The 142,175-nt window shown below is 47.8% G+C and overlaps 2 protein-coding genes across 12 annotated transcripts; both read left to right on the forward strand.

Moving 5' to 3' along the window:
* Positions 1-2,612: 2,612 nt before the first annotated feature.
* Positions 2,613-17,199, forward strand: EEF1A2 (eukaryotic translation elongation factor 1 alpha 2). Its single transcript, XM_074843127.1, has 8 exons — positions 2,613-2,764; positions 4,165-4,387; positions 8,195-8,374; positions 9,455-9,751; positions 13,905-14,055; positions 15,488-15,744; positions 15,831-16,065; positions 16,782-17,199. The coding sequence occupies exons 2-8, from the start codon at positions 4,244-4,246 to the stop codon at positions 16,907-16,909; spliced, it is 1,392 nt and encodes a 463-aa protein (XP_074699228.1). The 5' UTR covers positions 2,613-2,764; positions 4,165-4,243; the 3' UTR covers positions 16,910-17,199.
* Positions 17,200-30,942: 13,743 nt separating this feature from the next.
* Positions 30,943-109,401, forward strand: KCNQ2 (potassium voltage-gated channel subfamily Q member 2). Of its 11 annotated transcripts, none has more exons than XM_074843583.1 (17): positions 30,943-31,238; positions 56,726-56,816; positions 58,032-58,158; positions 59,322-59,497; positions 60,709-60,834; positions 63,132-63,242; positions 63,920-64,015; positions 64,701-64,795; positions 68,075-68,104; positions 72,605-72,673; positions 74,640-74,669; positions 80,278-80,331; positions 87,644-87,867; positions 88,293-88,401; positions 88,924-89,055; positions 97,726-97,849; positions 98,586-109,401. In XM_074843583.1, exons 1-17 carry the CDS (start codon positions 30,943-30,945, stop codon positions 99,303-99,305), a joined length of 2,610 nt encoding a protein of 869 aa, XP_074699684.1. In that variant the 3' UTR covers positions 99,306-109,401. The 11 variants fall into 11 exon arrangements, 8 of the variants coding, with proteins under 8 accessions (XP_074699684.1, XP_074699682.1, XP_074699678.1 ...); XM_074843581.1 differs by lacking the exon at positions 80,278-80,331 and adding an exon at positions 91,917-92,024; XM_074843577.1 differs by lacking the exon at positions 80,278-80,331.
* The last annotated feature ends 32,774 nt before the right edge of the window (positions 109,402-142,175 follow it).

The raw sequence follows: 142,175 nt of genomic DNA on the forward strand, positions 1-142,175 counted from the left end.
TGTTCGCATCCCAGATACATACAAATTACCAGCACTGCAGATTATTCACTCTACCAGTCACACCATGCAGAGCTTCTTTGGAAGGAAAAAAAAAAACCCTCAATTATTATGTCTGGCAAATGGAAATTTTAGCATAGCTTAAAGCATCAGATCCTAACCTGGGGGCTGTGGGGCTGGATGGCGTTGAGGTGATGATGAAAGGGGTAAGAGGCACCTGCCATGCATGTGTGCAGCCTGCCTGTCCCTTTGAGGGGGGTTCTTGCATGACCCCACATCATTTGGTGATGGTTTTTGGGGTGGGGGAATCAAGCCTAAATAGGATGTACAAGAATTGTTTCAACTGGGACCTGAATCTGAAGCCAGATGGATGGAGATGAGGCGCTAAACTTCAGCCGCCCTCAGATTTTGCCTGCTCAGGTCTCTTTTATTTTATATAGCTGAACATTTAAAGACAGATTACCAGTATTTTCCAGGAGGGAAAATGGTTCCACTTGGGCATGACAATCGATCTTGATGGTCCACAGGGACCACACGTGTTTGGTGAAACCCTTTTCTCCAGGTGCTGGCCAGACCTGGGCACACAGCTGTGGCTTTAAGCTTCTCGGAGGCTGGGCGTAAGGTGGCTTAACCGAGCCGGGATTAGCCAGGTCTGACAGCCCTCTCTCCGACTCGTGTCCCGTGCTATTTATAGTCCAATGGGCTGTCAGGCTCTGTTTCATTGTAGAAGTAAAGCGCAGTGCACTGACCATTTCTCTTTTCCCGAAAAGAGGTGAAAATTCAAATTCTCTTTGCTGGAGAAGGAATGGAGAGAGGAGAGCTCCATCACACACTCGCCTGGCCCGAGCGGCAGAGACTTGGGATTTACTCCATCTCCGCAAAGGCTGAAGTCTTTATTAGCAAACGCAGCCTCTGCCCTGCTGAGGGCAGTTCCAAGCTGCCTGCAGCCCCTGTGTAAAAAAGGGAGATTATTTCTTGGCCAAAGCACTAAAATATGGATAGGAAGAATAAGGGACTTACATGCCCATCCCTCCTATGCATTATTGCACTTGGTGTCCATCCCCAGCACATCCAGACCCGGGGTAACGTTACTCTTCCCATCCCAAAACAAGGCTGGGTCAATCCCTTTAAATGCTGTCTTAGAACCTTCCTCTTGGAAGTTTCTTTTTATTTTTTCTGGCACTCAGCGCATTTTATGTCGCACAAGGAATGCTGCATAAAAGATATCTTTCCTATCATATTTCTAAGAAAATACCAATGAACTATAACATTCATTAAAAAATAAAGTCTCCCTTTAAGCATTAATGAGAGGTTAGCACCACCGTAATCTACATGATGTGTAAGTTTTTAACCCTTAGACTATGAAGGTAAGAGCACCTTCATAAGAGTACCTAAGAGTACCTGATTTAGCTGTTAAATTCACTGGAAGGATGGTCTGGGCCATAAAATTGGCCTGGACTATTACATAGCTTAATTCAAAATTAGCTTTCTTGTGACCTATATTTGGCTTTGGGACACTGAAAATTTTGCATTAGCCTTGTAATTGCACAGCTGACAGAGGTATAAATATTCTGACCACTACATGTTATTTTTTTTATGCAAAGAAAGTTTCATGGTATTACCGAAGGACATTACTTATGGTTTCCTTGTCCTCCTAGGACTTGAACGCCACCTTCCATTAAATGAGATGATGTTAATAAAGCACAGATTCTTGAGCAGCCAACATACGTGGTGCAGGTGCAGAAATCTGGTTTGCTCTATTTGTCCCTTGCTCTGGTGCTTGCTCCTGGGCTAATGCATTTCCAGCGAGACAGAAACGCGGGTCAGTGCCTGCAGGGCTCTGCCCAGGGCCGAGTTTGCCCCGTGTGCCATGCAGGGACCCCTCTCCTCCCAGCACGTGTGGGAAAACAGCCCTTCTGCACCACTGGTCCCACTGGGGGCAGAGCAAGGGCTGTGGTACGTGGTGGCCCTGGGCCCCCTCCAATTCCAGGCCTGTCCCTTCAACCCCAGACTGCCATAGGGGGTCCAAGCCCCACTTGGCCTCCATCTCCACCACTCCCCCTGGACCAGCACTGCCATCATTTTCCCTGTCTGCCAAAGCATCTCCCCCTATCCCTCCATCTCCAATCTCTCCATCTCCCCTGTCCCTCCATTTCCCTCTCATGCCTCATCTCCCATCTCTCCATCTTTTATCCTTCCACCTTCCTCCCATCCCTCTCCTCCAATCTCTCCCATCTCCCCCATTCCTCCCTCTCCCATCTCTCCTTTCTCTCCATCTTTTATCCTTCCACCTTCCTCCCATCCCTCCATCTTCCATCCTGCTGTCTCCCTCCAACCTCTGTCTTCCATCCTTCCATCTCCCCATCCCTCCATCTCTCCCCCACCTCTCCATTTCTCCCATCCCTCCATCTTCCTCCCATCCCTTTACCGCCCATCCTTCCACCTCCTTCCCATCCTTCCACTTCTCCATTTCTCCCATCCCTCCACCTTCCCTCCCTCCCAGCCCCGTCCCCATCTCCCCCCCGCCCCCCCACCCCCCGCCTCGCCCTGCTCCCTCCCTCCCTCCCTCCTCCTCCTCCTCCTCCTCCTCCTCCTCCTCCTCCCCCCAGCGCGCCTCCTCCTCCTCCTCCCCCGCCCGGTACCGCATTGCCGTAGTGCGGGGGGGTCGCTGCATTGCGCTGCCGCCGTCAATAGGTGGGCCCCTCCCGGGGAGATAAAGCCGCCGGAGCCCAAGCTGGCAGCCTCTGCCGCCCCGACCGCCGCTCCGGTAAGAGCTCCGGGGCCCCCCCGGGCCGTGCCGCGCCGGGATGGGGCCGCTCCGCACCGGGGGGGACCGGGCTTTGGGGAGGGGTCCCTGCGCCAAGGGCTGCGGGGCTTCAGTGTGCACACCCCCCCATCTCTGTGTGCTGTATGTGCGTGGGGTGCTGGTGGTCCCTGGGGTGGGGGGTACCCCCGGGGAGGGAGGGAGAGGATGGGGCTGGGCCATTCCTTCATCCCGCAGGTGCCTCTTCCCGCAGGTGGGAAATAACCCGCTTCCCCCCCCCCCCCCAAAAAAAAAAAAAGCTTTTAGCTCCTTGGTTGGGGGGGGGGGGGAGGATAAATAAAATAAATCCCCAGTTTCCAAAGCGACCCCACGTCTCCCACCCTGGGTGCTGGGGGTGCGCTTTGGGGAGAGGGACCCGCACCTGGGCGCTGCGGGCATCTCAAAATGGCCAGATCCAGGCTGGAGCTGTTCAAGGGCAGGGGGGGGACGGGGCAGGCACGGCTCCTGCTGCCCAGGGAGGCTTCTCGCCGGGAATATTATTGCCCGCATGACTGGATCGCTGTTAGAGCAGCAAACTCCTCCTGACCTCCTTTACTTTTATGGGCAGATTCGTAAAATTGGATTTTATTAGACGTCAGATTAAAGCTCCTAATTGTGCCGGGTTTGTGTAGCAGCTGCAGAGCCATGGTAACGCTGGGAGATGCCAGAACAGCTCCCCAGATATATCCATTTGCGTTTTTAGCCTCTTCCCTCTTTTCATTCAGATTCATGGCAGCAAAATATAATGAACCCCCCCCCTCCCACTGCGGGCTCAGCCTGCACCGCCGAGCTTTCGGCAGCCCCGCTATTTGCAGCCCCGCTCGGGGGGAGCGGACGAGGGTTATTTTTGTCCGTCCCATTTTGCGGACACCATGTTGTCACCCGAACCGTGCACGGCTTGGGAGTGGCGAGGGCACCCACGGCTCCTCCCAGGGCACCCACAACATGGAGGAGATGATACCCTCGGGTTTGGAAAGACCGAGAAGCCAGCAGTAGCAGCCCTGAGCGGGAGGAAGGTTTTCCAGGGAGGAAGGGCACCTTCGAGGCACCGATGACGTAGCCCTGGGAACTGGGGGTCTCCGGGAGGGCGGTGGAGGGCAAGATGCCGAAAAAACGTGGCATCTTGCTGAGACTTGGAGGCTGTACGTGGCGGCCAGAAATAACCCGGCTGGTCTCCTCCGGGGGTGGGCTGGCTCTGTCCCAGCGTGGGCAGAGCTGCCAGACGAGGCTGGGCACCCCCGGCCGGGTTGGGGTACGTGGTCCAGCAGGAAGATGGGGTGAGGGGAGCAGAGCCGTCCCCAATGGGCTGGGAGGAGGGTGCTGTCACGGGGGGCCTCTTTTTGACGCGCCTCTTTCCCCTGCAGCCTCCCCAAAAACGCAGCTGCGTTCCCACAGCCCTCCCCGCCGCCGCCCGCCCCGGCCAGCCCCGCGTAGCCCACCAGCATGGGGAAGGAGAAGACGCATATCAACATCGTCGTCATTGGGCATGTGGACTCTGGGAAATCCACCACCACCGGGCACCTCATCTACAAATGCGGGGGCATTGACAAAAGGACCATTGAGAAATTTGAGAAGGAGGCTGCCGAGGTGAGGAGCCCATCCCTCAGCGTGCCCCCCACCCCACACTCCCACCCGCAGGGATGCTCCATGCTGGTGCCCCACAAGCGTCCCACGGGCAATATTCCCCTTTTCCTGGCGCTGCCCTTCTCGTACCTTCTCTTTCTCCCTTTGTTCCCATCTATTTTTTTCCTTCTGCACCCCTGGGTCTTCCCGACTTCTCTGGCCTTGGGAAAATAGGCCAGTTGGGCGCTCGCCACCCTCTTCTCCAGAGCTGGGGGACTCCCTGCCGCGGGCTGTTAATGAGGGCAGGGGCACAGCGAGGTCTGCAAGATGGGTGAGGGAACCAGCAGTAATCACCAGGATTCTGGAAGAGCCACAAACCATGATGCTTCAGGGCATGAAATTCCTTCTAAATATTGTGCGTGAGGAGAAAAACCTGATAATCCCTCACTGCCTAGTGCAGGACTCTCTGAATTTCACTCTGAAGCATCTACTTCCAGTGCCTGCTGGGGACAAGGTGCAGCATCAGCTGGACCACGTTTGATCCAGTTGGTTAAAAAACCCCACTCCCATTTTTCTCAGGCCGGTGGTCTGATGTGTAGCTTGATGGGTAGCTTTTAACACAGAAAAGCTGGCACAAAGCACAAGCATTTAAGTTAAATTCTTTTGTTTAACTCTTATCATGTTGGCATTTATAGCAATTCAATAGTACGTGCGCTTAGCAGGCTGTCACACAGTAAAGCACCACCCAGTACCTGTAATGTGGCAAACACAGATTAAAGAGGAAGAAATAGTCTTGGGAAGAAAAACATGAATTGGAAGCTCTCAGAAATTAATGATGGTAAATTCTAGAGAGGTGGGTGAGCCAGGAAAAGCCTGGCTGTGTTATTGACAGGGCAGATCTGGTCTCTCAGAAGATGGCTTGTCGTCATCATTCCAGGAATCTTTAATGCAGATATCCCTCGATTTTTTTTTTTTTTTTTTTTTTTTTTCTGGACAAGATCCCACATTTCAATGAAAAAAAAAAAAAGTTTGCAGAGCTGCCACTCTTGATTAAATGTTTTGCTGTCTGTCTGTCTGTCTTAACCCTTTGAATTTGCTGATAGCAATCTGAGCTAAACCACCCGTTTTCCTGCCTCACTGTCAGCCCTTTTTTCCAGCTTTTAAGCAAAGAGCTTCTTCCTTCCTACAAAATGATCTCTCTCCCCCCTGTCTTAAAATGATCGCTGATACCCCCCCATATATTTCCCCCCTTTACCTACAGATCGGATATGGTGTGATTAGGTTATCGTAGATCTGATTGCGGCTATTTTAATTGAACAGACACTTTCACTGACTTGCCAGAATACGCGGGGACTGGAAGCTGCTATTAATAGCCTATTGACTGAGCTTACAGACTCCATTTTCTGATGCAGGGCTGGGGAAGGGTTTTCTTCCATTAGGTGGCATTCGCAGGAAATGGAGGCCTGCATGCACCCAAAAAGCCAACAAAAAAACCCCAGGGTCTGATATTTTTTTAAGAGAAAAAAGCAAGGATTTTTCTTTTTTCTTTTTTTTTTTTTTTTGTTTTTGCTTTTGACTCGAGGGCAGAAGTAACAGTATCTCCAAAAGAAGAGTTGTTCTATCTGGGGAAAAAAAAAAAAAAATCAGTATTTGTGGTTTCCAAATAGAAAGCTGTCCCTCCACTGGGGTTCGATCAAGGAAAATCAGGCTGTTTCTGGCACTGAACAGGGAAGGTATTGTGCGATGCTAGATAATACCCTGTTTTTTTTCCAACAACAGCTCTGGGTAACTGAATATACCCCGTGAAAGGAGGGAAACTGTTTGCTAAATAAAGAATCTCATTTGTCTTCAAGTTACGTATGATGCCAAGTTCTGGGCGGGGGGGGGGGGGGTTCACACGAGATGACCAGCTGTTTGTGTGCGTGGACGTGGTTGTCTGGGATAAGGTGCTGATTCCCACTCAGCTCCTGCGGCAGAGCCAGGGGTCTGCTCTGTGCCTCAGTTTCCCCATCCAGAAGTGAAGGAATAGGCTGTCGATGGGTGAAAGGCTGTGGGATGTGCTGATTGAGCGCCTGCCCCCGAACTCCCCATGATTAATGCATTGCACAAAACACACCCTTCCTCGGTGTATCTGCCATTTCCAGCAGTAAATGAGCACACCCTAACGACCCCCTCCCTTTTCCCCTGGCAAGAGAAGGGTTCGATGTACATGCTGGAAAGAGTTAACCTCCGAGCTCCTGCTCTGCCCCCTCACTAAGCCTGATGCCAGGAGGATGCTTAGGAGCAGAGATTTGATTCTGGATTTTTCCACACACCCCCCTGACTGCCCTTCCTGCAGGCACGAGAGCTCCCAGCTGCCCGGCGGGGATGCAGCATCACCCTTCCGACCCGGTGTCCCCTCTGAGGAGGGGGAGGCTTGCCCCTGGCTTTAGGATTTTGCCTGTAATCCTCCAGAGCAAGCTGCAAAGTCATCGCAGCGCTCAGCAGTTACATAAACGGGCCAGTACCGTTAATTCCTTGCTCTGCCCGGGCACGGGGCTGGAGCGCGGGAGCCAGGGCCAGCCCAGCCCCCGGGCACGGTGTGGGCAGGACAGGGTCAGATGTGGTGCTGCGTTGGCCTTCTTGGTGAGGAGCATCACTGAAGCGTTCGCTCCACAGCGCTTCCCTCTGGACCAGTGATTTGTAATTGGCCAGAATGAATTTTACTCATTGATACTCCAGAAGAAGCCGCGGTTGCAGGGAACGCCGGGATGGATGGATGGGAGCGGGGTATTGCAGCTCTGTCCCTGCACAGTGGTAGGAGCCCATTAAATCATCTGCAAATGACCTAAATTCCATTTTCCATCTAAAAAAAACCCTTGCATCTGAGGCCGAGATGAGCAATGCCCATTAACCCTTTGCTTCAGCCAGGCTCCCCAGGCTGCCCCGGCACACTGTGGGGTCAGCAAGGGCTGGTCTTGTCCTGCCCCATCTCCACGTTGGCAGGATCCCAGCTCAGACTGGGAGCACCAGCTCTGCTGGAGGGAGAGTCCGGCTGTCCCTGATGGCACGACGTCAAAGGACACTGACCCAAAGGAGAAAGCAGTTCAGAAGTGACATTGTGGTTTTACCAAGGAATGTGCTTTATCACAGGACAGAGAGATTTACTGTAGCTAATCTCACCCTGCATGATTTTATGCATTACAATGTTGGCTGAGATTTTGGCCATTTGGCAACAACAGTTGGTCTGGCTGCAGCTCACAGTAGCTTTTCGTGTGAATTTGCACACTCTGTGGCAAAAATCAATCACGTTTCTATTCTGCTCATAGCAACCATCTTGCATTTCATTTTCTTTTAACCCATTCCCCTCCTACACCCCTGTCAGTTATGGGCTCACTCATGCAGCAATGCCCTTTCCCACTAACCAGCTGTCTCACCGGTTCGGTTAATAGATTAAAATCAACAAGAAGCAGCTTCCCACCATCGCTGTGTAGCTCTGTAGCAGCATGATTGCCCAGCAGCAGTGCAGGACCATGGTGTTTTATGGAGGAGACCCTCATGGGTCACTGGCTCCAGCTCCTGCCCATCCCACCCCACTCACAGATTCGCTTTGCAGATCTTCCAGCCTCTCCTCCATCCTGTTGAGGAACACATTGAGAACAATATCTCCTTTCACTGGTATTTGTTAGTAAATAGATCATGACTGCCACTGAATGTAGGGAACTTTGCTATCAATGTTTGCAATGTGACCCTCTGCCTATGTGAGCTTGGGATGTGCCCTTGAGGGTGGGTTGCCAGCACCAGTGCTCTGGGCTTGTGTCTCTCACCGGCTCTTGCCTTTGTTTTGGCCAGATGGGGAAGGGGTCCTTCAAATACGCCTGGGTGCTGGACAAGCTGAAGGCCGAGCGTGAGCGTGGCATCACCATTGACATCTCTCTGTGGAAGTTTGAGACCACCAAGTACTACATCACCATCATTGATGCACCTGGCCACAGAGACTTCATCAAGAACATGATCACTGGGACCTCCCAGGTGAGAAATGGTGGCCAGGGGGTGGGAGGGCTGCTGGAGGTGGGAGGCTGAGACTTGCTGACAAGCCCAGGGTCACGTAGGTGCTGTTAGAGTCCTTTTGGAGGTGGGTAGTTGAGACAGCAGACATCAAAGAACGTTGAGCAAGGTCAACACCAGAGGCTGGGTAACACCAGGGGACCCAGCACGCCATGGTCCTGCACCTCCCTGGGCATCTGGGAGAAAGGGCCTCCTTGGGCACAAAGAGGTAGTTTCTCCACCCAATTTCCCCTACTTGGAGGAGGTGGGGATGAGTATGGCCTCTCTGGGAGGTGGGATGCTATGAGCTACAGGCCTTTGGTGAGAATATCTCCACGATATTTTAGCCTCATCCAACTGAGGTATACAAGAAACTGCCAACAATCCCTTAGGCTTTATTGACTAAAGGGAGGCTCCATGGATCTTTTCTCCTTCCTTTTTCTTGAAACAGCTGTCTTTGTCCCATAAACCACAACATGTTGCCAAACTCAATGGTCTTCCCTTTCAGGGTAGGCTGGTTTCCCCTTGTTGCACTCCAGGACATTCCTGCATCTCTCTGTGGTTGATGGGTGCTGGATGAGCCTCAGTGCGTGCCCAGTGAGATTCCCACTGCGATGCCAGTTGGGCTGGTCATGGCTTTCTGTCAAACCCAGGCAGCTTCTGCTGTGGGCTCTGGGTACAGAAGTAATCTGGGGAACACAGTTTCCATGGCTGGAGTCTCACCTGTCACCCAGAGAAACTATTTGCAAGACTTCAGTAGGGTTTTGGATAAGGCCTTGTCTGTGCATCCCTGGAGGATCAAGGTCCTAGTTAGAGTCATGCAACCTGGAGGGACCCACCCTGGTTTCCAACCCACGTTGCAAAACCATGCACAGTTGGCAAGTCTGAAATAACATGGTTGGGTCAGTTTTGAGGTAGATCAGCAGGGTTATAGGTAGCAGCTGGCAGGGAGTCTGTCCAAGCCATGAGTAGTGTTCATCTGGGTCTTACTGACAGCTCTCAGAGGTGTCCCCAGCAGCAGTGCTCTCTGGGGGCAGAAGCAATTCATTAGCTTTCTCCTCCCAGGCTGACTGCGCCGTCTTGATCGTTGCTGCCGGCGTCGGTGAATTTGAAGCCGGCATCTCCAAGAACGGGCAGACCCGTGAGCACGCCCTGCTGGCTTACACCCTGGGGGTGAAGCAGCTCATCGTGGGCATCAACAAGATGGATTCCACAGAGCCCCCGTACAGTGAGAAACGCTACGATGAGATCGTCAAGGAGGTCAGCGCCTACATCAAGAAGATCGGCTACAACCCAGCCACAGTTCCCTTCGTGCCCATCTCGGGCTGGCATGGAGACAACATGCTGGAGCCCTCTCCCAATGTAAGTGTGCGTTGTGATAGATTTTTCCCCCCTGACTATCCTGATCCAAGCTGAAGCTGACCCCTGCGCTCTGAAAACCGCGGGCACATCTCATGCACCCGTTGTGTGTAACGGCCCGTGTCGCTAGCCATAGATGTGTTTGTCACGTAGCTCTGATTGCGCTGAGCCAGGATGAATGGGTCCACTGTTCACAGGCACGCTGGCTGCTGAACCGTGGCCAGACACCCCAGCAGCTAAACATGAGCATCTTCAGGAGATGATCTTTATGGCTTTGCTTCTGGGATTTGAAGGTTTCGCATCGTCAGACCCGTGGTGACGTTAGAGACATCCGCAGCAATTGTCGCTCTCAGCAGGAACATCATGTGTGTTTTTAGGGCATTGTTTTCTAAGGCAAATAACATGATCTGGTTGCAAGCTTGGAAGAGCTCCTGCCACACGGCCGGGCTTCCTCGTGTTGGGTATTGGGTGCCATTTCCCATCGGTGCCGTATGCCACTGTGGCAGCCGCACCTCTGGTTCCTGTGCTGGGATCTCACTTCTTAAGGTGGCTTTTTCTTGAGGAGGTACCAGGTTTCCCATGCCAAAGCCACGGTTTCCTAGAGCATCCATTTGGGCCTGCCCCTAGTCCACTGGATTTTTACAGTGCCTCTCCCTCTGTGCATCAGGGATGGGGATGGTGGGGACGCAAAGGCAGGGTGCTCTGGGTGGGCTCTTGCCATTATTTCATATGACAGCAGGGGAGGAAGAAGAGCTTGAAGAAGGACAGGGGCTTCTTGGCAGACAGGCTGCCAATAACAGATGTTACTCAAATGCTGGGGGTTTTTTTTGAGAAAAAGCTACTGCAGCTTAATCTTCTAAAGAAGTGATGGGCTGGAAAGTTCTGGCCAGAGGAAGGTCCCTGATCTCCTGGTGGCTTCTGGGTGACCTTGAGCAAGTTGCTCAGACCAGAAACCCCCAGCAATCTCTTGTGAAACCAATGGGAAATTTGATGCTTATGGGGGATTTAGGACTTCACCTGTGGATTACACGTCATGGCTCTATGACAAGGGAGGCAACGCCTGAGTCTAACAGCAATTGAGGGAGGTCATGAGCCTGAGCTTGAGGAGTGCAGCTCACACCATCTGAAACACAGCTTACAGCCTTGCACGGGAAGGGCAGCTCGCTTGAGTCTGACTTGGAAGGAAGGAATTTTTGGGGTGCTTGGAAGATTCCTGTCCCTTGTGGAGCAGAGCTGGGATAAAGGTCAGCTACGGCCATGCCAAACCCAGCCACATAGTTCCTGGGTGCCTCAAATCAGGCAGGCTCCAAATGTCAGCAGCTGCTGGGCTGGGAAGATGATCCTGAACAATTCTCCTATTAATAGGCTGCAGAGGGGAGGCACAGAGCAGGATGGGGCTCGCTGGCCCCCTTCCTCCAGATGGGTCTCAGAGCTTTCTCTCAGTGTGATGCGCTGCCCAAGAGAAGGCAGGGGCTGAAATAACTCGCCCCTCTGCCGTAAAGAGGCAGCTGGCTCCTGGGTGGGTTCCCAGGAACTGCCTGAGCTGGGGAATTGGGAAGGAAGCCTGGCCAGAGGTCTGATTATCATGAGCTTTGCTGGAGAAGGTGCAAGGTCCTCCCCATGCTGTGGTCCCCAGGAGGTCCCCGTCCTGCCTTTGCCAGGACACCAGCTTTGGACAGACTCCTCTTCCCCATATTGCTTCCCATCTAGGAAAGCTCGAGCAGGAAGCTGGTGTAGCTATGTCCTCTCGTTCCTCACCCAAAAAAGCATTGATTTTTTTCACTCACAATTTCTGGCAAGGTTTCACTGAAGAACAAGGTGGTCAAGTGACTTGTCTGTCTGTCAGGGGACGTATCAGAAAGTGGGGATTAGAGCTGTGACGTCCCTGCAGCTCCTGTCACCTCCAGGCAAGGGGAGGTAGGGTGGTACGTCAGGCTGGAGCCAGCTCTGCGTGGGAGACTCCAGCCCACGTCCCTGTTGCACAGCAGCCCAAGGCCAACTGCAAAAAATGACGTCTGGGCTGCTCTTGCATCAAAGTTTGACATTTGAGAGCTTTTTGGCAAATGAGGTTTTCTGTGGAGCCAGCTTTCTGTGGCTGCAGCCAACAGAACTGGGCCATTCGATGTGGTTTGGGAGCCTTTCACCCTGTGGGATGCTGCAATCCAAATACACCCTGTCTGCGGTGCAAGGGAGCGTGGTGGGCTGGGGCTGCAGCCTCAGTGTTGGGGTGGGTGCATTGGGATGCTCACGGGGTGGGTGAAATCAGAGAAGGGTCACTGCTCTGTAAAATGCACTTGGGGCTGCAAAGGACTTGGGTCTCAGCTGCTTCTTTATGGGGGCTTGAGCCTGCAGTTTGTCTGGCTGAGGGGTTTAGTTAGATCCTGCTTTTGCCATAGGAGCGGTGGGATAGGAATTGCTCTCTGGGAAGCAAATTCGGGGAATACATAAGAGAGGTTTTACTTGGGTGGCCCTAGGAGGCAGCACTTGCAAATGCTTCTCATCCTGGGGCCATGCTGAGGTTTTGCTGAGTGGATTTGCTCCCAGAAGGTGCCAAAGTTCATCTTTATCTGATTCTTGGGATGTCAGAAGTTTTCTGGAGAAAGCATTGAAAGGAAAAGGGACAGCTCTGACAGCCAGGCGTCACGGGGCAGAGGTTGCCGTTTCTCCATGTCCCCAAGCCGTGCAGGGGCGGAGGGACGGGAGCTGCGGGCACAGGGGTGGCTGTCACCCTCGAGAGCAAAGCCCATGGGCAGGCGGCTGCCGGGGCAGCTGCTCACACGGGCGCCTGCCCGGTGTTTTGGGCTGGAGGGAAGGTCTGAGTCATCCTGCGCATCACATGCAGCTCCGTCACCGCCTGGATGGATTTATCATTTCAACAAGCTGTCAGCCTGGCGCTGGGGCCAGCTGTGTAGTGATAGCTGCAGTGCTCTGGGAAGGATCCTTCTGAATAAGTGTCCCCAGGCTCCTCCTCCCACTGTCACCAAGGAAGACAATTGGTGTCAGACATGGCCCTCGGATGGAGGGTGACCTCAACACATTCGATGTAGGCTGAATTCCCTGGCTGGACCCAGCTCTTTCCCCTTCTCCTTCCCGAAAGCAGTGCAGATTGAAGGATGGGAAACCAGCCTTGGCATAGCTGTGTCCTCCAGGGATGGCCGTGAACCTGGGGGCACTTTGGGGGTCCTGTTTCACCTCTAGCCCCAGCCCCATACCCAGTGCACTTTGCCACTGGTGTTGGTGCCTAAGGGGAAAGCCACATCCATAACGTGTGCGATGGAGCTGGGGCACATGGACAGTGTTTTCCATCTAAATGGGAAAATATTGTCTAAACCTCTCCGTGCAGAGGAAGGGGGAATGACCTTGCAGGCTCTGATCTCAGTTTGTTGTATCAGGGTTGTTTCAGACCCAGGGCTGAATTTTTCTTTTCGGCAAGCCCCAGGTGTTGCTACAGCTTCCAGACGTGCAGCATCACCCCAAAAAGTACTATGGTTCCCCACATCAAATCATGGCCTCTGCTGAGCACATTTTCCTCCCTCTCTGCCTCTTTTCTGGCCAGTTTTAGGGCAGTCAGGAGTCCAATTTAGGGCAGGAGCAGAGAGCTTCTGTGAAAAACGATCCTGCCCCTTAGCATCCCCAGTGCAAGTGCAAGGTTTCCATCATCCTCCCAAGCCAGGGCTTAAAATCTAAACCCAGGAGGGGTGATAGCAGGAGCAAGCAGGAAGGAACATCTGTCTGGGGCTCACCTTGAAGAAACTTGATTCCCAGGACTGAAGGTTGGGTGCTTTGTAGTGGGACTTGGCTGGAGACCCTGTGGTCCTTGTGCTGAAGCCATTGTTGCTGCAGGATCCAGGCAGCTGGTGCAGCACCCATGGGTTGGTGTTGGGAAGGGGGGCTGTGAGTTTGCTGGTTTTAACCACTTCCAACATTTTTTGCCTGTTAATGGATGTTTTGCATGTTTCTAGAGAGGGGGGAGATTGATCAAGGGGGTGCAGAGAAGCCTTCAGGGATGGTGAAGTGGAAAGAGCTCCCCAGGTAAAGCCAGGATGTGGCTGGCCTGACTCCATGAAGGTTGTCCTGGTGGGACATCTCTCTGGGATCACCTCTGGATGCTGAGGACAGGAATACTCAGGACACGTTGTTGCTGCTCTGTTTCCAGATGCCTTGGTTCAAAGGCTGGAAGGTGGAGCGCAAGGAAGGCAACGCCAGTGGGGTGTCCCTCTTGGAGGCCCTGGACACCATCCTGCCCCCGACCCGCCCCACAGATAAACCCCTGCGCCTGCCCCTCCAGGATGTCTACAAGATTGGAGGTGAGCAAAAGCCTTGCCACTGTCCCTCTTCCCTCTACTTTAACTGGAGTCTTTGTTCCAGGGGAATTTGGGAATGACATTTCCAGGTATTGGGAAACTGGAGGGATTGGACTCTTCAAACTCAAGATAATGCTGGGGAGAGGGGTGGTAGCTCCAGGGCAAAGACCCCGTTTGAGACTGGGCTGTCTGGGATAGAGGTAGACATGCCCAAAGGTGCCCAGGGACTGGGGAGGGGCAGCAGGTTTGTGAGGTCTCCCCAGGGAACATGCGATGCCAAAATGGCTACAAATTTGGGTGTCCCAGAGGTGACGGCTGGCAGGGCAAGTGGGAGGCAGCAAAAACGTGCTGGGGCACTGATGAGGGACAAGGCCAGCGGGGAGGGCCACTGGTGAGGCTGGTGCAGGGTGGCTTGGCCACGGTCTGCCCGTGCTTCCCAAATGCTGGTGTCCATCACCAGCACCTCCGTCCGCTGAGCTGGACCGTGGCGCCAGCCATGTAGGGAGTGCATCGGCCAGATGCCAGACCACCCCTCTGGAGCAGTGATGGGGACACTTTTCCGAGCTATAAATATCCTGTGAGCTCTCTGACCTGCTGGCAGCAGCGGGCAGCCCTGCTGACTCCCCGGCTGCTGGATCAGGCAGGCACTGCCATTTCCAGCCCTTTTCCACACTTTTCCAAGGATACATGTGCTGCAGAAACCAGGCAGGGATTGAACATGGGTTTTAGCAGGCTTTTTAGTGCAGTCTTTTGTTTGCGATGGAGATGGACGACAGCGAGCAGGTCTGTGTCCTCCCCTAGCTCAGCTCCGGGAAAGGCAGATACGGTTTTACCATTAGGCAGGTCCTTAGAGAGCAAAAACACCGTGGGAAGGGGGGAGGCAGAAGAAGCAGAAATGGGTGTGAAGGAGCATATGGGCCCAGCCAACCTCCCCAACCTCTTTTCAAGGTCGTTTCTCTTAATGATTCTTCACCTGCCTCCAAAGGTGATGTTTCCCGAAGTCTCCTGATGACACAGGATGTAAAAGGTCACCTTCGTTTAATTTACCAGCCTCGTTCCCTGGCACAGCTGGGCCTTGTCCCATGCTGATGGTGTGGCCATCAGGGATGTGGAGCTGTGATGTGCCCAGTCCTCCATGCAGGACATGCCAGAGCTGCTACAAAGGAAGAACTTTCAGAGCACGTGGGTTGCTCAGGGCCTTCTGATTATGGTGTTACTCCATTTTTGCAAAACATCAGGTATAAAGGATGGACTCATGGTATTTTTGAAGACTCTAATATTGATCTTGCAGCTAAAGACTGGGTTTTTTGGGGCAAGAAGCAAATGTGGTCTTTGCTGAAAACTGCTGGAGATATCTTGCTTTTGCTGCAGCCAGGCTCTGGCCCAGGGATATGCCAAGCAGGTTACAGTTTGCTCTGCTCTGTCCTTTCCACAGGGATCGGCACCGTCCCCGTGGGCCGGGTGGAGACCGGCATCCTGCGGCCCGGCATGGTGGTCACCTTTGCACCCGTGAACATCACCACTGAGGTGAAGTCCGTGGAGATGCACCACGAGGCCCTGAGCGAGGCTCTGCCTGGGGACAACGTCGGCTTCAACGTGAAGAATGTCTCCGTCAAGGACATCCGCCGTGGGAACGTCTGCGGGGACAGCAAGTCGGACCCGCCGCAGGAGGCAGCACAGTTCACATCTCAGGTCAGCAGAGCTGGTGGTGCCACCAGACACGGTTTGCCACTGTCCGCTGGTTCCCAACCTTGCCCTGACATCGCTCTGTCCCCCAGGTGATCATCCTGAACCACCCCGGCCAGATCAGCGCTGGCTACTCGCCCGTCATTGACTGCCACACTGCACACATCGCCTGCAAGTTTGCCGAGCTGAAGGAGAAGATCGACCGGCGCTCCGGCAAGAAGCTGGAGGACAACCCCAAGTCCCTGAAATCGGGCGATGCAGCCATCGTGGAGATGATCCCTGGCAAGCCGATGTGTGTGGAGAGCTTCTCCCAGTACCCACCCCTTGGTAAGGGAACAGCTCTTTGGAGGTCTCCTGCAGAGGAGCATGAAGGCTCTATGGGTGTAGAGCTCACACCAGCCGTGCTGAGCCTCTCCCAGTATCCCCCACCAGTTAGACTGGAGAGGGAGTTGAGGACTTTTTATTGCTCCCCTGTGTGCTGGTTCTGCAAAACTGATGCATGAACAACATTAGGGCTGGTGGGGTGGGACGGGCTCTCAGCTGAGCTGGGTTTCCAAAGGCAGGGCTGGGTTTTCCCTCTGGGAGCAACAGGACCTTTCCTTCAAGGTTACTAAACCCTGGTAGTTTCTGAATGCAGAAAGGTTTTTCAGCTTCCCCTAAAGCACAACTGATCAGGGGAAGAAAGAGGGAAGTTTGCTCAGCAGAGCTCACCTTTTAATGCAGGGAAGTGCCGTGCTTTCCTTGGATGATGTTGCACATCTGGAAGCTTTAGCAATGCCGCCAGCTTGCGGAGAGCAGGTGTGATTGAAGTTTAATAAAACGTCATTTAAACAAGAGAGGAGCATCAGGGCTAGCTCGGTGGTCAGAGCAAGGGTTGATGGCTCGGGGCTTGTTCCTGCAGGAACCTGCTCTGAGGACAGGGGTAAGACATGGCACCACGAGTGGTGGGTGTAGATCCCACCAGCACCCACCCAAAGAGCTCAGCCTCAGGGAAGGCAAAGCGGCCACGTTTCACTCACATCCTCCCCCTCTCCCTCCCCCAGGCCGCTTCGCTGTCCGTGACATGCGACAGACCGTGGCCGTGGGCGTCATCAAGAACGTGGAGAAGAAAAGCGGTGGGGCCGGTAAAGTCACCAAGTCTGCCCAGAAGGCCCAGAAGGCTGGCAAATGAATCGTGGGCTCCCAGTGCATCGCGCAGAAACCATCCCTGACACCAGGACGCTGCCACCGTCTCCCCCGGGCGCATGTGTGCACATCAGCTTGTAAGAGTTTATATGTCAACGACTGGATGCTCACCATTAAGGTCCAGTGGAAATTCTTTAAAAGGAAAAGCATGTTCCAGCGTTTGTGAGGCTTCATGTTAATTTTACCAATAAAACTGGTATAACATCCACAGTGGAAAAAAAAAAAAACCCAAACAAAAAAATCAAAAAAATCAAAACAAACCAACCAACCCAAAAAGTGTGGAGCTCTGCGTGTGTGTCTGTCATTGAGAGGGGCTGCGTTTGGTGGGTTTTGTGTAGTCCCACTTAGAGCGGAGGGTGGGGACAGGCACAGGCAGAGCTGGGATGGAAATTTAGAGGAAGGAGGAGAGCTTGGCACCCATATTCAGGGTGTCACCCAGCACCCAGCCCTTCCCCAGATCTTGCCCCTCGACTGATGCAGGTGTCTGGTTTGGTTCCCCCAGCCTAAAGCAGGGGCTGCTTTTACGGCAGCCTGGGTTTTTATATTCTCCCTCACCTGCTCAACCCTCTAATATCAATTATCAGGGCCTTTACTGTAATTTTTTCCATGAAAAATAAGCTTAAATTAACCTCCTAAAGTTATGCCATTTAAAGAAACAAAATAGCATACCCCATGCCTCCTGGAAGGGTTAGCAGCATCCCTTTTACTCTTTATAATGCCCCATCATTTTGGGAGAAGTGGCCAAAGCTGCCTTTTCTAGGCAGATTCCCCAGCCCTTTCCAAACAGCATGACAGGAACGTTTCTCCCCAGTTGAAGCTGTGTGCTGGAGCCCAGACCTGACTCAGGACGCCCAAGAAGCCCCAAAACTCACGGACTTCACCCAGGACGGTCTCCTGGCTCCCACTGCAAGCTCGCAGCCCGGGGCGAGGTGTGCGCCTCTCCCCACCCCACCCAGTAGCAGCTGCCCCAGTCCAAAGGGTTGTGGTTGCCGAGTGGGTGGGACTGACCAAAATGCAACAGCCAGGAGCTTTGAGGGGGAAAGGGTGGGAGCACCGAGCTCGGGGAGGAGAGGGAGGTGGTATGACGGGGCAGGGAGATGGAGGGAGGAGGTGTGAGGGTGCGGCTCCCACCCCACCGCAGCACTCTGGGGACATTTCCAAGGGACTTTTGCTCCCTGAAGGAGGTGTTAGCAGCGTGCTGGGCATCCTGAGGCTGTCTGTGCTCATGACTCAGCTTTTAGGAGAAGCCACGGTGCCAAGAGCAGATGCTGTGCACGGGCATCATGCGAGGTCCTTCCCAGGAGAGCTCAGAGGCACAAATATCATTACTGTTGGTATTGCAGGAGCCCTTAATGATCCTAATTAACATCTAACGCTCCACAGCACTAAGTGCCCCCAGGCAGAACCTCAAGGAGCTGACAATGCCAAGCTAAATTACAGAGGGCACAGCATGAAGCCACTGCCTGCTCCCCCAACACCATCCCCATCCCCTGTCCCGGTGTCTGACAGCAGATGGACACGTACCGGCTCACTGAGCCACGTTCCTCGAAATGGTGTGCACAGGCCGCCAAGGCTCCTCGCCCCTCTTCACCCCCCCCAGCAGCCACCAGCTTCATCCGTAGAAATTGATTTGATGCCCGAGGTCTTTGCAGCATTTGGGTTCTCTCGGCAAGCCACAAATTGGAAAGGGACCTGGGGATCCCTCCAGGCACAGCACAACTGCGGGAGAAGGCTGTTTTCCCACTGATAGTTTAATCTCATCTTCCAGCTTCTCCTGCATTTCCCAGCTCCTGAGACACGTTGTCCTTGAGCCAGCACAGCAGACTTGTGCCCCTTCCTGGGTATTTCCAAGCAGGGCAGGAGAACATCATCATGTGCATGTTTTAACTCTATCCTTCAAAGCAGCAGGAACAGGAATTCCTGTGGGAACATCCCTCCCATGCTGTTGGGAACCTCCAGCTCTCTGGTCCCCAATGGAAGCCAGTCCCTGGCACAGCAGGAGTGGGGAAAACCCTGGGGTCAGATGAGGGACAGAGAAGAGCAGGCGTGAAGTCTGCACCTGGTCCTCTATAGCTATTTTAAAAGCAAAAACAAGTTTGACAAAACCACAGCTACGTTTCCATAGAAATATGCCAGGGGAGCTGTGAAAGATGCTCAGGGAGCGATGCACAAGCGGTGCGGTAATTAACAGTGTAGCTGCAGAAAAGGAAAAATATAAACCCCAGAGGATTTAACTCAAACTTGCTCATGGCTCACAGCAGGTCCAAATTTTCAGCCTGATTTCAGTGCTGTTGGTACCCCAGGTGATCTGCAGGATCAGAAAGAAGAGGCAGGGCCTGAAGTGAAATGTCTGCAGCTGCAGCATCCCCCATTTTGGGAGGTTTGGGTCAGGCTCTGTAGGGAGCCAGAATAAACAGAAATGGTCTAATTTAGATCCACTTCAAAGCATGAGGTTCAGGAAAAGAAAATCAAGTATGCTGAATTTCTAGGGATCTCAAATCAAAAACAAATGAAGCCATGACCTGCCTCTACCCAAACCTTGGGTCTGAAGACTCATTGTGGATCTGGGTTTTGGGACCAGATCAATGACCTGCCATGTGCAAGTTGTCATCTGACCCTGCCAGGCTCAGAGGCACTCTGGGAACAATGGGGTGGGTGACCCATTTTGGGGTGCTACCAAAATTGTAAGCAACCCAAGATAACCCTGAACTGGGCCACAGATGGCTTTTGGCAAACCCTATAGCGAACTCAAGTTGATTTGAGAGCCATCAGCACCGTGTGAAAGCAGGTGGGTGTTGCGTGGCCCGTGGCAGGTGGTACATAGGGCTGTGCTGGTGAGATGCATTTTAAAACACTGACTTCTCCTCCGATTCCTCCCTGCCATGGCCAGGTGTGCTGGGACCTCACAACTGAGAACTCAGAGGCATTTTTTCCTAGCACTTTTTCTTTTTTTTTTTTTTTGAGTAATTTTTCATCACTGTCCTCCCTGTGGGCGTCGTGGTGGATGCTTCCCCTCCGTAACAGTCTCAGCGATGCCATCTCGTGGAAAGAGGGACAAAGTCCTCCTGGAGCAGCTGCCAAGGAGAGGAAATTCAGCCCCAAGTCCCACCTCTGCAAAGCCTGGCCCTGGCAGGCAGCGCGTCCATAGCGAAGCAAAAGGTACAGCCTCAGGAGCTGTAAAGTACTTATTGTCATTTCTTTGGGGACCAGAGTTTGCAAATGTGATTGTATTACCTGAAATTTAAAGCTCATGGGGAGAAAATTACTAGAGGTTGTAGGAAAGTCAAAAAGCATCAGGGCTGGCTCTCCTGTACGGCTGTGGATCAGCTCTTCGGGAGGTTGTTTGAGAAACCAATGGAGCTGGGAGAAGAGGGAAGGAGAGGGAGGTGTGAGGGGGCTGGGTGTGGACCAGCATCCATTTCCCAAGAGGGACATCATCTCTACGATGCAAGAACACCCTGCGTATAGCACTGCTGCCTCAGTGTGGTTTCCTGATGGAGAGGGGAAGACCCCACGAATGGGAGCATCCTCCCAAGCATGAGTGGACACCTCTGCCCATCCCCAGCCTGGTGCTGGCTGCTCTTGGAGCACCCACTGGAGAAGGAGGAATGAGTAACTTCTCCTTTCCCACCTCTACCCCACGGGCCTCGTGTCTGGCTGTGTGCTGTTAATAATTTAAAGTAAGTTTCCTTAATCCACCAGAGCTGGTTGGCCGACTCAGCAGGCACTTTGGGCTGCTCTAAAAAATTTATAAGGCTTTTGCAAGACTGCAAGTGGAATCCATGCTGCAGATGCTGAGCTGGGTGAATTCGAGCTGCCTGCTGCCCTTCTGCACTTGGAGGCGAGTTAAAGCATCAGCCACAACCCCTTGTCTGCCTGGGCATGGCCCTGCAGAAACCCAACAGAGGCAGCATGTCACCAGCCAGGCTGCTGACCTCCGGCACACCGGTGCGGAGCATTGCCTGGCAGCTTGGACACGTGAGAAAGCGTCTCCAGTGAAGGCAGCTCCTTTTCCATCCCTCCCTTCATCTGTCACCAGCCTCCCAGCATGTTTTGCTGAACCTTAACCCCACGTGGGCAGTGAGGTCCTGCCTGTCTCACGTTGACTCAAAAGTCTTGATGACATCTGGAGCATATCATTAGCATTTGAAAAAGCACCCCACTATGGGGGAAGACGAAGAGGAGATCTCCTGACCTTCCATCCCCTCCCTGCTACTTTGGAAGCTGATGCCACTGGAGGCCAAGCTACACTCCAGCCCCCTGAACACCAGCATCACCAGGGGACATCACCCAGGTGGGACCTGCCATCGCCTGATGGTGACAGAGGTGCTGAATCATCTATGGTAGAGGTGAGAATGATGCAGATGCAGCATGAAGTCCATGACTATGTGACCTCGGAAAGCCAGTTCATCACTTACCATCATCTCTGCCTGGGAACTGTCCCAACAGCACCCATTTGCCTTCTCCTTGGGCAGTTTCACAGCACATTTCACCTTGCAAAGCTGCGTTGCCAGTGGGTAGCTCTGCGTCCAGCGTGAACATAAATCACCTCTGCTCTGCTCCCCAGCCCATGTTGCTGGGCTCAGCCTCTTTCCCGGAGCAGATCTGCACGGTGCTGAGCACCCAGGGGCTGAGCAGACGGGGTTGGAGCTCCCACACCAGCCTGGAGCAGGTCTAAGGAGAGCTGCAGGCAGGAGCTTTGTTCTTTCTGGGCTTTTCATCCTCAGGTCTGGCTTTCTGTACAGCAAACTGGTAACACAAAATCCTTGGAGTAAACCTCCTCGGGAAACAGATGATGGGCCAGGTCAGAAGCAGGGAAAAAAGATTGATCAGGGCAGAGAAAAACCTCCCACGCCTGGGTGGGTCTCGTCTCTCCACCCTACTTCCACCGTGCCCCCTTCACAAAGTGCATCAGCCACCCTTGGCCAAATCCTGCCCTGGAGAGGTACAAATTTAGGGAGGAGGGTAGCAAGCCAGGCCCTCCCCCAGCATTTTGTAACATCAGGGTCCAAACCTGGGAGGTTTTTACTCGTTTCCTTTAATCACCTCCAGTTGCATCTCCCCATTTAAGATCCACGTTTTCGGTGTGAGCCTGAGGTGCGTTTGCTGCCACGGGAGCACAAAGCAGCAGCTCTGGCAAGGGCGATGCACTGTGTCCCATCCTCCTCTTGGCCTGTGCCTTCACCCGGGTGCAAAGATATTGCTGATTTGAAGGAGAAACCTGAGCTGTAACACAGCCCAGGGCCGAGATCCCAGCCAGACACCCCCTCCTGCCCTGGTATCATTTAGCCACAGCTACGTAGAAATACTGCAGCATCTTCAAATAATTCATTTCAGCTCCGTTTGCAAACACTCCTTCCATGTGTCAGGCTGCCTGCAAATTTAGGATGGCCTGGTTTTGCCTATTCTAAATGATTTCTAATCACCCCTCGTCTGGCTCTAGTTTCATGACTTATATCTGCTAAATGCTTTTTGCAACCCCAGCCAGGCACAGCAAGCGCCTGCCCACCGAGCACTTAGGAGTGATGAGTCGGGAAGCGGCCAGCCTTTGGGATGGGGCTGCAAGAAGGGGAAAGAGGGGAGGGTGATCCCCAAATATCATCTCTGCGGGGAGACGATAGGTGTGGGAGCAGTTACTTAGCAAAGCTGCAGGTTTCTGAGCCTGTGTTTTGGTGTGGAGTGGGAGTACAGGGGGGTTTGTTGCCTGTGCCAGCCCTTGCCACCGCTCACACACCAGCGCGATGGGAAGATGCTCTCCAACGTGCGCCAGCTCCAAGGATGCAGCGGGGGCTTGTCCCCCAGCACCAACCTGAGCAACCGCGGTGATGAGCGAGGGCAGCCCGTGCCAGGCGGGGGGTGGATGTGATTAATGGAGCTGCACCTGCCTCTTGGATGCTCTGAGCGGTTCCCATTAGAGCAATTGCTGGGAGGGAAGCGTGCGGCTGCGGGTCAATATGCTTTGGTGCCTCAGGACATCTCCAGCCATAGATCTCCACGGGGACCACGGGAAATGTGTGTGGGGGGACAGAGAGGGGACAAGGAGGTGTCCCTGAGGCTGACCACATCTTCGGGTGGAGGTGAAGTGCCTCTTGCAGGGTGGCCCGGGCAGCTGAGCCGTGGCCAGCTGACAGCGTGCTGACAGCCTACAAACACAGCTCATTTTTAAAACCGCCCTCCCCTGCTCTGCCCGCTCTCTGCACACCCAGGCGAGTACACAGAGATGCTGAATGAGATGTTTTGTGGGCACAGCCAGAGCGTCCGGATGCCCAGAGGACAAGAACATCCTTTGGACCAGCGTGAGCAAGACAAAGTTGCAAGAACAAAACAGGGGCTGCATGAAAATAAGGCTGGAAGTGAGGAAATGTCATCCTGCCGACACAGCATCGGCTTCGCCCAGGGAACCTGCCCCTCGGGCTCACTCCTGCCTGCCTTGTCGAATACCCCAGCACCAAGATGTTTAGCAGAGGCTCTCTGCCTCTCCGGGGCTCCCCACAGGGGATCCAAAAAGGAGCCCACAAAGAAGCAGTTTCATGAGCAGCAGAACCAGGGTGAGGTTCCAGTTTCCCACAGATCTGTGTTTTGAAAAGTCGTGGGAGGGTGCTCTGATGTCCAGTACAGTTGTGTGCATGCATCATCATTTCCGTCGGTGGGGAGATTTCAGGGTTTCTGTCCTCTCTCTGATCACATATTTTCACTTGTAGCAATCAGAAATATCCCCCTTAACTTTAATGAACTAAGAGAGAAATGGCCCATAAGTTCTGCAGCTGTTAAAGGAAGAACGAGGCAGACGCACATACACCAGCTTTCCTTAGGACCTCAGGTTAAAGATAAATAAATCATAAACCCTTGTCCCTTCATGTTCTCTTGATTTCCCAGGTGTCCAGGCTGAAAGACTGAAGCAAGCCTGCAGCAAAAGCTCATGGTGCAGAGAAACTATGAATTTAGTTTCTTCAGGAGTTTTTCTTTATATATGACACATTGTATGCTGTGACAGAGGCAGGAGCATGCAGACAGCCAGGTCTGCCTGGCAGTTTCCCAGCAGAATACTTGCATCTTTTAACCTGAAACATGGATCAAAAGCAACCCTTTTAATTAAAACTAAAACCTGATCTTCCCTCTTTAACATTTTTTAAAAGAAAAAAATTACATGAAAAATTGGAAAGCAGATTTTTTACATTTGAAGGGGTTTTTTTTAATCTCTCTTTCAATAATGAAGAGATAAATTAGCCTTAAAGCTTTTCAGTATTTTAGTGATGGGTTTGATTGTCTTGCTTGCCAAACCTGGAGATTTTGACATTTCAGTAAGAAAAAAAAAGTTTGCAAGAAAAAAGAAAATATTTTTTTCCTCCATTCAGCTTTAGAACTATTGTATCTCTAAAGCCACAGGTGCCATCACTCCCCATACTGCCCCCTCCCAGCCAGTGCATTGGACCCCATTTCCCTGCTCTGCCCCAAGGCTGACCCACTGTCCCGATCCAATATCGGGGCGGGTTCTTAAACGATCCCAAGAGCGAGATTAAGACACAAACGAGGTCAGATGCTGTACAACCTTGTGAACTTTATTTCCCGTAACAATTAGTAATTGCGATAGGACAGAGAGAAAAGGAAAGAGAAAGTCAGAATCCCTAAGCCAGAAAACGGTAGAGATGCAGCTAATTACCGCCACCACCAGGGATCCAACGATGTTCCGTAGACTCGGCCTCGGTGCAGGTGGTGGTGCTCCAAGCTCCGCCGAGGTCCCAGCTCCAGGTAACAGTTGTTGAAGCAGGTTGCAAAGAACAGTGGCACCAAGAGAGGAGTACTCAGTCCTTTAGTCCCCACGATTTCCCCGAAGAGTCCGCCCATTTCCACGGAGCTCATTGTAATATGTGCCGCCCCGTGGTCCTCCGTACGCGCATGCCCAGGTGTTCATGGTGGCTGTGCTGGCGGTGGGGGGGGGGGTGTTGTCGACCTGCGGTCCCTTCTCCCCGCACCCAGCTTGCGCGCAGGTACAGCTTGGCAGGCACTGCCAAGGCTGTTGTTGTTCTCACTTTGAGCGGACGTCGTGGTTTTTGTCGGGGACTCTGTAGCGTACTCCTTTAGAACAACAGGATGCTGGGGGTGGGAAGTGGTGGTCGCGGAGCAGCAATGTTGAGACAAACAATGTCTATCACAGTTCCTTACACCCACCCCCGGGGCAGGATGGGCTCATCTCCTCCAAAGACCTGCTGTGATCCAGGTCAGCTCCCCAAAAGCAGGAACCCCCCAACCTCCTGCCCCAGCATCTCCTGCCCCAAAACCCCTTTCACCCCCACCACAGCCTGTCCCGGTGGGGTGGAGCCCAGCTCTGGCAGATCCCTCCCCTCCTAACCCAGGACACCTGGGACCATTTGGAGCCTGTTTATTTTAGTTGAATAAAGCACAGAGCAATTCAGTGTGCTCCTGCATGGTTCAGCTCTCAGATGAGATGTGTCAGAGCTGTTAGCTATTTTAATAGGGGCTTTTTCTTCCTGATGACAGCCTCCAGTCCCTAAATATTCATGCAGGTTTCAATTCAGCTTTGAAGTTGGTAGGAGGCAGGTGCTTGAATGGGAACAAAGCACCTAATGGGCTTTGTGGGACTGGGTCCCAGCCAGGATGCAGTTATGGTCCTGGGAGGTGCTTTACTGGGAGCAGAGTCAGTCCTGAGCTGGACCTCAAGCACCTGAGACCTGGCAAGGCTGGAAGAGCTCCCATGTAAAACAAGGTTAGTTTTATTGTTATAAAACTGTATGTTGTGAAGTGCAAAGCACTGGTTTGGAGAAATTGGGAGGGGGGGCTGCTGATGGGAAGGCTTCTAAGTCAATCCACATCTCTGAGGGGTCACCCCCAAGGAGCTCGTGGTGGCCTTAAGGATGGGGGGAAGAGCTCCTGGAGTAGCTTTTTCTTGGGGAATGAGGTCTAAGTGCACAGAGGTGACAGCAATCTGAGTCGTGTGGCTTTGGTCCTTGCGGGCGCAGGAGGAGGCAGAGAACCAAGGAGGTCAGGAGGAAGAACGTGAGCACTGGGAGACATGAGGAATGACTAAGAGAGCTAAATTTACAGAGTCTGGGAAAAGGAAGGCTCAGGGGCAACATGGTCACAGGCTAAAAATACCTTCAAGGTAACAATATAAATGAAGAAAGGGAATTACGTGTGGTCTCAGAGGAGGCTAGGGCAAGAGCCAGAGCTGGAGGCTGATGAAGGAAGCGTGTGGAGTAGGGTGGGGAAGGAGACCTGGTCGGTGGGGAATTTGTCAGGGGAAGCGTCTGTGGGGGGCTGAGCGGGGCAGAAGCAGAGCAGTCACAAGGTGCCGAGGGAAATGGGGTGGGTGATGGTCCCTGTGTGACCAAAGGGCTTATTTTCAGCTTTATGAATGCTCTGAGTGTGACCCAGTTTAACTCGACAGAATTCACCCTAACTCTGCTTTTTTCCCCCCCTTGCTTCCCCTTCCACATGCCCAGTCAAGGAGCTGTTCCTTCCAGTAAATGACTTTCTTTACAGCCAGGCCTCCACAGCACAAATGAATATTCAGACTTCAGCAATTTTAATCACAGTTAGAAAGGAGAAACAAACTTTCTGGTTGAAAGGGGAGTGTGTGTGTGTCTCCCTTCCAGGTTAATTCAGTGTAACTTGGGGTGACTTTTGTTCCTGCAGTTGGACACTTCCCCCTGCAGCTCAAGCTGATCTCACACAGCATGATTTGTCCTGGGTTTTGCTGGAGCAGCCTCCAGTGAGGTAGGTGCTGTCTAAGAACAGGATAGAAAGATGGATGGTGGCACAGAAATTTTACATCCAGTAAATATGTAATACAAAATAAGTCGCTCTGTCAGCACCAGGGTGAAGGAAGCCTGGCTTCTTATCAGTGTGTTGGCTGCAAACTCTGATCGGAGCATTTTAGTGGCTGGGAGGGGTGGTCTCCTCATGGATATCTTCTCTGGTGTCTAATAAAGATGAGATTACACTTCAGGATCCCCTTTGGAGGGGGAAGGAAGAGTCATCAGGGAGCTTCTGCCTGTCTCTAGGTTTCTAGTTTTCATGAAAATTGGCACAAACTTAATTAGTGTTGAGGCTGATGACTGTCAGGTTTCATTGAAACTGGACAATCATCTGGTGCATCTTCATTTTAGGCTGGTAAAAAGAAAAGTTTAAAAAAAATAAGTGGTGTGAAACTGAGTGCCAAGAGAGGCCTCTGTTCTTTGCCCGCTGCCCAGTTTGGAACCCTCTTGCTCTCGAGGTGGTCCTTCTGCACCAGTGTCTTTGTCTCTGGTCTTGGTTGTCAGAGCCTTTGCTGAGTGTTGTTCTAGCCAGAAGTATGCGTCCCCTGTCACACTCCTTTCTCCTCTGGAAATTTGCAGATTTCTCCATTTATGCACAAGAACTTCTTTCTTACAGCATTTTCCCCTGTGGGATCAAACCAGAATGCTGGAGAAGAATCACCTTCTAGGCTGAGTTTCTTGTATGAACCAACCTCTCTCTTGGGTTAAGGCTCTTCGTTTCAAAACCAAAAATGGTTGGGCACGTGTTGGGAAGAGTCCCTGTCAGCCAAGCAGTGAAGATGTATGTCTAATCAATAACCATGGGGTCCTGGGGGCTGTTTGCTGCTCAGAGAAGAGGATGGGGTGGTAAGAGGTGAGGAATAGTTGAAGCAGAGGAGGGAGATGGGTGGACACTGGGTGAAGAAAGACCAAGCTGTTCACGCCTTTTCTCTTGGCACGTTAGTTTTGCTGGGATGGTGTAGCCTCCTGTACAAGGGGAGATAAAGCCATCTGCTTCAGGTTTTGAAAATAGCTCTGGAAGAAAGCTGTGAGTGACAAAACCCAGGCTACGGGTAGCACAGTTCACACAAACCACCGGCTGGGTGGGCATGGAGAAAGGGCTCTAGTTCAGTGTTTCAAACAGAAATATATCCCTGGAGTCATTCTACATATTTCACACCAGTTATTTCTTACTACATCTCAAAAATTGCCAGGGGACAGAGCATGGACTTTCTGTATCTTAACATAGCTTGATGGATTTCATCCTACCTTCAGGGTCTGAGCTATCTGCCATGGTATCCGTGTTTTAAAGCCATCAGTAGTGTTGAAAGCAAAGAACTGACTCAGTAATTCTGTTTGTTTGTGGAGACATAATGTCCTTGGATCAGATAAAAGCACCTTCCCAGTACTGCTTTTATATACCTCATTAATTTGCACAGTGTCAGTGGCTGTGTCTTTTCTTCCACCCCCCAGCAGAAATAGCAACACAACCGATTTCATCTTCAAAATTATCTGCTGCAGACTCCGTGGCAGGACATCACAGCTTGATTAGTGTTTACATGCCAGTTGTTCCCAAAAGGTTGCTGCTCCTCTCAGGGTTGCAATTCGCCAGGCGCTGTGCAAACGGAGTCAAAGGAGAGCTCCTGGGAGCTGGCAGGCTGGCACATGGAGGGGGGGAAAGGGGGAAGCCATGTGGTTGGGGTGTCTGTGATTTGGTGGAGGGACCCCAGACCCGCTCTCCTGCCACCCAAGGCAAAGCCCTCTCCAAGCAGCTGTGCTGTTTCGGAATGCTCAGCCACACCCAACTACAACTTGCAGTGCCAACCCATGAAATAGTGTCTGTGGAGGAGTTAAGAGATGCCCTAAGAGCCCCAGGTGAGGAGACTGAAGGGGCGAGGCTAGAGTGGGTCTTCATCCACAATTTCAGGCCCTTTCCACCTCCCAAGGACTGGTCTGTTCATGTAAGGAGACCATCCTTGGTGGCACTTGCTCACAAGGCTTTGCTTGTCTTTGAGATTTTTTTTACCTCCCTCCCAAGTGAAGCAACAAGTCCTGACAGCCACTACAGCCACACCGCGTCTTTCCTTGGCCTATCCATGGCTCGGGAAGGATGAAATCCCATCCCCTCCTTGTCTCACTCCTGTTTTTTGATGGTCTCGGAGATACACGATACCCAAAGCTCTGCTGCAGTGTGACACCGCAAATGACCAACTAATTAGGCAAAGAGGAGTGTGATGAATTTTGATTCTTCTTTAGGGCTCACAGACTATTACTAATCTTGAATTTGTTAATTGAAAATTGCTTCCTCTGTTTGTTGTTGGCCTTTTTGTGGAGGGGGATATTTCCTGCTTTTGGACTGCGTCGCTGGATCTATAATAATGCACTTTGTACATTAGTGCCAGGCACATTTGTAATTGGCTACCCTATTAAAGAACACTAATGATCTTACAAGTGTTCACAAATAATGAATAGAATGGCCCCTCGTTGAATTGAGTAATTTATTCACTGACATACTTGCAGATCTGTTTTTCCAGTATTTAACCCAGCTTTAGTTTTCTGCCTGCTTTGCAGAGATGACTTCTCTTTTAGCCATGCGTTGGAGAGAATGTGGGTCACAGGAAACATACTGTTCATAAAAATATAGGGCTGCTTCACGCTGTCTCTTCTTTTAACATACTTGGTAGGATTCAGAGAGCAAGCGGCAGCAGTTTTAGTCTCAATGCTCCTCTTGTCCATCAGTTGTTGTTGGGATTCTCCTGAGGCTTAAGAGCAGCAACAAAAGGCCGGGATTTGGGAAATGCTCTCTGGAAGGTTACGTTGATTTTTTCTCATTTCAATATGAATTTCAGGAAAAGCTTGTCAACAACATCGAGTGGCAGGATTGGTTTTCCAACTGCCGCCTCTCACTAAAGGGGGAACTGGAACACAGCCCTGCCTGGTTTCTGCACTCCATGGAGCTTTGGGCAGCCATTTGCTGCTTCCCTACTAAGGACATTGTGGGGAAGGTCCTTTGTGTTGAAAGGAGCAGCTCATCTGAGCTGGTGATTTTATTTACATACAAAAGCCTTGTCCTAAAGCCTTGTTTATTTACAAAGAACGCGCAGAAGTGTGGAGTTCACGAATCATCCATGACTTGTTGGGTTGTGAGGGATAGAAAATTCACTGCAGTAGGAGTTGATGGTCCTGGGCTTGGTTTTGTTTGTCTGCAGGTCTTCCCATTGCACTACAATGACCCTTTTCCATGGGGGATAATTGTGTGGGGCAGGTCCCTCTGCTTTATCTCAGCTTCTGCAGCCTGCGCATCTTCTCCTGAGTCTTGTGAAGGTGTTACAGGAGGAAATACTCCTTGGGGCAGAAGCCAGCCATGGTGTATGGGGGGAAATGGTAATGCTGGACCGTAACCAACAGGGTGTGTTAAAGAGCTGGTTTGGGTCAGCACATCTGGAGATGGACTTGTCTCTGTACAGCTTGGTGGCCACATCACAGTGGAGTTCCAGTGTGTGAAGATAAATTCAGGTGTCCAAGTCTTAAGAGGGCAGGTTGGGCCTTGGGGAAGTGTGGGCCAAGGGAAGGGCTTTGCCCAGGGGGATTTGTGTGAGGTCAAGAAGACCTGGTGGCCGAGTGGGCACCTGGAGATGGGCCATGGGCTTGGGCCCTTCCTGGGAACCTGCGGCAACGTCAGGACCATGCTGAAGCCACGAAGCCATGGGGATGGGCATCCCAAGGGCAGGCTGCTGCCCACCCCTCCTTGTGGGGCCTTTGCAGTTGGTGTTTTTGTGGGGGATGCCAGAGCCTGATTTGGGGGGGGGGGGGAATGATGGCACTGGAGTCTGGCTTGGGAGCAGGGGCAAGATGTCAGACCTTGATTTCAGAGAGGGATGCTGGAGCCTACATTTGGGGGGATGATGCCAGATCCTGATTTTTTTGGGGGGTGGGTGGGGTGTTAGAGCCCACTTTTTTTTCTTTTGGGTGGGGAGTGGCAAACTCGGATTTTTCGGGGGGGGTGGGGTGCTAGTGCGAGAGCCTGATGTTGGAGGGGGACGCCGAGGGAGGCCAAGGGTTAAGGGGGCGGGCGGCGGCGGGCGGGGCCGCGCTGGCGGAGCGGATTGCAGCCGGTTCCTGCGGCGGCTTCGGCTGCGCCGGGCGCGGAGCAGCGGCGGGGAGCGCGGGCGGAGCCCCCCGCCGCCCCCGGCCCCTCCGGTTCCCCCCACCCACCCCCCTCCCCCCCTTCCCCAACCCCCCTCCCCTTTCCCCGACCGCCACCATGGTGCAGAAATCCCGCAACGGAGGCGTTTACCCGGGGCCCGCCGCGGAGAAGAAGCTCAAGGTGGGCTTCGTGGGGCTGGACCCCGGCGCCCCGGACTCCAGCCGGGACGGAGCGCTCCTCATCGCCGGCTCCGAGAGCACCAAGCGGGGCAGCATCCTCAGCAAGCCCCGCTCCGGGGTCTCGGGCAGCGGCAAGCCCCCCAAAAGGAATGCTTTTTACCGCAAACTGCAGAATTTCCTCTACAATGTACTGGAGAGACCGCGGGGCTGGGCTTTCATTTACCACGCATACGTGTGAGTAAAAGGGTTGGGGGGGGGGCAAAGCCGATGGGGACAGACACCCCCACATACACCTGGTTCGGGTCTGCCCCCCCCACCCCCCGCCAAGCCCCCCAAATGCATGCGGAAGAGGAAGGATGCTCCGGGGGTACCAGGGCTGGCTGGGGACCCCCGAGGGGAATGCTGAGGGGTGGTGGAGGCTGAGACACCCCCCGCCCACCCCCCCCTCCCCAGCCCCCCGGGAGCAGCCGGCGGCCGCAGCATCCCTGGCCCCGCCGGTACCCGGGGTGTGTGGCGATGCCGGGCGGTGGTGAAGGGAATTAGGCGGGGTGGGGTGGGTGGGGAGAAGCTGCTCCTGCAGAGCTGGGGGGTGGCTCCCCCCGGGGAGGTGCAATGCACCGGCCCCCCGTGTGTGTCCCGTGTGTTTCCCCCCCCCACACCTCTGCCCTCTTCTTCTTGCGGGGGAAGGGGCTGCTCATGCGGTCGGTGCAGGGGGCTGGAGCAGCGGGAGTGATGGGTAGGGACTGCTCCTCCGTCTTGCTTGAAATCACCATAGCAATGCTGTGAGCAGAGGAACAAAAAAGCTCCGCTCAGGCACTGTCTCTCCTCCCCCCCTCCCCGCCCCTCCAACACCCCCCCCCCAGCGCTCCTTCTCCCCCCAGCCCCATCTTTGACTGCTGGGTGGCTGCGAAGGGTTTGGGGTGGGTTTTGTGGCTCTGCGCTGGGTTTGGGGAGGTGTTTCTTGTCCCCCTGTGGGAAGTGGCTGAATTGGAGATGTGTCTAGAAAGAAATGCTAATCAGTGTCTGGGGCTTCCTGACTGCACGGCGATGGAGCGGTAAACAAAGGAGCGGTCCCAGGGTGCACATTTCCCCTCTGCCACCCCGGATTTTCTAGCCAGAAATGGCCACATCTGACCCGCCGTTTGGCAGAAAGATGCCCATCTCTGAAGGCATTGCTGCATCGGGAGAGCAGATGACTTCCCGTTGTTCAGAGGATTGCAAAGGGAGGGTCAAGATAAATTGCTGTGTTACTGCAACTCCCTTCCCTCTGGGACTTTCCACAGTCCCACCAGGCTCGTCTGCAGGCCTGGGCTCAGGCTGAGGTGCTCATTCCCTTGTGTTTGTTTTTCATCATGGTTAGGGCCGCTGTCAGCCCCAGCAAGAGGATTTTTTTGGGCCTTTTGTGTTTGTTTTGCTTTTGGGTTTTTTTTTTCCACCATCCCTTCGCCGTCACGCTGTTTCAGAGAAGGTGTTGGGATGTGCTTTCTGCTCCTCAGCCATTTTGTACATTGAGGCCTTCCAGGGAGGTGTTGGTGAGTCCAGCCAGAGAGGTGAATCGCTGGGTGGAAGGGGGAGCTTCCCTGTGCACTGCAGCGAGTTGGGGTCCTTGCAGGGACCTCGTCCCCCCAGGGAAATGGGAGAGGAGAAGAAGGAGCATCTCTGGAGCTCAGCTGCAGCTACGATGAGGAGTGTGAAGTCCAGCGCTGGGAGTCCTGAGCATCCTCTGTGCTCAGGGCCATCCTCTGGAGTCGTAGGTGGTTTGTGTCACAAAATCCTTCAGGATTGTGTGCAGGGGCCGAGCGTTCACGTTGTGAGCTGGGTGTTTGCCCGTGTGTGTGCTGAGGATGGGGGACGTTGTGTGCAACATGCACTGTATGTTGTTAAATACAGGTGAGACCCCAGCTTGGGAACGCTGGGGTGACAATGACAGAGATGGACGGGGCTGAAAGCCAAATGGCAAGTGGCAGGGGTAGCCCTGAGTTGAGGGCTTTATAAACAGCTTTGTCTTCTCTGTCTTAACTTCTGGCCCATTTGGCTCTCTGCAGGGGCATTAGCTTGGGCAGACTAATCCTCATGAGGCAGGAGCGGGGGCATCCCAAACTGCCCTCCTGGCAGGCTCGTTTTCTTGTGGATGCCCTGTCCCTGGTGCCAGGTTGAGGTGCCCTTTGGCTCTCACCATGGAGCTGCATCCCCTAAGCCGCCTCCCCCCACCATCCCAAGCAGCTGCATTTCTCCTGGGCTCGTGACTCCACTTGTACCTGCTTGTGGCACCACGTGGAGCTGTGCCCTCCCATTAGAAACCGATGTGCTGGGAGCTGGGCGGCCTCCCTAGATCACCTTGGGGAGACTGAACCACTGCAAAACCATCCTCTGACCCCCACCCATGCACCTGTTGGGAAATGGAGGCTGAATTCAGGGCTGAGGTGGTAATTGCACCAATGTCTGTGAAGCATCAGTGACATAATTAATTTTTGACAGCGTACCGGGAAGTTATATGGACTCCACTCTTCTGAACTCTATATATGATAGGTTTAGCCTTGGCAGTTTGCTAACATATTACTTAAAGAGCTGGAGGATGTGGTAAACATCATACAAAGTCTCCAGGATAATAAGCTCATGCACCAGTTATCACCCTTTGCTGCCTGGGTGAGCCTGGCGTGGCCTGTGCCAGATCTGTATGTGTCTGAATGGGGCAGGGAGGGGCTTTCCTGCGTTTCTGTAACTAGAAGTCTGTAATCCAGACAGACAGGACAGATAAAAAGCTTAGTGGCTGCTTATTCAAAGATATGGGGGGATGAAGAGACTAGCTCAAGGTCGTGAAGTTTGGGAGAGCTGGAGCCACTGCTGATGTCCTGATGGCTGGTGCAGTGCCCTACCCCTGCTATTGGGGTCATGCTGTCCCCTCCTGCCCAAAACCCCATTTTGTGTCAAAGCCTTGAGCACAAAAGCACCTTTAGCCTTCATACTGCAGGAGTGGGAGTCCTGAGGAAGACTGGATGAGGGAACCCAGTCCTGCTGCTGTCTTGGGCTGTGTACTGCTCAGCCCCTCCACCCCTGACCCTATCTGCCAGCACCCCTATTTCTCTGCTCCTGCTACTCACAGGGACTTTTCCGCATGAAGATTTAGGACCCGTTTCCAGTGTGAATGAGTGTGTGACCCTGCAAGGGTGGGTTTTTAGCTGTAGAGATGCTTATAGACCCAACTACATTTCTAGGTGTGGAGCTGCTCCGGGGCTGCTGTGCTGCTCAGGCAGCCTCCCTGCACCCAAATGCCAAGATGCAAATTATAGAGACTCTTCCAGCATGGAGATGTTTTAATAAATAGCAGAGGTGCCTCTGAGTAAGTACCTCTGATAAATGCCCATCTGCAGAGGCCCATCTCCCAGGCTGGTCTTGCACCGGGCGATTGATGCACTACCTTGAGATGCCCGTGCAAGTTGCATTTATTTCCAAAGGTGCATCCTAGATCCAAACCATCTCATTTCTTTCCCTTCCTCCTCTTCCTGTTGTTGCTCATTCCCCTTTGCACCATTTCATGCATAAGAAACCAGGGAAATTCAGAGCAACTCCCACCCGTCCCAGCCCCAAACTCATTAACATGGTCTCATCTCAGATGTTGCCTCTGTAAAAGCGCAATTACCTCTGTGAGCAAAAGCACTATTTTATATTTCTGTGTTGTGATTCATTTTTATATTTAATAGCTCTTCCTACACTGACACAACTGGGTGACCCGCTCACAGGAGATTATAGCTACGTATTTTGCACAGCCCCATGGACAGCTGAGCCTGGTGGGTCCCAGTTTTGAGTGTGGCTGGAGGTGGACTCTGGCTCCTGGAGGTCTGAGCCTCCACTATCTTCTCCCAGTATTTCAGCATCTTTCTTTTCTATTACCCCTCCTGCTCCGTGTATTTTTTTGTTTTTTTGACAGAGCCTTAGCAACACCGCACGTGGCCTCATTCTGTTCAAGGTTGAGCTGAAACTTGAAAAGTTGAGCTGTGCCTAAATAGCAGGCCAGGCTTTTTGAGGGATGCAGCAGCACTTAGATCTGGAGGTAGTTCTCTGCACAGAGAGGCATTTTGCTTCCAAAATTCTTCCATTTCTTTCAAAAATTTTTTTTTTCTTCTAGTCCTTTTACCTTGGCTATTGTAATATGTTCTGTGCATCGTGGTCATAGAATCACAGAATGGTTTGGATTGGAAGGGACCTTAAATATCATCTAGTCCCACCCCCTGCCATGGGCAGGGACACCTTCCACTAGCCCAGGTTGCCCAAAGCCCCGTCCAACCTGGCCTTGAACCCTTCCAGGGAGGGGGCAGCCACAGCTTCTCTGGGCAACCTGTGCCAGGGCCTCCCCCCCCCTCACAGGGAAGAATTTCTTCCTCAGATCTGACCTAAATCTGCCCTCTTTCAGTTTAAAACTGTTACCCCTTGTCCTATCCCTACACCCCTGATCAAGAGTCCCTCCCCCCTTTCCTGTAGCCCCTTTCAGTCCTGGGAGGCCGCTCTAAGGTCTCCCCAGAGCCTTCTCTTCTCCAGCTGAACCCCCCAACTCTCTCAGCCTGTCCTCACAGGGGGGTGCTCCAGCCCCCCGAGCATCTTCATGGCTTCCTCTGGCCCCGCTCGAGCAGGTCTGTGTCCTTCTGCTGTTGGTGCCCCCAGAGCTGGACCCAGCACTGCAGGGGGGTCTCACAACAGCGGAGCAGAGGGGGAGAATCCCCTCCCTCAACCTGGTGGCCACACTTCTCTTGATGCAGCCCAAGACATGGGTGGCTTTCTGGGTTGTGAGTGCACGTTGCTGGCTCACAGTCAGTTTTCCACTCACCAATCCCCCCAAGTCCTTCTCCTTGGGGCTGCTCTCCAGCCACTCCTCACCCAACCTGGATTTGTGCTTGGGATTGCCCCGACCCATGGGCAGGACCTTGTCCTTGTCCTTGTTGAACTCCATGAGGTTTGCACGTCCCCCCTCTCCAGGCTGTCCAGGTCCCTCTGGATGGCACATCCCTTCCCTCCAGTGTGTCACTGCACCACACAGCTCGGTGTCATCAGAGAACTTGCTGAGGGTGCCTCGATCCCACTGTCCATGTCACCAACAAAGATGTTAAACAGCGCCGGTCCCAACACCGACCCCCGAGGAACGTCACTCGTCACTGCTCTCCACTTGGACACTGAGCTGTTGACCACAACTCTTGGAGTGCGACCATCCAGCCAATTCCTCATCCACCAAGGGGTGCCTCCATAAAATCAATGTCTCTCCAATTTAGAGACAAGGATGACGTGTGGGACAGTGTCAAAACTCAGTGACGCTGAGTTTGAAGGGCTGTGATACTTGGAAGTGATTTTTGTCCCTGCCTGCCATCTCATTTCAGGAGGGATCACTGTGTTCTGTGCCAGCCTAAGTGAGGTGCTTGCACTGGGCACCCCTATAGCCTGATGCATCTGGAGACACGTTTGCTGATCCCCCGGGTGAGCTGCTCATGTTTGGTCCCTGAGCTGAAGAGCTGGGGGTGGATTTGGGGCAGTAGCAAGAAAACAGCCTGTATTTCAGACACCTCTAAAGCTGTGTGCTCAGGACCAGTGTAATTCTTGCATTTCCTACTTTGAATTTGCAACCTTAATGCGTGTCTTTACCTACGTTAAAAATAGTTTGGGTGCATTTTTTATCTGCATACCGTGCACCATACACTCAGTTAATTAAGCAAGTGCACGGACTTAAGTTATAATAAGGAAGAACGTTTCCTTGCTGTTTAATTCTATTAAAATTTCCTTGTACCATCCCCATCCCATTTGTTCTTCCCTTTTAACGCAGCCAGAAGCCACTTTTCTCTCCAGAAAGTCTCCTCTCTGCACTGCCCGCATCCTGGCATGGCCGCGGCAGGCACGGTGGGAGGATGGAGAGTTAATGCCGTTGCTTCCCTGAAGGTCTGGGGTTTCTCAGTGCAGAGGTGACCTCTCTTGTGAATCCTCCTTCCACTCCTCAGGGACTGTTGAAAACATGGTTATTTCCTGTAGATCCATTCCCAGATAATCTTTTGCATCAGATTGAATGATTCTGGGAACCGCCAGTTATTTTTCTGCTGCCTGGGTTGGGTTTTTAGGCAGCTCTCATGTTTTGTTTTATTTTCCACTTACATTGGGTTTTTTTGTACTTGTTTTACGGCATTTGCTAATTAGGGGTAAATGTAATTTGGCAGTCTTATTTGTCCATCCCCAAGCACTGCGGGGTGGTGGTTCATGGCAAGCCCTCACCCAGCTGATGCCACCGAACTCAGCCCATCCAGCAATGACATGCAGGGACGTCCTGGGTTCCTCTAGTTGAGTATGTGGGATGAAGGGACCAATATGGATCTCCCACATATTCTGAGTTTAATGGACCTGCTGGGCTCTGACCTCTGGTGCTGATGCCCTCAGCCACACAGTTGTGTCCACCCTGGGGACCAGGGAGACCTTCGTGGTGTGATGCCTCATGAGCTCTTCTCCAGCTGCTTAGTCAGGGCTTGGTGGGTGCAACCTGATTTCAGTTGCTTTAATGTGTCACGTTCCAGTCGTCACATTCACCCCACACTGACATTAAGGAAATGAAAAACACCCTGATCCTCTGATGACCTCCTTTTTGTGCTGCAACAAACCTCAACCAGATGAGTCTTGCTATGGCTCAATTTATTGTAAGAGGGAATAACCCAAAAAGCAAGCCCCAAAGCCTGTACTAAAGGGAAGATGGGCATTGCTTAAAGACATGCAGTTGGCAAAAATCAGTTTTCTTGATTTTTTTTTTTTGCACTGCAGCAGAGGGAGGGGACATTAGCAGGGTGAGACACTATGTGATTTGTTTGGTGGGGCAAGGTGAGCAGGACAGAGGGTTTGCCTGTCAGATAGGCATCAGTGGGGCTTACCAGGATAAAAAGCATGTAAGTTTGGTATTTGGCTTCTGGGATTTAAGCAGCAAACACTTAGCCCTGCATAATCCCTTTTAAGGTAGCCTAAATGCTTAGGTGGTTTCTTAGTCAGTTCTTGAGGGACAGATTCCTCTTTAAATTGTGGTGGGAGGGAGATGTGCCAGCCCCTTTTTCAGCTATGTAATCTCCTGTAAAGTAGATACAGGAGAACTGGGGAAGATGGAGAGTGGTTCCTGCAAAGGATTAAACTTTGTTTATGGTGTGCTTCTCACACAAGCATGAGCCTGTCTCTGTTGGTGTGAAACGTCCCCAGTTCCCAAAAGCATCAGAGAGAGAGAAGGTCTCCACTTGCTGCAGAATCATGTGATGGTTTTTAGCCCCTGATGGTCAAAAAGGAATCGCCTTGCAAAACCGGATTATTGTGGTGATCTAAACTGAGTTTCATGAGATGGGAGCTGTGTTGCCAGCTCATTTGACTAGTGAACACACAATGGCAGAACCATGTAGTGCAGAAGGACACTGGGTACAGTGGTTTGGCTGGTGCAGCTGGGTCCTTCACCACCATGTTTATGGTGGTGAACCGAATTGAGTTGCAAGCCAAAACCACTTGGGCTACTCTGACACTCACCTGTGGCAAAAGACGGCCCCACCAGGCTGCAGGAGGAGGTATTTAAATGTGGTCCCTTGGTGGATGTGCCCACCCACCTAGCTGAAAAGAAAAATGTCTTTTTTCTCCAGTAAGAACAAGTTGTGTGATACCATCAGCTCACTGAACCTGCGGGTGACTTCACCTCCCCTAACAGTTCTGCTGGCCTTATCCTGGATAAACTGTGAGCACAGCCTCCTGTGACACACTGGAAGTGCTTTGGGGGGGTCGTGTGTATTTATTTTAAAGCACTGAATTAGTTACATATGGTGTTGTTTGATGGGGAGTATCTCACACAAATCACTGGCTGGGATGGTGAGAGCTGCTTTATTACTGCCTTGGGGCTTCTTGACTGTCTAACTGCCGATAAACGAAGGAAACTGGAGTGTTGTTCCAGAACTCTCTCTGGTCTGTCTTCAGTACCACTCCAGCCTCTTAACATGATTTTTAGATGTGTGGAAAGCTTTGGTGTTGGTAAGCATCCATCCGGTCACTTTTTTTGAGTGGACTGGATGCCAAAGGGCAGCCTTTTTCAAAGCATGGGGAGCAGAAGACCTGTGAGATCTTCTCACTCCTGCTGCTGTAGGGAGGTGATTTAAAGCTGCATCAGTCACTGGGGCTGCTGGGTGCAGCAGCAGCCTCGGCTTTGCAAGCCCTGTGACTGAGCAGTCACTTGATTTGTCTCAGGATGCAGAGTGTCCGGACATTGCAGGTGGAGTGGCTTTCAGCTTGAATTTGGCGATGCTCAGATGCCTGCTGGGTTCCTCGTGGAGATCCCACGGGAGGCTCAGGGCAGGCTGAGGTGGGCAGGTCTGCCGCCTTCTTTCTCTCTCTTGATGACAGAGGGAGCCTAAGTTCCCTTGCGTACCTTAGGTGAAAGCCGGGTGGGATGAGTCCAGGCAATGAGAAGACAGAGCTTGGCACAATTTCAAACTGAAGACTAGAGTGAGTTGAGGCACCTCCCACCTCCTGCCACAGCCTGTAGGAACTGGGGTGCTCAGAGCCAGAACTAGACTGTGGACACCCTGCCAGGTAAGGTCGAGATGAGAGATGGAGCTGATCCACATGGAAATGGGATGGCCAGGTTCTGATATCTGCATTTACTCAGCCATGTTTGTGAAGCTGTTTTGAGAAAGGAACCTTTATTGCAAACCCTGATCAACCCTTGCAGACTTGCAACCCAGGACCCAGGGGAAATCAGAAGGTAATCAAGCCTTATTAATACTGATTATAGCTTTTAAGCAGCTACAGTTCTGTTTAGGCTCTCGGGGAAGAGTGCCCAGTGGTCAGTCTTCATTCAGAGATCCTTCTTTTTTAATGCCTTCCCCGGGAGGGTGGGACAGGGCAAATAAATGAGAGGACAGGCAAGGTCAGAGGGAGTGGCTGCCCCTGCTTGGGTTAGGAGGCGACTGCTCTCCATCTGAGGATCCCGACAGTCCATCGTGGCTGACACTTGCTGTCTTTAGGAGAAGATTGAAAGAGGCAGAGATTTTTGCCTTCCGGAGGGTCTTTCCCAGGGATTCACAAATACCTCATTTGTAAGCAAACCCTGATCTGCCTGGAAGTCCTGCTTTCTTGTTTAGAGCTCTGCCAGCCCGGGGAGGTGACAGCATCAAAGCAAAATACGACTGGGGCGATAGCTGAGCTGCCGTCGCACACTGCAATGGATGAGCACGGCAGGGCAGGCAATCCTAATGCAGCTTCCACAGATACGCTGTCACTCTCTATAAAGTTGTTATGATGCCCAGGAAAAAAAAAAAAAAGCTAGCAGAAATCCTGACTCAAAGGTGACTCATGTACACCTCTTCTCTGTCTCTTGTGTAGTGCAGTAGCTTGTGTCTGGATACCTGCTGGGTGTGTTTGTTGCAACTTTGGTTTGGTATGATTGGAAAAACTTAATACATGGTGCAAAAGAAAAACTTCAGTCAAATAATAGTTAAAATGAATACCAAGGAGAAAACCATACTCTATTAATATTACAGCAGTGTGCAAGCACCCCTAATGGAAGAAGTCTACAAGCTTCTGTTCTGTACATCAAGCCAAAAAGAGCCAGTCCCTGCTGTAAGGACTTCTTGTGTTGAACGGACAAGATAGGTGAAAGGCATAAAGTAGTTGTTGGGGGACTGCTGGTAAATGTTATCTTTGCTCCATTTTTCTTTTTAACAGTATTTGCCGAGCTGCTTATTTGCTTTTGAATTGGTGAGTTGGTTTCTATTCATGCTCCTTGGGTTTGCAAAAGAAAGTGGGGTTGGCTTTGGCTAGAGCAGAGTGTCAAGAGACACGAGCCAGCCTGTTTTAGTGGGAAATCCCATAGTCTGAGGACCTCAGCAGAGATAACTTTGGGCTGGGAGGGTGAAGGCACATCTTCGCCGGGACATGGATCACCCATACTGGGGCAGTTTGCTGTGATCATGCTGTTCATTACAAATGCAGGTAGAGGGCTGTGAACTGGGCTTATCTGCTTTCTCACTGCTCACCCGTTATACGTGGCAGCGAAATGACAGCACTGGGAGACCTTTTCTCCTCGTGTTTACAGGCTTTTGCACAACTCAGAGTCTTGTAGCGGCCATTAATTGAGTTTATGCTTGCTCGGAGGTTTGTTACTTGATAGAACGTAATAAGGGATGTAAGAACACTCCATCTTTCACTCAAGAGGAGAGCAAAGGAGTTAAAGATAAATATCTGTATATTACAGCTGGACAAACAGTGAGTGAGGCCATGTTGCCTCCTGCCACTTCAAGCCATATGGTGGTTAAGCCTGAGTGTTTCCAGGAGGGGCAGTGAAAACCAAAACCTCTCCCCAGTAACAAGGACTACTCATTGCTCTCGAAGCAGGTAGACTGCATGAAGGGCTTAGGCTGGTGTGGCCATTGCTTCAATGTTGGACGTTGGTTTAATTCTATGGTTATTCATCCTTCCTCTTCCTCTGTCTCTGGCAAGGCTGGAAATGCCATGTCTTGTCCAGTTAACCTCTCGCTGGGCCTTCCTCCAAGTTTCCTGAGGTTTATTAGCAATGATTTGTGCTTTAAGGACTAGTGAGATTCCTGAGTCATCGCCTTAGGCAGGGAGCTATTTATTTCAGTGTGTGTGTTACACTCCCTGGGAGTGGGTGTCTCTCTTCCGCTTTTGGATCCTGCCCTGACTCTATATAAAGACTCCAGGCTTGAATGAGCAGCAAAACCAGCCCTCAAACTGGCTCCATCGTTTGGAAGATTCGTGCTGCTGATCCCATCTCTCCTGGCTGAAGGAGCGTGGCTGTTTGGAGCATGGGTAGGAGTTTGCATGGGACGTTTGTCTATCTCGGGGTTGCATAGCTGCTAGGACAGCTCGTAGGGCTACAGTGTAGTGTGTGTCCATGTCTAGGAGCAAGTCTTGCTCTACGGTGGCTCATGACCAAGGGGGAAGCATGATTTGTACCTCCTTTTCTCCCCTGAGGTTGATTTGCTGATGCTGTTGGGTTTTCGGTCGGTGGGATTTTTCTTATTTAGGAGAGATGAGATATTTCCGAGTGGCTGTAATTGGTATCAGAGCAGGGACTGGAGGTGCCATGGACAAATGCAGATGGGCTCCTCTGAGACATTACCAGTGCAGGGGCTGCCAGGTTTGGAGGAATTTCACTGTGTCGTTTCTCCTGGGATGGCCCTTTTCAGACACATCCCATGTTTGCTTGGTGGCCTTGCAGAAAGCTGCCTCGCTGCATATGAGTTTGGGGGTGCAAGGAGACCCCCTCATGTAACAGCTCTCTGGGAAGCTGCAGAGAAGCCAGCGTGCTAATAGCAATGTTCATACAAAAGCTGACTTCACACCCAATTAAGCATCACCCTGAGCCAGAGGGACAAGTCCTCATGTCATTATGTCTTGAATTAAATTGCTGGCACTTCATGAGGGCTCTGTCTCCATAGCCTGAGGGACCGATGCATTTAATCCGTATCAGCACTAAAGAAACTTCCTTCATGTGACCTGGTTTGGTCCTTGTGGCTACTGGATGCCCATCACTGTGGTTGTCTTTGTCTTAGTTATGGCTATGCCTGTAAGGAAGGGAAAAGACCTGGAGAAAAGGAGAATTTCCTGAGCTTTTTGTCTGTAATTTGTCAGTCATGACATGCAATCACAGAATTTTGCACTGTATTTTTCTTCTTTTCCATGTTTTTCCCTTTAACATCTAGATACGTTTAATGCTATTCTTAATTAGCAGCTTCTCTCTTACCATACCAGATAATGAGGGGTAGGAAGAAATTCTGCATTGACCTTTTGCTGCTGCTGATGTTTTTCTTCTCCGCAACAGAAATCAGATATAATTTGAAACCTCCTCTGAGCTGCCCCTTCAGGCCCTGAGCCTGCACTCCCCTGATGTGTGTTTGTGGGTGGTGGGAGCATCTCGACTCACGCTAAATGGCACAGAGCAAGCTGCTGAGCCTTAGTCCGTGAATCAGTTGATCTCCTATCTAAGCCTGGGATAAATAACACCATGTAGGTCTGAAACTTGGTTTTAAGTTGGGGATGGATTAACCTGCCTTAGTATGGGGGGCATGATTGGAGGTTGTGGGTGTAGGGAAAAGTAGCAAAAGTGCCTGAATAAGACAAGTGGATGTGACTCTGAAGATGTGTCTGTCTCACTGTTTCTATTGGGAGATGAGGATGTGGACATCTACAAGTAGGTGAGACATATCCCAACCTCAGGTCTCCACCCTGTGCTTTGGATTAGCCAAATCTAGGACACCTGCTAGTAGCACAGGGCTTGACATTGCCTGGACTTGACCCATCCATATGCAAGAAATTTGGCACCTGGGGAGCCCCTCCTTCAAATTTGCCATTTTTGCCACTGCTCTTTCCAAACGCTCTGCAGAGCGAATAAGTCTGCCAAGAGTGTTGCACCTGCCCAAGCCCCAGCTCCCTGCAGAGAAACGGGTTGAACCTCTGAAACGGGTTCCAGTCCTACCTGGCCTTGCTCTTTTAGCTCTTCTCCACGTGGGAGCAGATGGCTATTAAAAACCCCAGAAAAATTCATTGAGCTAATAGTTTGCCAACCCCCATCTGTGGCCACGGAGGCCCATCTACCCTGCAGCCACATCCCTGTGGGAGATGGGTTGGGAAGAGTGTCCGGAGCCAAGCCTGACCCTGTGACAGCATTGCCTGGCAGCTGGGGCGGGCGGTGGGATGTGCACGTGTGTGTGAAACACAGGGGCTGGTAGAGCAGCCCAGGGAGGTACCACAGACCTGATGGGGGAGCTTACTTATTTTTCATTTGCTAAAAGCGCAGCAGAAATTAAATGAAGATTAATCCAACCTTTTCCCTCCCTCCCCCTCCTTCCTGCTTGCTCTTGCTCTTTGCTGTTTCTAGGGAAGACTGAAAAAATGTGCTAGAGAGGGAGCTAAACTCTGAGCATCCTTTCATGAATGCAGAATATGGCCCCCATGGGACTGCAGGGAAAGGCCCTGTAATTACGGGGAATGTCCTGCGAGGCCGGGTTACACAACCAGGATGGAGAGCTGCTCCTGCTTTGGTTTAGCAGCAGGCTGATGATGCTGTAACTCAAAATACTACCTGGCTATTATCCATTCATTGCTTTTTATCACTGTCGGTGTCCTCAACACACAGCACAGACCACTCACGAGGCTCTGAGCCAAGAAGGAGGTAGGAAGGAGCGCGCAGGATCATAAAAGGACCATTTGATATTTACAGTGCCTGGTGACATAATTCCCAGACAGCCCGAGCACATCTCAGAGCCGGCTGACGAGTCACCGGGGAGATCTGGCTACGATGCCACCAAGTGAAGGTGACTCCGTCCCAGCTCTGGCAGGAGCAGGATGCCCTGATGGAGAATTCGTGCTGTGGCGTCTGCTCGTGGACTCCGCACCGGCTGCTGCCACCTGGATTTAGAGCCAAGTTAGCGGCCGGGACAGGGATTTAGGACAGTAGCAAATGCCTCAAGATGTCGTACAGGGGAGGACTAACGCCTTGGCTGCAGTGTTGGGCATGCCCTGGTGTCATGTGCTGGAGGACGTTGCTCCTGCCTGTTCCTGGGGGGCTTTGTGCTGTCATTTAAGATGCTGTTGTTGGCTCTGGTCCATGCGAGCCTTGGTTACTGATGTGCTTTGCAGTGCTCTTGTGCTGGGCTTTATTCTACTCTAGAAGGATTTATTGGTTGCTGAGGGCCATGGGCATGTCTTGAGCTACGCGTGGGCTTAACCTCAGCTGTGCCCATGTGTGCTAAGGGGAATCATTACCCCCATTTTCCAGTTTGGGAGCTGAGGTAAGGAGGAATTCAGCGACATGGGATACCTGCAGCATAATCCAGCATCGCTGCTCCCTGTGCTGTAACCCTAGCCTCTCCCTCTTCCAGCAGTAATAACCATTGCCCTTACAGACAAGGAGACTTCAGCATGTATCCTTGTCCCATCAGGCCTTCCTAGGCTTTGAATTATTAAATATTGTCTCTGATCTCCATTATAAAGATTGTTAGATCACAGCTACTTATCAGAATAGGAAATACTCCGTTTCCATACTTATGACAGTTGGCTTCACCTGCTTGTAGGATTTACAATATATGAGAAGACTTAAAAAAAACAAAAGGCAAAGAAAATCATGAGAGGCTGAGGTTGGGAGTGAACACAGAGAAGTAACATCTTTGCAAGAGGATGTCCAGCTTTCTGTCCCATACCCACGCAGTCGCTGGTCTGTATCTTCTGTCTAAAACAAAATCACATGCCAATTCGTTAGCATTAATAGGCTGAGGAGCGTTTGCTGTCGTGACTTCCATGATGCCGGGTTACAGATTGTGGTCTGGGGGTGCCCCTTCCCACACCCCGTCACCTTCTCCTCCATCAGCTGGCAGAGACCCAATGACTGTAGGTTTGGCTTAGAGGGAGCAACAAGAAGGTGCAGATGCAGAGCAGACCCAGGGCCAGCTGCAGGCTCCAGCCAGCTGCTGAGCTCAGGGATGGGTTTATTGTTATTTCTGCGAGCCTGAAGCCCTGGCTGCAGATTGCTGGAATTTCCAAGGTCAGATTTTTGCCTGCTACTTGTCAGAAATTGGGTGGTACCTGCTGCTTTGCAAAATACTGGATTTGAGAGCAGTAACTCAAGCTGTGGTCCTGCTTTTGGTTATTCCCTTGCTGTAGAAGTGTCTTGCCCCACAGCTGGGCACATCTGTGCCGGGCCAGGCACCATCTGTACCGTGCACCTGCAGCATCCCTGAGCGGAGCTGCTTGATGTGACCCAGGCAGGTGATGCCCTGTATTTCCCAGGGAATAAACCATGGAAACTGGTTGAGAGTGAGCTGGAAATTGGAAGCAGGGTTTCACTGCTGCTAGGCTGGGTCTGATTTCCTCTGGACCCCGTGGGAGAGGCACCTTCTCCTGCTCCTGAGTTAAGCTGTGCCAGCTCTCCCAGCCAGCAGTACAGCACGATGCTGCAGGGCTGGGGGAGCTGCCGGGGGACTTGGATCATGCCTGAGAAAAGGGGGTTAAAAGCAGGTTTTTGCAAGCCTTTGCCTGCCATTTTAAACGGGAAGGATGTTTCCCTGGCAACGAGATGGATGCTTCCCAGCAGAGCATATGGCTTCCATCGACTTTGATTTACCGGCATGTTGAAATGGCAGCTAGATAATCTCTGTTCAGCTTTAATGTGTCCATGCCCTGTGTCCCTGTTACTTATGAGCTTTAAAAGATCGTGGGTCCAGCCCCTGCGGCGCTGGCCTTGCTCCCTGCCCATCCCGGGACTGGAGCTGGGGAGGTCCTATGTTGGGGCTGGGTCCAGGGACCTTCGCAAAGAGGGACCCGCTCAGAGCACCCAAGCGTCACCCAGAGCAAGGAGCTGCAGGGTGGGCAGGAAAACCTTCCCTGCCTCTGCTGCCTTTCACCAGCCAAACAGCATCTCCTCCACAGCCCTCTCTTCTTCTTCTCCTCCCTGCCTTAAATCATTTTTAGATGTTTTCCACCTTTCACCACACAATCATCTGCCTCCTGCAGCTTGCTATTTATTGTTGTGTTTACTGGCACGGGAAAATAAGGAGAGGGAACAAACCTGTCATTTGCTGAGTGGGGGAACTTGGGGGAGCTGGTTTCTGCGAGCTCGTGGCTCTCCCAGGCTCGCTGGTGTGTGCCCACTGAGCATGGCAGCCTCCTCCGAGGGGCAAAACCAGGGTGCTCTTCTCATTGCTGCCCATCACTGGCTCTCCATTCTTTGGCAAATTTGATGAAAATTGGCCAACAGGTCCAAATATGAGGTAGACACAGTGAGGCAGCCAGATGGGGCTGGAACTCAGGGCCAGGATAAGCTGGTGAGGTTCATTCGGGCACCCGCGTGGTGCTGGGGCCAGGCCCGGTTCCCGGCTGCCCGTGTCCAGCTGGTGGGTAGCTGTGACAGCAGCGAGGGCTGGGCACAGGGCCTGGGGACCTGCTGGGCTGGGTGGCCTTAAATGAAGCTAAAGAGTCGTGCTGACCTGTGAACGGCTGCACTGCAGGGACTGGGGACACACACATCGTTCTTCCCCTCTTCCACTGGGGGAGGTTTTTGGGGAGCTGTGGATGAGGCGATACCACCTTCTTTGTGAGTATCCAGATGAGCCAAAAAGCCCTGATCTGCACATGCTGGTTCTCACCCCTCAGCCCTGATTGCCCCCCAAAGCTGCCCAGCCTCAAAGCCTTTAAGAATGAGGCTCCATTGTAAACAAGGTTGCCTTTATTTCTTCTGTCAGGATCACAGCTTTCCCCTCCCCTCTGGGGTGTTTAGCTCTCCGGGCAGTATCTGCAAAGGGCTCTCGATGATGGGGGGCTGCCCCCTGCTCCCCCTGGTGCTTGGGGCTGAGCTGTGCTCACCTGCTCTCCCATCCACTTGCTGCATTCACAGAATCCCAGAATCATCTGGGTTGGAAAAGCCCTTGAAGCTCCTCCAGTCCAACCATGAACCTCACCCTGACCGTTCCCAACTCCACCAGATCCCTCAGCGCTGGGTCAACCCGACTCTTCAACCCCTCCAGGGATGGGGACTCCCCCCCTGCCCTGGGCAGCCCATTCCAACACCCAACAACCCCTTCTGCAAAGAAATCCTTCCTAAGAGCCAGTCTAAATTTGAGTTAAACTGGAGAAGAAGCAAGAGATAATAGAAATTATTAACCCCCCATTGGTGCTGGGGATTAATTTATCAGGTGCAAGGAGAGGCTGTGCCCTGGCAGACCCAGCGCTGTCTGTGCAGGAGGGGCTGCCCCACTCCCATCGGGGTCTGTGTCACAAACTGGCCGTTCTCTGCCGCGAGCAAAGGAGACACCGACGTGGATGGTGGCAGGAGGATCTCCCCGTCGCTCCTGGGGAGCAGCATGGGCTGGGGCAACTCTGGTTACAGCTCGGGGAAACTTTACTGCTCTAGAGGGGAGATTGGTGGGAAAGGACTTTGAATTCAGAGTTGCAGCTCCTGGAAGACCCAAAATCGTTGTATTAGTGACAAAGTTAAATGGAGCGTGACTGACGGCTGTTATGATGCTCTCCCCTCCCTGCGGCATAACTGGCTGTTTCAGCAATTTTTTAGGGCTAAAGAGCACTGCCTTTTTAAGCCTGAGCTTTCTGTAGGTCTGGGTTTGTTGTGCATCCCTTCACCCCGAGCAGCTCCTTGGGCCCTGCCTGTCTGCGTGGCCGTGGGGCTGCTCCCAGCAGAAACAATCCCATCCCAGCAGGAGCAGCCTCGTGGACACGAAAAGCACCAGGGCTGTGTTCCGCCACCTTCGCCACAGAGGAGCATGCTGTCCTGCTGATGTGGGGAAGGGATGCAGAGCTCCAAAACTGGCCACTGGCCTTTTATTTCTTGTTGTTGGACCAAATCTTGGGTTTTTTTCTGTGTGCCAAACTTGGGCGTCCCTCAGGCATCACAGAGTTTGGACCCGGCTGAGCTGGACCCTCTCTCGGGGCGGTGCAGCCCCCTTGGCTTTTGGAGGGTTATTCCTGATTTGCACCGGTGTGAGTGGGGGAGAGTTGCAGAGAGGGAGCATGGTCCTGCTGATTGCAGCACTCTGTTATTCCTCTGGGTATGTTTTTTTTACCCAGTTTGGGGGGCATCGACTTCGGGGGTTAAAATCAAAAGGCTGTGAACCAGCTCTCCTGCTTCTTGGCTCTGTGCTCCTTCCTAATCACTAGCTGGGACAAGAGAAGTAAAATTAAACAGATGGTGAAATTACCAACTCTAAGACATATTATACTGGCAGTTTGCAAATACTTCTTTCTTTTCCCCAAGACTCAATTAAACTGATGAGCAAATGAAATTAGCAGTCCTTTGGTAATGCTTGCGTTTTACGCTTTGGTGTTATCCATTGGCCTCTGTCTTCAAGAAGCCACGTTCTTGTCTTCTAATTATTGAGGCACGAAGCTGGGGATGGACCCCAGGAAGTGGCTGGGGCATCCACGTGCCTTCGACACTTGCTGAAATCTTGGCCGTCCTTCGCTGTTAGCTGGGAGGGAGCCTGAGAGCGTGTCTCTGGGGTCCTGCCTTTACAGAAGCATAAACCGTGGGCTGAGGCATGGGGAAAGTGAGATTTTTAAAGTCAGAACAAGGATTTTGAGCCATTTAGTTGCCTGCTGCGTGTCTGAGACGGTTCATGCGGCTGCTGAGAGCTGCCGAGCCTCCCTGTCGGCAGCTGCCTGCGGATGCTCTCGGCGAGGATGCTCGTTTTTGAGGTGCTGTAATTCTTGGTGCCATAAAACTAGTGCGAAGTCAGAGACAGGGAAGCGAAGCTAAAGGTGATCGGAGAGACAGGGCTTGTCCTCTGTGGGCTGGAAACCTCGGGCTCCAGCTGAATCGCTGCTTCTGGGCCAGAACCTTTGAAAAACCGGCTACTATTCCTGTCTGCAGCAGGAGCCAGCCCTGCACATTTTGAGACAATCTTCCTATCTGCAATTAGACCAGAGCCTATTTCTGTATATCCCATTCCCTCGAGGAATGTTTAGATGAGATGCAGCATTACATTTTACAGGGACATCTTGCATTTAACCCAGTTTTAGAGCTCAGTTAAGTCAGGTCAGATGACTTGCCCAGGTCAGTTGAAGGAGTTTGACCTTAGCAAGAGGATTTTTTATTCCTTCATGCTCCAGCCATGCAGCATAGCCCTTGTCTGCCTAAATGTATTTAATTTATTTTTCTCGAGGTGTTGTAAAAAAGCAGGGCTTTGCCCTTAAGAAACAGAAATAACTTGGTCTTCACATACAGGTAAAGGTTAGATCAGGAAGGCTTGTATTCCTGTACTCACTAACAATGATTTCACAGAGGTAGGGAGGAAGCAGAGGCTTTTTTGGAGGAATACCCTGTGGGATGAAACAGAGGCAGCGCTCAGATTTCAATCTGAATAATACGGGTATTGCATGAGACAGCAACTTTCCCTCACATTAAAATCAATGAACGTGCTCTGAGTAAATGCCTGCAAGGCGATTTAAGAATTACTTAAATGTCCAATATTTTATACTCTTAATTTACCTCCCAATGCACCGTAATTGCACAGTGGTCTTTAGGATTTTCTCCCGTGAACAGTATCTGCAGCTGCCTGAATATATTTCTCCCCACCAAGTTTTTAAAAGAAAACCTCAGCCCAGCAGCACTGAATCGCAGCAGAGACAGACTTTTCTGGCAGGTGCATGGGCTTGATTAATACTTTGGATTTTCCTCCAGACATCTGGCTCCTCTGAGGCTGCGTGCACAGGGCAGGGAGAATACGCAGACAAGCATTTCCCAGTGATTCATGTTAGATGAGGACAAAGGGGAACATTTGAGCTAGAACTTCGTATGCGGTGATTATTATTAATAAGGCTTTTATTCTGAGTTGAGTAAGTTAAATGATTAGAGCCAGCCTGTAAAAACACCAACCGGTTCCTTAAATTTAACCCCCTTTTCCCATTGTAAATGTTCACATCTTGATCTCCATTCCCTGTCGTTTCCAGGCAGCTTTTGTTCTTTGAGGCTTCAATCCAGAAAAGCTCTTAAGCTCACTCTTGCTTGTAAGTGTGGAGATACACAATCCTTTGCTGGACTGAGTACAAGATGTGTCATGCAAAACCCATTTCTGCTCTGAATTCCTGCAGATCATGGGTTCAGGTCAGGACTCTGGCTCTGGGCAGTCGGGGCAGATGATGCCGTGGGAACTGGTTTCAAAAGTGGTGGATGTTGAAGGAGAAAATATATGTGAACCCATACCCTGCTCTTTTTTCTAAGTGAGAAATGTGCTGCCTAAATAGAAGGAAGGCAGGGGAAGAGGAGGTTTTTTTGTGACTTGGTTGTGCCACTTTGCCGTGCTCATACAGCGAAGCTGTGACCAGCTATTCCTTTTTCCTTAGTTTGTTGTGATGGATTTGGGAATGCTCCTTACCATCCCATAAAGCAGAAAATGACCTTCCTCCCAAAACCTGATGCAAAGGAGATCTCATCCCCACCAACCTCCCTGGGATGCAAATGTGCAGGTGTGTTTTGATAGCTGCAAGGGGAGCCGAAGCACAGAAGCAGGGTGCTGGGCTCAGCCAGCAGCCCTCCTGCTCCAGGGGAGACTCCGCAAAACCTGGTCTGCTGGAAAAGCACCTCCTGTTTTTTGCCACCTCACTGTCATGCAGCAAGGAGAGCAGGCTTGCTGCATCCCTGCACAGGGCCCAGGGGGGCATGTCCTGGGCGCTTGCAGGGCGTGGTGGTGGTGCAATAGGGCTCACTGGGAAAGGAAACCCTCTCATTTTCCTTCCCCTCCCAGTGCCGCCCCTACAACATGGTTTGGGATCTCTAAGACCTGCTTCTCTGTAGCCTGATTAATTCCCACCTCCCAGAGCACCATTTAATGCAGCCTCGCTGTCCACACCACAGCCTCCTCCGGGACACTGCTTTGGTCCTCTGGAGATGCTCAGCTGCTCCATTTACACCACTGTCCTTAGTACACTTTCTGGCCTTGTATGAACTGGGTGCTTCTTATCGGGGCTGTTCAGCCATCCTCTCAGTGCACCGAGAAGGCCCAGGAGCTATTAATGTTGTCCCAGAGAGGCCTTTGCTAAGGATTTATTAAAAAGTTTATAAACCATGAGGATCCCTGCCTTGGAGCCAGCCAGTGTGTTGCCCATAAACAATGTTTTCTACCCGCATGGGTGCCCAGGGAGCCTCCAGGCTCCTCCAAGGAACAAGATCTCGGCTGGGCTCAGGTGGGACAACGGGGCTGGGCATGGTCAAACCTGTGGGGAATGAGGCACCGTCGGGAGCTGGTTTTGGCAAGGAGAGCATTTATTAAGGCACAGGACCGAAAGGCAGGACTCCCCGCTTCTATTTTCAGCTCTGCTAGTGACAGAAGTCACCCTGGGAGATGATTTTGCCTGAGACTGAGGGATGTGCAAAGCCAGAGTTGAGGCATTTAGGCTCGTGTTTAGCCTTGTAAATGTGTAGTCGGGTTGCAAATCACAGCAGGATTGCTTACAGGAATAAAGATGATGGATGCTCCTGGCTAAGGGTGGGTGCAATACCACGACCGCGAGGTCTTTACCCCTGGAAAAGTCATGGCATTATCCAAGTTTTGCTTCTGAGTCACTGGAGATTTAAATTGAGCTGTGAATACTCCCATTCTGATTATGAGGCGCTCTGAGCGTTAAAAGGCTTTTGACAATCTCTGCTTCTCTTTGGTGTGGATGTTCTTTCACCTTGGTTTATTGTCGTTGCTGCATTTTCATGGCCTTTGATTTCCGTTGAAGTTTTAGGTCCTTGAACACCAGTGTTTTACAGAGACCGCAGCAAATGGATTGCTGGGATTACAGATGGATTGCCCATCAGCATTTTGGTTTTATTTTAGCCCAATTGTCAATGCCTTGTTTACATCCCGAAAGTAATTTTTAAGTGTTTTAAATGTTTTAAGTTGTTTTCCATTGTGCAGCTCTCAAATGCCTGTAGTAAAATGCTCCTTCCTTTCCAGCTTTGCTCTTTCTAATTAAACAAATCATTAATTCCCTTTCCCAATTCCAGGGAAAGCCAGCGAAGCGTCTAACAAGCACAGTGGCTTGTTACAAGCTTGTGCCACCTCCTTGTATTGTATCCGTCTCCATTGCATCCAGGATTGCAGTTGCTAATTATTGGTGTTCCATCAGAGGAAGCCCGATGTTTTTGCATGTCAGCGAATGTTATTTGAATACAAGTATTTCAGGAATAAATTTAGAGCTCTTTAAAAATTCTTATGTAAATGGCTGTGTAGATTCCAAGGGGGTTTCTTTTGGAAGGCAAATTAGGTGATTAACCTGAAAAGCTTTATGATGATTCCATCATATGCTTTTACTGAAAAAAAAAAAAAAGGGCAATCTTTCCTGTTTCAAGTCATTTTAAGTATTTTTTTCAAGGGGGAGTTCAGTCATTTCTTTTTCTATTTCTAACCTGCAGCACAGTGGATATAAAATCCGAATACGCAGATCCCGCGCTGGGATTTATAAATTGTAATAAGAAGCTTGGACGGGTGTTTTAAGTCAACATAACCTTTGGATGTAAAGCCAGACTTTGGAGGACTTTGGATTTATTAGTATTAGCAGCAGTCAGATTTGCACAGCTGAGTCTTGGCTGAGCTTAAAGGTCTAAGCAACAGGCGTGGGGGATGCTGGAGCAGCAGAAGGTGCTGAGTGCCCGTAGGAATGGGTGGTGGGTGAGAAGATGCAGTGACATGTCCCTCTCCAGTGGCTCTGGGAGACTGGAGCCAGTTTCCTCTGTGCCATCGCTCTACAGAGGAAACTGGTCCAAACCTACGCGCTGCCCTTCGCATCCTGGCCTGGGTTTGGGGGAGGCTGGTGCCGGCTCCAGCCGTGCATCGGGTAGGATCCAGCTCCTGTCTGCTCAGGAGAAGGATATTGTCTTCTCCAAAGCTCTAAGCAGAATTGGCATCTTTAATGTAAAAATCATTAGATGGGTCATAATTAATGTTCCTTATTGCACATTAACATTACCCAGAGTCAGGCTGCAGACATAATTTGCTTTGATTAGATATGTAGCTTTAAAAATCAGATTCATCCCAACCTCTACACTATTTATTGGCCTGTTTCACTTTCCCTAGCTATCCATTATTATCTGGAGCCTTTTCCTGTGCTGTCTGGGTAGATTAGGTGAAATTAAAGCAGAGTCAGCCTTCCTGTTCCCCACTGCCCTCCCTCGATGGGAGCTCAGAGGATGCACACCATCTCTCATGTGGACAAACCTTTCAGCTTTCTTCTTCCACCCCCCTATCCACAGAGGGGTCTGCAGATCCTTCAAAGCCTCCCAGGAGCCATACAGACCCCAACCCCCTGAATTCAGTTTCTTTGCAGGAAGGTTTCATTCTCTTAGTCTCCTTTGACAGCCTCCCAGAGGTTTGTGGACCACAGGGTCAAGCAGAGGAGCTGTGCATCACCGTGGAGCTATTTTGGGATGCTTGTGCAGCTCACCCTGTGATGAGCCAGTGCCTGCATCCCTTGCTGGCAGGACTGTTCCTTTCCTGGTGGCTGAACATCCCCATCGGGGCTGAGACGGGGAGATTTTGGTCCATGTGGGATTTGGCCATGGAGCTCCCATGCTTCAGTGAAGAGTCTGGCGCCTTCCCCGTTGCCTCCCATGCTCAGCAGCGCTGTAATTAATGCTGGCCCTGCAAGTGTGATCTGCGTCAGGTCTCCCCGGCAGTGAGAGCCCTGGGGAGCGCAGAGCCAAAATTAAAGCAGCACCGAGCTGGCCCCAGGGAGATGAGGGGAATGGAGAGGCTGGGGACGAGGCTGCAGCGATGTGCTGGGCAAGGGAAGAAGCAGCACCCAGATATCCCACTGCCCCAGCAGCACCTGGAGCTGCCCCGGCTCTCCCTCACCTAACCACTGCGCACACAGTCCGCTCTTGGGATTCAAAGTGATAAAGAGATTTCTTTTCCTTTCTTTTTTCTGCCCCACCAATACACGTCTAGTGATAAGGTACAGGAATCCTCCTTCTGGTGGCATTTGTCCCTGCCAGGGCTCATGGCTTGAGCGTGGCTTCATTCTGGGTCCATCTGAGTGGTCACCTTAGCAAACACAGTGTGCAAGTCTGCGTTGATATTTGCACTTTGCTTTCAGCACATCCTCAGACATTTTACTGTAATGTTTGGTCACAAAAATAAAACTCACGTTCTACATTTTTAGTTGGAAAAATGTAGGATTTTCATTTCCCCCGATCCCTTTCCATTATCTTTTTTTGCTTGGTTTCCTCTTCTCTTTCTTCTTTCATTGATTATTCATTTGTTTCTCACTTCAACATAGAAGTTTGCAGCAAAATCTGGGCCACCCCGGGAGCGGGGCTGCCTGACCCAGTTGCAGCTCCTTCCCTCCAGCAGTGCAGGGCTCTGTTCCCCGTTGCCACGGTGCAAGGTCCCACCTCCAGCTCAGCTTGGAGGATGTAGAGATGGATGGAGTCCATTTGGCTGTAGGGCAGGTTGTGGTAGGCTTGGTTATGACAAGGGTTTTAAGAGACCAGCTTGGGGAGAAAAAACATTTAAGTGAGACCCAGAGAAGACATTAAGGGACATCATGCGTGGGGTTGCAAGGGATGTTTTTTCACTCTCTTGAGGTTGTTTCAAGTCTCTGGGTACCGGACCTGGTGTGAGAAGAGGAAATTTGCAGTGAGAAATCAGGCAATTGTCCTTATCTGGTCTGTGCTGAATTCATCTTCTTGCTGACAAAGCTCAGCTTTTGCTGAGATGGCTCTGAAAGGTCTCTTACCTCCAGCAGGCAGGGATGTTTCAGCCTGTGGTTCGAATAAATACTGCAAATCCCCCTATTTTTACTTGTTACTGTGACATTAATGGTCATTGCGAAGCCACAAGCATGACCTGATGGTGTGAAACTCCTTTTCTTTATACAACGAAAAGGAACAGCCCCCACCAGCTGAACCGTACGTTATAAATATTCAAAATGCAGTTTGTAGGAATGTGAGACAAAGCCAGACAGATGAATTATTTAATGCTTTTAAAGAATGCAGCTTTTAGTTTCTTCTTGAGCTGGCCTACTTTATTGTATCAGTAAATCGATCTTTAGTAAATTAATTTCCCTCCTTTTGCTTGAGCAAGCAGTGAGCATCACGGGCTGGTGGAAACCTTTTCTGTCGGTGAGCGGATGCCAGGACACCTCTGTAGCTGCAGACTCAGGCGTCGAGTGTCAGATGAGAGCCGAGCTCCTGTCATTCATTTTGTGCCTTATGATTTGCATTAGTACATCCAGCACTCACCAAAAGCACAGAGTGGGCAGTTTTGACAGGGACAGCCTGGAAACAACGGGGTGGTGTGGCACTTCTGAGGCTGCTTTTGGGACAGTAAACGTCAGGGAGACCTTGACACATGCTGTAACGGGTAAATAAAAGACACAGAGAGCTGATATCAAAGCTGGGTCCCCCCAGCTCCCGGAATGATGGTGCTCCTTCGTGTCCCTGCAGGGCTGGGACAGAGAGCTCTCTCCCCATGGCAGGGTGTCTCTGGCTTCATACTAAGGTACTAACAGCATCAAGGTTTGGATCAGCACCCTTGGACTGGATCAGACCCCTGCTGTGTCCCCTGTCTGGCCACAGAAGAGCAGAGAAACAACCATCCACCTCCCAGTGATATTACAACAAATCTAAGAAGTCACCAGCCTTTCCAGGCAGTAAGGAGTTAATCTGGAGTACTTGCCTAAGAAAGGAACATTAAATCCACCCAAAAATGTCCTACCCTGGCAAGGATGGGAAAGGCAGCACCACTCCTGTGTGAGCTTTTGCAGATGCAAATGCATAAGCAGAGCATCAGTGGAGTTTTCTCTGGGTTTGTGTTCAGCCTGTCTCCTGCTCATCAGCAGGCTGGTCGCCTGTTCTCACAATAATAAATTTCCCTGCTTTCTGCATGCTTGTTGAAAGCACGTTGCAGCAAGAGCTGACAGCTCCTTGGGGAAATAATGTCGGAGGTGATCAGAGCTGCCAGCGGGGAGGGGAATTGGATTAGCACTGGCCAAACTGGGAGCAGTCCAGTGTATCCATCCACACATAACCCATCCAGTTAGTAAAACCAGAGACTTTACTTTCCCTTTTTACGCGGTGGTGTAGCAGCAGCACAGTAAATACTCCTAGAGAAATAAGTCCAGAAATGCTCTCTGGACTAGTTTGATGAAGTGTGAAAAATTCCTGCTCTGAAGACTGACATTCTCTCTTTTTTTTTTTTTTTTTTTTTTTTAATTTTTGTATTCTGTAGTTTTCTACTAGTTTTCTCCTGCCTGGTGCTGTCTGTCTTTTCGACCATTGATGAGTACCAGAACAGCTCAGAAGGGGCCCTTTACATCCTGGTAAGTGGGGGGTTGCAAATGAAGCCGTCAGCGAGGCATTAAAACAAAGTCAAAAACACACAAAAAACTGAGGTTGGGGGCGTTTAACTGAGGCAAGAATTTAAACTGTCACTTGTGAGAAGAGAATCACTGGGACCTGCAGGTAAGAAATAGGAAAAATATGAAATGGAGAAATCTGTATCAGGAATAAACTAAAAATATTTTAAAGGATCTTTAAAACCCTTCTTCCTAAACTTTTTCTTTTTTCTATATTTATCTTCAATTGCAAAACGCAGTAACAAGCCTGATCCCAACTGAAGAACAGTTTGGTGTCCAACAGCCCCCAATATTTAAAGCCACGGATGCTCGCGTAGGGAGCAGCCCGCGTAGCTGCCGCCTCTCCCACACTATAACATCCCTGCAACTATTTGATCCACCATCAAGCTGCAGAGTTTTGTTCCTTAAATAGCCCGGCATCCCTCGCACTGACAACGTGGCTCCTGCCATCGGGAGCCAGCAGAGATCCTGCACACACCGCCACGTCGCGGGGCTGCCGGATTCACGCGTCTCCTTTCCTTGTGTTTTTTTTCCTCTTCCCTAGTCCCTGCCCTACATCGACATCAAAAGGCGCTGCAGACTAATTAGAGCTTTGTCAGGTTGGACACATGAGAAAGCTGAGGCCAGCGCCGCTAGTAAAGAAATCAGAGGGAAGGGAGCGTGCGCAGGGTGTTTGGGTGGCGATGGAAAGAGCTGCGTGCTCGCTTGGCATCGAGGGATGGAGGATCTCCACCGTCCCTGCACCAGATAGCCCAACACACAGAGACAACCAGTCCAATTTTCTAAGAAGAAAGCCCAAATCCCCTGTGAAGACTCCTAGGATGGAGTAGCCAGTGATTCCCATCTCTGGGCTTCCCCAAGCTGCTCAGCACTAACTGAGCCCTGGAGACTAATGGTGGGGAGATGAGCAGGTGCTCATCAGTCCTGCGATGGGGGACACAAACACGGTACGGGAAGGTGTAAAACTCTAGTTCGTGGCTACAATGTGCAGTACCTCTCACCATCTTAGGGCAGGGTGAGGAAAAACACAAAGATTTGACAATCTTCCAAGCCTGGGCTCTCCATTTAATGATGTATTTTCTGAGGTGTGCGGAGTTGAGGTTATGGGTTTGTACTTGGTTCTGGAGCATGCTCTCCATCACACTGCTTTCTCAACTAATGGTGTTGTCTCCCTTGCAGGAAATTGTCACCATCGTGGTGTTCGGGGTTGAATATTTCGTGAGGATCTGGGCAGCTGGCTGCTGCTGCCGATACCGGGGCTGGAGGGGAAGGTTAAAATTTGCCCGCAAGCCTTTCTGTGTCATCGGTAAGACCTGTCTCCCCGCATGGGATTTCCCAAACCAAAATGGCTATTGCAAGCGCTTGCTTGCACAGTGCTCTGGTTTCTTACATGCATTTTGGGGGTTGATCTTCAGCTGCTTCAAGGTCACCTTGTGAAGGGAAAGAGCACAAAGGCAAAAGTCCTAATCCACGGACATGTTTTTTGTTATTCTGCACAAAGCCCATCCTGTTTTCTGCAGACCTGGGAGCCATCCTGTTGCCCTGCGTACCCCAGACAGCACCGACACCTGCCCACAGTCAGAGAAGGGGGGTTTAGCCAGGTAAAGCTGAGTGTAGGAGCTGGGATGCTGCAATCCTGTGTCCAACCTCGACACCGAATCGCTCACGAGTTGTTGAAACTCTGTGTCTCGCTTTGCCTTCCTTGGCAAAGTGAGCTGCCTCACAAGGGAGTTATGAGACTTAATTAATTCTTGTTTGTAAAGTACTTGGTGATCCTCTTGTGAAAGGGGCCATCTGTGCACAGCAGTTATTTTTAATGGGGTAAGGAGTGGGCAGAGGCCATGCCATTTGCTATGGATCCTGCTTTCAGATGTCCAGGAGCTGGCAATGGTCTTATGCAGGATTTTAGCTTATTCCACAGAAAAACACTCCTATAAAATTTTCATAGAAAACCAGGGAAGAGGGTGGGATTCAGGATCCTCAAATTTGGGGTATATAGAGCCAGGCTTTTTTTCTTGGCCTTTTTCTTGGCTTTTCTTTGTTCATGAGCACCCTAGGATTGCTATGGTAGACCTCTAGGTTTTCATTCCCAATTTAGACGCAGGAATTCACACCTTGGGACAGCACTGTGTAGCAGGCAACAGTGGCTGATTAGAAAAGGGCATGCATTTTGCAAGGATTTAATCCAGTTTAGCAGTGTTAACACTGAATCATACCAGAATTCAGGCTTTGCAGTATTTGACACATTTTCTATGGGATTGATGAGTGTGAAGATGGAAACCGGGATGTTTCCATAAGGTGCGTAGTGGTTCCTTTCATCTAGGTTAAGATCTGTGTTGTGTCCTTCCAGCACAAGATACAACTGATACAAGATCCCTTTCACGCCCAGCCTTCTGCTGCCGGTGGCAGTAGGAGTGCTGTTCCTTTTGGTAGTGGTTCAGCAGCTTTCCGTGCCCTCTGTTCTTGCAGACATCATGGTGCTGATCGCATCCATAGCCGTGCTGGCGGCGGGGTCCCAAGGGAACGTCTTTGCCACCTCGGCGCTCAGGAGTTTGAGGTTCCTGCAGATCCTGCGCATGATCCGCATGGACCGGCGGGGCGGCACCTGGAAGCTCTTGGGCTCTGTGGTCTATGCCCACAGTAAGGTGAGCAAGTCCCAAGCAAGGACGTTGAGTTGCTCATGTTTCCCCCACCAGAGACACTGCTTCGGTTCAGTTCTCCACCCCAAACATCTCCCAGGGCTGGGGAGATTGGAAAGACACCGTAGGTAACACGGGGAGCAATGCAAAGTCAAAGACGTACGGTCTGATGGAGCCCTCCAACCTGGAGAGAAGGGAGAGCTGTTTAGATGTTTTCAGGGAATATCCTGAACATAAAGCCCACCTGCACACCGATACAGCTCATTTCGAGGAGTTAGCAATTAGCCAGCAGCCTCGTTAAGCACAGGTGGTGTTGCGAGCTCTTTGTCTAGGATGCACGCTTCAAAGCGGATGCGTTTGTGGAAGCTCATCACCGTTCAGACCTCCTCTCCCTCATCCATTTAGTTGCTGCCGCTCCATCAGAACCATAAACACGCTTCATCCTGCAAGCAGCAGCCTCTCGCAGACACGTTTATTGTGCCAGGTTCCTCTTCCCAATGTGAGATTACAGACCAGTCACAGAACTCATCCCTGGTGTGAGGCACCTTGGTCTTTCTCCCGTTTGGAAAGAGTTTATTGATCGTTTTTTTTGTTTCCTGCTGCTGAATTATGAATTTAAATTTTCTCCTGTTTCCTGCACTTTTTCCATTGAAAAGTTTAGCCACCTTGTCCAGAACTATGTAAAAATCGTAGGGAATTTGTGGGTCTCTTGTCCACCCTTGTATTAACTTCATCCAAAACCAATTGCTTCTGTGAATTCTGAATTAAAACTTCCCTGAAACTGGGGGATATTGTCTCTAGACCTCAGCTTTGTAGCTCTTCCCCAGTTAGTGGAAGGAACCCCTCAAGGATTTGGGGGTTCCCATTTCAGTTTTAACCCCACTTCCCTGTGTGAACTGGAGAAATATTTATTTTTTTTTAGTCTCAGTTCCACATCTTGAAATAATGAAGCTATTAACACTCCCTTTCCTTCTCCATTTGCTGGATGTGTTTAGATGATGGGGTCTTCAGGATGGGGATTGCCCCACGTGCGTGGCAGGGCCACCACCAGTACATGGTCCCATCTCAAAAAGTGGCACTACTGATCTCCAACTGAAGCTCCAAAGCCTAAACAAATGCAGGGAAATATCAGATCCAACCGCAAGCAAGTAACTCAGCTTTTGGAGATGTGCACTAGGATTGCAATTATTCTCTTCTATCCCTTAATGATCTTGCAGGAGCTGATTACTGCCTGGTATATTGGCTTCCTGTGCCTCATTCTGGCCTCTTTCCTGGTATACTTGGCCGAGAAAGGAGAAAATGAGCACTTTGATACATATGCAGATGCACTCTGGTGGGGTCTGGTAAGTAATTTTCATAGAACAGCTGCTGGTTATTAAAATAAAATGTCCATTAACCCTCCATCTTCATGCGAGGAATTGACTTACAGAGTGCTTAGTTAACATTTTTATTAAATGGCTTCAGGCTACTCCATTTAGCTCTTTTTCTTAAATAAACCTCCTAGAAAATGTTAGAGGGTCGGATTTCTTGGATTAGCTGGAGCTGCAAGGAAACTGGGAACTTGTGTGCTCTCAGCCGTGGGACTGAGCTCTGTCACGACAGTAGAGGCAGGTCAGATAAAGACCCCACGCTACAGGGCGCTTTGATCATCATTTTGACAAGTATTGCTGCCCTTTAATTATTTATAATCATACTTGGGCAGCGTGCTGTTAAACACGCTGGAATAAATTTTATAAATCTATGTACCAGAAAGACTTCAGCGCTGAAAGCAGTCCCCTTTCACATCTTGCTGACAAAGGAGGAAAGGGCAATACTTTTAGTTTGCTCTGTGTGTGCATATGCATGTGAATTATTGGATTACCCGATTAACAAAGAGAGAATTAATGACGTTCTAATCTTCTTGTGTTATTGTTCTTCTGCTCTGACACTGTGGCGCTAGTTTGGCCTTGATTACAAAGCATGTAATGAAAATCCCAGATCTGATCAAATCCCAGTAACAGGCTTGGGGAGGAATCGGCTGATCAAGCAGCTCCTCTGTTCCAACAAAGGGAAAGAAGCAGTAAATTGCTTTTCAAGCCCCTTGGTTATGACAGAAAAATAAAAACAAAGCCCAATTTGACATAACTAGAAAATAAACAATGAGGAAAAAGTGACAGCCCAGATTAGAGCTCAGTCTAGGGACAACCATGGGCAGATTTGTTCCTCCTGCTTCCCAGGCTGTGCGAGCCTTTGGCAGAGGCTCATTTCAGGACATGGAGGTACACCAGACTGTTTTGCCACTGAAGAGCTCAGAGTAAAATTTGAGCTTCATTAAAATAAGCAGGTTTTGTCATTGTCCAGCTCACGGGTCCGGAACAGACAGATGTTAAGAGATGGGCAAAATAAATCAAATTTCAGGTTCAGAAACTCATCCCTTGGTCTGATCTTAGTGGATCCAATCCTTGTAGTTGTCTTATAAATTATAAAAAATTTGTCAACCAACTTTGCAGTGATTATGGAGAGAGCATTGCTTCAACTTTGTGTTTCAGTAAGGAGTAGCCATGTAGATGCATTTTCTAACCACTTTGTCAAAATGGCATCTAATTGATAGGGCTTTTAGTGGGTCCAATTAAGCAGCGCTTTGGGATCGTACTTCCATTTGTGTAAAAGTGATTTTATTCTAAGTTGAATGCATGAGGTTTCCAAAGCCACATCAGCGCAGTGTCAGCTCCCATCCCAGGGGCCAGCTCTGTCTTTGGAGGCTATGGGATGGGGACAACTTCCCACTTGTCACAGGGACCGTTGGGGTCCCTTGAGCAGAAGTCTCAAAGATTTTCCTAATCAGACCATCTCTCCCTGCCTTGTCCTGCCAATCCCAGGCTCTCCAAGTCCTCTTGGAAGCCTTAGGGGATACCCAACATTTCCCGCTAGTGATGTCCACGCACTGAAGTAGGAAAATGCATCTTTTCCTGCAGTTTGGAGTTCAGGGTATTCTTTGTCTCCAACAAATCTCTCAGCTTTTTCCCCAAAACGCACGCAGCAGCTTGCCAGCTCTCTCTCGGTGCATTGCAATAAAACCGAGGAGAGGAAAAAACATCCCTAAATTAGGTTGTGTGAAGCAGCCATAATTCATCCTGTTGGGCTATTATGGTGTTTTTAAATAGGAAGAGAGACCGGCAGCGTTGGGAAGATTAGAAATAAACAGCATCAGATCTTTATGCATGCAAAATAGCCCTGTCTTCCTCCGTGAGGTGCTGAAAGGGAGTTCGGGGGAACCGTGCCGGTTCGCTTCCCCTGCCGAAGGCACAACCCCGTCTCCTGGGGGAGGCTCCGAGCTGCCGCAAGCCTCTGCACCAGATGGCAGCTCTCTCTGTGTCAGCTAAAGGCAAGAAAACGCTCCTGACCGGTGTGAAAACTCGGCGTGTCGAGCTGGGGGGGTGGCATCGCTGTCCCGGGTGTGAGGGCATCGCTGCTTCCCGTGGAGGTGCCTGTCCCAAGCACTCGGGGTGCCCGAGCTGCACCTCGATTTGGTCAGCTCGGGGCACGTGGTGGTGACCTTGGCTCCTCCATGCCCCACTCTGGTGTTGCGGGAGTTTTGGCCGTGTTGTTTTAGTTTTAAGGCTGTCTGACCAAGGGCTGTGCGGTGATCTCCTCCCTGCAGATTACTCTCACCACCATCGGCTACGGGGACAAGTACCCGCAGACCTGGAACGGGCGGCTGCTGGCAGCGACGTTCACGCTCATCGGCGTCTCCTTCTTCGCCCTTCCTGCCGTAAGCAGAAGCTGCAACGTCTCGCTGGGAGGGGGCTGAGCTTTGTCCCTGGCCCCTGGAGCTGGTGGCAACGCAACAGCTACATCCAGCAGCGTGATGTACCCAGAGAGCTCCCGACTGCGACTGCGCTGTGGCTGCTGTGGAGTCAAGAAAAAGGGGAGAATAGGGGGAAACCCTGTCTGAATACCCACAGCTCAGACACAATGCTTATGAGCAAACGGGGTGGAAACTCTAGATTTGGCACTGCACAAATATTTATTGAAGTAAAACTATTTTCTTCCTGTAAAGGTCTGTTCGTAGGGGTGATTATGCCAATTCAGCAAATTGCCTCTGTCCCTTTCGCGGCGCGTTTCAGTGTGTTGCAGGGATCTGATTTTCCCCTTTGGGGATAATTTGCTGAATTCCAGGACAGTGTGGTTATTTTGTGTTTTATCAGCTGTCTGGAGGTAGTTTGGGAAAAGCAGCAATTCCAGTGAGCGCCAGCACAATCTGCTGCCCCTTCACAGGGAGGGTGTCTGCCAGGGCTGCCTCAGTTGAAGCCTTGTTCTTCCTTCCCCTGTACGTTTGAAGCAAAAAATGAGCCAGAACAAACCTTTGGAGGGAAAGCTAGCTGCAGTTTTTAAAGTGAAAGCTTAGCTAACGCCCTGCTAACTGCAGATTTCCGTTCTCTTCCCCAGGGCATCTTGGGTTCGGGGTTTGCTCTGAAGGTTCAAGAGCAGCATCGACAAAAACACTTTGAGAAGAGGCGAAACCCAGCAGCGGGCCTGATTCAGGTGAGGATCGCATCCAAGGAGCCCTGGGGTTACATCACCCTGATTTTGGGGGGTTTAATAGACTTTTAGAAGTTGGCGGGGTGACGGGCAGGTGAAAAATGGGGCTGTGTGTGTGTAAGGTGTGAGACAGCAGCTGGTGACTGGTCTTGTCTGGGAATAAATGCCAAGAAATCAGCCATGGGAAAATAGCATATGTAGTAGGCAATCTGGGGAAGAAGAGGAATGAAACCCAGCCCAGCACAGCCAGACAAATGCATTAGGACAGTTTGTTTTCACCAAACTTTTTTTTCCCCCAAAGAGAATATTTATACTGATACAAAGTCACAATTGGGAGCATTTTCTTCACAATGACAGATGTCTGTGCAGAAGGCTGGCCTTGGTATATGTCTTAGAGATTTGAAATTAAGAGTCAGTTTACATTCCCCCGCTCCTCTCTCTCCAAATTTTTTAATTCCCTAATGGGCAACAACACCTGTTTGATATCCGACCTTAACCTGACAGCGAGTGCCTGGTACCCACAGCGTTTTGAGCTGGGCTCACATAGTCGGGATTGGTACCACCCCAAATTTGTCACGTATCAAATCAAGGAAAACAGAGGGAGGACTCAGTGTTGGCTGAGGTTTATAAAACCGAGGGTAGCACTGGCTGTGCCTGGATCCACAGTCCCACTGTGTTTCCTCTGCAGGCGGCTTGGAGATTTTATGCCACCAACCTGTCCCGGACGGACCTGCACTCCACCTGGCAGTACTACGAACGCACCGTCACCGTCCCCATGTACAGGTACCTCCTCCTCCACCTCCCTCTTCCACTGCCTTCCTCGTGATGCCACTGTCTCCATATTTATTTTTGTTATCTGGATATATAGTTTCATTTCTTTATTTACTTTTGTTTAGGTTGAAAAAAGTTGTTTTCCACAGCTCTTAAGGGCTGGTATATGCTTTTTCTTTTGGAGGTTTTTTGCTTTGGTTTTTTTGTGTATTTCTTTTTGACTTGATTTTAATTTCCCTGTTGTGTTTTTTTTTTTTCTTTTTGTGTCTGTGTGTGTACATGCTCTTCTTTTCACCTTTATTTCTCCACATCCGCTGGTAGTTGCATTGTGTTGTGACAGTTGCCGTGCCCAGGTGTGAAGACCTCCCTCTCGAGCTGCCCTGGATTGTAGGTAAACCCTCCTTGTGCCCTTGCTTGGGCTCTCCTTGCTGCTCCAGCTGGTCTCTAATGGTCCCTTTGCCTTTCAGCAAACTTCTGTCCCTCCTTTGACTGGCCCAGCTCTCTCCCCAGGTGCATCCCCAGGTCCCCCTTTCCTTTCATTTTTTTTTTTTTTTTTCTCTAAGAGGAGAAAAAACAAATCGGGATTCAGTGAGCATTTTCCAATTTCCTGCATTTCATTTATCCATCACGATCTGTTGACATGAGCAGGGAAGGACGGCAGAGCCGTGACAGATGACGCTGATAAAGCACCGCTGTGTTTTAGCAGCATCCATCTGGCTTGCTTCAGGGAGAGAAAACTCGTCGTCATACCCAGGCAGCTTTTTCAGCTGAAATGACACAGGTTATAGCAGTGCTGTGGGAATTCACAGCCTCTTGGGATTTGGAGCTTCATGGAGATGAGGACAGAGTCCTCCTGCCATGCCTTGCTGCCCTCCGGGAGGTGGGGAAGCACCGCATCCCCCGTGTCACTCTTGGGGTTGGTGGCAGTGAGGAGGAGGCTTCCCCAGAAGCTAAAATGCAAAACATTGCTGTTCATTTTCCACTTCAGGGCCATGAATCCCTCTCTGGCATGTTTTATGGGCTAGCCAGATCTCTCTGGGTTTGTAGAGGAGTTGGACGTGTTCATTAGATATTCCCGTGGCTTCATGGCGTTTTGTTGGGTGTGATGGGGGTCCCTGTGCCCCATCTCCCTGCTCCAGCATCGGGTTGAGCCACTGCGGATGTGAATCCCCTTCTGTTTTCCTGTGTTACTGGTGCCTTTTAGCCCTCAGGCAGACAGTCTGGATATATTTCCTAGGGTAAGCATTAGCCCGTATTTGGAACGCAGCAACCAGCCTGTTAAACCATCTTAAAAACCTGTTGGGAGTCACGCTGTCGTGGGCAGTAAGTTTTCATTGAATCCATTCCCAGTGTGTGTCTGATCGGTTGCTCTTGCCCTAGAGATTTATGAACCGACTTCAAGATTTTGCCTAAAGAAAGAATCAAAACCCAACAACCCAACAAAACAGAACACAACTGTTTTCCAATAGCGTTAAACCCACCCATCGAAACTCTCACTCCCAGTATTTGACCTTCTTGCTGTACATTTGCAGCGCTGGCTGAGATCAGCTACTGGAGAGGATGAGGACGGGAGCCTGGTCCAAAGTCTGCTGCAAAATGCAGAAGGCCAGGGGCTGATTTCAGTGGACTTTGCCAGGTTTTACTGCTCTTTGAGAGACTGAACTTACTACGCAGCCAGACATACAGTGACACCCTTTTGCATGAGGATGTACTGGGGTAATTACCTGCTACTTATCTGTATTTCCCATGGAGCTAGTATGCAGGAGGAAAACTAAGCTAAAGAGCTCCAGAAGACACTAAATGAAACTTTGGGGAGGAGAAAGAGCAAAAAATGTAGTTTGGTGAAGAGCCCAGCTATCCTGAATAAAAAGCCAGGACAAAGTTGTAGCAGGGGTGTAGCAGTTTTGCTGGCTGACGCTGCGGGTGCTGCTCCCAACGCCAGCCCCAAGCAGCAGTGTGACCCTGGGCTTCCCTGGGCACAGGTTTCTGCTCTCCCAGCTTCACCCTTGAATCCCAACTCCTGTCTGTGCGCAGGCGAAGTAAACATCACCTGGGAGAGTGAGGCGTGGGTGCACTGATGGATTCAGCTGTTAGTCAAATTGGATTTTTTACCAAGAAAGCAGTGATCCTCTTTTGAATACATTTTGGATGCAGTCAGATAAATTAATTGGGGAAAAAAAAAGAAGCAGGGGGGTAACTGTATGTTCTGGCTGCAGCTTCCATCACTCACACTGTCCATCTATCCTTGTCTACCCACTTCACTAAGCCAGCTGGCGGGTGCTGGCAGCCCTGTGCTGGTGCAGCCTTAGCAGCACGTCAAGACCAGCGCTGTATTAAGGTTAGGAAGTGGGTTGGAGGAACACAATATCCCTGTCTCCCTCCTGGGTGCCTGGGGGTGATCTGCAGTCACCTCTCCCTTGGCACCCTTTCTGCTCAACATTGGGCTGCTTACTCCTCATAGCAAGAGCTCTGTGACTGGAGCTTACCTGTCCTCCCAAGGCATCGGCAAAAAAAACGGCTGCTTGATATGAGAAAATTGTTACACATGCCTTGGAGGAGTTGACGTGTCTCCAGAACATCACTCAAATCACTGCAGTAGAGCTAGTCTCGCTCATTTGGGGAAAATATGGTGGCCTCTGAGAGAATCTCAGATTTTATCTTGAAATTCAACACGTGATAGAACCAAATCTGAGATATGCACAAGGCTCCTGTATGCGCAGGTGTGGTTTGGGCTTGTAGTGCACACATAGCTTGGTGCACCCAGACATTGTAGCCTGTTACGCATCAGCCACTGGATTTGCAAAAAAAAAAATCTGCTCTTTATTGTCCCTCATGAGAACAGAGCCTTGATCTCAACTGCATTCTATATTGGTCTCCACTAAAAAAAACCCCCACCGGCCCATCATGCCCATCAGCAGCGCAGCCCCAGGAGGCCCTGGCAGATGGGACCGAGAGCTTGTGGGTGTCTCATGAAAGGTCTTTTGGAGGCCCCCGCATTTTCCCCCCTCTGTGGTGCCCATTTGCCTTTGGAGCGAGGTGCCAGCGGCCTGTCCCCGCGGGTGACATGGGCACGCAGAGGTTTCTGAGGTGCCTGCAGCGGAGCGAGCTCAGCCCACGCTCCCCTGCTCACCTGTAAGCCTGGTCACAGCACATCTGCTCCTGGGGATACACTTCGTTCATATGCTAATTTTCTTTATTCTGTTTCTTTTCCCCTTTCCTCCACCCCACCTTTCCCCCCTGTTTTTCTTTCTCTTATCCCTTTGGTTTTCTTTGGTGAAAACACTTGAAAAGCACGCAAACGCAAACGTACGGTGCCTCCAGGTATGAAGTGCATGTGACTCTGAAACTGTGTGTCATGTCACTCCTTGTTCTTCGTTTGGGACTGTAACATGCAAAGCCTTTAATTAAAAAAAAAAAAAAAGAAAAAGAAAAAAAAAAAGAAACCTCTGAAGATCAGTTTTTTCAAAGGAATGAGTGAAAGCCCAAACCAGACTCCCAGTCCTGCTGCTACAGACTAACTCCATGCACCTCCATGTACATTTTAGCTATTGGTACTCACAAGTGTTGGGAAACTGTCTGCCAGAATGATGATTTGAGGAAGGAGAATGGGAGAGCGCTTGATAAGCTTGCTTTTTTAAGGATGATTTCTTGATGGTCTTACCAACTTCCTCCAATTCATACAATGCTTAACGAGAAAACTTCCCCATTCATACTTGCATTTTCCCTTTGCCGTCACTCCTGCGTGTTCCCCTTTCTCCACCCTCTTTTCCCATCCTTCATTGTGTCATTTCTCTCACTTCATGCTGTAGGAGCTGTGCCCACCAGGTAACACTAGGTTTGCTGAATTTGCTGGTGTGGTGGCACCGTGGGACACATCAGTGGTAGCACAGAGTGAAATCACAGTAGCAGCTTTTGTGGACGATGTCTGGAGGAGAGAGAGATCTGGAATGCTAAACTGAAATGATCATTGATTTCTTCTAGTAATCCAGTCAGATTTTGGGGAAAATGATGTCCCATCTCAGCAGGACTTTTCCATTGCAGTTTTTTCTTCCAAGACTGACCTAGAGCCAAGCTGTTATTAGCCGCCATTATTCAATCTGGGACTTAATCTTTTGGGATCGGTCCAAATGCAAAGACCTGTGTATGGCTGTGGAAAATTTATGATAAATAATATTATCTCAGATTCTTCAGAAAAGAGTAGATTTTCAAATCACAGGCATATTTTATGTGAGGTGGGTATCTGAAGGCATAGTCAAGTCAGTATTTTAAGTTGGGGAATAAATGCCTTGCGTTTCAAGACTGGGCCAAGCTCTTTTCTTAGAGCAGTTTAAATCCTCACTAGATGCATTAATGCTGTTAGAGCTGATGTGATTTACTGCTTGATTTCCAAACCTGGTTCCAGTTTTCACAGATGCAAGTTTTACAGCCTTAGTAAATCACACTTAACACTTTGTGTGGTTAATTTACAGCAAATTGCATCAATGAATTGCAAATATAATCTTATGAATGCATTTTCCCATTGTGCTGAACAACAGTCTGTTTTGAGAATCAGACGTTTTTCTACGGCTGGGAGTGAAATAAGAGTGTGCCACTTCCATCCCATTTTGTATAATAAAATATTTTATGGGTTTCATAAATGTTCTCAGTTATGAAAAATAGCTTAGGCTGGAGACATAAAGTCATGGATAGGGTAAAAATTGGCTCCTCATAGGAACTCCAACACAGCATGGAGACTCATTTAAGTCCCTATCCCATTCCAGCATCCATCTCCTTGTCACCCTCTTCCTAATTATTCATACTGGGGCTGTTCAAAAAAATCATCATTGTCTCTGTGTGTGTGCGTGTCATGGTGTGTGCGTGTTTTCGTCTGTGCTCCCACCCACTGTTGTGTGCTGCTGCCCTCCTCGTGTTGTGGGGTTTTGATGATGTCCTGGCCGGAGGCATGATATCCCTACTGACCCCCGATGCTTGAACGTTATCTGTGCTATCACGAATAGGAAATTTGCCTTCCCTTTGGATGCGGGGAGCCAGCACCCACCGTTAACGTGGCGTTTCTCTGTGCTGAACTGGGAGGGGTGTTGGGAGCAGCTGTAGGTACCGCTGGGTCCCCTGCAGCAGCCGGCGACTCGGAATTGTTGCTGTGGTGGGTAGCATGAGCTGTGTGTGTCCCCGTGGTGCGCAGATCTTCTCACCTAGCTCCCTTTTAACTAAAACATGCTTCCCTTGCTAACAAGTGACACACGGACCAGGAGGAGAGAGAGAAAATGTGAGACGCCCCAGCCGGAGGGCCTTTCGCCATGTCTCTGGAGGACACAGTGGCACCTGCGTCACCTGTCCCCTGGGCACACACACCAGTGCAGGGTGTCCTCCGACCAGCGTTCTCTAGCAAAGCTCAGTTAAAAGCGCTGTGCGGAGCCCTGCCTTTTCTTTAAGCTGCTGGTGAAATGCAGTAGCTGTTCCCCAAGCTGCTCTTGTCAGGACAGGTTAGGCTGAGCATTCCATTCAGATTGAATCTCCGGTCAAGTACATGGATGAATTTACACCCGTTTTTAATAATTATTGTTTTAGTAAAACATTGGGGTTTTCCACCACGCGTACACCAGGCCCATCACCCTACCACAGAAACAGTAAACTTCTGTGTTTGCTTGTGTGTCTTTAGCTTTGCATGGAAACATCTGTGGTAGCCCAAGAGATTGCCACCTTCCGCGCAGTGTAGACTTTGTGTTATGGGCCAATGCAATCTCCTTTTGGGATCCTGAATCCTTCAATCTAGTGAGCTAATGGGCTTTTCAGCTCTGAGACTTGCATTGGTGGGAGCCCTGGATTTGTGATCCCAGCTGGAGAAAGTGGGGCTGTTGTCCTGTGTTCTGCTGGGTATGGACCTCCCTGAGAAACTGTCTCACCAAAGAACAGTTGTGCTGCCTTCGTTAGCTAAGTACACTTTGTGCTTGATTTTATGCACCACCTTCTCCCATCTTGGAACGAATCTGCAAACCCTACAGCAGGTTTGAAGGGAGGTGACAGCTCAGCACTCATGCACTGCTCCACTGCACCAAGGTCAGCTTCTTCCTGTCGTCTTGAGTGAAGAGGATCATTAATTCATCAGATCAGGATGTGCTCTTCTCTGGATGGAAGTGAACAGAGCTGGATTGGGAAGCTGAGCCAAAATTTTCAGGCCTATTTTTATTCTTTTCTCCATATTTAGGATTGGAAAATTTTCTGATTGCCTCAGTCTTGTGAACACCAAATCTGCTTTGCTGAACAACTGTGTTTTTGAGGATGAGTTTTGTGCTTGCAGAGGAGAGGCTTTTACAGTTGTTTTTTTTTCAGTTAGAGGAAAACTGTGAAACTGTTGGTCTCATAATGGCTGAAAAAATGTGGGCATAAATATCTCTGCCTTTATTTTACAGTAAGCAACAGCCCCATTTCTTACACCACCTCAGCTGAGACCAGCCTGTTAGTCTGCAAGCACTTGCACCCCTTTCCTTCCAGTCCGAAGTTGCGGTTTTGGGACAGTTTGAGTAGGTCCTTCTCGCTTTCATTAAAACCTCCATGGTTCATTTTCCAGCAAAGCCCTAAGTCTACGCTGCCTTGGGGTTGTGGCCCCAACCGCAGGGACGTGGGCAGCTGCAGGCAGCCTGTGCCCAGCCCTCCAGCACCCCCTTGTCCTCCCCATCATCCCTGCATCGATGCCTCCTCCCACTCACTCGTCACAAGCAGGACTGGAGGTGGCTGCTTCGTACCCTCTGGGCACAGCGATGGCATGTGGGACTTGGGCAGTTTGACAAGGGCATGCTGGTGGCCTAGAAGGGACTTTGCAGCAAGCCATGGGATAAGCCCCGTTGGCCTTGACCCCCAGTGAAGTCCCCAAGTGTGCTCTTAAGTAGATGCTGCTCTTCCCAACTGTGTGCAGATTCTCCATCCTCCCCCCGACACCTTCAGCTGACATCTCTCTTGGTTGAACACCTGACTGGGAATAACAGCGTGAAATATTTCTGAAGTAAGCCCCGGTCTCCCAGGGTCTGAGGGAAGAAGCCAAAAGTGAATGTGGGAGCTAGTTCAGTGGCTTTTAGCACAAAACCAGGATAGGCAACAGGGTGTTTGTTCATTTTTTTTTTTTTTTTAATTATGAACCAGGATTCCCATTGTCAGGTTCTTTTCCTTCCTGAGAAAGAAGGAAACCCATGGTTCCTAGAAGGCAATGATACATGGTTTTGCCTCATTTTGGGACAAAATTTGACATGGGCAGTAGAGAATTTGTTAAACTTGACCCCAGAGCACATTGCTGTTTCTTCTGGGATGCTCCCAACTGCAGGTCCCTGTTTTCTCTGCCCCACAAGCTGCTCCTTCCCGTGCCTCCCCCCATTCCCAAGAGCAGCAGGGTTGAGTTTTCCCATTTGCCTCTGAAACTGGAGCTTCTTCACTTAATACACAGCCGAAGTGTTGACCTCCAAACAAAGCAATGCCAACTGCTAAACTACAGGTGGTGAAACAGCTCTCCAGCCAAAACACCACCGCGCTGCTCAGAAACCCTGGCAGCTGCTTGTTTTTTGGGAGGTTCAAAATCCGGTGGTGCAGACAAGTTTCTCTCTCTCTCTTGCTGTCACTCTCTTTCTCTTCCCCCACTGCTCTGCCTTAGGACACTGTTGGAAGTAGCAGCCAAACCCCTCTCCGTCCTTCCCAAGCTGTCCCCCAGTTGCAGTTGGTGGCACAAAGCTGGTTCTAGTTGAAAGGATGGGGCAGCGGGTAAAGTTTCCAAGACAGGAGGCTCTGAAATCAGCTCTGCCTGAAATATTAATGGTCTTTATTTTCTCCCTCTAGACTTATTCCTCCTCTGAACCAGCTGGAGCTCCTGAGGAACCTGAAGAGCAAATCGGGACTGACATTCAGGTTAGCAGCAGAGTTAAGAGAGCTTGGAAAGCACACACTTTGCAACCTTTTTATTTCTTTTTTCTTTTTTTATTTAGTGTTTTTTTCCTTCCTGCCTTTTGCATATGGACAGCCTTGAAGATGTGAGAGGTTTTGGCAGCTGGTCCCCTGTGGGTCGTTCAACGACCTCCTCCCCATCCCTCTCCCATGCTGTACATGAATTTCTTCAGCCTAACTTGGCTCTGGAGTAAAGTTACAGTGCTTGACTGAAAATGCAAAGTTGTATTTTCAAAGGGTCTGATCGAGGTAGTGTTCCCAGTTTTCCTCTGACCTTTCTGCTCTTCACCACCCTCAAGAGGAGACTCAGGCCCACGATGTGTTCATTAACTCCCCATTCCCTCCAGCCTTCCCTCGCCTCCCCTGAGAACAGGCAAGGTTGTAGTGGTGAGAAATTTTGGCTAAATTTGCTGTGGCAAGGTATACATGATTGCCCCACAAAGCCAGGAGTCCTGCAGCTTAACCATGTGCTCAGGACAGATAATTCTTTGGGTTTTTTTAAGCAGGCGAGGTTGCCCTGTTTGGTGAATGGGAAGTGTGCAGATCCCGGGAGGGATGGAGAGATACTGGCCATGCTGGTGGCATCAGGGCCAGCTGGATGGCGTGGGATGGGACCTGCCCTGGCTGGTGTGTCTCTGCAGAGAGTAGAGATCTGTAGACCCATGGGTCAGACCGCAAACTATAATGTGAGTATTTGAGCTAGTGCCTGGGGCTGGACTTCCAAGCTTGTCTGAGCAAGGAGAAGAGACTTTTTTCAGTCTCTGCAGGCTGCTGCCTTCAGCCTAAGGGAGAGGGGTCGGGGTCTGTGCAGATCTCAGCGGTCACTGCTGGGTGGAGGCAGGGCCAGGGCTGCTATAGCATCACGTTCAGATGGAACCAAGCTCCTCTCGCCCAGGTCTTCTCACAGTCCAGTCTGTCCCTTAGACTGTCTGTTGTTAGGGGAGGCAGACCTTTATCTGCTGAGAAACACAGTCTGCTCCCTCTCTTGTGGGGCTGCAGGGGCAAGATTGCTTCGGGGCCCTAGATTAAATGCAATTTCCCAGTGTGAAGAAGCTGTGAATCAGAGTAGTTGAAGGCAGAGCAGGTTTTCCTCATTCCTGGAGGGAAATGCCACCAAGATGCCTGGTTAGTGAAGGTGAGATTTTTTTTTCAGTGTGGGCTTAGCTTGCCTTGTGGTGTTATGCCTGCCCTTTGGCAGGTGTTTGGCTCACTTTGTCCTCAATGTCAGTGATTATCAGGGCAATCAAGTGGTTTGGGATCTGAGTAGGAAACTGCATGTAAAAATTGTGGCGTCCCCCTCCCTCCGTGTAGCCTTTGCCAACTACTTTGGCAAAGTAGCTGCCAAAGGCTTTGGAGGCAGAAACCCCACCTGGGGTGTCAGGATGTCAGGGCAGGGGTCCATACTGCTTCCCACCAATGTCCCCCTCCCAGCAGCACGCGTTAGCACTGCGACGTGAAGCCACTCATCAAGAGATCTGACAGGAGCTCTGTCCCAGTGGCCAGGAAGGAAAAGCAAATGCACCAGGGTCATGGGAGCCATTCAAATCCTTCCCTGTCTGCAGAAACAACTCAGGGCGGTGCATTTCCAAACGAAGGGGGCCACTCTCTGAGCCCACAGAAGTCCTCCTGTGCTCACACAAATCACACAACCATCAGGTGTCTGAGTCATGCGTAGGCACAAGGATGGGTTGGGATAAACTCTTCAACCCTGTGCGTTGTATGTGTCTTCTCTGAGGTTGTGTGAGTCTCTAGTGATCTTCTGTCCAGGCCAGAAACTCAAGGAATTAAGTGCTCCTTTCCCTTTCTTCTGTCCACAGCTTCCACTTAGTTGTATTGTTTGGTATTGTCCTTTTGTTATGTTTTAACAGTGAAGCAACAACATCTTTTGCCACCTGACACCATGCTAATGTACTATTGCTTCTGTTTAAAGGAAAGAGCAGCAGCCCGAACCATCGCCAAGGTCTGTATCACTGCCAACACGCCATTCCCATGCATTACCTGTAGATTTCTATGTACGTGTGTGCGTGTGTGTACCATGTCGTGGCGCCATCGAGGGAAGCATTCTAGGTATTAACGTGCTTTTTCTGTGCTGTGGCAGTCCAATGTATCTACGTGTATGCTGGACCTTAAATCATCTCTTCCTTCCAGTCTGCCTCGGGCTGTAGCTGCGAGGATAGCAAGGCTGTGGGGGCTAGAGAGAGTGGTGGGCAGCACGGGCAGAGCTGGCAGACACTTATCTGGGGTGATGGCAGGGCTTTGGTTTATGCTGCTTTTTTTTTTTTTTTCCTTTTGTTGCTGGAGTTGTAGCTGAAACAGTATAACGCAGGCTCAGTGAGTGCCGCTGGGTAGGTGATGCTTTGCCTATGTCTCCATCACCCAACGCCACACCACGCGGAGGTGACATGGGAAGATGAAGCCATCACCGTGTCACCGAGTTAGCAACTTCTCCTGAGCTCCTCTTGCTGCAGGGCACTGCACGGGGCTGCGTGGACCTGCTGCTCCGTGGGACACAGGAGGGCTCTCTGACACAGCACGACGTTGCGTGGCAGAGACACCCTTTATCCACCCCATCCCCTTTGGCCTCACAACCTCTGGATGAAGCACAGTCCCTGCTCCGTCTTCCCTCCACGCCTCGAGTCCACCGCACAGAGCGTGCTCAGGCGGGCGCCCTCTGAGACGTGGCGAGCACCTTCCAAGGCCAGCCATAAACCTCACCTACAGGAGAGCTTTTCTCTGTTCACATGTCCCAGGGAAAGCAACAGGGCTGGTATTTGGGATACTTTCAGGATACTTTTCATCCCTGTAGAAATATTAAATTCTGGGATTTTTTGTCCTATATTTTCCCAGTTCTTTCAAGAAGTAATTCTGGGACTGAATCTCATTTTTTTTTGCTTGGGAGGCGAGGTGCAGAACTGATGATCTGTGGAGATCATCTGCTTGGCTTTCGGATCTTCCATCTCATATCTGAAAACATAGCCTACAGCCTAAATATTGTAAACACTGAATATGTTTTTCACAAGTATAACTGGAGCCTGGCATTTTGCAGAGGTAACTTTCTGCTGTGCCTTTTAGTTTCTAAGAGGCCAGAAACTAATTTTTCCCTGGCATAAAATCCAACCAAAGATATCTGGGTAGGTACGGTGCTGACTAAAGGGAGGAAAATTTCATCATTCCTTCCCTTTTTTTCCTCCACTCTTTTTTCTGTCTTTCATTTGAGCTTTTCTTTGCAAGCAGAACCTCCGTAGCACTCCATCCACTTTCCTGCCAAATAATCCAAATCACCAAGATCATGTTTCAACTATCCAGAATTACTTTATTTTTCCTACGTGGGGTCTCAGCCTGTGTGGCGAGAACTCCATCCAGCTTTATTAAAGCGGGGAGCATGACGTGGGAAGTGCTCTCTGGGAGCAGACTGAGCTGAAATCTTGGCCGCCCACCTGTGGCATCAGGAGGGTCAGCATTTCATCCCAGGGGCCTGGCTGCTCCCCTCCCCTGCCCTGTCTCAGCCAGTGACATACTTTGGATTCATCAAAAGGTAAATCCACGTTTCTCACAGGCACTTGACCATGCAGTGAGATGAAATCTCTCTTCAACCCGATCAGCTCCATAGCCGAAGAAATTTTTAGGACCAACGAGCAGTCTCTCGTAGGGTCACACCAGCCAGCATCCTTGCAATTGCAGGCACTAGTCTTATTTCTCATTTTTTAATCTCAATCCTGTCTGGCAGGGTTCATTTTCACCAGCTAAAACACTCAGATATATTTCTTCGTAGAGGTTGCAGGTGTTACCCTGTTCATTTTCTACATCTTAATCTCATGTCACAGAAAGAAGTAAAAATAGCCTTTCACTACCCTTTTTCAGAGTATTTTTTACTATATATAGCTCCTTCATCAGGGTCATTTCCACATGCTGTTTTCCTGCTCCTGTAGAGTATCTGTCTCCTGTGACACTGAGGGTTTTGTTGCCCTCCACTGTAAGATGCTAAACCAGACCCTTAAGCTGAGGGTCTGCAGCTGTCATGTACATGGCATTAGAGTCCTTTCCCTGTTGTTCAGTTCAGCTGCCAGAGCAGAACCAAAGCTCTTTCCTTCTGTGTTTTGTTAGGGCAATATCAATTCTATCTGCTCCTGCTGCCCTTTTCCATCTGATAATGTCTCAGACCTCAGGAAGGAAATTTCCACAGTAGTCCCTATATTCAGGGAGCCCCAAATCAGTTGTTTTACCAAATAAAAGCGTCTGGATCTTCTACATTCACATCCCAAATCTCCCACCCACTTTGATTTCTAACAGCCTCACGATGATGCTCAGTGTGTCATCCTGCCCTTAGAAGAGAAAACTTGTCCCGTTTCTCAGCCCACCCATCAGTTAATCATCCAGCCCTAGTCTGTCGCTGATGGAAAGGAGTTTCACTTAGGAAACTTCTCAGAATGAATCTTCTCTCATAACAGACCCCAGCATCACACTTTTATTGCTTCAGTTGGCAAAGAATTTACCACTTTCCATTTCCATCGATGTAAGGGAACATACGATCTCTCATCTGGAGATAGCTGCATCTTCCTCCCGTAGTAGTTACCTGTAGGGAGTGGCTGATTTCCTATATCTCTCTTTCCATAACTGATACACCACAAAGTCCTTACAGCGAACAGTACAGGAACGGCTTTTTCACTATTTTTCATCTTATTATATTTTAAGTTAGCGAAGGGGTGCTGGCACGGCTCGTGGGAGCGTGCTGTGCAAGACAAGCATTGCCTTGCAAGGTCAGGGAGCGTCCCAAATGCCCCGCCAGTGCACGGGGCCGCTGTCAGGGTCTTGCCCTTGCACCAGCGTTGATGCTGCCCTCTGACTCCGGTGCTGCTGTAGCCGTGCTGATTTCTGCCCCGACAGCACCCAGAGAGCTGCTGCCCGGGATGGGAGGCCGTGGGGAGGCGATGGGGTTAGCATGGCAGAGGCTCGGGGTCACCTGGAATGGTGGTGACTTTTGATTTGGTCTTGGTGTAAAATGAGGCAGCCGATCTGAGAGACAGGTTACGTCCTTTCTCTATTGTTTCTGTTTTTGTTTTCCACCACGAGCTTGTCTGCATCCATCTGTGACCAAGTGCCGGGAAGCTGTGTGCTGACCCGCTCGGGGGGACAGGAGCTCACCTCCCAGTGACGTGGAGCCCAGGCTGTGATGAGCAGAAAAGATGCTGGCCTTTTTCTACACGCTGCATACCTCTTCCCCCTTTTTATTTTCCTCCCTTTTTAAAAAAACTGCTTACAGAGCTTACTCTGTGTCCACCCTCCCATCTGCCTTGGCCGGGGGAAGTGGCCCCTGCCCCTCCCTGGGCTGGCTGTTGCTGAAGGAGCAGCTAACACCGATCACGCCTCCGAGACCACGCTGCTCTTGTGCTCGGTCCAAATATGAGTCCTTTCTGCCTCATAACCCTGGGGAAAGGAGAGCTGCTCTCTGCTGGGGCTTTTCTCACCCATCCTGCTGCAGAAAGCCAGCAAATCCATGGTAACGGGGTTTGATTACTCCTATGTTAATCAGGCTGGAAATTTGCTGTGGCATCTTGTCTCTGTTTATTTTGTCTTCTGATTGTAATGTCAAAAAGACAAGCATACGGTTAGCCAGGACTACGGAGGCTCTGATGTGAAATGTGGGCTTCAGATGCTCTTTCACAGATGGTTTGATAAACATCTGAAGGCGTCCCTGACCACATTTCTTCCTCTTGTGTTTTCCAAAGTATGATTGGGTGAAAAGCTAAAAATTAATGAACGAAACGATCACAATAATACATTAATATCAGAGAAAAAGAAACAGAAGGATTCCAGGGAACTGGGAAGCTAAAACTCAGATTACTTTGTCCAGCATGAGTTTGGTCCTGTAGGTAATGCGAGGAACCTCTTTGGAAGGGTGTCCTCAGCTGTGGTTTGTCCTTGACCCTAATGAACTCAGCAAGACCTTGGTCATCACGTTGAGTGAATGCTGGACTGGGCCACCTTGTAATGTGTATGTATATCTGTGCGTGTATCTATCTATATATCAATGTATGTATATGTCTGTCTGAGATACACACAACAAGAATATCTCTGTTCAGGGGTGTGATTAAGGCTTTTGTACGCACTGGAGGATGCCTTTGGTTGACTCAGTGGGCCCCTGCTCATCCAGTCTAGGGTGTCCTAGGTGTCACTAACCGCTACTGCCCGTGGAAACCGGTGTCAATCACAGGAGCCCGATGGGCCATGTTAGCCTGGGTTGGCGTTTGACCTTCTAACCACTTAATCTGGTGTCAGAGACTCATGCTGGGACTGACAGTAATCTGGAAATAATCAGTTGCCTTTAGGGGAGCAGATTATTTGCACAGAAGGGACTGCATCTTTCCGTAGGGACTGCAGAGGAGACTAAAAGAGGAGAGTAACCCAGGTGTCTCCTTGAGGCTCTGCATGCTGAATATCCCCCTCCTACACCGCAATGCTCAGACCCCAGCTCCAGAACAGCCCCGGTAGCACCACCGGTCCCCGGGACTACCTGGGGATGTGGGGTAGGTTCTGTTGTGGGCACCTGAGGAGTCCCCAGGATGCAGAGGGTGCTGTCGGCTGAGCTTGCACAGGATGCCACGAAGCAGAAGGAATTCCTGCAAATTCCTTCTGTGTGTGCCCGCGAGCTCCTCCGATTGCCGAGTTCAAGTGTAAAACGAGATTGGGGGTTTTATGCCCTTCAGCCTTTTCAGTCTGTCCATGAACTCAGCAAGTGATGCCCGCTGGTGGCTGGTGGCCAGGTGGGGTGATGGGGGCCACGTCATTACCCTTCCACAGGTAGAGGGCTGCTCCATGGCGTGGAGAACCCTGGTCGTGGTGGCGATCTGCTGGCAGGGCAGTGCCTGAGCAGCCTTTTGGGATTTGGGAGCTGTGGTGGTGCCTCAGCAAAGCCAGGAACCCCCCAGAAGTGGTAGGGCCCCTCTAAAAAGTGTTACAGAAAACAGATGCCTGAACACAGATGTTCCAATCCCTTCCCATAAGGGACTGCACCACACCCCCTTTTTATCTATTTTTATTTTTTTAAATGCCAGGCTTAACATAATGCTATTTCCTGTATGAGAAGTGCAAATAATTGACAGATTAACTGGCTCTCTTTGTGAGGGTGTTTTTGGATTAAAAAAAAGAAGAAATTTGAACCTTTTGGATGTTGTTAGACAAAACAAATTAAAGTTTTGGATCTCTATGGCTTAGACAATTAAAAAAATTGTCTTTTTTATCTGTTTAGAGGAATAAGATAGTACTTTGGGTTTCCAACGCAGATGAAAAAAATCTTCCTGCAGGACACAGTCACCTGTAGATGAACTGATGCCACCAATTCAATGCAGAATGCGTCATTTCTAATAATGACATTTATTAACCACAGTGAGACAAATTTCAGAAACCCTCTTGATTTTTTAATTTTTTTTTCACTTAACGCTCAAACAGAAAAATCCTGTCATGAACCCGGCCCTCAAAACACCTGTCTTTTAAACCTAGAGTCAGTAATCAAAAGTTTCCTGTCTGGCATTTGCTTCCAGGTCTAATTTTTACTCTCCCCTCATTTCCAGTAAAAGCAAACCGTGCAGAGAGTCACTATGCGGATGCTGCTCAGGAAACTCTAGGTACCACGGGAAATGCGTCGCACGAAACTAATCAAAAGCTGCACGGCTCATTCTCCCTCTACCCTGCTACCACCCGTTCTGATCACTTCTCTGCTTAATAGAGGTACTAGATGAGTAAAAAAAAAGGTGAAAGAGCCTCCCCATTGCCCGCTCAGAAATTAGAGGCTTCCTTGTCTGCTAATCATGCAGAACACGTGAAACAAAGAGATGAGGATGGGGAATTTGGTCTGGGCTAGCAAGCCAGTGTCTGCTCAGCAAGGAAGGAGGCCAGGAACTGAAGTTTAACAAATGATGGAAAATTTTTAAAAAATTAAAAATTTAAATTTTTTTTTTTTTTTTTAAAAAGACCCCTTCCTCCCTATCGCTCCATCTCTCCTCAAGGTCCAGGGAATCCTTGCAAATTGAATTGCACTGTACAGCATTGTCAAGTTAGTAGCATGAGAAATACCAGCTTCCTACCTCTGCTTTGTCACCGTTCCTTTGGCTCTCTGAACACTGCAAATTGACCTTTCCTAGTCTTGTGGCCTTTGGAAGCCACGGCTTGCCTATCTAGCACCTCTACTACGCAGCTAGAGAAGGACTAATCTCAGCCTGTCCCACCAGACGTAGGGGATACGGGTTCCCCTTAGCGTTGACATTGGCATTGTGAATGGTTCTGTTTCTAGATCCCGTGGGGAACAGATAGCTAGAGCAGAGGGTTTCGTACGAGCAGTGTTTTCATCTTTTTCATCAAGCTGACGATTGTTAGGCGGCGTCAGAGAATTCCCAGTGAGCATTCCTCAGTGCACCCATCTGATGGCCATAAGGGTACACAGATACATGTATCTTATTTGACTTACGCATAAATATGTCTCCTGCCACGCCTGCACTGGAAGAGTCTCTTCCCCCGCCCCGGACACTGCTTCTCAGCAGCAAACATGCACCTTCTTGACGTAGCAATGCCCGGAGTTTGCATGCTGTGAATGCTGGCAGGTGAACCCCATCAGCTCTTCCCCCCGCAGCCAGGCAGGTGGAAAGCCCAGGAGTGGCAGGGCACTGAGTGATGCCGCATGTTTGTGAAATCGGATTTTTGCATGCTCTTTTTTGGAGTCCGTTTTAATTCTCAAAATCACCAGTCTCTGTCTCCCTCAGAAAGCCAACAAACTACAGTTTTAAAAGTATAAAACTACAGTTTTAAAAGTACATGTATCTCTGATTTTCTCCATTAATTGTTCCAACTTGTATCTTTTCTTTTCTTGCTATTTTTTTCCCCGCTGGCTATTTTTATTATCTGTTAGTCTAGAGGCTGGGAATCATGCCTGAGGCTTGCGTGTACCAGAAGCTCAGAGGTAGTGTGGTAAATCCCATCTCCGAATGGGTAACAAAGAGGAAGGGGGCATGATCTAGGTTTCATAATGAGCAGTTCTCTATGGTAGGAGATTCCCTGTGCCTGGATAAATAGCCTGAATCTTTGAGTTAGCCTCCTGCTATGTGTTTTGACGGTGCTGTGGCCTTCCTTGAAGTTTATCCTTGAAAGGACTGGTTTAAGTATTAGTTGATCATCAGTTGCACAGACAGCATTTCAATACATTTCCAAAAGGCAAAGATTTGGTCAATAGTCTAGCTGAAAAAAATTATCATGACTTCTGCAGTGTTTCCGTTTGCCAGGTGAAGTTGTTTTATCCTTGGAGACGGAGGCGTAGTGCAAGCAGGGACTCCTCCCCAGAGAAAGGCTCCCTTCAATTGCTTAATGTTGAGGTTGGTTTGGGCAGAGATTAAAGCAAGCAGTGATATTTGTAGTGCTGTCCTCTCACCTGTCCATGTCCAGTTCTGTTTTCTGGAAAATCAGCCACTCTGATCTTAGTGTCTTCCTTGCATGTCTTCCTAGGCATGAATTTTTAATTGGTAAAGCCAGTGTAATTTTTTCTATTTTCACCTGAATTCCTTCCCATGGTGGTCCTCATTTCATCTCCCCCATCTTGAGTTCTGCAAGGGAAAGGGAGGATGAACCAAATTATTATCTCAAGATCTTCTTAATCCATTGGAGACCCTGAGAAGGAGGATTACAGACTGGTTCTTCCAGTCAAAAAGGAGTCTTGAACTTTGGAGTAGCTACAAGGGCATCTTTGTTACCTGCATCCATCCTCAATGTAGTGTTATACACACTGTGCTTTAGTAAAACTATAGGTTAACTGTGAAGGGACATAAAAATAATTCAGCTGTCTTGTTTTCCTGGACCCTTGGGCTGCCTGCCTGCAATCCCCCACTGCACAAACTCTTAGGGGCAGATGCCAGCACTTTGATGCATCTAAGGCTGAGTGCTAAAAGCCTTCATTTAAGATGCATATAACAAAATACCAGAAAACGATGAGGCAATCATGGAAAACTCAATGTAGGTAAATTAATAGAAAACTCCTTAGAAGCCGTGGTTTCTTAATGTACTAAACCAATGATCTCTAGTCAATAAATGCAATAATGCATGCATTTTTAGACAGTAATGTAACTATACCAAGCCAGATTATCAGCTCTATCATATTCTGCTTTGTAAGAGACTTCCCTGGTGTCTACTCAGAGAGATGAAGGCACCACAGAGACCTGACAGTGGGAAGAAATACCACACAGACCAGTGAAGGAAAGGTGTTTGCAGAGCCCTTGACTGGCCTGCGCGTCTGGGTGTAGAACATTTCTTAAAGTCTTGTTTAGGAATAATGAGCCAGCTTGAAGATGCATTCTGGCTGTTTTGCTTTGCTCCTGAAACGCAGAACAGTTGAGCTGGCAAATATCAAAACGTTGCTAGAAGATGCAGGATATGTGTGATGTAGTGTTTGACAGTGCTCAACATCCGTTTGGGGAAAAAAGGCTGTGTGTTAGGAAGAGAGGGGTGACGGTATCACTGCAAAATACCAAAGGCCAAGGTTAAAGACGTGTCTGGCTCCAGTGTCCCTCCACTCACCCGAGGCCCCATGCTTGGCCAGGCTTAAGTGGTGGCTGCGGGGATGATGCAACTCTGGTCTTTACAGTTATGATTTCACTGAATCCCTTCAACCCAAGTCTAACACCGTGGTTGTGGGCAAGGAACAGAACAATTACTCACCATGACATAAATCATTGGTTGACCTTTTGTTTTCATAATGCCCAGGTTGCTCCACTTCTAGAAACTCCATTCTCTGGGCTGAATTCACCTTTGCAGTGGCTTTTCTGAAATCAGTGGAGGCAAACCAGGCTTAAGCCTGGTCCTCTCTTGATTTCAGCTGTAGTCATGGCAAATTTTGCGCACACAGATGTATTTTCCTTTCCTTCATGTCTCCAGTAATTGCTTCTGCACCTGGTCACACCTGTGACCAGACTGGAGCCCAGTGATAGCCACAAAGGCTGTCATTCACTCCTAGCACTGCTGCCTGGTTTTAACAAGTTGTTCTCATATGCCATGAGCTCAGCACAAACTCTGGATTAAAAAACAGCCTCATTTCCCAGCAGGAGATAACCTCGTTCTCCTGGCCGTAGCTTCTCAGAAGAATGAACACTGTTACTGGTTGAGTTCATACGCAGAGATGGATCTGAGTCCATGCTAGTCCAACTCAGTGTGGCTAACATTTGCTGCCTACAAAATGAAAGGAGAAAACGAAACAATGGCTCAAGCGTAGTTTAAAATCAGTGCAAGACATTACAAATGATACTTTCTGTGGTACCAAAATTAGCGCTAACGTAATGAGTCCACGATTTTTAAAAGTGCTGATTTAATGCTATAGAATTCTGTGGAATAAACCCCAAACCAGAGGGTTTCAAGCAGGAGCTCAAACCCTCAGCGTCCTAAGGAGGCTGATGGTAGCTCATTTGAAGGTTAGTTCTCATGCGTTTTGCTTCTGAGTGCTGGGCTGTTGGACCTAAAGGAACCTAAATACAAAGCCCACTAAAGCAGTGAGCATCCTTCTGTCAGCTGTGGGACTATGCATTGATCCTCACGTCCAGCATGGGCTCTCATTTTCTGACTGGCAGCAGAGAAGAATCAACTCAGTTTCTATCCTTTGTTAAATTCAAGTCAAAAGCTGAAACTTTTGTAAACCTTCCCCGAAGTCAGCCTGGAAACATAATTTTTTTGTTATCAAATATGTTTTTAATAGATACCAACTGAAAGTGGTTGTGAAGACCTGGGAACTAAAGCACGCTCTGTTACGCTGTTACAGCTTCCCATAATCTTTGTGTCGGGTTGCCAAGCCACAGTTTTCTTTCCCTTCCCTTCCCCCTGGCACGAGCAGGGTGCCTGCCCCGTGCTCGCGCCGCTCTTGGCCATCACGATTGCAAGCTTCAGTTCATGTTGTCGTGTGTGGCTGGATTCCTGCTTCCCTCATCTTCATGTCACCGACACATACACTTGCCACTGAACTGAGGCTCATTTATCATCCACTTGACTGACATCTAAATGCCACTTCTTCGAGACACCCTGCGTCATTCTGCATGACTTTCTGGTTGAATGAGAACATGATCTTGGATTAGCTGATAACATATATCTCTATATATGTCTATATTTCTTTTGGACTCTTTCCTACCAGCTCCTGCAGACCCCAACAGCATTCTCCTCTGCAGGGATTGTACTTGCATGTGATTCCAGGTGTCATTTCCAATGAGAGAATTGCATGGCAGAAGGAAAAAATCAATTAATTGTTCATGTTGTCTCATGTCGCCTATGTTAAAACGAAGAAGTTACATCAGGTGTTGGCTTTTTTTCTGAGTAGGGAGTACTCAGGAACAAAACCTACCCAGATTGTAATTGTTCATCAAATTTCTACGAGATTTTTTTAATGTGTAAAAGTGTTGCACCTCATGCTATCAGGCTTGAAACTCTTCGCTCATATTCCTCACTGAGTTCAACGCTTTCTTTTTTGCCTTTTGTGATTCTGGCAACCATTTGCAGCGCATTTATTGTGGCAATAGAAGAGGGGCCTCGAATAGAAGGCCCTGCTTTACTTGGTGGTAGGCAACTGGTTATACGCTGAGATTGGTGATGGGAGCAACTCAGCAGAGGATGAGGCACAAAGAGATTGCTTTGAATTCTGTATATGGGTGTGTTGCTGATTCGTTTTTATAAAACTTATTTTTAAAAAAGGCTACGTAGTTTAAAGTATAAGTACTGCTGACATGCAGTATTTTCCAGAATATTCTTCTGTAAAATCAACTAAAATAAAGAGAAAAAAGATCCAGTTGGCCTATTTAGGATCAAATGACAAAATTTCAATCTGTTTTTTAATCCAAGAAGCACAGAATGAGAATTGCTTTTAAACATTTGGCTCATTATGTATGATGATTTTGGTAGCATTAGTGACTAAAGCTTACATCCAGAAAGGTATTTAGGCACGTGCTTGTTCCTAGATTCCTGGATTTGTACCTCTGATCTGATTTTCAGCTCTGCTGAACATCTGTTAGTCCCGTGGCTTTCAGACAGACCCTGCAGGTGGGCAGCACACTGGAAATGAAATCTTCAGTGTTTATCTGAATCAAAAATGCTTCGTGAATTGCAATAATTCTGCCTTTTCTGACTTGGTCATCACCAAATTTTATTTTGTCTCAAATATATCTTTCAAAATGAAATTGTTGCCCAGCCAATGGCCACAGATGACCCTGCCCTGCAGCCCAGGAGATGCTCTCCCTGTTGCATCAGGGCAGCAGTGCCTCCCTGGGATCATGCTCTGCAACTCTGGAAAATGCTGCCTAAGCACCTTTCTTTCCCTGTAGATGTTTGACATCTCACAGTGTAAAGTGACTTTGTAAAAATAGCACCTTCTTACTCAACAAATCTGCTCCCTGTGTGTCTTCGAGTCACGTCTTCTTCCTTTACTGACAAAAACGAATGTCTGTTCCCGTCGCACAGTACAGCTGATACGGCTGGGGAAAAGGGAGCTGCATTTTGCTTTGCTTCAAATATCAGCAGCTAAGTTCTGATTGAAGAACCTCCTGCCAGTTTTGAAGGCAAAGGAGGACTGTTTGGCTCTGAGTTTTAAGGTGGCATTGCTGAGAGACAGAAAAAAACCTGGTCTTTGGTTGGTGACCTGGAAATCTGGTGAGGAAATCAAAATTCCTGCAATGTTCTTCCCAAAAATTGAGTCAGAGCATTTGCAGCAAAACGATAAGTGGCTACTGCAATGGTACAGAGTATTGGGAATTAAATCCATGGTTTTACTCAGTTTTGATTTACCTATATATAAAATATTGGCTATACATGCAAGTGCCTTGCACTGGTTGTATAACCTCTGTTAGTGTATTTTAATAATCAATTGCTATTCAGAATATATCAAATTATCCCAAACTATTTGCAGTTTGGTTTCCCCAATGCTATCTCTATAAAGTTTGCCCTTTCATAAAGATTCACAAAATCTTTTTGTTTTGCAATTTTCATGTGAAAATTCATCATCTTCATTTGGGTGAAAGGTTTTAATTACGAATTTCAGAATTTGGAAAATGATTAGAGCTGGGTGGTCAGCAGACTATTTCTCAGTGAGATCGTCTCTGTTTCTGGAGAGCTCTTCTTTTCAAACCATAATTACAAGGTTTTAAAGCAATGGGATTGTAATAGAAAAACAGCAATAAAATGCCATATTCCGAAGTTGTAAAATTTTCTTTGCATGTTTCTGACACCTGTAGCAGACCTGCAGATAGATGTTAGCTAGCTTTTAGATTCGCTCTTTATAGGATACAAAGGAGTTGCACATTTAAGTGTTCATATTTAAGTATTTAAATATATGACTGGAAAAAGAGGAACTCTTCAGAATATATAAAAGGGGCAGATGGTGTTTTAAAAGGGAGGAAATAAAGGAGCTGAAGAAAGGGAAAGGACAGGTCTGAGCACCAGGAGTGAAGTGTTTCCAAGAAAGTTAAAAGTTTAAGATAAAGGGGTTTTTTATTGGTATTTTCTCATTAGATATAGGATTTTGGAAGGCAGTTGTGAAAGAAAAGCTTCCTTGCTCGTGATCGGAGCCGATCAGTGATTTAAGGAATCATAACCTCATTGTTTAATGTCATTCTGTCCCGCCAGCCCTGGCATCCCACGAGGGGCTTCTGTTTTAAGTCCTCATTATTTTCTCTCTCTTAATAATCATTCCCATTTCACTCATTATGATGGAAACATTTCTACAATGCTTTCTTTTTTTTAAAAAAAAAACAAACAAAAAAAGAAATATATATATTAAAAAAAAAAAAGCCAACAGCAAAACTACATCTCACTGCTGCTTGGAAGTGCTCTTGGTTTCTAATGGCTGGTGGGGAAGGACTGCGTGGTTTCCAGAATGACTCCTCCTGCTGTCTCCTTTTTGTCTTTGTTTCAACGTGTTTCTCTGAACAGTCAGAAGGTCAGTTTGAAAGATCGTGTCTTCTCCAGTCCCCGCGGTGCTGGCACCAAAGGGAAAGGCTCTCCACAGGCTCAGGGCATCAGGAGGTCCCCCAGCGCTGACCAGAGCATTGAGGACAGCCCAAGCAAAGTGCCCAAGAGCTGGAGCTTTGGAGACCGCAGCCGAGCCCGGCAAGCTTTTCGCATCAAGGGCGCGGCGTCACGGCAGAACTCGGAAGGTGAGGGCTTGGGGTGCTGTGCCAGAGCCCAAATCCCTGGCTGGCCCCGACATCCTCTCCCTCCCCGCCTAAGAAGGGCAGAGCTGCCAGCCAGAGTGCTTACATAGGTCTCCTTCCCCTTCCAGTCCTTTAGAATAATAAGAGATAAGAAAACCCCTGCTGACACCCACAATAATGGATGTATTTATGTATATTGGGATGGGGAAAGGAGGAAGAGTCTGGCATCCAGAGATGGATGAGAGCTGCAGCTGGCTTTGCTGGATGTCACCACGTCTTGGGAAATGCTCTCATTTGGATGCTCAGCAAAGATATCTCTGGTGCTTGCCCTGGGGTTGCTGTTTGAGATCTGACTCGTCTTTCCTTGCGCGGCACCAGCACGGGAAATAGTAACGTGTTGTCTTTATTCCCCCCTCTCCCAAACCCAGAAGCAAGCCTCCCTGGAGAAGACATTCCCGATGAGAATAAAAGCTGCAACTGCGAGTTTGTGACGGAAGATTTGACACCAGGACTGAAAGTCAGCATCAGGGCAGTGTGGTAAGAGAGGGAGAGGAGGGAAGTGGTCCGGAAAAATAAATAATAGGGAAAAAAAAGAAATTTAAAGTCCAAACAGAGGTGGTAAATGCTGAAATGTCTGTGCTGCAGGCTGTTTTTCCCCTGGGTGGTTTGCTGTCCTTTACAGAAAATTCTGCCAGAAAGGTCAGTTTTTGCTGAGGGAAGGTATAAATGGAGAAACAGGAAAATCCCCTGCAGGGATGCGGCCAAATGATCGTTCTCACCAGCTTGTTGACATTTATAAAAGCGGTGCAGAGAGGACACTCACACAACTGATAGTCCAAGAGGCATCGGGGACCCCCCATTGCAGACGGGGCTTCAGCCACGAGCCCCCGCAATCCCCTTCCCCTCTCCTATTGCCACATCCTCTCCAAAACCCACAGGGTTGGGATTTATTCCATTTTCCTTCCAAAACAGCTCCCTGCAGTGTTTTTTATCTGCCACTAAGCAGGTCAGGCTGCAGCCCAGGGACTATATTTTGTCTTTCCTCTCCATCTCCTGCAGCATTATGAGATTTCTCGTCTCCAAGCGCAAGTTTAAGGAGAGCCTTCGGCCCTACGACGTGATGGACGTCATCGAGCAGTATTCAGCCGGTCACCTGGACATGCTCTCCCGGATTAAAAACCTTCAGGCCAGGCAAGAGACCTCTCTCTTTGCTTCATTTTTTCACTGTTTCTTGTTCATTGTGGAGGTATTGCCAGGAGAGAGACACTTTCCTTTGCAGCTACAACTTAATCTTTTTCTTCCTAAGAGAAAGCCGCAAGGAAAACATCAATGCTTGTGTCTGGAACCCACAGGGATGAGCAGGACAGGGACTGCAAACGGTGTTACGCCACTGAAACCACCTTAGTGCCCACCCCAGGACAGACACACAAAAATCACAGCTCATCCTCCTACTTTACTTGGGAAGTTTCTGTCTTTATAGTATATCCCATGAGTAAGGCAGGTGCGCGTCTCCATGGTCCTGGCAGGATAGCAAAGGTTTGGTGCCCCAGTCTTAAGGCTGATGTGGCTAATTTGGCACCTTTCTGGCAGTGATACAAAATAAAATCTGATGTGCTGGTTGTGACCCTGCTGCTACAGGCTTCCTCCCACCATTAGGATGCTGAGCTGTTTTAGGAGGAATATCCCTCTTCAGATGGCAGAGTCTGCTGAAAATACCTGCAGATGGGGAATTCTCATCCAAGCCCACCAACGTAGGTGTGGTTTAGCTGAGCTGCATTTCAGCTTCTGTGCTCTAATTTTAGGGGAAGAGGAGTTAGTTTTAATAGGGGAAGAAATGTGAAAAAGGGACAAATGGAACCAAGAAGGGCATTTAAAATTTAATTTTCTCCTGAAAAAAATTTGGTCCCCTGAACAGATGATGTGAGCGAAACCTTCTTGTCTGACCACTCCTCCCTCAGCCCTGATGTCCCATGTTGAAGATGAGACCCCCAACACCCCCCGGCTGTGTTGGCTCAGCAGAAGTAACCTCAGTTCTGCTGAGCTCAAAGGACACCCGGAATGGAGGCAGGGCTTGGCCACAGGCTATCTCTAGTCAAAATAATATACCATCTGCTTTTACACTTGGAGAATGAAAGTATCTCCCTTGATGGCTGTGGCAGCTCAGTTTCCTCTGGAAGCCACTGGGGAAATTTTCCTTTAATTTCAAACCCATCTAGGTCCCTGGTAGAGTCAGAAGTTGTGAGAAAAAATGTGTTTGGGTATGCAAACAGCTAATATGAACCCCAGGAGTGGAACAGGAAAGTTGTCTTAGGAAAAAGAGGAATCTCTCTTCTGCCATTTATCTCTGAGAGACCATTTTAACTCTGCTATTTTTGATGCTCAAGCAGCAGAGGTAGCTTTCTCAGCGTTGCTGCACGCTGTGCGTTTCCCATTTCCAGATATGCATCCAGAAGGTAAATTCTCCCTTGCGATGGAGACTAAAATATCCTGGAGAATTTCCTCTCTTTGAGCCTCGCACCCCCATTCAGTATGAATTCAATGATTATAGATCCAAGATGTGTAGCTGAATCTGGAGAAGGAAGAGGAGGAGGAGGAGGGGAGTGATATTTCCTAATTTTAATAACCTGAAACGAGAGGCCTCCAGGCTGCATCTGCAGGTAGTGAGCTGTTGGGGTTGTCATCTCCACTGGCTGCAGGTGGGACACCTGAGTTTTCAGCACCCCAAGCTGGTGTGGCAGATTGCCTCTCTGTCCACCCAAGTCTCCCATGGCCAATCCTTCAAGGTGATGTCCTACAAAGACAGCGTGGTTTGTTTGGCTGTTTTCTGGGGTGGTTGGGATAAGGAATTGCAGCTTTCAGAGACCAAACTGAATTCTCCTCTTAGCTGTAACCATGGGACTGTGAGGCTGAGGTTGCTGAGGCTGGACTAGCCCAGGGCTGCCACTCACCCCATTGCAGGGAAGTCAGGAGGACCAGGAGCTGCTTCAAAAGTGTGAAGTACCTGGATTTGGGATCCAGGGCTACCAGGCAGCTTCACTGGTTTCACTGTCCCCACTGAGCAGGAGATCAGTGATGGTGATGGGAGCAGACCCCCTTGGGGTCATCCTTCGCAGCGCTCATCATCATCGTAGCCAGATGGGCACCAGGAGGTCCCACGGTCACCTACCCAGTACAACTGGAAGGGGCACCTTGTAGACGAGGTGTGTGCCTGGGATGGTTGTGGCCGACGTTGGGACACAACCAACTGGCACTAGAAATACAGTGCACCCATATGGTGGAGCCCAGGGAGGTTGTCACGGGGCACCTTGGAGAACAGATATTTTTATTTCCCTTTCCTTCAGCAGTCAGAGTAGTGTGTTGTCCCTGCCAGCTCAGCTCAGCAGGGCTGGCTGTGATCTCCCGTAGCCAGGGCTTTGGTGGATTAAAGCTGCATTCAAGCAAATTTCTGGGGTGTTTACATGCACTTTCCTCTTTAATCATTAATGCCTCTGTCACTGTGTCTGTAATTGCTCTTTTCAGTGTTGTGTTCACACTGTCTCGTGTCTCATCCTGACACCTTGCCAACCATGGATGTCTCCCATTCATTGAGTTACACAATCCCGCAGCATATCTCGTCGACTCCCAATGGCTCATGCTTTTCTGAACTAGCTGAGGATGTGTTGTCTAGCACTGGAACTGAAAGGAGAATTAATATATGTTTCATATCCAACAGCCTCAGTGGGATATTGCTACACATATGCAAATATATTCCAGAGGGTAAAGCATGTTGCCTATTATATCTGGGGCGGGGGGGTCACCTAATGATGTTTCAGTGGTGCCTAAATCTCCAAATCTTACCCCAGGGTGGATAAGACTCTGGCTTTCACTGGCAACCAGGTGGTAGGAGAGCGCCTCCTGTTTCCAGCAGAGTATATTTTCAAAATCACTCTCTTTCTCTCTCTGTCGTTCTGTTTTTCAGTTGTTTCTCTCTGCAACTTTTCTGACCAACTTTTCTCTACGTGTTGCTTCATTATGCATTTTGCTGGTGTCTTTTTTCTTATTTACTTTGCCAGGATAGATATGATTGTGGGTCCCCCACCCCCTTCAACTCCCCGGCATAAGAAGTATCCAACCAAAGGACCCATGTATTCTTCCAAAGAATCTCCCCAATACTCGCCTAGGTTAGGATTCACCAAAATGCCGCTTTCTCTGGATTTTTCATTTGCTTAATGTCAAACCCCTTTCATGCCAGTTATATGACGGCATTTATCACCTAGCAGTGCAGGTTGCTAAATCGTGACTCAGAGGGGCTTGCTACTCTGGGTGTGCTCTGATGTACTTTCAGTAATGAGCTTTCACACTAGGCAAGCCAAAGGAAAAAAAAAGGGACATTCATACAGTCATCAATAACCATCAGTTTCTTCAGCTAGCGTATTTTCTATTTTCAGTCTTCTTCTAGGTGTTCGAAAGCAAATTTATATCTTTTTAAAATCTCGTATTTTATCAGGCTAGCTTCAAATGTAAAAGGTGGAATATTTACCCACAAAGCCAATATAAACTGAACGATTTACTTTCTAAAAGATTAAACACTCCACACACAGGCAAAGGAGCCTCTGCAGCTCTTTGTACTATGAAATGAGTTTACTTCAGTGGGCAAAGTAAGAATGAAGTGTTTCATATCCAATGAACACAGTGGTCTCTTTTTGAGATGCAACTCTACTGACCACGGAGGAAAAAATTACGTTAAAATATTCCAACCACGGGACTCATTAAAAGAAATAAAATCCTGATTTTGCAAGCAAAAAGAAGAGCAGGAGTCAAACCCAGCCCTCAGTCATGCAGCGAGATTTTTCTCATTGCCCTTCTTAAGTTCTCTCCTTAGGTAAAACCATACCTGAAGCTGATGCAACGAGGAACATATTCTCACTGAAGTTCCCATTTTAGAGCATTCTGAGGTCTGGTCAGCAGGGCCATGAGCTGAGCTGAGCTGTATTTTCACCTTGTATTGAGACCACTGGAGCCGAAGGCAGGTGTAAATATTTGCCAGAAAGTAATTTTCCATGCACAGATAGTAGGTGATTTTTAAAATAAGCAAGTGTAGCCTCAAATATTTTTTCTTTCTAAATATACTTGCCCTCCCTAAGAGCTAATACATGACAAATCTCTTGATTTTTATTTAAGCTGCTCTGAGTAATCTTCACTAGAGGAATGTGAGTAAAAGGAATATCAAAAGCTTACCTTTTCCCACTCAGCTAGCTCAAAGATTGAAAAAAAAAAAAAAAGAGAGAATTTTCCAGAAGCTCCAAGCTTTATGCTTGGGAAAAAAATGCTCTAAGAAAAGCATTTTTACCATTTCTCCTCCCTGCCAAATGGTGAAGCCCAAACCTAGTCTTTAAAAATGAAATAACTTTCTTATTTACAGAAACATTTTGATTTTAAAATAAAAATACATATTTAAATGGATTTTTCCGTATTTAACCTATAAGATTAGGTGTGCAACAAGCCTTCACTAGAGGCAAGATTTTCATGTGAAAGCTTGTGCCTCGCACACAGAAAAGGTGATTGATGGATGTTAGGGGAGGAGGCCTCAAACTGGAATACTTAATTTTATTCAGTCTGTATCAGCTTAATGACTTTTTCCCCCCTGTTTTTACAGTTTCTAATACTGATGTCCAGATTAAAAATTTGTTCTCGCATGCCCACTAGGCTCCTGGGACATTAAGATTTTTTTAATAATTGCTCCCTTTTAAAATTATTTTTCTCATTTCTTCTTTATGTGGTTGAGAGGCTCCAGAAAGCAGCGCAGTACAGAAGGCTGCTGCAATCGCTGCTCCCATCATGAAAAGGCTTTGTTGTCCTAAATTTTGGCAGACACCAGTGGGACTTGTGAGGTCCTTGAGGTGCCTGATGGCTGGGAACCAGAGCTCTGAGCAGCCCCAAGCCCAGATCCAAAAACTCTGGGTCAGGCTCTGCTGCTGATGTGCCGTGGAGTCCCCATGGGCTGCACCAGCCTCTCCTCTTTTAGCACGTACACCCCTGTTTTAGCCAAATGCTTCCCAGAGAAACAAAACCGAGGGATGTCCCATGAGCTGTCTCAACCCTGTGGGTTGCATTGTGGTGCTCTAGTCACAAGGGCTCAGTTCAGCCAAAGAGTTTCTGCAGGTAGCTCCCAGCAGAGGCAGCTGGATACTAGTGGATGCCCACGGCTGTGGTTTGGCTGAAGGTGTTTGCTCCATGCTGTACACACAGACAATTTGAATTAAATTCCCTTGATCAGCTGATTTAATGTAGAATAGATGCAACCTCAGCTGTAGTTTTTAGACAATAGATATTGGTCAAAATATGCCTAGAGCAAACTTTATTGCCAAATGAAGAGGTAAGTAGCCAGTCCTGTGACATGGATGAAGGGGGTTTGGCTTCAATGCCTGGATTGTGTACAAAAAATTATAAGAGATAAAGAAAAAAAGAAAAGAATTGAATATATATTCCCAAACACTTCATTTTTATCTCATTTGAGCCGTTTGACCTTTTGATGTCTGCTTCTGGCCCGAGGGTGACATATTACACCTCTTTGCATGCACTGTTAGCATGAAGCATAATGAAGCATGAGAAAACCTGCACTGTGGCTGATGCAAGACCTTACATTTTTTTTGTATCATTAGAAAGAAGGAAAGATATCAAAATCCACTTTAAAGAGCAACCCCCTTTCTCTCTCCCTCCCAAACTAAGACCCAGCAGAGCCTATCAAGGACAGCAGATGGCACAGTTTGTCATGCATCGTTAGAAATCTCTGAATCCTCTTCTGCCACGAAGGGAAAGACACAGGTCTGACTCTTCCAAAGCCTCAGCTGAATTCTTCCCTCTGCACGTGTGTATTTGACACAGACAAAATAAGTGTTGGGAAGACACAAGGCTCCCCACGGGATCTAGTGCAGAAGTGGGGTTTGGCATCTCAGAATATTTGTGGTCCTTTGTCACGCAGTAGGAACATACAATATCCCCCTCTGCCTGCAAAGGTGGAATGTGTTCTCTCTTCTTCATTTTTTCAGCCTTGCTGCCCAATTTGGACAAAACCTCAAACTCTTTTATAATGGCCAAAAGGACCTCCTGCTCTTTGCGGTCCTCAGCTAGGTACAGGTGGGTTGGGAACTCATGAGGAAATTATTCTCATCTCTTGTATTAGATAAGGCACAAATGAAATCTCTGCGCTTTGCTGCGGGTAGGAGCACTCTCCTCTGGTCTAACTTCTGCCATGGGAAGGGGTGGGAGATCTCAAGCCTGGTTTCTCCCATCAAGAGAGAAGGACTTGGTTCACCTTATTCTCCCCTCTCTGCACTGAAGCCCACAGATGCCCACTGCAGTGGTCCTCGGTGCAGACCCTGCCTCCAAGGCGAGATCTAGCTCTCTGGTTTCTGAGAGCTGTGGAAGATGACCACCTCAGGCGTCAGGACGATGTTAAAGTATAGACACGAAGGGAATGAATCAAGCAGGAATTCTCCTGGGCTCTGGTATCAGTGGTATATGGGCAAGGGCTTCTGAATGCTTTGTGGGTGAGCTCTGTGAAGGGCTTCAGTCCTGCTTTTAAATCACAGCAGGTCTACAGTCAAGTTTTGTCCAGCCTGAAGGTGATGGAAGCAGTGCTCTTCTATATGATAGTAGTGATCACACCATCTGTGAAGTGCCAGCTGGCCTCCTGTGCTTCGCATGGGTCATGCGAGGTTCACTTCCTGGATAGCTCTTCTCTTAAGGACACGGAAGAGAGCAGAAGTCCTTCCTCAATTTCTGCAAGATCAGAACTAGGGTTGCACAAGACTGTCTCTGCTCTTAGGGTACACCACAGCACGGCAATGTTCAGTTTTCCTCTCTTTGTTACCGTCTGTCCTGCCTCCCTGCTCTACTCAGCCACTGTTGAAGGACATCTCATTTCCATTAGTGGGCACATTTCAGTGTTAGTGCTGTGCTAGATGGGACACGAGGACAGAGCACCCTGATTGTTGTTGGCCTTCCACAATATTCAGTAGCATTTAGACTTTGGGCCTCTCTAAACGCGTGTTCATTGTTTTACTAGTCTACTTGCTTGTGCATACAGGAGAGGAGTTCGTACAGTGGCTGTACTACGCCTTGACTTGTGATTCCAAACCAAGGTAGCCCGAGGTATCCAATTTAATACCTCTTTGCTTACATGGTAGCAGCATTGTCGTAGGATTTCTTGTGCTGTATGTCATGTCAATAATTGCATCCCTTGTGGGGAGTTCCTGTACATGTCAATAATTTCCTTCTCCCATTACAAGAGAGAAATAAGGCATGCGTATTCCTCGCACTTGTAATTACAGCACTTGGTGCTCCTTGTACTCCTGTGCTTATATGGCTAAGCAGAGGATCAAACATGACTTTTTAAACAAAATGGTACTCTGTCACATCCCTGCCCAAATGAAGTATCTTCTGGGATCAAAGATAAACACTAAAATAATTGTTGGCTTATATTTTCGGTCTTTGGTGTGATGTGCTCACCCACTTCATCTCTCTTTAGGCCAGATCTTCTGGTGCTGTAAACTGCTGTTGCTCTAATATAAGCCAAGGGAGCCACGCCGGTCCATACCCACTGATATCTGTCCCTTAATGTCAACAGCCAACATATATATTAAGTCCCTGTCAAATGTAAAGAAAACAGATGGCTCTTGTGTTGGAAATAGCCTCACGTCTCATTCCTTTCCTTGGTTTTTGTTCATTTTCCCCTGTCTGTCTGTGTTCAGCTCCCTCCTTTTCCTCCTCCTGGTGCATGGACCCATGGCCCACACGGCAGAACTGCGTAAGAAGCATTTTGAGTTTTCTGCTCAAGATACCTCAAGTTGGTTTCAGTCAGATTAATTAACCCTTCTTTTCCCCTGCCACCCTTATATTTGGTGCATTATGCAAGAGTAAAGTTTGCCTGGCGTAGAATTAGGTTATAAACCGAGATGCCATTAAGAATCTATTCCAAAACCAAGTTGCTCCCCTGACTTTTGAGGGATCAAGAAGCTCCAGTGTTTACTCTCTAGAAAATTTATATTTGATGCCTCAAATAAAATTGACTTCCAGCTTCCAAACTGTCTCCGCCCTCCTTCTTCCTCTGCATACGAAGGTGTGTATCAACCCAGGTGTTTCTATACTGGGAATGAGGAGTTGCAAATGTAACGTGTGTAAAGCAGTTAGTACCAAACAACATGCCCAGTAGCTTTAGCTGCTGATTTGGCAGGAGTGTCCTCTGCTGTTACCAGCTTGGAGCTCTGCTAATAGAAAATGTCTAATGATACAGGTGTGAATTGCAGTAGCATTCAGATGAAGACAATTTTGTAATGTTTGGTGAGTTATGACCAAAGTCAGCCTTGATTTAATTCCACTAAAACAGTTAGCACGACACCTGTTTGTCTGGATCTTAGGACAAGTGGCTCATTTCCATGGACATGAAAATTGCACACTTACATTTGCATCTAGGAGAGGAAACTGCTGCAAAGACTGAAAAAAATCCCATTGACATACGCTAGACAGAAAACTCGATCTTCCCCAATAATTTCTCAGTACAAATAAGAAGTTAATTGATTTGGAAGAAAGCCAGTTAAAGAAGTTCTTTGCAGTGGGTAAATTTACTGTGCATAATGTGCCAGGTTTTATCTGTATAAACAGAAATGGATAATTTCAAACTCTGCTAATACTGCTCTGAATTTTGCATCTGAATTAACACTTCAGTGCCACTGCGTGTCTGTGAGTAATTTGGAGTGTTGGTTGGGAGAGAGGCTGTTGCTTTGTCCCATGGAGGCGCGACAAGCGGAGCTCTCCTTGCCTGCTGCCTCCAACTGACTCCAGGTCCTTTTCCGGGGGTGGGGGATTTTCTGATCCCGGTAGAGTTGACCAGATTGTTGGGAGAGGATCCTCCATGACCGACAAGGATCGGACCAAAGGGCCAGCAGAGGGGGAGCTGCCTGAAGACCCCAGCATGATGGGCAGGCTTGGAAAAGTTGAAAAACAGGTATATTGGGACAGGAGGGGGTTCTTATCAGAGGGTGTTGCGTGCACTGTGTTGTTTTTTTCTTGCCTTATTTTTCCACAGTGGGGCTTTACCATTTAGAAAAAAAAGTAAGAGCTAAGAATATTAAGAATATTTTGAAAAAGAAACAAAGTGGATCGTATGAAAGGGCACTAAATGAAGTACTTAGAAGCCTAAGTACTACTTTCAAAACAGACACTTTGGAGTCTGTGACATACAGTCTTTCTTTCTTAGGGAGTTTACCAAAAGTATTTTTGAAAACGGCACATTGGTTTCTTTGCCATCATAGTAGACATGTTTGAAATGAGTCCATGAGCCTGGCTGCTGTAGCTGCTGGCCTTGCCAAAGATTAAAATCTTCTTAGAGGATAAGGCTCAGAAATCCCCATGGCCGTCTGAGCCCAGGCAAGTGCCAAATGCCATAAGGAGCTGAAAGGATGCGAGTGTGCTCCAGCTTTCCTGGAATTTGGTGCCTGTCAAAAAGATTATAGAAGCTTAAGGAAAACCCTGTAACAAGGTGGAGAATTAAATGCTTCCGAACAGAACAATTAAATATTTACTAAAAGTTTCAGTCTGGTGTAGTCACTGTAGGCAGAGGTCATCTACGAAGCCCAGCCCCACACTTGTGGGTAGATGGGTTGGAAGTTGCTTGTACTCAGGGTGTTAATGTACTTCAACCTGCATGCAGCGTGTGACACTGGTACTGTGGTGTTTTGCAGGTTCAGTCAATGGAGAAGAAGCTGGACTTCCTGGTGAACATTTACATGCAGCGGATGGGCATCCCACCAACGGAGACAGAGGCTTATTTTGGGTCCAAAGAACCAGACCCAGCACCTCCCTACCACAGCCCTGAAGACAGCAGAGAGCACATTGACAAGAACGGCTGCATCATCAAGATCATCAGGTCCACTAGCTCCATGGGTCAGAAGAACTTCTCTGCCCCACCAGCCCCGACCAACACATGCCCGCCCTCGACGTCATGCCAGCAGCAGGTCTACCAGCGGCAAAGCCATGGCTCCTCGCCCGTTGGAGACCCCGGCTCGCTGGTCCGCATCCCACCTCCGCCCTCCCACGAGCGCTCCTTGTCAGCGTACAGCGGTGGGCACAGGGCGAGCGCAGAGTACCTGAGGAATGAAGACATTACAACCAAACACCACGAGAGTGCCATGAGAGACAGCGACACATCCATCTCCATCCCCTCGGTAGACCACGAGGAACTGGAGCGTTCTTTCAGCGGCTTTAGCATCTCCCAGTCCAAAGAAAATTTGGACATCCTTAACAACGGTTGCTATGCAGCCGTGGCCAAAATCAGACCCTACATTGCAGAAGGGGAATCAGACACCGATTCTGACCTCTGCACGCCCTGCGGTCCTCCTCCCAGGTCGGCCACGGGCGAGGGACCCTTCAGTGACATGGGCTGGTCAGCCCCCAGGCAGTGAAGCCTTCTTGCAGCCACCGAGCCACGTCCAAGCGCTGGCAGCTGCCCGCTCCAGCTGTCCACGCGTTGAACTTCTCAAGGAGATTGACAGCTAAGGTTTTCCTCCTTCTAGGACATCCTTAGCTGGCAGATATTTTCTTGCAGCTTACTCTGGGGGTGGGACCGAGCAGGTCTGAGCCTGCATTTGTGGAAGAGGTCATGGTGGTGAGCGAACTGGAGCTGTGAAGTCCAGATTTCTTTCATACTCTCTTTCTAAGATCATTACGTGAAATTATTTCATGGTGCAGGGTAGGCAATTTGCATTTCTTGGGAATCTTCAGAAGTGCAGGGCAGGAATAAATCAGCTGGCCAGGGCTTTTGGAGGTCACAGTAACTGGTGGCTGACAAGTGTTGGGTGGGAATTACCACATCTTGGCACTGGTGATTACTCCTTTAGGTATTCTGGAGTTGCGGAATGAACACGTGTCTGTGTCTGGCTTAGATTTCAGGTCACGTGTAATTATGGGAGGGGTTGTTACTCTGTGGTTCCTCATTAGCTGTCAGGAAGGTGGCATAATTCCAATATAACACATGGAAATATTGCGTAGGCCCCTAGAAGAGAGGGATGGTGGCTGGAATATTTGCATGAACAGAAGACATGGCCTCGTAGTGGGACAGGTTAGGATACCACTCTGAACCAGAACAGTTTGGAAGTTACCCTATTTGAGGAAACTGAAAGACTCAGAAATATGAGCTTGAGTGCAAGAAGAGAGACAACCCAGAGAGCAGAGAAATGAGACAGAGAAGGAGGACAAGAGATGACGGGGCTGGAATTTTGTGTTTTAAGCCATGTATTATATTTAATTATCTCTCCTCCCGTTGATAGCGGACCTGCAGGTGCTTTGGAAGCAAAGGCAAACCAAAGGCAACCCCTCTGGAGGGCTGCCATGGTGTGAAGCCATTCTCGTGGCCAACAGTGGTGTTGTGGAGGCACGGCCACCAGGCCAAAGGGAAAGGGTGGATATGCAAGATGCTGTGGTCCCCACATTGCTGCGAGTTAAGTGCTGAGCTCCATCCTTGTGAAGCCCTGTTGGCCAGAGTAGGCACTTTTCTTACAGTTTGCATTGTGCCTGAACACTTTTGCACACACTATGCCCTGTGAAAATCTTCCCTTTCTTCTCTGCCCTGCCAAGAATCTCACACCCACGTTCTTGGGACATCCTTCGGTTTCGTTTGGATCCCTCAAGCTGAGTTAAGAGGTGCTTCTTCGTTTCTTCATGGTCTTTCAGAAGCCTCTTACCTGTGCTTGCCCACAAGTTGTGCCAATCCAAGTCTGCCCCGTTTCATTGTTGTTAAAGTACTTTTACTCGGAAAGATCATTGTGTCATTACCAGGAACCTCAGCGGCGCATTCAGCTGGGGGAAGGCGAGGGGAAAAGCAATGCTCAAAGTTTCTTTTGGGACCAAAACGAAGCCACAAAGTGATCCTTTACATGGATAGGTTGATGGGGTTTTTTTTGCGAGGGGGTGGATCAGGAAAAGTTGTGTTTGGGATCCATCTCCAGGGCTGGGACACCATGGCTGGCATTGTGCCTCTGAACCCTGCCATGTATCTACAGCCCAAATCCCGTGTGTGCTTTCTGCTGGGGCTGGGGCTGTGGTTTCAAAACTCATCTCTCCACATTTTTCCTGTGTCATATCAAGAGCCTGTTAAGGATATTTAGGTGACAACTTCATTTCTGTGTGGCCTTTGAGAGGTTGAACTGGCTTGGGGTGAAGGGAGAATCACAGCCTTTTTCTCTCCTCCCGTTTGCTTGACCAGAGGCAGCAACCAGGGGAGACCCAGGACTGTTTTGGCCTTAGGGAACATGTGGGTGCAGTCTGACAGCTTGCAGACAGGAAATAAAACCATCCTTTTGCTAGTGCTCAGGACCAACACGCAGGTCTTCACATGGCATTGAGGAGTGGGGAAAGGCTCTGCACAATTTTTCCTGCCATTTTTCACCATTCAGGAGGGGAAAACATTTTTTTTAGAGGGAACCTAGGCTTCCAGCCATGCTAGTTCCTTTCCTATTTGAACCATTTGTTACCTCCTGCAATTTTTCCCTCTCTGCTTGTGCTCCCAAACTCCTTTTGGCTCCAGTTTTCTTTGTGCAAAATGAACCCAGCGATGCCCTTGACGTCCTTACAGAGAAAGATTTGAATGCAAAACGGCTGCAAATCGTGCAGATTTGCCCCTGACGTGTGGCAAAATGAGATGCCTTCTGGTCGAACAAGAAATGTCAGCAGGTCTCAAGTCAGACTTGGTGGCATGTGTTTTCTAGTGACCACAAGAATGGAAATTGCATTGGGTGAGGCAAAAGTCAACATTGTTCCAGCCAGCTGCTCGCTGCAAATTTTGTCCAAGTCAGAGATAATGAAGATTTGTTATCTGATTTGTTCATAATTACTTTTCAAGGCCTGCTGGAAATTTGGCACAAAAGGGTATGATATAAAGGCAGGGAATCCAGATGAGGATGAGGATGATGTCATGTGGTCCTATTGCAGCACAGGTACATGACTGGTCTTTAATGTAGGAGGCAAAGTCAACAGGACTTCAAGGCACAATTTTTGTGGGGTGTGATTTTCATCATGTCCTAGTTTTGAAGCCCTGTTGGCTCTGTTTAGAATGTCCATTTCCTAGTTCTTATTGCAAAATCCCTTTCTCCTGCCTGCATGATGTTACACCAGTGAAAGCACATACTGCCAGTGTGTCCCAAGGAGACGCAGTTCCACTGTGTGCTCGGAGTTTTCCACAGGCTGAAGTTCTGGCAGTCTTGTGCCCCCTTTAGGGATTGCGTAGGGAGAATTGGGGTTTCCCTCTTCAAGTTACTAAACCAGAGTTCATAAAGATCTTCTGACTTGTAACTTTAAAATATGTTGGATTTGTCCCACAATCACTGATTACACGCAGCACAGATTGTATCTCGCTGCTACAAATTTCACATAGAATTTTTTTTTTTTTGAAAGGTGTAAAAAATATTCCACCTTTATCTGTGGCATCATTTCAAACAAATTCTGACACGTGCTTCCATCCACAACCAAGCCATAAATCATCAGTCCTCATTCATCCAGGCAAAAATACTTGGATTTTTGGGTTAACTTACACCAGAATTAACTTCAAATAATGGTCCTTATTTTCATGAAATGATTTATGCCTGCATAAATGGTAACAGAGCCTGCTCGTTGCTTATTGACATAAAATTTCATTCCCGTCCTAAATCAAAGTCCAGTATTCCCTGCAAAGTCTTCACTTTCAATCCCTCAATTCCCCCATTGCCTGTATCACACACTCCTGGTGATAATCTCCCACAAGAACTCTTAACCATTGGATTAAAAGAAAATAAATTGGGTTTGTTTTGCTAATAAGGCAGTTCCAATGATAAAGACCTTTAAAAGGATGGACAGGCAAACTGTCCCTCTGCTGAGCCTCTCTTGGGCTGATCTTTGCTCCCCTGTTCCTCCCAAGTCTGATTCTGTATTTTTTGGAGGACAGAAACAAGTTTTAGACAATGCCGAGTGTGGACAGAAGAAGGTGTGAAAGCCAAATTTCCCGCAGGCTATCTTGAACTGCTCGGGGGGTGCCCGTGCCCATGCACGATTTGTGCACAGAGCCTGGTTTCAAGGTGCATCTGTGCAGGTTTTGAAGCCATGGCTTTGGACCAGAGCCTGGGATCTGGTCTCCAAGAAACTTTTTGACTTCTTTTTTTTCAAAATCTGGGTCTAGGTCTGGAGAGAAATACTGCAAATGGCCACACCTGCGGGATGGAGCAATCCCTGAGAGTGGGACCTGCAGCTGCAATCAGTTTTAGGGTGCTTCAGGTCCAAGCATGAGTTCAAGCTGTCTGAGGAGTTCATGTCTCCAGACAGGAGACGTGGCTGGAGATGATGCAGTCTCTATGCAGGTGGCCTTTCACAATGTGACCCTGAGACATAGGAACAGAGCACTAGCCATAAGTCGAATTTCCCAATATTTGGGAAGGACTTTAATGTTACTCAAGTGCAGATTTTGTATGTGAATTTCCTTGTTGACTCATTTTCTTATTAATAATTTTTAAAACAAAAATGTCAAGGAACTCACTGAAAACAAACCTCTTGTCCAGCTCAGAAAGCCATTGTATTTCTTTAGACAGACTCTGTGATAGATCAGATTTTCTAAAAATGTATTTTGTTTCAAATGCTGCTTAATAGATCCAAATAAATTCTGCAGGGTCATTGCTATTTACAGATAAATAGGTATATTTTTACATTTTTTAATTGATTTTTAAGATTTTAAATTATGTGGATTTTTAGAACAAGTTTGTATAATCTACCTGAGAAGCCAGAGCATCACCTCAGATACAAATGCTCCCCTTCCTAACAGTTACCCAAGAGAAAAGAAAAACAGGTTTACTCCTATTTTGCTCAAGAGGGAGCTACTGCAAACCTCATTTCCGTTGTATCCTCAGACCACTATGGTCACAGCAACATTATTGCTAAAACCAAAATGTAACTCTTAAAAGAGAAACTGAAATTCCCAAGGATTTTGCCCAAGAGTTGTCCCATATAAAGACCCTTAGCAGTGAGTATTTTATTGGGAATGTTAAAAAGCTCAGGAGCAGGCTAAGGATTCCTGTTTCTCCATCCACGCTCGTGTGAACCCTCAGGTTGAGCGAGCCCTGAGCCTCCATCCCTTCCTTCCCAGCACGCCTGTGGTCCTCCGACGCACGCCCACACGTCTGCATCCTCTGTCACCCGCTCTCCATCATGGGTCAGCATCTTCTGTTTTCATCAGCTTCCTTTTCGTGAACCAGAAACAAGGAAATCAGATACAAAAGCTCCTCCACCTGCAAGTAACATTGAGGCTGCGATGCAGAGGGCTGTGGCATGGGGGTGAGGGCAGCAGCCCCCTCCAAGCCCTGCGTGGGTCACTGCTGCTCAGCAGTGTAAAAGCAAACTCTTGCTTTTAGCACACAAACACCCTGACTTTTCTGCGTCACAGAGCAAAATCTGCTTAGAGCACGGGTGTGGGTTCGTTGGTTTTTTAACAATAACAATAGGGGTTTTTTAAAATAAGTATAATAATAATGCATAGGAACCTTCTTTAGTATATCTTAGTGTTTGATGCCCCAGTGACACAATACTGCTTGCCTTATATTAGTGTCTAGAGGGAGAGGGAGTACACACATTTTGATACAGTATTAATCACGCTTATAATTTAGGTAGCAGCAAGGAGCGGCTGCTGCAGGAGGAGCAGCCGGGTCCTTTTTAACATATGAATGTGCTTTCCGGACTATCTCACTGACTGTACTCTCAATTTTGCCTACTACTGCATGCAGCCTGAGATGAGTAGACAGCAATATGCTCCAGCTGTATCTGCACTCCCAGATTGCTGTAGTACCTGACGAGGTAACGTTGCCAAAAGCACCATTTTTGGGAGAGGTTGTCCTCCCAGTGACCCATCACGTAGGGTGCTGCAGTGCTTCTGTAGGTAACACTGATATAACAAGTGTCTTTCGTGCCACAACTGATCATTGCCTCATCCCTCTGATACAGCATGCACAAACTCCACTTCTACTGCTTGTAACTACAGGGTGAAAAAACTGTGGTTCCTTGAAATGTGTACATGCGGAGGGAGAAATACGAATTGTGTGTAACAATCTCCTTTCCATCCAGATGCCTCTAAGTAGAGCATCCCAGATACCCCTTTCTGAGGGTTTGGAGGAGCAGGCAGGCAGTGCCCAGGATGGAGGCCTGGTCTTCGTTTAGGAGATGTCATTTGAACCCCCGTGTGTGGGACTTGCCATATGTCTGGTGTAATTCCCGTAGGGTTCTCTTGCCTGCATCCAGCTCTGGGGTGCACGTGCGTTTGTGCCTGCAGCCCAGCCCGAGGGACAGGGGGGGAATGTGGCTCCCAAACTTTGGAAACTCCTCTTTGGAACTTTCATCCACCCTTATCTACAGCCCTTGGGGGTCTCGGGGACCCTGCAGCTGTGCCATATCCATTCCTGTGCGGGCATCTCTTACTGTCCTTATGGAGAAGGGCTGAGCTACCTTCATATCTCCATAAACGTTTTGCCACAGTTCTCCCCGCTGTAATACCAGACTGCCGCGGCCTTCAGGGTTTGCCCACCTTGCTGGTGTTTGCAGTCTCTTGTATCTCTTCATGCTGCTGCCATAATCTAGTTTTGACACTGGTCCTATATCCTCGCCTTCCTTGTCCAGACTATATACAAGTGAAGATGTAATGCCAGAACTCTGCTCTGAGATTTGCTTTTGGCCTAGCATCACTAGATGCACCAGAGAGCCTTCATGTTTTGTTAGCATGGCAGTTTTGCTTTTTATTGGCAATTTATTTGCTTTCTCATTGAGCCACCGTGGCCTCAACACATCCCTGGCTTGTCCTGCTGGAGCCTTTCAGCGCAGGGATGGAGTCTGTAAGGGTTTGTCCCCTTGGCTTTAGCTGGTTGCAGTGAAACAGGGATGAGGGTTCAGTTCAGGTTTTCTTGTCAAGCTGAACATCTCAGAGAAGAGTTTACAGACTCTAACAGTGTTGATGCTTTTGCTCCCTGAAGCAAAAGCTGCTTTCAAGACCCCAGTCCCCTTCAGCAGTCCATGCATGTGGTTTTGTATGCCAGGCTCCAGCTCAATAATGGGGAGAAACGGTCCAGGCTGTGCTATTTCCAAAGCTACCAGTGAACCTGGAGCATCTTGCCCTCTCCAAATTCCTGTAAATACAGCTGCAGATTAATTGCTCAAGCAGCATCTCTGCCTAGTCCTGAGAAACTTGAGCTAACCACAAAGCTTTCCAAAACTCAGTGCCAGGCTCAGGCTAGATTTCACCTGCAGCTACGCCTTTAATTTTAGGGCAGGGTTAATGGTTTCAGGTAGAAGCTGTGCCAGAATCTCCAGTTTGGATGGTTCTGGCCCAAAACCAAGACTGAATGTCACACTGCTGGTGAAGCTTCTCCTAGAATTTCAGCGCCATTTGACACTGATGACTGTGGACCTGGGGAGATGCTCTCTCCTTCCCACTCCACACAAGAAAAGGTCGGCACAAGCCTTGCAAGCCAAGATGAGAAAATGCCTCCTCATTTTAGCATGCCATGGGCACCCCCCATTAAAAGTAGAAGCAGCATTTCACAGTAATCCCTTCAACCTGACCAACACAGTGGCCATGACCCAGTGTTTCACATATGCAGTGGTGCTCATGAAGGGGATTTATTACAGATGTGCACATAGAGGGCTCAGTCCTTTAGCATCTCTGTAGACGCCTTGCTGGTCATCAGAGCTGGTGACGGATCTTTTCTGCCCTGCCTGGTTATTCACACTGATCCAGCATCTTCCCCGGAGCTGAAGGTGTCCTGTGCTCCCGTCAGCAGGCAGGATGAGGACCCTTCTGTGTTGGTTACTCTTTCCCCAGACCTAGACCCTAAAATTTGAAGTTTCTTTTTCTCAGAAAAATCATGCACGGGGTAGAGAACCTGAGGCTTTCAGGAACACTGAGACAAAACAAGATATAGCTCATAAATGACAGAGATTTTGTTATTTTAAATCAAGAGCAGATTTTAAACATAGTTGCAGTTGCTGCGTGGTATATCAAATGCTTTAGGAGATTCAATAAATTATTCTTATCAATGTTTTATTCTTTTATCAGTAATTCGTATAGGTGGGTGCCACTGTTCTTATACAGCAGTGCTCCACACACTAAAACTATATTCCTGTTTCTCCAGTATAGTCATTGTATTTATAAAATTTATCTTACTTAGTGTCACTTTGGCACACTATCCACATGTACTGCACACAGATTGCACATTACATGCCAAATGCTGATAGGTATCACTACGTGTAATAAGCATATGTGCGTTGAACAGACACCAAGCAAGTGTCACCTGCCTAGTTTCTGATGTGACTCACCATAACTGGGAAAAGAGAAAAAGGAAGATCCTGCTTTGTTAAGAAATACACTGCATTTGAATGCTTCTTTAAACAGATTTAACCAGGAAGCTAGAATAAGTGAGATTGCTCTGCAGTGTTACTTAAAAAACACCTGAACAAAACAAACACACACAGCCCGAAAATACTGAACAACTGCTGTATTTCTAGATATTCTTCATTGCTATTCATCTGAACTGTAAATTCTGTACAGATTGAATGAAGTTCACAGTTTATCTTTGTCATAACCTGCAAGATAAAAGGACAACACAACTTTGGCTGCAAAAGCGTGTGCATGTTGTTTGCGTACATGCATTTACGTATTGCTGTACGTGCAGGTGTATGCAAACACATGCACACGCACGCTTTAAAACAGATAAAGCTGCATCTGAGATGCACAGGGGGAAAAAGTTCTTTTTTTGGAGGTGGGAGAATGGGTAAAACCAAAACAAACGACTGTTTCAATAATATATTTCCATCAAAAAGGAAGATTTGCGAAGGGGGTTGATGTGTAACTGCCATCCCAAGGAGAAATCCCACTTCTGAAGGCAGCACAGGCCATGCAGCAGAGTGATGCAGTTGCTTTAAATAATGTTTTGGCTTCCTTTCAGACAAACAAGCAAAAGAATATAGCGGCTACTGCCAATTCCAAGTCCAAACCCAAAAGCCCATTCCTAGGCCAAACAGTTGTCCTACGCCATTGGAGAGCCAAGGCCAAAGGCTTTCCATGCTGTGACAGGGTGACCCTGACGGCTGTGGTGCTGGCTGATGGGCAGTGCCACGGTCTCCTGCAATCCTGGCATCGCTACTGCGGGCAGAGGATCCTGCTGCCCTCTGGGTCCTGCTCTTACCTTTGCCTACGTATTTAAAAGAGCCCCTAGTTCAGAGACATTTAAGAAGGAGTCATCAAAAGCCAATTTTTGATCTTAGAGTTATGAAAGAAAGTTATAATCAATAAATCTGATTTTCCAAGCAGGTCAGCTCGCAAACCCCGATTGCCCCTATACAGAGATTTCACCGACCTCATCAAATGAATCATCCTCTAGGATTTAATTTTTCCCATATTTTCACAGATAAAAAGATCTATATTGTGTAGAATTTATCCTTCAGTGTTTAATCTAAATAAACAAAGGCTGAAGAGCTAACTTCTCCAGATAAATACTGCTGGATGCCATTGAAAAAATAGTAATCAGATTTTTGCATTGGCCTGAAATTCATCTCTAGGTCCAAAGTTACCAGCTGTAAGAGCTACTTCAGTCCCAGATATGTTTTGTAAGCAAAGGGTACATCCATTGCTGGAGTATGCTGCCATTTCCCTGAGATACCTTGACTCTATCACAGTTTGTAACAGCATCTGGCTCATTTGGCCTTAACTAGGCTAAAAATGGTTCATGCATTTGTCCTGTTGGTGAGCTGAGAGGTGAGTTTCACACCGGGACAGGCCGTTCTCGCTTGGCGCGAGTGCGGGTGCTGCACGCCCTCGCCTCCCGCTCGTAAAAATCTGGGGCTCAGTTGAGCATGAAAGTTTGGTTGTCCTTTAGAAAGCAAAGACAGCTGCTGCTTTGCTTCCTTTAATTTGCTCTGTTGCCTTGGCTTTTTTGCACTTTCGTTTCATCTCCAAAGAATCTCTCATAATGCCTTTGGTACTTATGTACAATTTTAAAACATTTTGTATGTATTGAATGGTACACACTTTCTCTTGTAAAATAGCAATTGGACTTTTTTTTCTTCTTTTTTTTTTGGTGAATGTGTAATTTCCTCTGTACATTTCAATCATGACTTTGTGCAATGTACATTTTATAGGGACAGATGCCAAGGGAATGACCTGTAGTTTCCTAAGGGAATAGCTAGAAGCCGAATGACACAGTCACAGATGGTTTTACATTAGCACCGTGGAAGAGCAACGTAGCCCAGACTTTTACACCAAAGCGTTGAGCGTGATACAGCGTGTACCTTAACATGAATGACTGTGGCAGCTGCAAAACTGTATATGTGTGATATTAAAAACAACAGCGACGGTTGCAATCAGAAGGGAAATGGAGGAAAATTAAATAATCACAATCATTAATTTAAGCCTCAAAGCATCAGAATGGAAAATTTGCATTCAGTAAAAATACCAGAGATTTAACCTTCATGAGATGAAATACACATTTATTTTTCTTTGCACTTCTGTTCACTTCGTTTGTTTATTTCTGGTGATTTCTTGGTGCTTTGGGGACATATTTAATGGCTGGTGAAGAGGAGTGAGATGGTGACTGAGAGCCTGACCCTTCCTGGCATTAAACCTTCACACCTCCCTTTCTTATTTCTAACATTAGAAAACATTTTTCTTTCTGATGTATAAAAATCAAGTTCAGATATCTCAAGTGCACTCAGTTACAAGGACACTGTACCTTCAGAGTCCTTTAATAATATTGATTTTCTTAAGGTTAGACATCAGCTGCATCCTGACAGATAAAGGATGGTTACTGAAGCTCGTCACCCCCCATGCCAGCTCCTTATCACTGTGCTAAAAATTGAGGCTGGTGTCATCGAAGTGGGCTCAGAGCCAAGGAATGGCACTGGAAAGGGACCTTTATCTGTCCCACGAGTTATCTTGCTTACCAGGCATCAGTCTTAAATTAAGAAAGCGCATGCTGGATTTCGGAGAGCTCTCTAGGAGCAAAGTGAATGGACTGACAGTATTTTCCATAGTGAGGTTGGCTGATGAAACAGCAGTTCCATTTTGCAAGAGAAAAGAAAGAAGTAAAATCCCTTCCTCCACACTGTTATTTTTTTCCAGAAAGATGAAGTAGAATCTAGATGAACCAGTGCCTGGATTTTAAACAGCCTGCCAGTCATTTGGACAAGGCAGTGTGAGAGGCTTGGCAGAATAAACAGTTTGCTTCAGGCACAGCAGCCCCCTGGTTGTACCAGATGACTTGGCTCGAAGCCTTCAGCAGCTCCCGTCCTCCCCGAAGCTATTGAAGGCCAGGTGCGAGCGTTTCCCAATGGATACAGCACATTAAGGTGTACTTAAATAACATCATATTTTATCTCATTACGTTTCACACCAGTGAGATAAGCAGGAAAATTCTCAGCATGCTAAATCACATCCCCCCTGCAGCTGCCCCACTGCCCAGACAGGGATGCTGGTGGAGCCAGCCCTGGTACCCGCCGTGCCGAGCAGAGCCCAGCAGACCTGGAGCCCTTGCTCGCATGTTCACCAGGAGACCACGCAGGAGGAGGCATTGATTTTTCTTGGTAATTGGCCTCCAGTGCCCTGATAGTCTGGTCCAGAGGAAAAATCAGGAGGATCCTTTTCCCTGCAGTGGTGAACCCTAACCCTCCTGTGGAGCAGGAGTAAATGCTGGAGCCTTAGAAGAAATTCGTATGAATATACACCACCCAAGTTCCTTCTCACAGCTAAAGCTCCTCAAGGGAAAATGATTTTGATTCAAATTGTTTGGGCAGGGATATTTTACCCTCGGTGCTTTTTACCGCATAGTCTATCAGGATGTCAGGAACTGGGTGCTGAGGAGGTGCGATAACACAATGACATTGCGGTAACTCGGGGACACTCCCATGTTTACAGCCCGCTGACCCCAGCTAGGCAAAAGCAGCTGGCTTGAGAAGTTAAATAAAAATTGTTTTCTCGAATAAGCACAGTTATTTGGGATTGTACATGCAGTGACAGGGTATGAACTTCTGCAGGATGAACTCATTGCCAAAAACTCTGCCAAGATCTGTTCCTAAGCAGAATCCCAGCCTGAGTATTTCTGTGCCTTGTTTACTGACTAATTAAACCATACACTATCCTTGAAAATTGAAGAAACATTTCTTCCTTGTTCACTGGAGGGGTAAGTAGGAGTTGTTACAAGAGGGAGACTCAGGTTGTGAAATCTCACTCCTACTTCTGGGTACCCCATTTAGACACCTGCAGCTTCTCAGTCCAAGGTGAAAAAAGGCCAACTCCAGCTTTTGATCCCAATAACAGCTGACTCCAGCATTTGGGTTTCCAGCCTTGGGTGGGCAGAAACCTTCTTCCTTTCCAAAACTGTGCAATAACTCAGTGGCAGAACCATGAATGAAATTTCTCTGATCCATTTAATGCTACTCCAGCACTGCTCTGGGGTATAATTTACCCTTATTACCTTCTTGGCAGCTCTCTCCTGTTTCCATCAATAGTAACCTAATGGTGGTTTGGGGCATAAAGTATCTGGAAAGAGAAACGTTTTTCAGCAAGGTGGTCGCTCTCTTTATATAAGGAAGTTAATACATAGCTAAACAGAAAGGCATAAAATGAAATGGAAGGAAGAGGAAAAGGGCACAGGACACACTTTAAAAGATTATGTAACTTGGCACAGATAAGGAATTCGGTGAATAATGGAACATGAGATTTTTCACACAACACTCATGAGCAAATTTTTTATCTCCTTGCCGCTGAAAGACTGTTAACAGGAGGCAAGTCAGAGATGGAGAGAGATTTTGGGTACAACTGAAAAGCCAGTGAGATTAGGCTTTAAACCTTTGAATTTAGGTGGTAAAGAAAACAAACAAATGCCTTCGAGCTCCTCTTTCCCCTTTGGCTTTCAGGGATTTCTCAGCTTCAGATGAGTCAGTGCCAGGTACTCCCCCATGACCAGACCTATCCATTACACATTTCCTGATCATTTATTGAACAAATAATTTAGCTGCACTGACACACTTCATCACTCCAGATTTCTAGTACCAACAATGAGTAGAAATCCTTGCCGTTCTTTTCCTCCCTCTGCCACTCATCAGCACCGATGTGAGGTTTTTGTTGATGTGGCATTTCTTTTATTTTTCTCCTTTTTAATCACAAAAAGCAGTTCACAGGTTTGGGGATGGTTCTCTGCACTAAGATACAAACACAGTCTGTGTCTTTTCAGGTCCTGATTTCTTCTTTTGAAGACAAATACTAAAATGAGATTTTGATTCTTTGCCTTCTCTTGACTCAGCTGAAGCTTTTACTGAAATCAGAGAATGAAGGAGCCAGTGAATATAAATCAGTTAAGACAGTTTTAATTAAGTGGTTAAACCAAACAGCAGCACACATCGAGGCATGATAGATTAACTGGGAGAGCTGGTGCACCACGAAATCCCAGCCTCCTGCTAGGCACAAACGGGGCTTTGCTGGAGTAAGTACATGGAGGCACATTTTCCTTGTGTCAAAAGGGTTTGAAATAGGAAATATGAAAGCAATCTTGGGCAGGATAGGGACTGACTCCTGCTCAGTAGTGACATGACCAACAGAGGTGGTGGTACCTTCGGCTCTCCCTCTCCCGGTGAGCCAGGCAGTGGCAGCGCTTCAAAACCACCTGCATTATCTCACCCCTGAGCAGCACATGGGGGCACGTATGTATTGCGTGAACTCCCTCCAGAAGGGCTCAAAGCTGAAATGTCCTCTCCAGCCCATCCTGCATTAAAATCAGAGCTCCTCTTGGTGAGGAAGGAGGCGTGCAGCCTGGACCCTAGATGGCAGAGCAAACACGCTGCTGAGCACCGTGCTGGAAACCTGCCTGCCGCTGCAGAGCATCACCTAAATGGGAGCAGACTAACTGTGAGAGACGACTTGTAAAAACAATTACCGTGCATCCAATTAGTAAGTTAATAAATGTTTGGACTTTGAGACTTGTCTCACCGGTGTGCACTCCATTGGGGATTTACGAATCTGAGTCACTTGTCTCCCTCGTCTGAGCGGGACGTGACACTGACTCGCTCCCTTTTCCAGGTGAACTTCTGGGTCCTTCAGGGTGCAGAAAGCCAGCTACCTGCTCAGTATTAATAGTTAAGCACCCATTGGATGAACACAGTGCAGTTTTTGGGGAGCCCCAAGGAAGCACCCCTTATAACCATCCGCCTCGAGGCTCTTTGCTCTGGGGAGGAGCAGAAGATCGCTCCCAGAATCAGGCACATGCCTGGGCTGTGCCTGCCGCTCCAGCTCAGCAGTGCAAAGCATCTGGATTTCATTTCTCCTAAATAAGGGAAGAACACAGGCAAAGTTTAGGGTCTTACCCAGTTTTAGGTCTCCCTTAGGATGTCTCACCCTTGCTCTTTGTAGAGTGGAAACAGCACCATTGGCAAAAACAAAGGGATTCAGTGAGACTGGTTCCCTAAATGGGGCAAAACCTGTGTTCTTGTAACAAATGGGACATTCTGTGAAGTGTGCAACTACCAAACACTCAAGTATTAATGTCTCCTGGCCTCTTGTCCTTCAAGCTGAGGGTGGTAGATGAAGAAAACCATTTTGGTTTTATTCCATGATTTATTGATAGCATCGTATGTATTATTCAAAGCTTCCTTCTCATCTGGGGTCTGCAGGCTTTCTAGTTTCACATGGCAGGAGAGGCAGGGCTGGGGGCAGATCCTCTCCCAGCTACCCCAGTTGAGTTTCACACCTGGTTTTGCTGTGGGTGCCTTGATGCCCCTGTTCATGCTGCAGCTCAGATACCTGTAGGTACAGTTGCCCATCCATCAGTGAACTGGGAGGTGTACCAGTCAAGGGAGGGGGTACCAGAGCAGGGACTCAGGTCGGGCATATGCTCAGATCTGTCCTGATTTTCATTTTTACATAAAATAACAAATTTTTCTAGGGTCAAGAAAGAAAAGATTACATCTTTAATAAAGTTGGCTGTTTCTAAATTGAAGGATGAAGGTCTCCTGGCCTGAGTCAGGGGTGGTTGAGGACCACCTGCACATCAGGTCTTCTCCTGCTCCAGCCTGTTCATCTGCTGGTGGCACATGGCAAAGCTGAGGTCTGCAAAGGTCTGAGTGGGTGTGTGAAGCCCTCGGGAGCAGCAGACCGGGGCACACACGTGTCTGTCCCTGCCACCACATCCACTCTGCCTGTCACTCCAGTGACCTCTCAGATGTCCCGTTTGCACTGGTCCTCACTTGGGCTTGGGCGGGGACGTTTGAGGAAAGGAAGTAAGGGAAAAAAAATCTGGGGTTTTTGTTGTCAAAATAAGGGAGAAATAAAGGAGGTGTGAAGCAGGATGGTCCCAGTTCTGCCCGACCACCAGTGGTGCCTCTTGGAGTGCATGGACAGCTCTTCCCCTGCAAGGGCAGCTCAGCCACAAACCTGCTGGTATTTCCGTGCTAAAATAAGCACTTTTAGATTAATCTCCTGTGAAAGGACAACGTTCGACCAGGACAGCGTTGGTGTGCCAGGCTGTGCAGCCACGACCCTCTCCCCAGCAGAGGGTGCAGGAGATTTATTTCCAGAGTCGATAGTGCATCATTTGGTTAATGTGGGATATTTATTAGTGCCGTGGAGGTAATCTGGTCCTGCCGTCTCTCACTTTCATTCTATCCTGCAGAGTACAGGGGCTGTGCTCATCTCATCTGTATCCAAAGACTTGTGACACTGTCATTTGAGAAGAGAATGAAGCTCCCACGTAGATTCAGTTGTATTTCAGATGGAGGAAAATGTGTACTATTTTCCCTCATCTTGCATTATTGCTTGCTTTCCTGTGTTGAACAGTGCTATTTAGCTAATGGACATACAGCTCTTTGAAGATGTATGGCGCTTTGTAAAGTCTTAGTATGATTACTCTGCATTAGTCATAAAAGGCAATGGTGCAATTCATCTTCCTCTACAGCGTGGAAGCCTTCGGGACCAGCCGGAGAGCTGATTTACTTCATCTCTTCCTAATGGAAAGAGGGTTGGGAGGCTGAAGCTGTTTTTTTTAAAGGAGATGCTATATGATGGATGTTGATAGGGTGTTTGATACAGAAGTGGGATGGCTGAAAGAAGAATAGGGGTGGTTTTTTGCAAATCACATTTCTGCAGGTTTCTAGGGTACAAAGTGGGCAAGGTGTTTGTACCCAAAATGGAAGGGAAGCTGTTTTAACAGGTTGGAGTTTTGCAAAGGTGGGAGTAAATACCACTGGTTCTGCAGAAATATGAGCTCTTCAGCAATCCTGTTTCTCCACTGCATCTCAGACTGCCTTCTCTGAGAGCAGAGCTCCCTGTGCACTCACACCGAGGCACAGGGACACACAGGGACCTGGGGAAGGCTCCTACTGCTGCCCAGAAGCTGAGGCTTATCTTGGAGAAAGGGGGGGGAAAAAGCCAAGCACTGGATCACTAACACAAAGTTCAGCAGCATTGGGTAATTTTGTCTGCCGTATTATGAGGTTTTTTGAGAGTAAATCTTAAATAAGTTCTTCACCACATTGCCTGCAAAATGGAAACTTTGATCAAATCGCCTGAATCTCAAAACTGCACCTCAATCGTACGGGGTAAACGAAAGGGGGGAGGCGGGGGAAGAAAGCAAGAACCTTTCCCACTCTTTTCATTTCCAAGATTTCCAGTAACCAGAAACCACCTGTTCCAGCTGGTGGGATGAAAGCTCAGTCCCATGCCATGTGAGGAGAAAATGCCTTTGAAACGTAGGGGAATGGATGTGCTGGGTGCTGAGCTTTATTCGCCACTCACAGTCTTGCTGTAGTGGGAAGAAATGAGAGACACTGAAAGGAAGGGGTTGGCTGAAGAATGAAAGAGAAGCCAACCTTGGCCTGCGATGATAAATCCTGCTCCTTAATAAAACACTGCTGGGGAGCATCATGTTCTTACCCTGCTTCCAAGCAGATAAGGTTTGCTTCCCAAAGCCTGTTTTCTCCTTCAATCTTCACAGATATCGATCTGATTAAAAATGGATTTTAGAAAAAGGAGGGGAGAAAACAACCCCCTGACCTCCGCATTTATTTAACGGTCAGAGTCACTTGAAAAATATCTTGATTATAGACTGGCAATTTTCTCTGGCTGCTCTGGAGCAGAAAGGCAGGGCAGCTGATGTTGGCAGGAGGGCAACACGAGCAGCAGAACTTGCCTCTGTAATCTGAAGAAAGACTTATTGCAGGGGGCATGCAGTGATTTCTCTGTTCTGTTCAGCTCTTTGGACAAGGAGTTCAGGTCACTGGTTTTGTCAGTTGTCTGCTGGCCAATGGGTGCACCTCCACTGGAGCTGCTCACATTTGGAAGAGCTGATGAGGTCGCCCATTACCCCTGCCCAGATCCATTCCTCTAACCCATGTCATGTGGGATGCCCGGCACCCTTCCTGGGAGCCACACAGCTGGGCTTTGCCCAGGGACACTCTCCGATGCCACATGTGGCTTGTGGGACAGCAATGAAGATGGTCCCAAGCATTGCTTATGCTTAAAACATATAATGGTTTTAAACTAAAAGAGGGTGGATTTAGACTAGATACAAGGAAGAAATTTTTTACGATGAGGGTAGTGAAACACTGAAATTCTGTGATTCTATGATCCCACTAAGTAAACCAGGTACATCCTTCGTAGATGGTGGTACATGAAGGACATCACAAGACACGTGCATGGACTGGTGAGCTAGTGACCATGACTGAGCATAAACATAGTTTGTGGGCTCCTACAGTGAAGGCGTCTGATACAGCCAGAGCCAGTGCGCAGACCCCTGCTCACATGGTTTTGGAAAAATTCTTAAAACCTTTCTGAATATGGACATTGTATTAACATGCAGTCAGAGACATTTCCAGGCATCTCCTAGATGTGGTGGCCGATGAGATTAGTATCAGGTTTCTAGAAATTCTTGGGAGTCCTTGCACTCTAGTTTTCAGTTTTGTGCAAGGCATTATTTTGTTAAGAAAAAAAAAAAAAAAAGAGCAATTTCTACAGGGGAAAAAGAGGTTCTGTTCTCTTGCTTTTGGCTAAAGTATCTTTAGTAATGTTGGCAAAGTAGAAGAAAAACAACAGGCTTTGTTTTCATGGACAGGTGGGCAGAAGCCAGAGGGCTTGCAAAGAAAACTCCAAACTGACTCGTGACCTCTCTCTCCTAGGCACAGAGATTTCTCTGCAAGAATTTTTTAAAGCATTTAATGAGTTCCCTGTTCAGAAATCAAAAACCAACAGAACCGCATCACAGCCTCCTCTTCACCCCTGAAGGATACCACCCCCAGGGTATCTCTTTTCTGGAGCATTAAAGCAGGGCATACAAAATAAATAAATATCCTAAATATCTGTTAGCTCTAGTACCCCCAGCCACCAGCTGTAGGCACAGTCAAGCAAGCTTTCCTTGGGGTCTACACAGGGACAACTGCTGAAAGAAATATTTTGCTGGAGACACTCTCATTAATTCCCCATGTAGGCAAGACATAGAGAAACTCTGATCGCTTCTTCAGATGTTGATTTGTGCCCTCTGTGGAGCTGCAGATGCAAAGCCCTGGCTGAGCTCTGTCATGCTACTATTTGCTGAGTGAATTAAAAGTCTGCGCTTATCGTGGGCACACAAAACAAGTGTTATCTCTGTAATTAGACTGTTAAACCACAGCACAAGCTACAACTTCTCATGATAATAAAATAGTGCATTAGCATAAGTCCATCAAGAGTAGATTTTAAAAATAATTGGTTTAGGTTTTGAGCTAACATCTGCTTTGGTTATTAGCTCTTGGACACTTTGTTTTTAATTGGACAATTTAAAGAAAATGTTATCCAGTGCCTCTGGTCTTTCTTCAATAGAAAATTTCTTTTTAAGGAAGAGTTCTGTGGAAGTTTGCCTTTCTGTAAAGCAGTGTGTGTGGGCAAAACTCTATGCAATAACAACAGTTACAGCTATTATTGACTGTAATAGTGGCCAAGGTACAAAAGTAAAAGAAACAGAAATCAGGTAACATTTTTGAAAGGTTTAAACCCCATCCTCCAGATCTGAGCATGGTGTCTTGGAAGAAACAGGCATCTTGCATCTCATAGTTTCTTTGTGTGCTGGAGATGCTGTTCCACTTGGGGTTGTATTTTTTAAAGTAGCACCCAGGGACCTCCTCTGGGATCCCAGCCCATGTGCTCAGTGCAGCCTACACTGATGGCCCATGCTGGCAGAAGAAAACTCATTATCTCTGGTACAGCCAAGAAACGGAGGGACAGAGAGACAGAGCGAGCTGCTAGAGATGCCCCATAAAGTTTTCTGTTACAGAAAATGGATCACATGGACAGAACTTCAATTTAGAGAGCTGGAAATACACACCAGATGGAAGAGACCCATTTGTGCCAGAGCAGAACTTGGCAAGTGATGGCTGAAACTGTTGAGATAACATCAGCTTCTGTTTCATTTGAAAGCTGTGTTTATTTTTCTTTTTAACCTGAAATCCTGTTGCAAAAAAAGTGAGAGCAGAACAGATTTTATAGCACGTGACGGACAAGTATCAGGTCACAAGCTGAGACAAGACCCTTGAACCTTCCTCTTCCAAAACAATGTGAATTCTGGTCCATCCCTGATGCTTCTCCTGTTTTTCAAACGGCAGCCTTTCAGCATTGCCAGACATCTCCTGTTCTGCTACCGCTTTTCAGCAAGCCTGGAGCCAGTTCGCAAATCATTCTCTTACTGTCTCCATAATCTTGGACCATCCTCTGCCCACTTCTTTGGGACCTGCTGTCCTCCCAGGCTCCCCATAAAGGTCTCTCATGGGAGGTCAGAGCTCCCCCGGGTCACTGCTCCCCCGGAAATGACTACAGACCCTTTCCAGACAATTTTTCCCTTCCCAGCTCAGATTTCTGGAAATAGCAGCCTGCCCACATTTGGACACCTTGCCTGAAATGAGGCAGATGAAGCCTGTAAAGCTCTTTCCCTGACATTCAGAGCTGCTAATTTTTAATGCAAACTGTTGCCTTGGTATTTGCATTTGAAATGAGTTTGCATTTCCTTAACTCTGTTGCCACCCCCTCTGCAGCTATATAGACTTTGTAATTTTACAGGAGCATTCAAGACACCAGTTTGCCCCTGGGAGCTTTGCCTGCGTCCCCAGGATGTGCAGTTCTTGAAACATCTCAGTAAAAGGATGATGCTGCCCTCCTCGGCGTTGCCAAGTTTCATCCCAACAAGAAAAGCTCAGTCTTTATAAACCAGTGGCTGGGGAAAAGGACCATTTCTGGCTCATTCCATACTTCTAATCTCTCTTTTTCCTTCCTGGTTTTATGGCTTGGGAGCTGTAATCAAACCATTTTGTTTTGTCAAAGGCATGTAAGAACAGCTGGTCATTCAGAGTGAATTAGCTTCTACCAACCACTATAACCAGCAGTAAGAACAAGATATAGTGTAGGTGAGCAAGGAGACATAGTCTCCTTTTCTTGAAAACAGAACAACATGAGAGTACAGCAGAAATGAAAGATGATATATTGGGTCTTCTTCATATCAGGTTCTTCCAACATTTTGAAAACAACTGGAATTCTAATCAAACTAGTGACATGTTAGGGAGGGTGGGTGCTACTACCAGCTAATGTAAATGTATTTATGCAGAAAAATCTCATTGGTTTTGGAAGTTTAGGTTAAAGCCAGAAAAATAAGGAGACACACAGAGTTCAGTGTGGAAATATCCTGGAGTGTGAAGTTTTCAAAGGGACTGCCTATCTCCGGATATATACACACCAACATTTGCTTGAAAGCAGAATCCAGTTTATATGTGAAAATAAGGATTTGACTGCACATAGCCTACCATGTTTGCTCATCGTATGATGACAGATTTGCAAGATGGAAAGCTAAAGGGTATTTCATCACTCTCTTTTGTAAGGGTGTTTACTGCAATAACTCACTGTAGCTACCAGGTCCCTCCGTTACTACAAACCTGCAAAGAAACTCACATTAAAAAAAAAAACATTGGAAAAAAACCCCGAATTTTGCATGTGGGTGTTCAGTGTGGATTGAAAGAGAAGTGAAAGGATTTAGTGCCAAGCGTGAGAACATTTCTCATGAAAATGAATCAATTCCAATATACTCAGGGTGAAGAAGGAATTTCATGCTTTGGTAACTTTTCCTGACATTGTAATTTATATGGACCCTGTCTGTGTAACCACTGAAGTGCTGAAATGAGTGTTTTCCTGGGGAAAACACGGCTCATTTCCCCCATGTGACACCACACTGAGTCGCTGAAGCTGAAGGAAAGCTCTAGGTGCCTCCTGCTCCAGCCCCCATCCCTGAGCAGGGCGGACGATGACTCTCGACCTAGCTGTGAAGTCAGACCAGGTTGCTCAGACCCTTTTGCAAATAATTTTTGAATATCTGCAGGGATAGAGACTTCAGAGCCTCCCTGGGCAGCCTGAGGGCTCTGCAGGGAAACCTGCAGCTGACCAACAGAAGGGTGGACACAAAGGTGACTCTGCTGATGACCCGGTGGTGGCTCTTCTTATGAAAATAGAGACAGCACTCAGTTATCTAAACTGCATAGACCCATATGCAAGTGCTATACTCTCCCTTTTCAGTTTTTCTGTCAAATCACATAAGCACATCATCAAATGAAATCAAGTTATGGCATGACAAGTTCAAGCTCACCAGATACGCAGAGTAGAAAATCTTATACGTGCTTTTATCCCTTCGGATGGTGAAATGCATTTGCTTAAGCTTCTCTCTCATTTAGTCAATCTAATGTGATCATATTGGCTGGCACCCTGGACCAGTCCACGCTGATATGGAGGCTAGGATTATGGAAACAAATCAGCAGTCTCCCCTCAGCCCTTCCATTTTCCTCTCTACACAACAGAAGACAAGGCAAATAATGCAAAAACAAATGCAGTTTTGTCAGGTGTCAGGATTGTGGGAAAAGATGCTATTCCCTTTTACAGGGTGATAAGCATTGAATATGGCAGTAGGAAACAGTCTGTGGGCAGTAAGCAGTGGTTTGGGAGGTTTAATTTAGTGCTTTTTGCAACAGCACAATCTGATCCAATATGATAACATCTGGACAGAAATAATATAATTCAGCCAGACAGCTAGGGGAAGAAAATACTTTTACTGTCCTGAGAACCACAATATGGTGTGATTCCAGACTATGATAATGAGCATACTGTTATTTTGTCACAGCCAGAGTGATTGCATTCACATCCTCTAGCAGCATTACAGCTGGCAGATCTGGTCTCAGTGGGAATCCCAAGGAACTGAGTCAAAAGCCAAAATTCATCTGTGGGTAGGAGAGAAAAATTTTTGATAGGGAAAAAAAATTACTCTGGTAATATCTGGCCCTAAAATGTCCAAATGTCACCAATGCACTGACATTTCAGCTCTGCAGGCACTGGCTGCTGGGATTGACACAGCATCCACAGCCTTACAGCTGACCAAAAGAGTTCAAAAAGGTCTTGGGTGTCCTGGTTTCTCAGCCTAAAATGCAATGTTGTGACCGCTTCTGTTAACTGAGAATCCTAGACTTAATTTTTAGATAAAAGAGGAAGCTGTCTAGCCTCCATCTATGAGCTTGTCCCTTGTGATCTTTCTGGTCCGTCCATCCATCCATCCATCCATCCATCCATCCATCCATCCATCCAGTCTTTTCAGACAGTTTAAACAGTACCCTCGGGTGCCAGGCTGCAGAGCTGCCTTACAACAGATTAAACACCAAGGATATTTCTTCCATTGCAATTCAGACATGAATCTCAGGAGACATGGTTTTATTCACCTAATTGCTCTGTTTTAAAACTAGTGAAATTCAGAGTGTGCTAACATTATTAGTAATCACCAAATTATAGCAGCGTTGGCTGGAAAGGGCTTCTGGAAGTCTCTGATCCAACCTCCAGCTTGAAGCAGGACTATTGCCAACACTGATCATGCCAGCCATGGCCTTAAATCCCTGACCTCATGGGTTTTATCCCTGCCCTTCACATTGTCCTTTAATCCCCTATTTTTCTCACTTGGTTAGTATTTGTATTATTCTGCATCCATGAACCCCTAACTGACATCGTGCACAACTGTGCAAAAAAAAAAAAAGATGCACAGATAGATAATAGATGTGATTTGCCTGAAAACTGTCTAAGTAAGCAAGAAATAGCACTATTTTTGTTTTGCAGTTGGAGACACATGGAGGTACAGATCCATACATTATATGCCTTAGGGCAGATGAAGGGCAGAAAGGACACAAGGAGAAGGAAGACTGTGACAAATGAGGGACAGAGCTTGTGTCTCAGGACACAGACATGGGTGGGTGTGATGGATGGGGACTGTGCACAGCAAAGTGTCAAGACTTCCGTACCCTGATGCCTGGAACAAATTGGCTCATCAGAGTTCAAAATGATTGGTGCTGCCCAAAACTCAGCTCTTGCTGTCTCTTGTCTTCTAGACTCCAGCCCAACTTTAATCCAAAGCAGGAAAATCCCACTGGTTTCTTACTCATTTCCCACCGAGAGCATCCTCAGCAGGGACAGTTCTTGCTGATCTGCAGAGCTCTGTCATTTTGCAGCAGTTCATGATTTTCTGCAATGATTTACTCACCAAGAACACCTCCAGATCAGTGGTTGCAGGGCCTGGGCTTGTAATCTATTCTGGGAAAGGAATCCATCTTCATTAACTCTGTAAGCAGCCATGTGCATCCGAAGTCCTACGTTAATAATAACCCGTCCCACACTTGATTAAAATGGAGGCACAAGTCCAACGCTCATTAAATGCAACGGCCCAAATCCCATAAACATTCCTGGTGCCTTAATTACAATAGAACAGAGAATAGATAGCAGACGGTCACGAACTTTTTGACAGACAATTGCTCTATATTACAAGGGCATAGGGAATACAGACCTTATTTGAATGCATCAGGAAACAGCAGCCCTCAGAGAAGCCTGAAGAAAATGTCTACCATATTTTAATGATTTTTTTTCCAGCTAATTTTCCACTTAAACAAGGCAGCAGTATCAGTTTACAATCAGCTGAGACTCTGACACTAGCTTCCAGTGCTTCCTTATCACATTTACAATAGCTCTTTCGTATGGCTTGGTTGGAATTAGCATTCAGGACCAGCAGCAATGCAGGCTCCCAAGCCAAGCACCTGTATACGATAGGAAATTAAAATCAGGAGCCAGAACTGAAAGCCAGATCTTGCATACAAGCAACCCAAATCCCCAGAGATGTAGTATAGACTGGAGGATTTCATGCTGCATTGAGCATGAATGTAGCCTGATTTCTAGGTTTAAATCTGTTCTTATTAAAGGCATACAGAGCAAGAATAATCCACAAGGTAAGGTTCAGGGCTGGGGACTCTGCTTTGCCACAGATTAATCCCGATCAATCACTTTGTTCTCTGCCCCTCAGTTCCCTGTAAAATAAAAACATCAGTGTTTCTCCATCCATCCTTCAGGCTGTGAGGTGCTGAGATCTTCTGGGTGGGAGAGGGCAGAGGAGGTAGGCAGCAGAGCTGCTTGAGTAAGCTGTCCAAATACCAGACACGTATTTGAGTGGAAAATACAAAAATCCCACCAAAAATTTTTTAAGAAAAAAAAGAAAGCACAGATTCCCTTCTTCACCCATTAAAACTCAAGTTTATGTAAGAGAAGACCTGCCTGCTTGGAGAAAGCCACTGGCTGAGATCACTGCTTTCTCTGTTTCTGAATGTGCATTAAGTTACCTGAATACAAAGCCTCTACGTTTATCCTTTAAGCCTTGTCTGGTCCCGCAGAACAATCTAGCAGAACAGTTATCTGTTGCAGACAGGCAGCTCACCACGGCTCCCAGGCCTTTGTGCCTGTTCCTCCCTCTGTTTGGAGGAAGGATGCTGATCTCCCTGCTCAGACGTCTGGTCACCCACAGCTCCCATCAATGGCAGCTCCATGAATGGGGCTTCACCATCCCCGGGCTCCAGCTGCAGTTGGTGCTTCTCCATCTCTCCCACCTCAGACACGCGGCTGCTGCCACCACCTTGTACATCCTTCCTTAAACACACGCTGAAAAAATGAAAATGCGGATTTTTTTTAAATTCACAGCCATTTTTACAGTGTCGTAGACCATGAAAAAGAAAAGATCATCTCCACCTTGTAAACAGGTCCAAGGGCAAGGTACCTGACTGTTGCCCTCTGTCCTGACCCAGAGCAGCTTTCTCTCCTCTTAGAGGTAGGGATGACCTGGTCCCAGTGTTTTAGCTGGGCACATCCCTTTGGGAGAGGGGGAGGCTGCAGCTTTTCTCCTGAGAAAGAAGCTCCCAGGACTTGGTCCAGACAATATCTTCTTTGCTGTCTTTGTAACCTTGGATTACATGCTGCAATAGTAGAGGTTTTCTGTTGAACCCCAAGTCATAGACAGTAGAGCCTTGCTGAGAAGTTACTTTCTGGATTTGGGCTGTACATCTGAGATGGCTGCTTCCACCACAGTCACTGCAAGCAACTGGAAAGAGGACGGGGTATGTTTAATGCATTCAAGTCATGGCATTTGCATCCTGACCATTCACGTTGGCCCAAAGGAAGCCTGTGATGAGCTGGTGGAGGTCAGACTTTCAGACGCTCACAGGTTACAGTCACTCACTGAGTAGAAAAAATGTTTTGTAGCACAAAGACCCAAACCCTGTCTCAGAAAATTCAGGCAGGACCCATCTTAGAGCTGAAAACCAGATGTATTAATCTTTTTCTCACACCTTCCCAAGCAGGGTTGAAATGTTTGCCAATCCTTAGTTTATACAAGGTAGATAAGAGTCTGGAAAAACAAGATTATATTCACTGAAGACTTCAAAGAGAAGTGGCAAGTTTCATGCAGCAAAACCAGCTCTGCCTTGCCTGCGCGTGCAGCCGCAGCCCATCGGGAGGGGAAGCAGGATCTGCCTCAACTGAAAGCAGCAAAGGGACTGTCCCCGTCCTTGTCCCCATCCCTATCCCCAGGACAGTGCCCTGCAGTCCCTGCTGTCTCACATTAGCCACCTCCACAAAGCACACTGCAAGCACTGCAGCAGCTTTCTCCTTCAGAAATATTAAATCTGCATTTCACTTCTCCCTGGCATTTTCCTTTCATTCCAGATGGCATGTGATTAGAGTCCTAAACAGCTATTAGCTTATCGACACCATCACCCTTATCAACACCTGACCAACTCAGAATAAGAAAAAGCAAAAGGGAAGGAAAAATAATTCAGCGGAATGGCTCATTTAGCTTATAAGGGTTTGCATGAAACAATTAACTGGAATCATTTTGATTGGTATTTTGTAGTGAAGGATGCCCCTGTTAACACCCTGAAGGCAAAATCATCATGGGAAGTAGAGTTATAATGCGAGGGGAAAAAATACTGAAAAGGATTTGGGTCTATTCGTTCACCTTAAGCAAAGAAAACAAAACAAAAAAAAGTAACATTTTATTTGCACCCAACTACTATTCCCACCTCCACAGGTTCTGAGTCACTCTGATGTGCACAATCTAAGGTGCATCAAAACCTCATTTGGCTCTGGCAAAATCTTTCAGTCATATCCACAGGTTGTCAAAGAGCAGCTGAATTTCATCGTTTTCACTGGAATGATGCTGATTTGTATCCCTTTGATCATCTGGCCCTAGCAATGCAAGGCATGACACAGAGAGGGCTTGCAGCAGCTGAGGTGATCAAAATGATACTTCAAGAAAATTGGAAGCCAGTTAAGACAGCAAAATAGAACGAGAAGCTAATGAGGCATTTAGGGCAGCAGAGGAGAGGGAGAGCATCCTATCCTCATGAAGGGATACAAAGGAAGGAGCTGAATCAGAGAGCCAGATATAAGGCTGGCTTGGATGTGCCCCATTCAGCAGGGGGAAAAACCATCCCATTAAAATAAAATATAGAAACTCAATGCTTGGAGCAAGGAGCACCACTGGTTGCACTTCATCTGTCACCGTTACGATGAGCAGGGCTCCTTCCCCCAAATGTTGTGTTGAAGTTAAATTCAGGAGTGAGATCTGGAGTCCTTCCAGAGATGGGAGCAACTTGCCTTGATCTATATTTAGGTTGGGAAGTGAAATGGAGAAAATATTCCTCTTTTTTTCATCATGAGTTTGTCTCTTCTCCTCCACCCCACTGTAAATTTGGGGCAGTTCGTGTTCCCGAATACGCTGTGGACTTTTCCCAGGCACTGCTGCTTCACTGATGTGCTCTAGCATGGCAGTGCTGTGTGTGGGAGCATGCAGGTTCTCCTTTCTGGAGGCAACTCTGCAAGGATAAACACTTCCCCTTACCAATTATTTCCTCCTCGTTACAACTTGGAAATCTATTTATTGCCAAATTGTCCATCTTCAGCCAAGCTACATTTAGAATCACTCATTACTGCCCTTTTCTAAATATAAAATCACTCCTGCTTTAGTCAGAAATGTGTTTAATTTTCCTGTATTACAGGAACTAATCTAAAAGTCAGCGCAATCTGAGGATTCTCCCTATCTCTCCTCTTGCTGGGTCTTGTTAAAATGAATTTAAAAAGTAAGTCAAATCTCAGGCTACTTTTGAAAGAGATAATTGATTCATGTAACCTAGGTCCTTTGAAGCACCAGTGGAAGCTCTTTATTATACACAGCTGACTGGTTTCTCGGGATGTCAGACAAATCAGATCAAGCTCTACAGGTAGAATGAATGTATTCATGTGATATTTTATTCATACATGGCTGCATGGCTGCAGCACTGATAATATGGCATCGCTCAGCAGGTGCTGAAGGGGTGGGAGATGACACTGCTCACTTTAGGTCTCTCTGACAACGTCCTGGGGGGCTCAGACCTTTGCACAGCCCCTTCTGGGTAGGCTCTGCCCCCAACCCTGACCAGGCAGGGTTCACTTTCATTTGTTACCAGAACAGTTCTATAAATAGGATCCTTGGCTAACCCTTCAGATGGCTGATCCTGGCATCTTTCCCAGGCTCTGTAACTGCCCGAGCATCTCTAGATCAGAAATTGGTACCAGCCTGTCCCTGAAGGATGTTGTTGGGCCGTTTTTGCCAGGATAGAAAATTTAGGGTTGGAGTTATGAGTTATCTTCCACATTTTGGACAACATGGGAAGGTGGTTTCCTCCCTCTAATCTGCTTATTACATGTCATTATATTTGTAATGATGGATTACTTGTAGTTAAGAAGAAGGACACTAAGGTGACACAGTGACTTCCTTTCCACTGCCCCGTTTCCCATGACCCTTTGTAAGGAACTGAAGGGAGTAATGCCTCAGACATTCATCGACACAGAAAACCTCAAGGACAAGCTGCAGCCTTTGTGATTAGTCTAAGGAACATCACCCAAGGAAGAGGGAGCGTATGGAAGGATGCTCCCCCCACTCCCTTGCAGTTGCACTGACAGACTCCTTAGATAAGCCTCAAAGGGGGAAACTGGACTGAGTGAAACCAAATGTTTCCCCTCAAGCACAAGTACCGCTAATCACTGGCTCTATTGTGTAAGCCCCATACTTGGTGGCTCTATTGTGTAGGCCAGACACCATGCTGGCCTTGCTAATGACTTCGGCCTTCGCCAGTGAAGAGGTGACAAGAACTGATAAGAGGTGAGTGTTTCTGGGATGACTGATAAAAAGCATGAAGTCAGCAAATATCTCTGGGAACAGAGGTAAACCGAAGGTGGACAGGGTGATGAGACAATTTATCTCAGTCCACCTTGTAAATAAATCCACTCAACATGGCAATGTTAGACCAGAAGGAAGGAAGGTTGGATCTAGAGTCCCTACTCCTTTTTGAGGATAAAGTGCCTGAGGTTTCTTAAAAATATTCAGCATATTTAAGTGTGTTTAATAACTGTCTGTGAAACCTAAGTAAGAGACTCTTTCACTGGCTAAAAAGCTAACCAAAATATAAAATGAGATGCATTATAGACTCTTAAATGTGGACCACCCAAGGAAAAGTATATGACCTTAAATTTAAAAATATGTCTAATCAGAGCTAGCTGCTAAGAAGGGCATTATTCACTCTATAAGAAACTGCCAATATCAGTGCATTTTTCTCTTTTCCAGCAAGACTGACAGTGCCTCTGGTCAATGCCATTAGACTAAGGCTCCTGGAAGTCTTTGAAATGTTTTTCTTCCAGAATGAAAGGGAATGAGTCAGATCAAAGTTGAATAATGCAGGCTAAAAAGCCCCTCTTTTCCTCTTCCACTTCCTAATTAAGATTAGTGTGTAATCTCCATGAAGACAGAGGTTCAGCAAAACCCAGAAATGGAAGTGCTGTAAATACAGGGCCAGAATCTTTCTTCACTAATTGAAGCTTTTCAAGTAGCCTCCACAAGCCATGAAGAGACAAATTACCCTCCGGGACTGAGTGAGTAGGAAGAGGAGGATTGCTAAAGACAAAAGCAGGAGGAGGAGAAAGGGAAAAGAAAATATTCTGAATCATATTTTTGATGGCATTTCCAATTCCTGTTATCAGCCTGTACATACTTTCCAGCTTTATGTGGCCTGACATTGGTGACATTCACCCTAATCAACATCTTGAACACCAAACCCAGCCATTTCCAGTGTGTGGATTTAGAGCAGCCTTTGAAGGAAGTAACACGGACTGTCATTTTGGGGCAGTTTAGGGCTTTTGAATATGAATATGATCATCTCTTCCAGAACAAACTTGGTGCTGTTAAAATTGAGGAGCTGAAGAGGCAGAAGACCCTAGCTGCTGCCTTTTTTTGCAGGCAAAATTTAGGGAGTGGAGGCAATGTTGGGTGCTGTGGACCTGCCTGGCTCTAGCTGAAGGGTTTGCCTGTTTCCTTGCTCTCTGCTTCCACACAGAATCACACACAGAATCACACAGAATCATTCAGGTTGGAAAAGACCCTTGGTATCATCGATTCCAACCACCAGCCCCACTCTACAAAGTTCTCCCCTACACCACATCCCCCAACGTCTCATCTAAACGACCCTTAAAGACATCCAGGGATGGTGACTCCATCCCCTCCCTGGGAAAAAAAACTGATGAGGAAGAAACACATCCTTGGCAGAACAACTTGTCACAGCAAACCAGAGCATCCCAGGGACTGCTGAAGACAGTGCCAGGGTCAGCCTGGCCTCTACCTGTCTCAGGGTACAGACGTGCAAGAAAACTGTGTTTTTCAAGAGTTTACTTAAGTTGGGATTTAGTTCTTTTGTCCTGCTGCCTCAAACCATTGCTACTGTGCCATGTTGAATCCCTTGCACAAAACCTGACGCCGGCTCCTCTGTCCCTCGCATCTGGCCAGTATTAAACAGTGGCCTCGTGGAAGCGAGGTGAGCCAAAAGGATAAATAATTATTCTTTGGTGTGGTGAGATGGGCTGGGGGAAGGGAGGAGGAGATTAAAATAATCTTTTTGGAAAATGGATCAAAAAGCTCTAAGCAGAGATTATCCACAATCCAAGCCAGGCTCAACCCTATACCTTAAATAAATAAAAAAGCCACACTACTAAAATGAAAAGTCAGAAAATTGACATAAAGCCCACGGAAATTCGTGGCTAGCTCATTCCCTGGCTGTTTAGACCTAACAGCAGCAGTAGAATGACAACAGACAGATTAGACTCAGCAGGGCGCCTTTTGAATCTGTTCCACTAATCGCCTCCTCCCACGGGTTTATTATTATCTTGTGTGGGTAAAATCAGCTTGTTCCCAGTATATCCCTCTACAGGACTACCAAGGAAATCTAGCGGGGCTTTCCCCCTTTTCCCACTGGTGACAGATTAGGACAATCTGTCTTTAAAGGATGCCGAGAGCACAGAGGTTGCACAAAAGATGATGAGTTAATGATTTTGTGATTTTCAATTTCACGACAAAAGGGGGTTCTGCTACTTCTTTCAGAATAAGAGAAGAAATCCATGGCGAATGTATGTAATTACCTGTCTCCAGAACTGATGCTGGGGAAACCCAGCAGAGCCAGCAAGGCATGTGGGGACAGAGAGATGGGCAGGGTGAATTTGTGGGGACAGGCAGAACGTGAGACAGCTTTTGTGTCACCAGGAACATCATCAGATGCCATGTCCTTGTCCCACAGAGGAATCCCAATAACTGTAAAATGAGGCTGCACCTACCACAGCTGGTCACTCCTGAGCAGCTCTCTCTGGGCTGAGAGAGTGAAAGGGGCAGTTCAGAGACTTGGGGGTGGAAGAGAAGTGCAAGCATGTTACGTTTTGCCTTCAGTTTCTAGTTTCCCCAAAACAGGATAAATATTTCATGACTCCTTTTGTTTAAAATGAAACGCTGTGAGCCAGAGAGAAACTGGCAACCAGTTCAAGTGGGCAACGTTGAAAGATGTAGCTGGTTGTCTTCAAGGTAAAATGCCATGGCAAGAAGTGACTGCTAAAGGATGCTGGAGTCAAGGTGACAAGTGACCATCCAAGAACACTTGGCTGAAATCTCAAAAAGCCCCAATTTCTTTTTATAATGAGATTATGCTTCAAGTTACACAAAAGGAGTGGGCCAACCCCTAGGAACTTCTTTGCATGTATGTGGTGGGCAAGAGCAATAGAGGGGCTGCTTGTCATCTGACATCTGGTCCATCCAGGCAGAGGGAAACAAAGCTAAAAGTTCATTTATGTTGTTGGATCATTTCTCCTCCTTCTCATCTCCCTGCCTCACTGCTGTTTTCATTTGCTAGCATCAGATCGTCTTCTAGGCACGGATTCAGTCCAAAGCCTGGGTGGTTCATCTGCATCCCTCTTTCACTTGAGGAGTAAATACAGCCCTTCTCCCCCGGCAGTGCTGAGTCATTATTTTGGCATAAAGGACAATCTGTTCTGCAAAAGGAAAACGGGTCTCAAAGGGGCATTTTTCTGTGCTTTGTCAGACACAGAATTTGTATAGACATGCGTGTAAACAGAAAGTCAGCGCAGGTCCCAGTAGGGGTGAGGAGGGAGCAGAACAAAAGCTCAGACGTCAGAAAGGATTTAGAGTGATCAGGAAATGAAAGGAAGGACAATTTGACATGGAGAGAGGAAAGGGGAGATGAGACAGGGGGAAAAATGTTGGAAAAGATGGAAAAAAAAAGAAAGGGAAGACGGGGAGAACAGCCATGTGAGAGAAAATGAGATTTCAAAGTGATTAAGACCAAATAGACAAAAAGTTGTGTTGTGGGGGGGTGAGAGGACCCAGCATTTCAGCAGGGAGAGCCCACGAGTGCATCTGGATGGGGCTGACCTCCCTCTGATGCTCAGCCCAGCCCTGTCCGCAGGTAGAGCCAGGGCAACAGCTGTTTTTAAAGACCTGCTGTTTCAGGGCTCTGCAGAGGCCAGAGTTCTATTCCTAATTGCTTCCCTTTCCTTAGGGAAATCCACAGCCCTCTCGTCTTCCAAAACACCACCTCTGCCCAAAGCAGGGATGCAGCAAGATGTTCTCCCTCCCTGGGGTTCACATCAGGGCTGGAAGCAAACCTTTTGGGATGGCTGAAGTGACAAGAAGGCTTATTTTACCCAGGAGACTTTTTCCCTACATGTTTTCACATTGCCTGGGACAGAAAAACCCTGTCTTCCAGCTCCTGAGACATAAATAAATGGAGGTGTTTCTCCCTCACCTGCATGTTCCCAAGTACCCTGCAACAGACTTACCACCTGCCTGAGCCCCTGTTACATTATGCAATAGCATAAAAATGTTATTTTGTACTGAATTAAAATGAGATTCCTGGATTATGGATGAAAAGATACTAAAGCTAAGAGCCTGGACAAAGAGTGGGGGAACAGGGAAGGCTGTGTGCTGCTCACAAGGTGAGGTGTTAGACTCAAGGTCAGTAAATCAATCACCGTTCAGGAGACAGAAAAGAAATTGGACAACACAGATTCTCTCTGACATGCAGATCCTAAACAGAGTCTTTTGGCGTGGCTCCAGCGACACAAAGGGTTTCATTCCCTGTGGGACCCTGGATGTTTCTCCTTTCGGCACCTGGGCAATTCTTCTTCCCGCAGTTGAGACAGCTTTCATAATCCATCATTACACTTACTTGAACTTCTTGCCCATCCATCACATGTGTCAGCACTTGCAGTAACGTGGACTTCACACTTCACATCCCTCAGAGGCGTCCTTCCCCTCATAGGGCTTACTTGCCCTCAGGTTTCTGTCCACAGCATGTCAGCACCACAAATTATTATTGCCGAGCTAAAACATGAGATTGCTGAGACAGCCCAGCAGCTCTCTCCTCCATCCTTACCTTCAGCACTGTACAACTCTAACTTTCATCTGACAACTAAAAAAATAATAATCTGTTGCTGCTTTTTGTTTTTTGTCAAGACTAGAGTTGAAATATTTGATTGACATGAAATCTGTCTAACATGTGTATTTATTTAAAATCCCAGCCTGCCTGCCCTCTGCTAAGAATAGCTCCCATTGACATCAGCCCTGCCAACTGTATGTTCAAATGAATCCAAAGATCCTGCAAAAATATACGAAAATCAGCATGCACAGTGTTTGCAGGGATCTGTAGAGCCAGCCAGGTAAAGTATGTGGGGGAATTTATTGTCCAAATGCAGGTTGTTATATAAAACTGGTGCAACTCCTTCACATCCCGTGGGAACATGATTCATAAGACCATATCACTGCACCAAGGCTCAAATGTGTCATACAATTAAATGTGATTAACCAACTTCCCCACATCAATTCAGTCATTTCAACTCATTTTAGCCATTTTTTCAGTGTGACTGTTGAAAAAAAGGTTATTTTAAAGAATGGCTAACCATGGAGAAGAGGAGGAAACATCTTCATTTGTTGTCAGAACAAATTAGCTGCCCAATAGATGGCAAAGACTCAACTGGGCGTTGATGCCATCTGACACCTGTGGTCAGGACACAGCCAACTCGCCGACTGCTGTGACCAAGAGCTGGTCACAGCAATGTTAGAGAAGACAACGCTGACCTGCGGTGAGTGTTGCTTGAAACAAAGCCAAGGGGGTCCTGCTCACGCTGCTTCAGGGTTTGGTTGGATTTCATGCTTTCCACTTCTTCCACTAGGTTGGTTTCTTTCTGTCCAAAGGAAGAGCAAACCTTGTTATCCCACTGACAAGATGACAAGTGCAAAGCTTGTGCCAGTCCAGATGACATGGAAAGACTGTTGCTCCAGCAAACCCCACACTGGTTTGCTGCTTCAGGATGAGAGGCAGAGATTGGACCCCAAAAACTGAAAATCGCAACTGCATTTCCAGCTAGAACAGCAGCTTGTTCTGCTTCCTTATTTTGTTTGCCCTTGATCAAAGTCAGGCTCTTGTTAGGAAAAAATCTTGCCAACCACTAAGACATGAGTATCTGAGAGCTACCACAACCTTTATTTTCCAAGGTGAATAATGATAAGTGACGAATATGTGATCAGGGGACAAATTACTTGAGAATATTAATTTTTTTTAAGCTGTCAGTCAAAAAGTACATTTGCAATGGGCTTAACAGTGCCCTCCTCTGCAGTTCCAGGAGGGAAACCCTGGACAAATTTGTATTGCTAGGTCTAAAAAAGTAACACAAGAGTGATACCAAAATAGGGATCCAGCAGTCCTCTGGGTGTGTGAGAAATCATAAGCCTTGCTGTGCAGAAAAAGAGCTCATTTCCCACCGAGAGCAGTTACCTGTTCATTGACACGTGCAGATGCTCAGAGGATCACGACGGAGATCAGGGACCTGCACACTGTAACGAAGAACAGATTTGGGGATGCTTCCTCACTCCTCATGCACATGTTTCACCTCTCCATGCCTCCCCAGGTGAATCCTTAAGCCTGCAGTAACTTGCCATTGCCCAAACACTGTTAGAAATGTTTGGAAATAGATAACCCACTGCACTCCCTCCTCCCCTCACCCACTCCCGCACATCTTGAAAGACAACATGGCACAAATTGCAAGCAAAAGTAGATCGGAGAGCATGCAAGCCACATCTAATGACACCACTCAGCCCCTAAATGGCTGTCACTCCCCTTACAGAATTAGTCCTGACAAGGAGTCATTATCCCTGCAGTAAACACACACAGAGAGCGCAGCAGGCTGTCGGAGTTGAGAGATGCTCCCAACTTTATTCCTTTGATGGTGCTGCTGAAAAGCAGGTTGATGTTTGCCACCTTGATGAGATGCAGTGAAAGCAACGGTAATTTTCCATTTGTATTAGCAACCCCCAATTCTAACTTCATGCTGAGCCACAAGCTCAGGGGTTCAGAGACTGTTCTTTCCTGATGAAAATTCACCCATTTCTTTGAAGTATGACCTATTCTCTTTTGTGCAGACCATCCCTAGAAACTTAAGTGCTTTCTCCTTGGTGTTTGTCCCTCCTCTATGGCTTCAGGTTGTACTGACCCCAGCAGAGAAGAGGCATCTGCAGCTCTGTGAATCAGCTTCCACCTTGTTTCATTTGTAACAAACAGAAAATATTTGGGAAGACAGGTTTTAGGGAGAAAAGCTCGCAGAAAAGAAAAGGCAGAATCCTGCAACAGGATATTATCAACTAGGAACTTAGAATACAGAAGATCCACAGTGTTAAACTTCATATTTTCAGCTTTTTCCTGTCTTCGCTTCATGCCCTCAAAGCTGTTGTTCCCCATGAAATTTCTGTTCTCCAGTCTTAACCTTTCTCTTTTGTTCTTTTCTTACCTGAAAAGAAAAAAAGAATTAAGCTAGGTCTAATAGGAAGCTCAGCTTGATCTTCTGCCTGACTCCTAATATGTTAAAAGAAAATGAATATATGCTAAGAAAAGATATTTGAGTTTTCAGCCAACATTTACCCTTGCTTATAAAGACAGCTTTTCCCCAGCAGCAACCATTCCCTTCCACAGTTACCTGGTTTATATTAACTCATGCTCGTTAGGTGCCTTCTTAGAGGGGCTCAGTGCCCAGCGTGCCTCTGCCTTCTTGCATTATGCAGAACAAGTTCACCTGATCCTGAAGAGGCAGCTGTTTTTCTCCTGGCTTTTAGTTCTTGGTGAGTGACCAACATTTCAATTGTATTTTTACTTCCTGAATAACAAAAAGAATGAAGTAATTGGATTGTTTCTTTCTTACCTCAGCCACTGAGGAATTAGCAGCCTGGATATTTCATGGATGTTCTCTGAAACTATATGAGTGCTGGGGAAACCTCTCCCTGCTGTGGGCTGTGTGTTACTGTCATTTGTCTGTCTCTACAGTTTTGTGCCCTGTGCTCAGCATTGCTGAATGGAGCAACAGTAAAACCCCACTCAATGCCCTGGCAGCTGCTGGGGCAGGGCTGGAGGAGCACCCTCAGGATCTCAGCGTAGCCACTCCTCACTTCTCTGTGTCTGACTAGACATAATCACAGCACTGTACTGTGTGTGTACAGAAGGCTTATATCAAGCAAACTAACATTCCAGTTAAATTTCAAGTGTCCTGTCAAACACACACTTGAGAAGACCTGTCTAGACTTCAGTGCTTACTTAGAAAGCCATGCCTTAATATTGAGAGTCATCCTGAAAGATTTCAGCTAACAGTGTTGCCATATGGATGGGAAGTAGTAGGTGCTCTAGTCTGAGTCAATTTAAAGGATATATGGTCCCCTTCTGGGGTGATTGGTCCCAATACTTTCTGGGAAGATGCTTCATCTCACAGCCTGAGCTGAAAATTCTTTTATGAGGTTAGAAGTGAGGCAGTCCCTCAAATAAAAATACAGTATTTTAAAGGAGAGGAAAGGGTGGAAGCAAATCACTGCTATGCTGTTGTTGCACGTGAGGAAATGGCTGATACACTGTGCAAAATGGCCCATTGCTGCAGGAGGAGGTTACCTCCCTGCTGCACTGACCCTCCAGCCTCAGCAAATTCATCTGTGAAGACTGAGCCAATACACCACTTGAGTGGGACACAACACGGGGAAGAATCAGGAATGCTCTTCTGCTCAGCCTGAACAAACGGCTCCAGTCTGAGTGTGGTTCTCTCTCTGAAATGCTCCAGCCTTTCTGAATAAATATGCACAATGTGCAGAATTCACAGTTCTCCGCTGCACAATAATCCCAAACAACCAGATATCAGGGTTAACAACCCTAAAAACCTCATTCTTTCCATGCACATCTCTGTAAGAGTATGAAGCTTTGTTAACCCAATTAACACAAACCTCCATTTGCACAGGTTCAATGAATTCCTTCTTGCTAAAGCCTTTCCAGTTTCCTGTTTTCTCTTTAAAGAAGTGGAGAGTTACCCTCAAACTCTGCTCTGCAGCAGATCCTGCGCAGAGATGATCCTCTTAGGAGAAAGGTTCCACATTTCTCAAAACTTTAAATCCACTCCAGATTAAATGTGAATATGGGTTTATCCAGGCAGAGTCTGTCAGGTATCTTTGCTAGCCATTGTCATTATTATTTGTTAGATTTGAAATTTGTATCACGCTGCAAAAGTCCAGTATGTTGGTCATAGAACTGTCAAGTGAGAAACCACCCATTGCTGGTCTCCATGGGCACATCCCACTGTCCCTGTCCTGCCTGAGTACTTCTAGCTCACAGCACATGGTATTTAAAAGTATTTAGGTAAAAGATTTTTCTCTTCTGTGTGGAGAGAGCAGATGACCTCTGCTGAAAGCTGAAAAATGTTCTTTTTGGAGTCTGTTTTCGGTCACTTGCAGTTTTAAATTTCATGAGGAAGGGAGCAGATGAACCAGTTTCCATCCATCACCTGCTGTTTTTAGTGCTGAGCTTGTGGAACAGATCAACCAATCCATCAGAACCAGCCTTTATCTATTGCTGGTAACTGATTGAAATTTAAGGCCTGGGCTCTGACAAGCTGTGCCTTAAACTGTTCATGTTTTGCAAGTACCGTTTGTGCCGGAATGTCAAAGGAGATTAGCCACAATTGTTGTTAGCTGGTTTGGGGACTTAGTTTTAGCTATTGCTGCCCAAGTCCTCTTGAATATTCGGGCTGGGCTTTGAAGTTTTTTTCCTTGCTAAATCACAGCAAACAGATAATGGAAGCGTGATTTACAGCCAAGACTCCAGCAAAAATAAAATCTAATGCCTCATAGCAAGCGTGAGGCTGATGAATGACACCTTATGCTTTTATCGCTTTGTTCAATAACCTTTCCCAAGTGAGGGCTGGCATGGGTTACCTCATCCAAATTTATCTAAATAAATTGTTGATACTTCTGTTAGGGAAGAAGAGAACAAAGCTATGAGTTTATCTCTATCTTGCACCCATACCAAATAAGCTGGGTGGGTAAAACGGCCTTCCAGTGCCAAAAAAGCAACCCTCACAGATCTTAGACAGATTTAAAAATTTACAAGAAATGAGAAATGAAGTCTCCTTAAAGCTATCACAGCATCCCAGGCTTCTGGAAAGAACTGAAACGTTAGCATAACAAAGCATAGGTCACACTTTTCCTTGTCTTTCTTCCCCCAAAGTATGTGTTACACTGGAGTACTTTCCAAAGTGTCTCAACATGGCCAGAAGTCAGGAATTCCTGGGCTCTTATCCTGACTTTGCCCTTTTAGTCTGCACAGGTTTGGGGTGAAGGTTTCACTTGGATGAATGGCTCACAGCTGACTTATGCATCAAGGGGGGGGTAAGCAATGGCTCCACCATGATGCCATGATTTGCTAGCAAGCATTTATGCTTTCTTGTCTAGTGTTAAGCCTGGTTTTTATCTCTGAGGTTCAATTAGTGTGCAGTGATGTGTATTCATGACAGAGAAAGACTAAGGATGCTAGCAGGGGTTATCCTCTCTAACTGACAGGTTTTGTTAGAAGCCCTTTTCCCTGTGATTGGGCTGAAATGGTGCCACCTCATATCCAACGGGATGCAAGGCGGCTGAAAGGGCTGGAGGAGCCTCCCTGCTGGGGAGAGGAGGCTGTGAAGACAGACTGAGTGGCTGGGTGGGAAGATGCTCAGGGAGCTTATGTTGTCTACGTTTGAAAGAAAACCCCTGGAAAGCACCTGCTGCGTGGGCTGCATTCCCAGAACAGAGAGGAAGACATGAACTTCCAGATTTTGAAAGGTTGCTTAGTCGATTCACCTACCCTAAGGCAAGATCAGCTCTGCTGAAACCATCTGCTTATAGTCCTGCTCATACAGAGCTAGTAGGAGTCGAAGCTTCTGAACAGGCACATAAAAATACCCCAGAGTCCTGCTCAAAACCAACTTATTTCATTTTTCTTTTCATGCAATGGTGGAGCCTCCAAGGGTCTTTTTGAACAGAACCAAAAAAAGCCTGTATTTTCAGAACAGGGAAAATAAGTAAAATATATCTTCAAGTTCCTGGAGAGCAGAGCAGAAGAGAAATGACAAACCCCAGTGCTCCCCATGGCATCCACTAAATAACGCCACAAATTCCTGAAAGGAGAAAGTGGGGGAGGGAGGAAAAAAGAGCTAGAGTTCATGCAACAAGGAGCATCTATTGCTGGCACGATTAGAGAGGGAACTTTTTCCTGCATATTAATGCCTGTGGAAAAGACACAGTGGCTAGGGGATGAACCTAAGTGGGTGGTAGATATGATAAGACTCTTCTGATATAACTTGAGGCAGATAGTAGCAGCAGTTTGGTTAGTTTTATACGTACAGGACTTTCCATTTTTTAAAACTGAAAGGAGCAAGCTCTGCTCTCGTCTGCAGCAGGAGGAATCAGTCAGGGAATCCCCTGTTCCTGCCTGGCCAGATGGATGATGTATGACTGCAAGCAGCGTTTGGTTCTGGAGACTCCACTTCCATTTATTGCACGCAGGTTGCAAGAAGAGAGATACTCTTCTTGTGGGAAGAGTCACCAGATGGTGCTCTTACGCATGGTCACAGCAGGTTGTTGCCTGCAAATGCTGTAGAAGAGGGCTGGCTTGCTAGTTTGAGCAGTCCTTGGAGCACAGTTGGGCGTAGCAGAGACTCACCCCTAAAATATGTAGATTAAACTGAGAAGTTGTCTTATCTGACCAGATGCATGCTCTGAGTCCACAGACAAGCTAATTATACAGGATAACGTATTTCACTGTGGGCCAGAGACACACGTAGCTATCTGCTGGGTTACAAGTGACTGGTGGCTTCTCAAACATCACTTGCAATTGCCCGTTCATATTTTTTATCTCCTAAAACTCTTTCTGGACATCAAACGTTCTCTTGGTACTGGTCAGCTCAGCTTTACCATGGCTATCGTAGGAACATGTAACCAGCACTAGATAGGAATAATTCATCTAGAGCACAAGAAACAAATTTTACGCCACTCTTGAAGACCTCATGTCATTGACTTCTAACAGGAAAGCAATGTGGGATGATCCGAATCTGTTCCAGTCAGATTGGGCTTTGCAAGTACCTGCAAAGCTGATTCACACAAACAAAATCAGGAGTTGTATTGTCTTCTTGAACTCCTCAGAAACCACTTTGGAGTAGGTGGACTGGACTTTGAAGCCTGGTTCCACTTTGTTTGTCCCCTATCCCATTAGGTACCTTTTGAAGTTTCCTCTCGCTGTTCCTCATTGCTGAGGCTCTGGTGTACCTCTCAGTGAGTGAAAATTAAAAAAAAAAAAAAAGTGTTTTTTATATTTATTTATCTAGATAGTTATATATAAAATATCTTTTCTGTGTATATATACATATATATGTATGTATGCTGTGTGTATATCTATATATAAATAGATTTTTTTTTTTCAAATGAGGTTTTAAAGAGTTTCTACTGCCTGCTTAAAAATAAAAAATCTTTAGGGAAAATGCGAACCTATAATTTCTTATGACAGTAAAGTTATGTTTATTTAACCTATTTCCTGTGCTGGCTTTCAAGTCTTATCCTGGAGAAAATGTTATGCCAATGCATTATCATTTTTTCACAACTTGGACTTTAAAGAAAATGATCATCTGTGAACTATTTTTTTCAGATCTTCAGAAACTTTAAATAGCGTTTTTCTCCCTTCATCACAAAAACAGTTAAGCACTAGCTGACTAAATGCATGAGCAGAAATACCTCATTTTGTTCAAGCTTTTAAACTCTCCTTGTCAACAAATGATTTGAACATCTCTGCAAAGTGTACTGTCACTTTTCTGCCATCTGTCATATGTCATTCTTTCTCTCTCATTCCCCAAGGAGAAATGTCAATCGCTGATTTATATTCCATGTTTTCCTTTACAAAGGAAAATCCTGTTAGGATACAAATGAATTTTGTGGCTCTTACTCAACTTCACAGAGGATATTAATTGTTCTCTTCCAGGCACTATGTAATTCCTTCCTACTAACATATTCTGTTTGGCTCTCCTGTTTTTTTTAATTTTTCTTTTAAGAAGCCATACCTTCTGTTCATTTTAAAGTAAAGCAAGCATAAACAAGTTTCAGCAAAAATACTAATTGTTTGTTGATACTGGTGGGAAGATGCTACTGTGGAATCAAAGGACTGTGGATAAGATTAAATTAGAGGGGAGAAACATTATTGTAATTACTCGAGTTTAGGACAGCCTCAGACTCACAAGATTTGCTTTTGGAAAAAATATTTTTAAATCATCCATGGCAAACCATTTCCAATTAGCTCTCACTTACTGTGGGGTAAGAGCTTGCATATGGGCAGACCAGAACAGCTGACGTGTTCAGACAGAGATAGACAGAATTAAGATACCCTTCTGATTTTAAATCTAAGGAAGGAGGGAGGGAAGAGATCTTTTTACTGCTGTCTATTTAAATTGATCCATTTATATAGCCACTGTCTGTCCAGCTAAGGATTCTGTTCATTCACAGAAGAATAACTAGTAAAATGCTCTTTTTCTACCCATAGAAAATTATTGTTAATGTTGAACCAGAGGACTTCCTGTTTAGCAGGTTTTGGCTCAAGAAGCATAATGATGGTCTCTGACCTTCCCTTCTCCTTGAATGCTCCTGCTGAGTTTCCCATCATCTGGCTCAGAGCCTTGTGGGATGAGTAGTGACAGAGAAAGAGGCACCATGGTGCTAGAAGGGAACCATCACAGTGGGTTGTATCGGAGAGGCAGAAAGAGGCCGAATTTAGAGAAATGGTTAGAAACCTGTTTGAGACTTTCCATGCTCTTACTTCCTTGTAAATGTGTGGGCAGTGAGGGAGTCTCAGATGAAGGGAATGTTTTTGCAGCGAGGGTTCCTGAGTGCAATAACCATGGAGGAGGAGAGCAGGGCTGGTGGTGGCCAGCAGTGGACTTTCCCACTTTAAGGGGGGAAAAAGTGGTTTGGGAGCTTCCAGAAATTTTGGTCACAGTCTATACTTCACTTTCAAAGGAAGATTTATGCTTTTGAGAGAAGAAAGCTTTGACACAGCAAGTAAAGAACACAATTTGCAAATTTTAATTGTCACCATGTGTTTATTTTCCGTGTGCATTTGATCACTTCTGCTCTCAAGCTCTGGAGAGTCTTCAGCTGATGTCTAGTATTTTCACTTTAGCTTAGAAAAGATGATGGCTTCAAGATTTAATTAAAAGTAACACTCATATTGATTTATGAAATTTCCCAATGGCACGTGGCAGTACCTGCACCAGGCTGCTGATGTAGAGCAAATGGTGCTGCTCCTGCTTTGGGAAGAGCCTTGGCAGCTCTGAGGTTGCGAGGTGAAATGTGCAGCCAGGAGTGATTATTCACAGCCATTCTCCCCTTCCTCAGATTTCTACCTTTCTTGGAAAACTCCAATCTATCTTCTGTTTAAAATGCTATTAAGAGAAGCTCAGGCTGTGGGGAAGCAAACCAGTAGCTCAGGTAACCTTCAGTTGGATCTGCTGTGATGGGATTCACTAGGAAAGAGTCATTCAATGCCCCCTCTGCTGCCCCTCTGTAAGCGTTTTTCTACTAAACCAGGACTGAAACTCAAAGTGAATTGAGCAATAGGTTTTTTTATGCTGAGCCTCTTCAGTAAAAACAGGTGCAATGTTAAGTTAAATAACAGATGAATAATTTTAACAGAAAAATGTAACACATTGCCTAGAGGAGCCCTGATGATGTCATTACTTTATTTTCCCTATGCTTGGGATGATGTGCTGTTTCCAACTGTCGTGGTTTAACCCCAGCTGGCAACTAAGTACCACGCAGCCACTCGTTCACTTCTCCCCCTGCCCGGTGGGATGGGGGGGAGAATTGGGAAAAAAATAAAACTCAGGGGTTGAGATAATAACAGTTTAATAACTGAAACAAAATAAGACATGATAACAATAATAATAATTGTAATGAAAAGGGGGATTTAAAAAAGAGAGAGAAATAAAAAGAAAGAAAAACAAGTGATGCACAATGCAATTGCTCACCACACTCTGATCGATGCTCAGTCAGTTCCCCAGCAGTGATCTGGCCCCCCTGCCAGCTCCCCCCAGTTTATATACTGAACGTGATATCCTGTGGTATGGCACAGCCCTTTGGCTAGTTGGGGTCAGCTGTCTTGGCCTTGCTCCTTCCCAGCTCCTTGTGCACCCC

The sequence above is a fragment of the Strix aluco genome, chromosome 17 (assembly GCF_031877795.1).
Source record: "Strix aluco isolate bStrAlu1 chromosome 17, bStrAlu1.hap1, whole genome shotgun sequence".
NCBI lineage: Eukaryota > Metazoa > Chordata > Aves > Strigiformes > Strigidae > Strix > Strix aluco.

Bases quoted from the DNA above. Each gene is read 5' to 3' on its own strand.
- EEF1A2 (XM_074843127.1), top strand. From the start codon at position 4,244: ATGGGGAAGGAGAAGACGCATATCAACATCGTCGTCATTGGGCATGTG. The intron at 9,752-13,904 runs GTAAGTGTGCGT...CTCTGTTTCCAG, and splicing joins TGCTGGAGCCCTCTCCCAAT to ATGCCTTGGTTCAAAGGCTG. The intron at 15,745-15,830 runs GTCAGCAGAGCT...TCTGTCCCCCAG, and splicing joins CAGCACAGTTCACATCTCAG to GTGATCATCCTGAACCACCC.
- KCNQ2 (XM_074843581.1), top strand. From the start codon at position 30,943: ATGGTGCAGAAATCCCGCAACGGAGGCGTTTACCCGGGGCCCGCCGCG. The intron at 31,239-56,725 runs GTGAGTAAAAGG...TGTATTCTGTAG, and splicing joins TTCATTTACCACGCATACGT to TTTTCTACTAGTTTTCTCCT. The intron at 56,817-58,031 runs GTAAGTGGGGGG...TCTCCCTTGCAG, and splicing joins AAGGGGCCCTTTACATCCTG to GAAATTGTCACCATCGTGGT.